The following is a 144,179-nucleotide window of genomic DNA, read 5'->3' as shown; positions in this document are numbered from 1 at the left end:
AAATTTCTTAACGAAATTTTTATACAATCATACTATCATGATGTAGACCTCAAAATAATAATAAAACAATTATTTTGACTTTGAATTTTTGGTCTCAAAACCACTATTTCAATTTCACTGAAAATGGGTTGTTACAATACATGTCCCGATCGACAGCATTACCAAATGTTATATAACAACTCGTTTTTCAGTAGTGTTGAAAACAATGGTTTTGGGGCCACCAAATCTGACAAGTAAGTTCGTAAATATTTTAATTTAATATTTACGAGTCAAATATGATTTTAAAAAGGTATTTGATTTGATAATTTATTAAGTTCAAGTGGTAAGACCCTAAGGTCAAGTGGTTTTAGAAAATGAGATATCGGGACCTCATTTCTATAAACTGAGCTATAAATATTTTTATAATATTTATGGAGTGTCATTAAGGTGGTATTAAAGTTTCGTTGAAATATTTTAACGTTTCGATTGTTAATTAATTAAAAAGGACTAAATTGTAAAAGTTGAAAAAGTCAATCGCTATTAGTTTAAAGGTGTTAATTGATTAATGAATTATAATTGGATGGCCTTATTGAGTAAATTAGCCATCCTAAAGATAGTGGGACGAAAAGGGAACTTTAAAGTTTGTTTTAGCTATGTATAAAGGTTAAAATAATTAAAAATAAGTATTATAATTAAAATAAAAGATGAAAATTATGATTTGTTTTTCTTCATTCTTCCTTAAACCGAATTTCACCATGGATAAATAAAAGGAGAAGCTCCAAGCTTCAGCCAAAAAAAAAATGGATGCATGTAAGTTATTCATTTATCAATTTTTTGTAACTTTTATGTTTCAAGATCGTTGCAACTAGGTCCAGCTAGCTCATACCTTTAATTTTGAAACTGTTAAAGATTTTGAATGTTCCAATGATGAACCTTATGATTTTAGATGTTAAATGATGAATTTGAAATATTAGTTATTATTTAAAAGTATTTTATTAAGTGATTTTTGATGAATTTACCGATTAGGGACTAAATTATTAAAATAGTAAAAATATAAGGAGTTGATGTGAAATTTTTGCAATAATGGGCTATATTGGATGCCATAAGTATTTGGCTAAGCTCAATTTTGGGTAAAAATGGTTAATTTGCATGTTATAGGCTTAGGGACTAAATTGAATAAAAGTAAACTTTTAAGGGTAGTTTTGTAAAAATTTCAAAATGACTAAATTGCATAAAGTACATTGTTTTACTGTCTCAATTATAGGTTGAATGAAATTATTAATTTAGATCAAGATCAGGTGAAAAATCGAGGAGAATGGAAAATTACCAAAATGCCCCTATACTTTGACATTTTTGCAATTTAGCCAGGTAAGTTCATACGTTTAAATAGCATTTTAAATTACGTTTTAAATGCTATCATTTTATAATATCAAATTATGTTTCGAAAAATATCCAACAGCATACCGACGATCATCGACCAATGAAAAGGGATAGCTTTAGCTATCGAATATGAAAAGGGATGGTGACAACCATCAACTATGAAAAGGGATGGTGACGACCATCAAATATGAAAATGGATATCTTCAAATATTAATTATAAAAAGGGATGGTGAAGACCATCGATTAATGAAAAAGGATGGTTTCAACCATCTCATATGAAAAGGGACGATTACAACCATCGTTTAGCACATTTTGTGTGAGCTCTGGTAAGGGTTCCTATTGACTTCACTATGAAAAATATGGAAAGGTATGATGTACCAATGATCAAAGTTTGAATATTCATGTTTATAGAATGTATGATATAAGTGATGCTATCTTACCATGTGATGATATTACTAAGTTATATGTTTAATCACTAGCTTCTGGCTATGGTTAATGTTATGTTTATGTCTTATGTGTATGCAAATGAAATGGTAAGTGTTCAATAATAACTAAGACATGTTATATGAAACTCAATGGAATGGTGATACATGGAAAAACATGATATGTTCTGATGCATGATTTTATGGCCAAAGTGGTATGCGTTGGCATGTTTGCAAAGTGATCATTTAGGGCATGTTTTGATATAAGATTTAATCAAATATGTTTGGTTGAATTATGACCATTTGGACCTAAATTTGTTATTTATATATATTGGATGTTAGAACCATTTGGTAATGGCTAGTTTTATGTTATTTACATGGTTTTGATACATAAGAGAAGTGGTTCAAATGGTAAAGTTATTTTGTTATGGTATGAATCTAAATTGTTAAGGTTTGTATGTGTCAAAAATGGTATCTTTTGGTATGGGAACAAGTTAGTTGTTAAATTCTTCAATATGCACATATTTAGGTATGTTTTATGTATGTGTTTGGGGTGCCTTTATGGCGTATTGGTTGAATGGAAATTGGTTATTTTATACATAGTTGAACATGTTTTGATACCTTGGTCATATATGCAAATGGCTTGTTTAGGTGTACTTGAATTGGCTGAAAGCAATGGCTTGAAATTGGCCTATTTCTTGTCCACACGGCCTAAGACACAGGCATGTGTCTCAGCTGTGTGTGACACACGGCCACGCGACACGGTCGTGTGTCCCCTGTAGGTTTTTAAAGGTTGAATTTCGACAGTTACATGGCCTGGCACACGGACGTGTGGCTTAGCCGTGTGACCCAAGTCAGAGAGTTATACGGGTACGGACACAGGCTGGAACACAGCCGTGTGTCCCTATTTTGAATGTCCACACAGCCTGAGACACAAGCGTGTGTCTCAGCCATGTGACCCCTGTAGTGTGAATTTTTCCATCTTTTTCCATGAAGTTATTAATGTTTCCGATTTAGTCCCGAATTGTTTCTAAAGTGTTTCTAAGGCCTCGAAGCCTTGAATAAGGGACGATATGCATGTGTTTGATTAGAATATGATGTGATTCATGAAATGATTTGGAATGAATGTTTTAATTTTATGGTTTTACGATAATGCTCCGTAACCCTATTTCAGCGACGGCTACGGGTTAGGGGTGTTATATGTTAAGTTACCATTTAAACGGCATTCCGGTGGCAGAATATTCACTCAAGACTGGTAGGTCCTACCTCACGTCAGCAATGGTCAGTGGTCACTATGACTCTCAATTGCATCAGAATGTGTCAGACGGGCCTCGGTGTAGTTGCTAAAGATGGACTACAGTACGGGTTAGGCGGATATAGTGGAGGAGACATCATTGGATGTAGCTTCCAGTTGGGCCGAAGTACCTTGTGCCCGTCGATAGGTCCAACGGCGAGTGGGGATAGAGGCCAAAGATGATGGGGGCGATGGTGGGTGTGAAGCAATCGGCGAAGGTGATGGTGGGGGAAGAGAAATTGGTAAGGGCGACAACGAGGTTGAACAGGAAGGTGCGAATGGAGGAAAGGAGGAGGGGAGGGCACGACGTCTTCAAGGTCGACGTGTTGGGATGCTAAGAACAGGAACAGACAGTTGTTAACGATGAAGGAAGGCTCGGAAGCGGCGTGACTCCTGGTCCTAGTCATGATGGTTTGAAAATCAGCGATGGGGGTAACGGTAGCTTAAGGGAGTTTTGAGTGAATAAAGGTGAAAAATTAGGGTTTGGTGAGGTGAAAATGTATGTAGAAAGGTGTTTGGGCATAGGTTTGGGTAAGGTTAAAGTAGGGATACGCTATTCCTACATGGATTAGGGTAGAATATGAGGTTTTGCTAAGGTATGCCCATTCCTTAAAGATGTCGTTCCAATTTTAATTTTTTTTAGTCTATTCTCCTAGACATAAGAAGAGAAATTTATTAACATGAAAAAGAAAAGAAAAAGGAATAATAATAATAAAATAAAGAAAATAAAAATAAAATTGGGTTGCCTCCTATCAAGTATTTGTTTGACGTCGTTAGCTTAACGTACCGATTAGTATTATGGATGTTCCAGCTGAATTTTTTCAACCGTGTGGGCTTGAAAATTCTCACAAAGGGCTTCAACATTTGACCATTGACTGTGAACCATTTTCTCGACTCTTCACTTTCTATTTCAACTGCACCATGTATGAATAATTTGGTTACAATAAAGGGTCCTTATCGAGACCGAAGCTTTACAAGGAATAATTTTAGCACAGAGTTATAAAATAACACTTTTTGTCCTATTGAGAAATGCTTCTGGGATATTTTCTTGTCATGGAACAATTTTGTTTTGTCCTTATAGATATGAACATTCTCGTAGGCATCATTATGAATTTCCTTGAATTCTTAGATGTCTAATTTCCTTGCTCTTCCCGTAGGTTCCAATTCCTTGTTACATTGTCGTCCAGCCCAGTAAGCCTTATGTTCCAACCGGAAGGTGGCAAGCCTTTCCAAAAATAAGCCGATATGGGGTCATACCAATTAGTCCCTTACATAACGTCCGATAGGCCCAAAGTGTGTCATTTAACCAAAGACACCAATCCTTTTGGTTCAAGACTTTCGCTTGGCCATTCATTTGGGGGTGATAGGCTGTAGCTACATGGTGATGAACTCCGTATTTTTTCATAAGTGCCTCCATTACTCTATTGCAAAAATGGGTTCTGTAATCGCTGATCAAGATTTAAGGTGTGCCAAACCTAGAAAAAATAGCTTGTTTTAGAAACTCCATGACAATTTAGCATTTTCATTGCAAGTAGGCTTTGCTTCTATCCGCTTAGAAATATAGTCTACCAAAAAAAATTATATACACATTTCTAAATGAATAAATAAATGGACCCATGAAGTCGATGCCCCACATATCAAAAATCTCACATATGTGAATTGGGGATAGGGTATTTGATTTCACTTAGTTATGTTGCCTGTATGTTGGCATCTATCGCAAGATTTACAAAAATCATATGCATCTTAGAAAATTGTGGGTCAATATAGCCCACACTCCAATATCTTATGAGCAGTCCGTTTAGGCCCAAAGTGATCTCCATAAGCTTGGGTACGACAAAAAGTTAGTATAGAAGTTACGTCGGTTTCTAGAACACATCATCTTATTACCTGATCCGAGCAATGTTTCCACAGATATGGGTCATCCCAAATATAATATTGAGCTTCTCTTTTAAGCTTGCCCCTCATAAGACGAGATAACCCAGTGGGTAATAAACCTGTAGCAAGGAAGTTTACCATATCCACATACCATGGGAAATACGTTTGAGCCGAAAATAAGCCCTCATCAGGAAACTCATCCTTTATAAGATTGTCATCACAATGTGTATTTAAACTACTTAAGTGGTCAACCACCAAGTTTTTACATCCCTTCTTATCTCGAATATCGATGTCAAATTCTTGGAGTAGTAAAATCTATCTAATGAGCCTCGATTTTTCTTCCCTCTTTGTTATCAAATACTTAATAACTGCATGGTCAGAACAAATAATCACTTTAAATCCCAATAGATAAGACCGAAATTTATCCAAATCAAATACAACAACTAAAATTTCTTTTTATGTGGTAGTGTAGTTGCTTTGTGCAGCATCTAGGGTTTTTAAGGCATAACAAATCACATGGGGCTCTTTATCTATCTTTTTCCCCAACACGGCCCCCACACTTCATTCACTTACATCACACATGATTTCAAAAGGATAGTTTCGATTTGGTGCTTGTACTGTAGGAGCAAAGACCAACTTTTGTTTGAGTGTGTTAAAAGGCTCCTTGCATTTTGGGTCGACCTCAAATTTCTTATCTTTTTGCAATAATTTGCATAGTGGTTCAGCTACTTTTGAGAAGTTCTTTATAAAGCGCTTTTAAAATCCTGCATGGCCAAGGAAAGAATGGATTTCCCGTATAGTTGAGGGATATGGCAAAGAATTTATAATATCAATTTTGGCCTTATCGACCTCAATCCCTTTAGGTGAAACTATATGTCCTAGAATTAAACCTTTGTCTACCATAAAATGACATTTCTCGTAATTCAAGACAAGATTAAATTCTATGCATCTACTTAAAATTTTCTTGAGGTTTTTAAGGCATTCATCAAAAGAGTTCTCATGCACAGTAAAATCGTCCATAAAAACTTCAATAATTTTTTGTACATATTCAAAAAATATATTCATCATGCATCTTTAAAATGTGGCCAGTACGTTACAAAGTCCGAATGGCATCCTCCTATACGCAAATGCCCCAAATGGGCATGTGAAAGTGCCATTTTCTTGGTCATCGGGAGCAATTAAGATTTGGAAAAAACCTGAATATCCATCAAAACAGCAATAATGAGTTTTTCCAGCTAAATGTTCAAGCATTTAATCTATAAAAGGAAGAGGGAAATGGTCTTTTCTAGTATAAGAATTCAACTTTCTATAATCAATGCAGACACGCCACCCATTTTGTACTTGGGTTGGTACTAGATCGCCCTCAACATTTTTTTTTACTGTTACGCTTGTTTTCATGGGAACAACTTGCACCGGACTTACACATCTACTATCAGAAATGGGGTAAATTATGTCAGCATCGAGTAGTTTAATTACTTCTTTTTTTACCACATCCATCATAATCGGGTTCAATCGTCTTTGCGCCTCTCACTTTGGTTTCATGTTTTCCTCCAATAAAATCTTGTATCTGCACGTCAAGGGGCTTATCCCTTTTAAGTTAGTGATGGTCAAACCAATTGCCTCTTTATGGTTTTTTAGTACTTGTATCGAACTTTCCTCTTCGAGTTTGGAGAGCTTATTTGAAACTATGATCAGTAAGGTATTATCTTTCCCCAGAAATGCATATTTGAGATGCTCAGGAAGTGGTTTCAATTCCAAATCTAGTACCTGCACAACAGAAGGTAGAAGTTTAGTGTTCATAGGAGACAACAATTCATTAATAGATTAGCAAATAAATCTTGAATCAAAATTATCATCAAACAATGTTTCAAGTTTATCTTTATAAGGTAACTCAAAAGTTTCTTCTACTAATGAGTCAATTATGTTGACACGATTTACGTTCAAGATTTCACTCGGGTGACTAATAGCTTCGTAAAAATTAAAATCCATTATCTCCCTGTCAAACTCCATCGTGAGGGCTCCACTATGCACGTCAATCTTAGTGCTTGCAGTACTAAGGAAAGGTCACCCTAACAAGATGTCTGAAGACCCGGGAGTGTTATCCTCTTCCATTTTTACCACATAAAATTCTGTTGGAAAGATAAGTCCATTGACTTTCACCAATAAGTCCTCAAGGACTCCTTCAGAATACACAATAGACATGCCTGCCAATTGAATGATAACACATGTTTTCATCAAAAAATCTAAGTGATTCATAAATGGAAAAATGCATTACATTTATTGTAACACCCCTAACCCATATCAGACGTCGGAATAGGGTTACGAGACATTACCGAATAATACACCTTATTCACAAACATTTATTCATTCATAATCAAAATCCATATAAATCAAGAACAATGTCCCTTATAAGGCTCTACGAGACCTTAAAACATGCTTAAAAGTGGTGTGGGACTAAACCGATAACATTTGCAAACTTTGGAAGACTTAAAAATTTTTCTTTGATTTAAAGGTCACACGCCCGTGTCACAGGCCGTGTGAAAGCAGGGCATACATACTAACTTGTACCACACGGCCCGTGTGCCATGGCCGTGGGAAAACTGGAGGGGTTACTGACTTGGGTCACACGACTAGCCACACACCCATGTGCCAGCCCCTATGTCACACACGGCCAGTAGACACACCCGTGTGTCTAGGCCATGTCAAAACTGTAGGGTATACTGACTTTAATTCGAAGGGTACCCTAGAGGACACATGGCCATGTAACATGACCGTGTGTCGCACACGGCTGAGACACACGCCCGTGTCTCTGCCCGTGTGGACAAAAATAGGTCATTTGTAAAGCCAATTTTCCACCATTCTTTCATGCATATAAAGCAACCCATATGGTACCATTTTAACATATTTATAGGCAGCCAAAACATGCCAATTCACACACTTTTTATACCATCTATCCTCAACCAATTCAACTACTAAATTCCATATTCAAATATATATTCCAAATCATTATGCCAAAATCATCAAAACTTATCTAACTTCTATATGCATTAACTCATCATCTTATCATCTATTTCATGTCACAAAACACACCATTTAGCTATATCAACAACTAAGGAAACATACCCAAAACAAGCCAATATATAAGGCATTATATACATTACATATATCACTTATCAAACACATCACTTAGGCCAACCTAAAAGACCAAATACATACCAACATTTTCAACAAAAGCAAGCCAATTCTCATGGCTATATCAAATCTCAAAATATATCATCAACTCACTAGCCTATACATGCCATATACCATATTTACAAGCATCCAAAAATACCAACAAGTAGTCGATAGTGTGATGATAGTTCCCGATGATCCCTGATGTCCGAGCTAGCTTCGATAATCTATAAAACATGAAAAGAACACGCAAAGTAAGCTTTAAAAGCTTAGTAAGTCATATACAAATAAAGTCATCACATGAATATTTGCATAACAATTCAAATATGCTAAACATAGCTATTCACATTCAAATTCACAAACCTCTCTCATTGAACATATATTCAATATCTTAATCGGGTTCATCAAATACTTTCTCATTCAATACTCGTATAAATCCCGTACGTACCTATCATTCACATACTCTTTCTCAACTTGACTTTGCCCGTTGAACTGTTAGGAATCATTAAGGATACTCGGAAATCACATGAGCTCATACAATGCCATATCCCAGATATGGTCTTACATGTTATTGCATATCGATGCCACTGTCTCGGACAGGGTCTTATACAAAATTGATTAACGATGCCAATGTCTCAGACATGGTCTTACGCGTAATCTCGATACAATGCCAATGTCTTAGACATGGTCTTACATGTAATCACATCTCAATAACCTAATATCATGACATTTGCATCCTATACTATTCCTAAGGTTCGTATGGGACTTTTAGATGTCATAACTCTATCGATTCTTGCTCGTATTTGCTCATCCAACATTCATAGCAATTCAATGACAATTAAACATGTATAATTCAACTTAAAGATATTTATTTGCATATGAACTTACCTTGTAATGAACCGGATCGACTATTCTATAACTTTCGATTTCCCTCGATCTAAATCCGATTTCTTTCGTTCTTGATTTATACATTCAAAATTAAATCTTTTATTCATCAGCACATTCAATTTAGTCCACTAATACATATTTGGGAATTTTTGCACTATAGCCCTTAAAGTTTCACATTTATTCAATTTAGTCCCTATTTCACAAAAACACAAATTACACAAATTTTAATATTACCCATGCTTAACTGAATTCTCAATAGGTCCCAAGCAGTCGATGTTTTCATTTATTTCATACTTTTAACCACAACATTTCACATGTTTGCAATTTAATCCTTAATTGACATTTTTGTCAAAAATCACTTAACAAAACTTATATATCTATCATTAAACCTTCATAATCTATCAGTAAACATTACAAAGCTCATAAATTCAACAATGGAACTTTACAAAATCATCAAAAAATTTTAGAAATTAGGGTACGGGCTAGTTAGTACTCAAAGCAACGATCACAAAAACATAAAAATCATCAAAAACCGAGTAAAGCACATACCTTAATCAAGCTATCAAGTTGCCGAACCCTAAAATGCTTCAATGGCTATTTCTTTTCTCTATATTCGGTGAAAAATATGATAATGTAAGCTTATTTTTGTTTTTTTATTAATATTAACTTATTAACCAATTTACTATTTTAACCTTGATTAATAACATTTAATATCATCCAATTAGTGCCCATTTATGTCCATTCGCACTATCCATGGTCTAATTACAACAAAAGGACCTTTCATTTAATAAGCCATGGCAATTAAGCACTTTAAACAAGTAGAATGCAACTTTTTCATTTTACGCGATTTGGTCCTTTTCTCAAACTGAGCTATTAAACGATAAAATTAGCTTATGAAATTTTCACACATATTTAATCACATGCTATAAACACCAAAAATAATATTAAAATAACTTTCTGTTGTTGGATTTGTGGTCCCAAAATCACTGTTCTGATTTAGCTAAAACTGGGTTGTTACATTTATGGAGGCCCCTAAATCACACATAGCTTTTTATTTCCTAAGTGGCCTATTTTGCATGGAATTGCAAACATGCCTATGTCTTTACATTTTATTGGCATCCTCCTCTGCAACACTTTAGATACATTTTCACCAGCACTTACTCTTTCATTTCCAGTTAATTTTGCTTGTTGGTGCAAAACTCCTTAAGGAACTTGGCATATCGCGGAATTTGTTTGATGGCATCCAACAACTGTATGTTGATCTCGACATTTCTAAATGTTTTAAGGATCTTTTTTTCCTATTTACCTTTCTGATGTTGGTTCAACCGTACTGGAAACGGAGGTTGAATTATGGGTAATGGAGGTTTCTTTCAAACCTATTCACCATTCTCCTGCTTTTTTTGGACTCAAGATTCCTATCAAGATTTGGTTCCAGTTCTTTCCCACTTTGCAATGTCACTGTATTTGCATTTTGTCTTGGGTTAGGTTTTTTTTATAACGGCAGCTTCCCTTGTGAGTTCATTTTCTCAATTGATGTGGTCAACTATTTTATAGACGCCTCAGTTTTCTATTAAAAATCCTCTGTTTTCTTTTGGAAATCCTCTGTTTTCTTTTGAAAATTAATAGTTTATTATTGCATTTGCTGTTGGAAATCAAGCACATTACTGCTAATTTATTTACCATAGTTTCTAGAGAGGTACCTGAATCTTGTTTTTGTTGTGGAAACCGATTTTGGTAAGGCTGGTTATACTGTGAGTTAGCCCCATAACTCAAGTTAGGATGGTCTTTCCATCCTGGGTTATATGTATTAGCGTAAGGGTCATATTGCATTTGGGGCGGTTCAAGGAAGTTCCCCACAAATCCAAATGGGTCATACTATCGTTCCACAAACTAGGGCATGTGTTAGTTGTATGTTCGGGTGCTGCAGAAATTTCGTATAGTCAGTCGATGCTACTTTTTACTGCAAAAAGAGAATTCACTATATTAGTAAGTTTTTTGACTTTATTGTCTAAAGTTGAAATACTTAGCTGGTGAACCCTTCTAGTAGGTTCAGGATTGAGTCAGAATTGCTGTATATTTACAACCATCGTAGATATCAAGTCCCTTGCCTATTTGGGGGTCATGTTGACTAATGCCTCTCTACTGGCAGCATCTACCATATTCATTTCTATGGGCTTCAAGCCCTCATAGAAATACTAGAGCAAAGACTGTTTTGTTATCCCATGTTGTGGGCAACTTGCACACAACTTCTTAAGTCTTTTCCAATAGTCGTAAAGAGACTCCACATCCTTTTGCCTTATCCCAAAAATCTCCCTCCTTAACTCAACTACGCGAGATATTGGGAAAAATCTATTGAGAAACAAACGGGAAAGATCAACCCAGGTTGTGATAAATTTAGGAGGTAGATAAATTCCCTAATAGAATCTACTAGGAAAAAAGGAAAAGCACATAATTTGATTTGATTCTCAACTATGCCCTGAGGTTTCATACTAAGACAAACTATATGAAACTCTTTCAGATGTTTGTATGGATTTTCATTTTACAATCGGGCAACAACTGGATTAATCTTGACCTAAGTTCAAATTTAGTATCCATAGTAGGATACGCAATGCATAACAGCTGTTAATCTGCAGGAGCTCCACCATTTGCCGAATCGTTTAGCCATAGGTTGTTGTGCCGGACTTGGGTTTACGTTAACCCTAAAGTTAGGCACTTCTTCTGGTAGATTAACTCATATTTTTTCGTTCTCTAATGTTTGAGTAGGATTTTTGTTAACCCTAGACTCAACTTCGCCGCTTGTTTCTATTTTTTGGGGTGGATTATTCTGAGTTCCTACCACCTCTAACTGTTTTTTTCGTAGCTTTGTTTCCTTGCGATTAGCTCTTGCAGTCTTTTCAATTTCTAAATCGAACGCAAAATTTCTTGGAACAGATCTGTCATTAAAAAAATAAGATTAATACATTGTCAGCCCTCGACAACAACGCCAAAATTTAGTGTGTCGTTGAAAGCACGAAAAATAACCTATCCCTAAAGAATAACGAAAAAAATAGTATAAGGGAAGTAGGGTCAAGTCATCGGGACCGGATCGCTACATCTTCTTATTTCTTGAAATCTTGGGTATAGTCGTGCCAAAGAAAAACATCTAACCTGGGAAAAAATAAAAAAAAACAGAATTAGAAATATGGACGAGTTGAAATTAAATAAATTGTAATTGTAATTGTAAAAAGAAACAGAGTTGAGGGAAGGGGTTTTTCGATTTGAGGGATTCCAACCTCCGGTTATCTCGATCCTCTTTTGGTTCAATCATAGGCTTTTAGATAATCCTTCTCATGACTGAAAAAGTCAAATATAGTAAAGAGGATGCATACAACAATCAGCTCCACGTAGGTTATAGCTTTACGATCTATAGGAACCTGACTCTAGCCAACTGTCACTTTTGTGAAACCATCTTACACTAGATTATCATTTCTCAATGGCGAATGCCACACCATTTTGTCTTTTAGGGTCGACAACCTCTGACACAGTAAGTTACCGAACCAACTATGCAACATTCCCAAAGCATACAAAGTGGTTGTTCTTTGCACAAGTTAAAAAGATTACTTTTGGAAAGATATGGTAGGAAGTGTCAGTCTTGTAATGCGGAGAAATAATGAATACTGGTTGAGAAAGGCTAAGTACGGGTTTTAGGCCTTGTGAACTCTTTTGGAGGAGTCTTGATAACCTTTGGCTAGATGAGTTTAGTGAATCATGCTTTTCAAAAAAAACATAAGTTTAATTTAATGAAATTTTATTAGAAAAGAAAAGAAATAAAAGGCTAAAAGCCTTAGAGAGAAAAAATGAGTGAATATTCATGTAACTCCATCCCCTATTTATATTACATAAAACCTAGTTTATTCATGGAAGGAAGGAAAAAATGCGCGTGGATTTCTCTCCAAGATTTGGGCGATTGTGTTCTTGTGTGTCTTCCTTTAACGGAGTGAGCGATGCTCTCGAGGGTATATTTTGTGTGGCTGATGGGTTTTATCAAATCTGCGTCAAAGGCTGGGCAAATGCGATTTGGTGGTCTTCGTGTAGTGGTATTTTTTGTCATTTTCATTATATTCTTGGTTTCGTGTTAAATCACTTGGGTGGACATGTTTTGCTTGTGCATGAATTTTAGCGATTTACATGCAATTTCTGGTATTATTGGTTCCATTCTCTCATATACATTTATTGCTAGGGTGCCCTTTTGACTTTTCTACGTCCTTTTGCATGAAAATCCTCTTTCGTATATTCTGTGTTCTGTAAGTTCTCTTTTTGGTTCTTACGTATCATCATGCATGGTTCTCTTGAGGATCTTGATTGACAAAGGTAAAATTTTTCGTTTCTCCGATTCAATTTTGACATTTTGATGATTTGCTACATTCTATTTTGGTCTCTTCATTAAACTTTTGTGTTAATCTGTAAAGTCTTTTTTCGCGTATTTGTATCTTTTCTATTTCTAGGGTATAGGTTTACTTTTCCTTTATCTTTTTCTTTTGGTTTTCTGTTGTTTTTTTGGGGGGGTTTGATATTGTCTTCTTGAGTAGGGTTGTTTTCTTGGTGGTAGGATTAGGGTTTAGTGAATCTCGATGATATTGCCGGGGAATTGAGTTGAGTAATCAGAGGGAAGGAAGAAAAAACAGAAAGAGAAGAGAAGGAGAAGAAGTTTAGAGAAGAAAACCAACAGAAAGACAAATGGTCTATATTTTTTCATAATACCCTCCTTGCTGTCAAAGGAGGTTAAAATGGTACATCCAAAACAGATAAAACAGCTGCCCCAAGTAAAGATAAAACTTACCGTTTCACATAAATAGTCCTCTGTACGCTAAAATTGAAATTAAGCTAAATGCAATGTTTAACAACAAGCAAATTAGCAATTAAAAACAATTAAAAATGGCAGACTGGAACCGTGACCTCCATTTGGTTTGTATCAGATACTCCCTTCTCAAAGGATCATTTTTCGAGGTTCATCGGACCATATGAAATTATCGAACGAGTTGGGTCTGCTGCTTATAGATTGAGGCTACCATCTGATTTAGAAAAGATTCATATGTGTTTCACGTATCAATGCTTCAACGATACAAATCTCATCATTCGCATGTAATTTTACCGTCTGAGATTGAAAATCAATCCGATATGACGTACGGAGAAAAGCCAATCCATATTTTAGCTCGTGAGGTTAAAGAGTTGCGAAATAAGAAAATCCCATTGGTTAAAGTGATGTGGTATCGACAAGATGTTGAAGAGGCCACATGGGAGTCTGAAGATGCTATGAAACAACAATATCCGAATCTATTTAATGGTAAGATTTTCGGGGACGAAAATCCCTAAAGGGGAGAATTGTAACAGTCTGGTTTTGACCCTAGTCGGAATAATGGTTTCGGGACCACAAATCTGAGTCTAAAAAATATTTTAATATTATTTTCTGTGCCTGTGACATGTGAATTTATATCTGCGAAATTTCTGTGATTTAATTTGTCTGTTTCTATGCTTAATTATGAAAAAAGACTTAATTGTAGTGAATGCAAAAGTAGCTTTCTATTTGATTAAGCGCCTAATTGATTTGTCTTGTTAAATATGAGGTCTTAAAGATGCAATTAGACTATTGTTATATGGTATGGACAATTATGGATATTAGTGGATGGAAATTAATGTTTTATTAACAAGGTTAAAATGGAAAAAAGTGTATAAATGATATATTAAATAAAAATAAACATGAAATGTGTCCATAATAGATTGTTCTTGCCGAAAATCAAAGGAAAAAAAGAAAGAAATAAGCTTATTTAAGGTTCGGCCCTTGTTCATCTTGATTAAAGTATGAATTTTCGACTGTTTTTGATAATTTCTACCTTTCTGTGATCGTTGTTTTGTGTTCATCAAAGCCCATGTCTGAATTTTTGTTTCTGTTAAAGATTTCATGAAATGCCATTGTTGATATCATGAGTTTTGTGATGTGTTTGAATGAATCATAATGGCTTGGTAGATGATTTATAAGTTTTATCTTTGAAATTTTGATGAAATAGAGCTATTTGGGCTAATTTGTAAAAATGAGGTTTTGAAGGACTAAATTGTGAATTAAATATGTTATTTGGGCTTGTATGGAAGCCATGTATATTCGGCCAAGCTATAGTCTTGGTGAATTTTTGCATATTTGTGATTTTGTGAAAAATAGACTAAATTGTCAAAGTGTAAAAATGTAAGGGCTAAAATGAAAAGTGCCCTAAATATGTGTTCATGGATTATTTTGAGTGAAATGAATGGTTGAATTTGAATTGTATTAGATCAAGAACAAAGAAAATCGGACTTAGATCGAGGGAAGTCCAAAATAGTTGAATAGTCGACTCGTTACGTCCAAAATCCGTACGAGGTAAGTCAAATTACAATTACGTGTTAAACTGATTAAATTCTGCATATACAAACTTTAATTTGTATTGGATGGCCTTGAGAGCCTGATGAATACCTTTTGAGTAAATTCTGTTAATATGATGGTATCTGAAAAGCTCTGTATGCTTCTAAAGGAACATTGACAACTATTTGAGATATCGTGTAAGACCGTGTCTAGGACACAGGCCTCGATTGAGATTTATGTATAAGAGCATGTCTGGGACATCGGCATCGTATCTAATTTTGTATAAGACCCTGTCTGGGACAGAGGCATCGATATTGAATTACATGTAAGACCACGTCCGGGACGTCGGCGTTGTACTTGTTTACGAGTATCTGTATCGTTTCTAAACCGTCTAATGAAAGAGTACGAAATATGAGAATGAGTTTATGAAATGTATAACCTATACAGGTACGTATGAATCGTACTAAAATTATGAATATGAAAGACTCTATCTCTGTGAAATATGTATAGAATTTGGAAATGAAGCATGACATAAATGCAAACAAAGAAGCACAGTTAAGCTTATGAATTATTCTATGAAATGGCTATGAATCTTTATGGTTGAATTGTACTTATATCCTTTAGTAGTTAAACCAATTGTATTTGGCTTACTAAGCTCTTTGTAGCTTACTCTATGTGATTTCTGTCTGTTTTACAGTTATCGTAGCTACTGAAGGCTTGGGGATAGTCAAGGATCGTCACCACACTATCGAACTCATTTTGGTACTTTTGTAAGTGTAAATATTTTAAAGTATGGCATGTATAGGCTAGAAGGTTTATGTATTAAGTTTTGAATTGTAAATATAGGTTATGTAATAAAAGTTGGCTATCAAATGGTATGTTTGTGTTAAGTTTTGGTGTGGTTTGAATGAGTTGTTGAATGATGATGAAATAGTTGTAATGAAGCATGTTTTGAGCGTGAAATTGGCTGAATATTTTTGTAGGAATGTTGTTTAATTTGGCTTGTAGGAATGACCCATAAGGGGTGGCAAATTGGCTTAAACCAAGCCTGCATTATGCCACACGGCCATAGCACACGGGCGTGTTTGTTGGCCGTGGGCTTAAGTCAGTAGCTAGCTAAGTACCACACGGTCGTGTCTGTTGGCCGTGTGAAAAAGTCAGTATAGGACCTCTTTTTAGCACGGTTGATCATATGGGCGTGTTTAGTGCCTGTGTGTGTCACATGGCTTAGTCACACGGGCGTGTGACTTTAACAGTTTTGAAAGATTTTGTTAAGTTCTGAAAATTCTGAATGTGTCTGTTTTAGTCCAGACCTTTCTTAAAAGTACATTTTAGGTCTCGTAGACCATCTTAAGAGATGATTGCTTATGAAATGAAGTTATATGATATCTGTGATTCTGAATTGGTGTGAAATGTTTTGTTTTTCTGGTAATGCCCCTTACCTATTCCGGCGACGGATACGGGATAGGGGTGTTACATTTTATTGGTATCAAAGCTATGGTTTAGTCGGTTTTAGGACTACCATAGTGTATGTGAGTCTAGCTATACATGTCATATATCTGAATATGTGATAGTGTGATGACTCCTAACATTGAAATGTGCTTTTATATATAGCAATGGATCCTAATAGAGCTGTAGTTAACGATGTTGAAAGCAATGCGCCTGCCCCCTAGTAAGGGACGGTGCAAGATGATTCACAACTGGCTATGAGTAGCCGTGATAGCGAAGCTAAGCAAGCCTTCTATCAGATGATGAATGAATGGTTCACCCTATACATAAGAACCAATCCGACTGTACAACAGCCTCCACCCCAATTAATCTTTCTCAAGTTCCTGTCATGCCCTTTGTGAATTCGGTTCGGTCAAGTAAACCACCAGTTGATAAGATTAGAAAGTATGGGGCTGAAGAGTTCCGAGCCACAACAAATGATGATACTGAAAGAGCTGAATTCTGGTTAGAGAATACAATACGAGTGTTTGATGAAATGTCTCTGAATCTTGAAGAATGTGTAAAGTGTGCTGTTTCACTTCTGAGAGATACGGCGTATCATTGTTGGAAAACTTTGACGTCTGTGGTTCCGAGTGAACGAGTTACGTGGGATTTCTTCCAATCTAAATTCTAGAAGAAATATATCAGTCAGAGATTCATTGATCAGAAACGCAAAAAGTTTCTTGAGCTTAAACAAGGTCGTATGTCTGCTACTGAATACGAACGTGAATTTGTGAGATTGAGCTAGTATGCTCGTGAATGTGTATCGAATGAAGCATTAATGTGCAAAAGGTTTGAAGATGGACTAAATGAAGAAATAGTAGTGCTAGTTGAGCGAGCTTGTAAAGTCGAAGAATTAAGTAAAGAAAAAAGAAAAGCTAGTTTTGAAGCTAGAGATGTTAGAAAGAGATCTTCGGGTAGAGCATTTCAATCTGAGTCAAAGAAATTCTTAGATGATCGAAACTGTTCAAAGACTGATGTAAGATATTCGAACCGAGATCGAGCTAGATTGCACTCGAATTCCAAAGCTTATATTACTTATGCTGCAAGTGTTGGAAATGCCCGATCTGAGAAACCTGAATGTAAACACTATGGTAAAAGACATCCAAGAAATTGTAGATTGAATGACCGAGCCTGTTTTCGATGTAGATCTCTGGATCATTTTGTAAGAGATTGTTCTAAACCTGTTGAGCAAGAGAATGTACAGAATCCGAGACCGAGTAACACCTCAGCTAGAGGTAGACCTTCCAGAAATTCAAGAAATGGAAGTGGTGGTCAAAGAGCTACTGGGAATATTGCTGCTAGATCTGAGGCTAGAGCACCTGCCAGAGCCTATGCTATTCGAGCTCGTAAGGAAGCTTCATCACCAAACGTGATTACTGGTACTTTTACTCTTTATGATACTTCTGTGATTGCATTAATAGACCCTAGATCAACGTATTCTTATATATGTATGAATTTAGTACACAGAAAGACTTTTCCTGTAGAGTCTACTGAATTCGTAATTAGAGTATCGAACCCCTTAGGCAAAAGTGTCCTGGTTGATAAAGTCTAGAAGAATTGCCCGTTAATAATTAGGGATGTTTGTTTTCCTGCTGATCTGATGCTTTTTCCTTTTGACGAATTTAATATAATTCTGGGAATGGATTGGTTAACCCTGCATGATGATATTGTGAATTGTAAACAAAAAGTCATTGATTTGAGGTGTAAGAATGATGAGATAATTCGAATTGAGTCTAGTGATCTGAATGGACTACCAGCTGTGATATCTGCAATGAAAGCACGAAAATATGTGAAGAAAGGCTGTGAAGCCTACTTAGCTTATGTGTTAGATTCAAAAGTGAATGATAAGAAAGTTGAATCAGTGCCTGTTATCTGTGAATTCTCTGATGTGTTTCATAAAGAACTACCTGGTTTGCCTCTGATTCAAGAAGTTGAGTTTGGCATTGAATTAGTATCTGGTACTACTCCGATATCGATAGCTCCGTATAGAATGGCTCCGACCGAATTAAAGGAATTGAAATCTCAGTTACAAGAATTGACTGATCAAGGGTTTGCTAGACCGACCTTTTCACCATGGGGTCCTCTGGTTTTATTTTTGAAAAGGAAAGATGGCACAATAAGAATGTGTATTGATTACCATCAACATAATAAAGTGACTGTAAAGAAAAAATACCTTCCTAGAATTGATGATTTATTCGATCAGTTGAAAGGTGCTACTGTGTTTTCTAAGGTAGATCTGAGATCAGGTTACTACCAGTTACGAGTAAAGGATTCTGATATTTCGAAAACTGCTTTTAGAACGAGGAACGGGCATTATGAATTTTTAGTTATGCCTTTTGGATTAACGAATGCACCTGCTATTTTTATGGATTTGATGAATAGAATTTTCAGATCGTATTTAGATCAATTTTTGTTTGTATTCATTGATGACATATTGATTTATTCACGAGATGAATCTAAACATGCCAAGCATTTAAGAATAGTGCTACAGACTCTGCGAGATAAACAGTTATATGCAAAGTTCAGTAAATGTGAGTTCTGGTTGCGAAAAGTTGGTTTTTTGGGTCATATTGTATCAGCCTCCGGTATCCGAGTTGATCCGAGCAAAATTTCAGCTATTCTGGATTGGAAACCTCCGAGGAATGTTTCTGAAGTTCGCAGTTTTCTGGGAATTGCTAGTTACTACAGATGATTTGTAAAAGATTTCTCTGTAATAGAAACTCCGTTGATAAAGTTACTTCAAAAAGATGTAAAATTTGAATGGTCTGAAAAGTGTCAGAAAAGTTTTGATCGGTTAAAAACTCTGTTAACTGAAGCTCCCGTACTTGTGCAACCTGAATCAGGTAAAGAATTTGTTGCTTATAGTGATGCTTCATCGAACGGACTCGGTTTTGTTTTAATGCAAGAAAGAAAAGTTATAGCATATGCCTCGAGACAACTGAAGCCGCATGAAAAGAATTATCCGACCCACGACCTTGAGTTAGCTGCCATTGTGTTTGCTTTGAAGATTTGGCGTCACTATCTGTTTAGTGAGAAATGTCACTTGTTTTATGATCATAAAAGCCTGAAGTATTTAATGACGTAAAAAGATTTGAATTTGCGACAGAGAAGATGGTTAGAACTGCTAAAGACTACGAACTTGTGATTGATTATCACCCCGGAAAAGAAAATGTTGTTGCTGATGCTTTGAGTCGAAAATCGTTATTTGCTTTGAGTGCGATGAATGCTCATTTAGTTCTGTCTGATGATGGTTCAGTTTTAGCTGAATTAAAAGCGAAACCTTTGTTCTTACAACAGATCTGCGAGGTTCAGAAAAGGGATAATGAGATTATAGTTAAACGAACTTAGTGTAATTCTAATTCTGATTCTGAATTCAGAATAGATGTTGATGACTGTCTGAGATTCAGAAATAGACTTTGTGTTCCAAGAAATTCGGAGTTAATTCAAATGATTTTGAGTGAAGCTCATAGTAGTCGTTTATCTGTACATCCAGGTAGTACGAAAATGTATAACAACTTGAAACAACATTATTGGTGGTCCGGAATGAAAAGGGATATCTCTAAATTTGTTTCTAAATGTTTGATCTGTCAACAAGTTAAAGCTGAACATCAGGTACCATCTGGGTCACTAGAACCGATTATGATTCCAGAGTGGAAATGGGATCGAGTGACCATGGATTTTGTTTCGGGTTTACCCTTATCTCCGAAAAAGAAAGATTCGATCTGGATTGTAGTTGACAAATTAACGAAGTCAGCTCATTTTATTCCAGTACGATCTGATTTCTCACTCGATAAATTGGCTGAGTTATATATCTCTGATATTGTGAGATTGCATGGTGCGCCATTGTCGATAATGTTAGATAGAGACCCAAGATTTACATCGCGATTCTAGAAGAAATTGCAAGATGCTCTGGGTACTAAATTACAGTTTAGCACTGCTTTTCATCTACAAACAGATGGTTAATCCGAACGGATTATTCATATACTCAAGGATATGTTAAGATGTTGCATTTTTTAGTTTGAAGGTGCGTGGGAACAATATCTACCTTTGATTGAATTTGTTTATAATAATATCTTTCAATCAAGCATTAAAATGGCACCGTACAAAGCCTTATATGGTAGAAAGTGTAGAACTCCGTTATACTGGACTGAACTCAGTGAGAATAAGATTTACGGTAATGATTTGATAAAAGAAATAGAACAGAAAGTGAAAGTAATCCGAGATAGTTTGAAAGTTGCCTCTGATCGTCAGAAATCTTATGCGGATTTAAAACGAAAAGATATCGAATTTAAGATCGGTGATAAAGTGTTTATGAAAATATCTCCATGGAAGAAACTGTTCCGATTTGGCAAAAAAGGCAAGTTGAGTCCGAGGTTCATCGGACCATATGAAATCATCGGATGAGTTAGGCCGATTGCTTATAGATTGAAGCTACCATCTGAGTTAGAAAAGATTCATAATGTGTTTCACGTATCAATGCTTCGACGATACAAATCTGATCCTTCGCATGTAATTTCCCCTTCTGAGATTGAAATTCAGTCCAATATGATGTACGAAGAAAAGCCGATCCGTATTTTAGCTCGTGAGGTTAAAGAGTTGCGAAATAAGAAAATTCTATTGGTTAAAGTAATGTGGCATCGACACTATGTTGAAGAGGCCACATGGGAGTCTGAAGATGCTATGAAATAACAATATCCGAATCTGTTTAATGGTAAGATTTTTGGGGACAAAAATCCCTAAGGGGGGAGAACTGTAACAGTCTGGTTTGACCCTAGTCAGAATAATGGTTTCAGGACCACAAATCTGAGTTTAAAAAATATTTTAATATTATTTTCTGTGTCTGTGACATGTGAATTTATATCTGCAAAATTTCTGTGATTTAATTTGTTTGTTTTTGTGCTTAATTATGAAAAAGGACTTAATTGCAGTGAATTCAAAAGTAGCTTTCTATTTGATTAAGTGCCTAATTGATTTGTCTTGTTAAATATGAGGTCTTAAAGATGCAATTATACCATTGTTATATGGTATGGACAATTATGGACATTAGTGGATGGAAATTAATGTTTTATTAACAAGGCTAAAATGGTAAAAAGTGTATAAATGATATATTAAATAAAAATAAACATGAAATGTGTCCATAATAGGTTGTTCTTGCCGAAAATCAAAGGAAAAAAGAAAGAAATAAGCTTATTTAAGGTTCGGCCCTTGTTCATCTTGATTAAGGTATGAATTTTCGACCGTTTTTGATAATTTCTACGTTTCTGTGATCGTTGTTTTGTGTTCTTCAAAGCCCATGTCTGAATTTCTATTTCTGTTAAAGATTTCATAAAATTTCATTGTTGATATCATGAGTTTTGTGATGTTTTTGAATGAATCATAATGGCTTGGTAGATGATTTATAAGTTTTATCTTTGAAATTTTGATGAAATAGAGCTATTTGGGCTAATTTGTGAAAATGAGGTTTTGAAGGACTAAATTGTGAATTAAATATGTTATTTGGGCTTGTATGGAAGCCATGCATATTCGGCCAAGCTATAGTCTTGGTGAATTTTTGCATATTTGTGATTTTGTGAAAAATGGACAAAAATTGTCAAAGTGTAAAAATGTAAGGGCTAAAATGAAAAGTGCCCTAAATATGTGTTCATGGATTATTTTGAGTGAAATGAATGGTTGAATGGTTGAATTTGAATTGTATTAGATCAATAAAAAAAATCGGACTTAGATCGAGGGAAGTCCAAAATAGTTGAATAGTCGACTTATTCCATCCGAAATCCGTACGAGGTAAGTCAAATTACAATTACGTGTTAAACTGATTAAATTCTACATATACAAACTTTAATTTGTATTGGATGACCTTGAGAGCCTGATGAATACCTTTTGAGTAAATTCTGTTAATATGATGGTGTTTGAAAAGCTTTGTATACTTCTAAAGGAACATTGACAACTATTTGAGATATCATGTAAGACCGTGTCTGGGACACAGGCCTCGATTGAGATTTACGTATAAGACCATGTCTGGAACATCGGCATCGTATCTGATTTCGTATAAGACCCTGTCTGGGACAGAGGCATCGATATTGAATTACATATAAGACCACGTCCGGGACGTCGGAGTTGTACTTGTTTATGAGTATCTGTATCGTTTCTGAACCGTCTGATGAAAAAGTACGAAATATGAGAATGAGTTTATGAAATGTATAACCTATACAGGTACGTATGAATCGTACTAAAATTATGAATATGAAAGACTCTATCTCTGTGAAATATGTATGGAATTTGGAAATGAAGCATGACATAAATGCAAACAAAGAAGCACGGTTAAGCTTATGAATTATTCTATGAAATGGCTATGAATCTTTATGGTTGAATTGTACTTATATGCTTTAGTAGTTAAACCAATTGTATTTGGCTTACTAAGCTCTTTGTAGCTTACTCTATGTGATTTCTGTCTATTTTACAATTATCGTAGCTACTGAAGGCTCGGGGATAGTCGAGGATCGTCACCACACTATCGAACTCTTTTTTGTACTTTTGAAAGTGTAAATATTTTAAAGTATGGCATGTATAGGCTAGAAGGTTTATGTATTAAGTTTTGAATTGTAAATATAGGTTATGTAATAAAAGTTGGCTATCAAATGGTATGTTTGTGTTAAGTTTTGGTGTGGTTTGAATGAGTTGTTGAATGATGATGAAATAGTTGTAATGAAGCATGTTTTGAGCATGAAATTGGCTGAATATTTTTGTAGGAATGTTGTTTAATTTGGCTTGTAGGAATGACCCATAAGGGGTGGAAAATTTGCTTAAACCAAGCCTACATTGTGCCACATGGCCATAGCACACGGGCGTGTTTGTTGGTCGTGGGCTTAAGTCAGTAGCTAGCTAAATACCACACGGTCATGTCTGTTGGCCGTGTGAAAAAGTCAGTATAGGACCTCTTTTTAGCACGGTTGGATCATATGGGCATGTTTTGTGCCCGTGTGTGTCACACGGCTTAGTCACACGGGCGTGTGACTTTAACAGTTTTGAAAGATTTGATTAAGTTCTGAAAATTTTGAATGTGTTCGTTTTAGTCCAGACCTTTCTTAAAAGTACATTTTAGGTCTCGTAAACCATCTTAAGAGATGAATGCTTATGAAATGAGGTTATATGATATCTGTGATTCTGAATTGGTGTGAAATGTTTTGTTTGTCTGGTAATGCCCCTTACCTATCCCGGCGACGGATACGGGATAGGAGTGTTACAAATATTGTTATACTTTTTTTTGTTCGGTGATTTTGGCCCTTTGTTGGTTTTTTTTTTATTTTGTGATTTTATTTTTTAAAATATACTATTTTCATATTTTATTTTTATATTATTTTAGTACATAATGTTTCAAATGTATTATTTAAGTATATTTATATTAATTGAATAAATAACCCTTATTTTGGCCATTTGTTGGTATTTTTTTATTTTCGGATTTTATTTTTTAAAATATATTATTTTCGTATTTTTTATATTATTTTAGTACATAATGTTTCAAATGTATTATTTAAGTGTTTTTTTAATTAATTTATTAAATAACCCTGATTTTGGTCCTTTGTTTGTATTTTTTTATTTTCGGATTTTAATTTTTAAAATATACTATTTTAGTATTTTATTTTTATATTATTTTAGTACATAATGTTTCAAATGTATTATTTAAGTGTTTTTTATATTAATTTAAAAAATAACCTTGATTTTGGCACTTTGTTGGTATTTTTTTATTTTCAGATTTTATTTTTTAAAATATACTATTTTCTTATTTTATTTTTATATTATTTTCGTACATAATGTTTCAAATGTATTATTTTAGTATTTTTTATATTAATTTAGTAAATAACCCTGATCTTGGCCCTTTGTTTGTATTTTTTAAATTTTCAGATTTTATTTTTTAAAATATACTATTTTCGTATTTTATTTTTATATTATTTTAGTAAAAAAAACCCGCCAGCACCACTTTCCCCAAAAAAGTTATTTTTTTCGTATTTTATTTCTTTTCGTATTTTATTTTTTCATTAAAAATTTTTTTTAATATTTTATTTTTTTATACTATTTTTGTAAAAGGTTTAAAACCCCATCACATAAAAAATAAAAAAAATTAAAATAATTAGAATATAACATGCCAAATAAATTTTGTAAAAAAAATATCTAATCAACCTAAAACACGCTTAACAAATAAATTACATAAAATAATAATAAAACATTATTTGCACATAACATACATAGACTTTTTTACTTCAATAAAAATTAAAAATAAATTAAGAATGAATAAAAATATAAAATAAATACAAACATACCTCAATATCTCTTTTAACCAAATAACACCTTGTAAAAAATAAATTTAAAAATTAAATCTGATTTAAATCAAAATCAATAAAAATAATAATAATAATAATAATAACACCTACAATAAATAAATTATTTACTTAAATTAACATTAATTTCTCAATAATTTTTTTCCTTCCCTCCCTCTTCTTCTCCTTCTCTTTTTCTTTTTTCTTCCCTCACCAGTGCCGCCTCTTTCTCCTTCTTCTTCTTCTCTTCTTTTCTTCTTCTCCTTCTTTCTTCGCAAAATTAACTTTGGGGACCATAACAAAGAAAAACAAAACCCCTGCATGAGGAGTGTAATCGCCCGGTGCGCCTCTACCACTAACACTATCGGTGCCGCCTGTGGCAGGCCCACCACCAATGCCGCCTGATGCAGGGCCTCCACCTGTGCCGCCTGTCACCTTCTTCTGTTTTTTGTTATAGTTTTTTAGCTTTTATGTATTTTTACTGTTTTTTTTTTACTGTTGGTGGCAGAAAAACCAAGGTGGTCATGCCACTGCTAGAGGCGACACCACCCTGGATGTACCATTTTGGTATAATTTTTTTGGGTAGCATTTAGGTGTTTTTTTATATTATATTAGTAAAAAACCCCTAATTAATTGTTATTATTATTAGTTAACTACGAATTTTTATCACTTCAATCTTAAAAATAAAACTAAGTACTAAAAATTTAACTATGGTATTTTTAAGTACAAATCAATATACCAAATTAAAAAATATATATCAAACTCAAGTACTAAATAATGTGTTACAAGTTAGTCATTCTTTTTTAATTTATTAAAATATGGTCCTCGTACTTTATGAATACAAAGAAGTAAGTCTTTTTTTTTTTTTTTGTCATCACCAAAAGGTTAGTCTAATTGTTAATAAACACATGTACTAGAACAGTTGTTTTTTGCTATTTTGTTATATATAAATTGTTGAATTGTTAATTTTTATTAATTTTTATTGTAAAATGTTAAATTGTTGATCTTCAGGTGAGCGATTTAATGATAAGTTTATCATTTTTATCTAAATAGATTAACTTCTTAATTTTTATAAAGCACAAGGACCAAAATTAATAAATTGAAATGCAGGAACTAACTTCTCAATTTCCTTAAAATGAAAGGATGAACTTCATAATTAAACCTTATGATTAGTAGTACTAAATTACTTTAGGGTACTGTTTGGGTGGATGAGCGGAAAACTGTATATGAATAAATTGATTATTGGATTTTTTTAAGTTTTTAATAATTTTATTTATTGAATTATAAATATTAGGATAAATACTTTCTTAAATTTTTAAATAATGTTCTTTAATATTCTAAATAATATATTTTATTATTGAGTCCATTGTTGCTGGTTGTGCTGGGGATACTAACCTTGTGGAAACTCCGTTGGAACTGATTGGTTAGGCTGCGTCATGTTTGTCGTACTGGTAACTATGTTACGGATCATATGACTAAATTAATGGGTTTGAATAAAAATAAGGTCCGTTTTTTAAATGAATTGGGTCTTAGGCAAATTTTTTTATTCGGACCTGATCCAAATTTGCAAAAAAACTGCTGCTGTATTTTACTGCTGTTTTCACTATTTTGCTGTTGTTTCTACTATTTTATTGTTGTGTTTTGTTGCCATTTCATTATTATAAGAGATTGAGAATATATATTATTAGATGTTTTGAATGTATTCGAGATTCAATTATGACATGATTTGTGATTACAATTTTGATTCGATAGTTTTCCCGATATTAGGGGGAGAGAAATAATAACTTATAATGAGTTAGAGGGTGAGTAATTTGAACCAGAAGTTTAACAATGATAACTCATTACAAGTTAACTATCAGATGTATTTACAAAATTAATGAGAATACCAAGTTAATATTTTAATTTGAATCAAAGTCCCAATACGACAATCAGTTAGAATAAATAATAGATTGATCGGTTCCCAAGATGAAAATTCTTCTAAATGGTCATATAGTAGAGGCGGGTGCTCCAGAAGAGACCTAAGACATAACTAATAAGTAAAACTCCAAAAAAGATTTAGGTACCTGAAATTGAATTTTAAAATAATGAAAATAAGAGATCTCGATAAGTTATGTCGATTCGAAAAAAATGTGGAGCAGAATAATAAAAGTGGTCGACAATGATTTTGCATGCAATATTATTATTGAAATAATGAAATAAAAGAAAGATCTTGAATAAATCTATTGAGAAATATAGATATGAAATAAATTGATCAAAATAGAAAGACGCAACTCAAATACAATTAAATTTGTGGAGTTTTTGGACCAGTAGTCCAAATATCTAAAGGTATAAAGTCAGTGAGGGTGCAATTGAAGTAATTTTGCAAAAGCGGAATAAAATATGAAGTTTTTCGCTAAGTCTTGACATTGCTTATGAAAAGATATAATATTCTTTTATGATGGATGCAATAACCTTTAGATATATTATTAAATGGACAATTCATAAAAGATTTAACTTGCGTCCAATGGTTATTGTTATAACCTTTTTATAAATCACTATATAGTAAAGTTTATATTAAAATCCTTGAAAGATTTAGGATGCTAGAAGCATATTAAAATTCTCGAGAAATTTTTCATTTATATGAATTGAAATAATTTGAACATATGTGATAAATTTGACTTAGTAAATAGTAGTTGAAGGAGGATTATAAAATGATCCAAAATACCTATTTGTGTTTTTATAAAAGAATCATGATTTTAAGTATTGTTGAATCTCCTGAAGAGATCAAAATATATTTTCTCAAATTTCTTTCACTCGTGACTTTTAAAACAATGGTAATATAAATGCTTATCAAATACATTCAAATAGTCATGTGAAAAACTAGTATTCAAGATTAAATACGTAGAATATGAGAAAATATGTGATGTTTATACGCGTTGGACTTTTTTTTTTCCTTAATTAAGGTTTTGTCCCATTGAATTTTTCTGGTAAGGTTTTTAATGAGGCAGCATATTGTGCATATTATAGACTGTGTACTCTTTTCCCTTCATTAGGTTTTTATCCCACAGGGTTTTTCCTAATAAAGTTTTAACGAGTCACATTATCTATCAATGGACAGCCAAGGGGGAGTGTTATGAATATCTTATTAAGTGTATGTCCATTATGATTAAGATAAAGTTTTAATATACTTTAAATTCTAATAGTAATTAGAATTAAATCTCTATTTCAATTATACTTCTTATGCTTATAAATAGAGACTCTGATGAAGTATTGTAATTACCCATTTTGATCAATGAAGTGCATTCTCTGTTGCTTTCAACAAAAAAAATACATTCTATATTGCTTTCATATTTTCTTTATTTTTTATTCTCTCCGTCTCTCTTTATTTTATAACAATATTGTTATTATTTTGTGGGTAATCTACAAAAATAGTCACTTTTGTTTGCCTCAAGTTATATTTTAGTCACTTATGTTTAAAATGTTACGTTTTAGTCACTTATGTTATTATTTTGTTACGAAGTAATCACTCTACTGTTAAGTTCCGTTATCTCTCTAACGGTAATCCTAGGTGGCAGTCCAACTAGATTTTAGGTGCCAACTTGGATTTCTAAATGGGATGAAAATAAATTTTTAATTAAAAATATTTAATTAATTAAAATTTTCAAACCTAAACCTTAATGTTCATCTCCTCTTTTTAATTTTTCTTTTGTCTCTTATTTTTTTCAATGGTTTTTTTTCATCTGACTGGAAAAACTATTATTAAGATCAAAATAGTTGAAATCAACAATAAGAAAGAATAATCTGGAATACCACAAAGAGATTGTGAACATACAAGTTGATTCAGATAAAAAAAATTGATTGAGAAACCAATTATTCAAGAACTGTGAAAGAACTAGAAAATATAATAATTAGGAACAAGAACAGTGAAAGTAACAGCCCTTTTCTGAAAATTTTAAAATTAGCTTGAATGAAACATGTTCATGAAAACATGTTTCTGGTTGCATTTTATGGGATGTCTACTGACGCAAAATAAAATACATGTTTACAAACATTTCAAAAAGTAGAAGAAAATATCAAGAATTTTAATTTAGGGTTTTCATTAAACAATAAAAAATCTAATCTTTTGTTTTTCAGTATTGAATAAAAGAGATAGAGGAATGCAAAGAAGACATACCTGAACCCTCCATTGAATCCATCTTTATGAAGCAGTCAATTTAATTTCAACTATTTTGATCTTAATAATAGTTTTTCCAATCAAATGAGTAAAAAAAAGCATTGAAAAAAAAGAAGAGATGAAAGAAAAATTAAAAAGAGGAGATAAAAAAAATTTTTAGTAAAGGTTTAGGTTTAAAAATTTTAATTAATTAAATTTTTAATTAAAAATCTATTTTCATCCCATTTAGAAATCCAAGTTGGCGCTTAAAATCTAGTTGAACTGCCACGTAGGATTATCGTTAGAGAGATAACGGAACCTAACGGTAGAGTGATCACTTCGTAACAAAATAGTAACATAAGTGACTAAAACGTAACATTTCAAACATAAGTGACTAAAATGTAACTTGAGGCAAACAAAAGTGACTCTTTTTGTAGATTACCCCTATTTTTTTGTTGTTTGGATATTATATAATTACTGTTTTATTATTAATTTTACTATTATTTTAGAGATATTTGATTGTTAAGTTATACCTATTTTAATATTATTTTAGTGTTATTATATTGTTTTAGTGTATTTAATGTATTATAATTTTTAAATTTATTTTTATATAAAAATATTATAAAAAAATTAATACTGACAGATCAAGTTGGATTCGAGTTTTAATATTTTTATTTGTGTCGAGCTTAGATAAAATTTTAGATCTATTTTTTCAAGCTAGACCCAAACCTAAAGTTCTATTGAAATCTGATTCGAACCAGACCCCAACCATGATTATCTCTGCGCACTACTCGAACCATGATTACCTAAAACTACCGCGACCTTCACGTTATTGGCACCACGCTCTAGCCAACTGAGCGAGAAGACCATACTTTAACTTCTAAAATATATCCTATATATTTTAATTATAAAATTTCAGAAATGTTCCTCTTTAGTCCAAGGTTAAGCACCAAATTGCTCCAATCCATACTTTATCTTCATTTGATAAATTACACCCAAGATCATTCACTATTAATATATTCATGTTTTAGTCATTTAACTTCAAAAAGTTATAAAATGATCATTGAATTATTTAAAAAATTTTATTCAAGTTATTGAACTATTCAAAAGTTTTAATTTAAGTTACTGGACTGTTAAGTTTTTCTTTAAAGTTCAACTAGTGAGCAAGCGGCAATTTGACAATTGGTACGACAAATTTGATAGTGAGTTTGGCAAGTAGAACATACCTTAAATCTAAGCTAATTTGACAATTAGTGTCAAAGATTATAAAAAAAATTGTTTGGATTTTAATTCGTAAATTCGTGACATTTAAAGTCATTTTATGAAAAAAATTGAATTACAAAAGAGAAGAAAAATTTTCAATTAGTGCAAACTATGTGAACAAAAAAAGCCATATAATAACAATTTTAACAACTCAGTGACTTAAATGAAAATTTTTAAAATAATCTAGTGACATTTTGTAATTTTTTATAGTGACATTTTGTAATTTTTTAAAGTTGAGTGACTAAACCATGAATTTACTAATAGTTTAATGATATTAAGTGTAGTTTACCCTTTTCAATGATGGCCATACCGAACAACATATTTGTTGCAATATACTAATTACGCAACTGAGAACTTGAAATTTGCTAACTTTATTCAAGTAAATTGAGAAACTCAATTTAAAAAAAAAAAATAGTAACTGCAAAACAAGAACTCACATTCTTTTCAACACATAATAATCTCTCCATAACATATAAATGAAAAAATGGTTCTAAAAATCAAAAGTAAATTGAAAAACCCAAATATGATTTTCTCTCCAACATGAACATAAATTAGACTCGAAATGAAAGTCCCTTTGAACTTAGAAGAACATCACCCACCCACCGAACAATGCCAAAACCAGCTGATTCCATGTCCCAAAGTTCATGATCCTATGGGATGATGAAGTTGAAGGTTCGGCCTTGGATGAAGAACCTTTTCCCTTGGTTTCTGCTGATGGAGCATCTGCAGCTGGGCTAATATCGGGAGCAGGGGCAGGAGCTGGTGGCATTGGAGGAATGTCAGTTCCGAAGATAGCCTCTGGAAGAAGGACTTTATCGACTTGGTATATGGCAACAGGGTCAGTTGAGTGAACAGCGCTGGAAACTTTCGTTTTGCTCCATCCAGAATCGAGGTGAACAGTGCCGGAATTGTCTGTGAAGTTCAAACTGTATTGGCTACCGGCGAGGGTACTAACAGGGCCTTTGGTACTAAGCTTGTTGAAGTCCGCGAGAGAGTAGAATTTGGGCATGGCATGGAAAAGGATGAGTGATTTAAGCTGGTCATTAGTGAGATTTGATAATGAAGGCTTCTTAAGAGCTTTGAAGGCACTATCTTTTGGCACGAAAATCGTAATGCCTTGGTCAGTGTTGTTGGCTTGGTTTTGGAAAGTATCCAGGACTTTAGTGGATTCAAGGTAGTTGAGGAATGTGTGAAATGGACCAGCCACAGAGAGCAAATAAGTTAGGTTTACATATTCCGGTGCAGGTGCTGGTGCCGGTGTCGGTGTCGGACTGGGACTCATTGCCATAGGAGCTGGAGGACTAGAGGCACCATATGCCAAGGAGGAGCACAAGAGAAATGCAAAACAACTAATCATAGAAACCCTGGAAAACTCCATTTTTTACCACCACCAACTCCAAATTCCTACAAGAATCAAATATTTCACAATCATATTGCAACTAATGGTGAAATCTACATTATGAACAACATAATAAACAATTCCCTAAGATCAGCCACATCACAATCTAGATCAGAATCTCAGGGTTCTATCTTATGCATAATGCATTATAAACAGGGTTAAATCACTTTTTTGGATCTGATCTTGGTAACTTTGCCCACATTGGGGCTTGAATTTTGTTTTTAGTACAAGTTAGGCCTTGAATTTGGCACTTGTTTGAACTTTTTTTAAGTTAGGCCCTAACCTTGGTAATTATTCTCGCTCCAAGTTACTCTTTGAAAACTCTAAAGTTCAAGCCCAACGTGAGACTAATTGCAAGTTCAAGCTCCGATACAGGAACAATTGTCAATTTTAGGGATTAAATAAAATTTCAAACCCCAATGTCGAAGCAATTGTTAAGTTAAGGAGTTAACTTGGACAAGAAAAAATTTAGACCCCTTGCTAACTTCAGAACCAAACAGTGATTTAACCCTTGTAAATAAAACCAAATCTCCAATGAATGGAATGGAATGAAATGAAAAGTCAGATCTTGATTAGCTCATCCAACAAATCCAATAATGAAAACACTAGTCAACCATAATGAAACAACAAGCTTAAAACAGGATCTAAGACAATGCAAATATGGATTACATAGAATTAAACATATATATATATATATGCGTGTGTGTGTGTATGTTTAATCAGTTTGTTGTTCTTGAGCTCCTCCACTAAATTACAGCTTACCAAATCGCTCAAGTAATAAAAAAAAAAACAACGATCAAAATTACTCTTTTGAATCTACAAATGGCTTGAACACAACTATAGTTTTGCTGGGTACTTTAAAGCCAAGTTCTTCAAGAACCAAAAACAAGGAACATCAACAAAAAAAAGTCAAGCAAAGATCTGGGTATAACTTAAAAACTCAGATAACTTGAAAGAAAAAGGATCTTTAGAACTTAGAAAGACTTAAAGAATGGAACTTTAACAAAAGAAAAACTTAAAACTACAATGAGAGCTGACAAAATGCAGGGAACTAACCTTACTAAAGAGGAATCCAGGGAGAAAATTTAGTGCTTGGGTACCCAATGTAGCAGATTGAAATAACCCGGGAGAAAGAGAACGACTATAAAGATGGGATTTTTTTTTTTCTTTGGCTTATATAAAAGAATAAAAACAAAGTGAGTTTGAGGATGGTACCAGCTGGTGGTGTTTTAAAGTGGGATTTAAAGGGTAAATAAAAAATTAAAAAAAAATGGGGAAAAAGAATACACTACACATGGGGGGTGTTGTTTTTGTGTAGTGGGGATTGAATAGTGGGTGGGAAATCAATGAATACTTCCTTAAAGGAAAAATAATGCAATCTGGATTTGGCAACTCTTTCAAGGAAAAATGACAATGTAAGTGTAAGGTAGGCTTTCATAATCAACTTTCAACTATGTTATATGACTATTACTGCGAGATACCCTAATCATTGAATTTTTTTACCATAAAAGTTTTTATTTACCTTAAATCAGATTACATTTTATTTTTAACTTAAAAATAGTAAATTAATCTCTATATATAAACTAATCATTCAAGTTAAAATAATGTAATACCCCACATCCAGTCTAGAAATTATGATCGAATTATGAATGTTACATTGATAAATTAATAACTTTAGCCATTTATTCTCGAAGCACATCTTATTTTGAAAAATGAAAATTTGGAAAACTAATGGTCAGAAAACATTAATTTTAGCTAATCTTTTATGTGTTTTTAAAAAATCTCATACTCGAAAACATTTATTTTACAGTAAAATCACTTAGGGCCAGTTCTGCATTGCTTTTTAAAAGCCCTTTTGGCTCTAAAAGCACTTCTGGAAAAAAAGCTGTGCAAAACAAGCTGCTTTTAGCTGAAATTTTTAGCTTTTCAGAAGTATTTTTGAAAAGCACTTCTAAAAATGTGAAGCTAAAATTTTTAGCTTTTCCTCTCCTAAAAGCACTTTTAGTGCTTAATTACTTTTTCACCCCTCCAATAACATAGTACTTCCCCTTTTTTTTCTTGGTACTTAATTACAAATATGTTAAAATCATTAATTAAAAATAAAAAAATATTTTTTAAAATACTAATTACAAATATTTAATAGTTATATTTAAATATTTAAAATATATTTTATATATTCTAATTAAATTTTATAAATAATTAATATTTATTGCTTAAAAATATTTTAAATTTATATTTTATATATTAAAATATTAACAAGAAGTTATAATAAATTTTTATATTCTTACTAAAATATAATAATATTAACTAATTTAAATATTATTTAAATGTATATTTATTACTTGATAATAACATGTCTAAAATGAACATTTTATTTCTCAAAAGTACTTTTTGACAGTAATGCTAAACACTCAAATTTTAAATCAAAATTTTCAAAAGCACTTCTAAAAAACACTTTTTCACAGCACTTTTTCAAAAGCACTTTTCAAAAGCATTGCCAAACTAGCCCTTAATCACTTATTTAGTATACAAGCAGAAAATTTTCAGAGTTTTAGCTTTGAAAACCTATTTTTATTTTAATAATTCGTTTGATTATGCAGTTTTACGTTTAAAAGATCAAAATTTGATAAAATGAACAAAAACCATAAAGCAAAGTCCAAAAACAGATTTATAGTTAGAAAAGAATTAAACATAAATTGTTTTATGGTATTATCCAGAAAATCAATCCAAGCTCCAGTGCGCCGCCCGATCCTAAATTTGTTGTTCACCTAAGAAGTCAAAAATAAAAGGGTGAGCTAACAAAATTAGTGTGCAATTCAGCCCTTAAAAGTAGAACAGATATCACAATTCACATAGAAGTTAGAAACTGAAAAAAATACATAGCATGACATATGATGCAATGCAGCATAATTACCATATCAGATGCGAATGACATGGCATATTATGCGATGCAACATTTAATACTGAATAGATACAAATCCTACCCCCATCCGTCACACACCATCTCCGTCCATCCCTATACATCAATTAGGGTAATAAATACTCATCTAACCCCACACAACTATAAGTGAGCGTATGTCACTTTTTAGAATAGTATAGATAAGTTGCTAGAAATAGTGTGGTAATCCGCCAGAATAAGATAAATATGGTCAAACCACTAGAACAAATATGTGGTTAAAACCACCAAATAAGACAAATAATTAAATTGCCACACTTCCTCCATCACGTCATTATCCCACCCCAATGCACATACGTTACACATGCATGTGTTACACATCAGTACATGCTAACATACTTGTAGAAGTCACATGCAAAAGCATAATATTAGATTCCATGTATCAAAATCATATTTACCGCCTAACAAACCCTATGAAATAGCTAACCTTGATACCCACTGTAATACCCCAAAAATTTTTACAGTAAAATATTATCCGTGATATAGTAAAATAAGGAAATAAAGTGACAAAAAGGAAATTTTTGAGTTATGTCAATATTGGGAAGTATATTATGATATATTAATTCAAGAAAGGACTAAATTGCAAAGATGAGAAAAGTCTTGTTGCACAAGAGTAAATACTCAAAATTTAAGGAGTTGAAGTGTAAATATAAAAAATTTGAAGGACTAATGGTGCAAATATTTTAAGGGTGGAATGATCTAGAAACCAAGAAAAATTGATGAATTAGGACCAAATTAAATAGGTAAAAAATTATGAGGGACTAAATCACAATTTTACCAAATTAAGTGATGACTAAATGATGGAATTCTAAAAGATCATGAAGGGAAAAATGGCCAATTAGTAAGAGAGAGAATTCTAGAATGTAATGATTATGTTGATGATATTTTAAATTAATTAATTAGATAAATATTATTTTATTAATATTTTTATGAGATGTTTATTATTATTATATTATTATTTATTTAGTATAAAAGGAAAGAAAGATGAAGAATTAACATCACATTTCCTTTCCCATGCAACCAACGTTAGAAGAGAAGGAAAAGAAAGAAATTTTGTTTTCTTTACAATTTGGTCCTTCCACCAAAAATTCACCATTTTCACCTAGAAATCAAAAGAATTTACATAGCTACTAAGAGAGAAAAATGTTAAGGAGACCATGAGGAGTTAGAATATCAAGTTGGATTCAAGAAATAGAAGCTGGAGGAGAGAGAAAATCAAGTTAAAGATTAGTATCAATAGAACAAGGTAAGTATATCAAGATTTCAACATGTTTTTAAGTTTGTTATTATTGACAAAACATGGAAATAATGTTATAGTAGAGTTTTCTTACATAAGGTCCTATGTTCTTGATATGTTAGTGAAGAGAAAAGGTGTAGAAAAAGAAAATAAGGGTGTTATAACATGGTAATTAATATCTTGTACTAAAACAGTTTTGGACAGCAGCAGTAGTCTAACTTTGAAAAATCATCAAAAATTGTAGAATCTAATTATAGGATAAATAAAATATTAAATTAAATATTATTAAGTATAGTTTCTTATAGAATAAATTATGTAAGCAATGGAATTGTAAATCATGAGATATGATGAATTTTGTGAGACAAGGTCAGAATGATTTCAGGTTCCCCTTTTCTGACTTTGTAAAATCATAAAAAATTGGATAGAAATAATTATGGGTTTAAATTTATATTTTTAGAATCCTAAATGAGTCTATTTTCAATAGAAACAAACGATAACATCATTCGAATTCTGTACGAGGAGATAATTAATTTTTAGTGAAGAAGGGCCAGAACTGTCAGACAGCAGAACAGGGGTAACTTTAAAGAATAAACTGTACTTATTGGCTAAACCAAAAATTCTTAAAATTTTATGGTAAGAATATATATGAGTTTAGTTTCAAGGAAAATTAGCGGATCTTAATTTTGAGTTCTATAACTCCAGCTATAAATAATTTAGTGACTATGACGCAGATAGACAGCTTGATTGTTCATAAAAGTAAATAATAAAAATTATGGATAATGTTACTTACAAGTGTGTTATCTACATTAAGGATGTGGAATGGAAAGGAGGAGGAGGAAAAATATGTATGAATATTCATCTAGCATGACTAATTTGTATATTTTAGGCTCAGGGACTAAATTGAATAAAAGTAAAACTTTATGGGCAATTTTGTAAAAATGTCAGAAATGACCAAATTGCATGAAATGGATTATTTTATTAGTTAAATTAAAAAATTGAATGAAATTATTAATTTAGTTCAAGATCGGGGGAAAACATGTTTTAGGGATTAAATTGAAAAGTGTTGAAATTATGGAAAATTCTGATATTTTATAGAATTCATGAACTGTTATCAATACATATGAGAATAATAGCAGGAAATAAGGATTAAATTGCAAGAATTTTATTTTCCCTGACCCTAAGGATGAAATCGTCATTAATTAAAAGTTTATGGGCAAAATGGTAATTTTCCCTAGAGCATTAATTAAATGCATTAGAAAATGAAATGAATAAAAATGATGATCAAATTTATTTATAAAGATCCAGACGACTCAAATATGAGACTTGATCGTAGAAAAGAAAAGATATCGGATTAATGAAATTATAAACACAAACAAGCAATGAGGTAAGTTCGTGTAACTTGAATTATATTCTTAAATGCTTGAAATGTATGTTATTGATGTGAAAATAATTTGAATGTTCATTGTATGAAAATTGATGGAACATTGATATATTTGATAAAAAAGAGAAGAAATCCCGGTTGAATAAAAGTAAATTTCGATGGATCACTGAAAAGGAATTGACGGTAAAAAGGATCTAGCCCGGACGGGTGATCCTATCCTGATATAGCCCTCCCGAAGAATACGTGTAAATGGATTTAGCCCGAACGGGTAATCCAAATTAGGGTCTGAATTTAGCCTAGACTGGTAATTCAGATCCAAGCTCATTAGAGTAATTGTCGTTGCAAGGGATTTAGCCTGGACTGGTAATCCCGACAATACTCTATGAGCTTATATTATAAGGGATTTAGCCTTGACTGGTAATCCCACTGTAAGGATGAGGTTCGCGGGAGTGTGCTCTCTGATATGAAATGTGTAAGACCATGGTTGAAAGATACCATGGCAACCTGATATGAAATGTGTAAGACCATGGTTGAAAGATACCATGGCAACCCGATATGAAATGAATAAGATCATGGTTGAAAGATACCATGGCAACATGATGGGAAATGAATAAGACCATTGTAACGCCCCCACGCCCGAGACCGTTGCCGGAGTCGAGTATGAGGTGTTACTAAGCTTAATTTAACATATTTAGAACTTTGGATTATTTATTTCTACATTCACAGCTTTTAAGCTACTTGCATCACAGTCATAAGAAAAATCATATCTCGAGTTACGAAACTCGAAATCATGATACGTAAATTTTCCCTAAATCTAGACTCATATAACTATCTACTAATTTTTTTCTAGAATTTTTGGTTTGGCCAATTAGTACAGTTTATTAGTTAAAGTTACCCCTGTTTCAGGACTTGACTGGTATGACCTCTATTTACTACGAACCACATTTCTCTCTGTAAAAAATCCATATGACTATGAGGTTTATTTCTACTGAAACTAGACTCAATAAGGATTCTGAGAATATAAAATACACTACCTAATTATATCTTTACAATTTATGGTGAATTTCTAAAGTTGGAACAGGGGATTCAGAAACTGCTATGACCCTGTTTCACTAAAATTCAAATATCTTGTAACATATAATTCCTTTACCTGTTTCATTTGTTTCATGTGAAACTAGACATAATAAGCTTCAATTTTATATGTATTCCATCACCAAGTTCAATTTCTATGATTTTTAGTAAATTTTTAAACTCGCGTCAGTGTTGCTGCAGTATTTTGTTTATGGCAAATTTCATCCCTTTTATGAGTTTTTATGCACTAAGTATCTTAATAATTTTCCTTAACATCAAATATAATCTAAACTAACTATTTTCATAATTTATCATTATCAAGCATTTCCTCAACCATTCCATCACCATACCATAAGATCATTTACACAAAAAAGGTATATTGCTATACATGCCATACTTAAATTTACAAGCCATTACCAAAAGTCTTCCGGATAGTGTGACTGAGCCTTCGACCTATCCCGACTCCTGAGCTGGCTTGTCCAAAACTACAATGAGTAAGAAGGAGGGAGTAAGCATAAATGCTTAGTAAGTTCATATGGAAATAATAAGTAACATAACAAACAGTCATACCAATCAACATTAGCATGTATCACTAAAACACATATCACATTTTTAATCATTTTTCATCATCTTATTACCTTATCGTGGTTGTATCAATACTCAACCCGAGGGTTAAATACATACCTGTCCAAAATATCCATTTCACATCACTTACCAATACGTCTCTTTACATCTCGAATATTCCTCCATTTGAGTAGAACTTTACCCGTTGAACACATCGGAATATAATTCGGATACATGGATAACTTGCACATAAGTGCCATATATGCAATCAAGCAATCATGTAACCCGCCCATAAGCGAACTCGGACTCAACTCAACGAGTTCGGATGCCTAGTTACATCTCACGAACTCGGACTCAACTCAACAAGTTCGGACATTCGCATCCATAAGTGAACTCGGACTCAACTCAACGAATTTGGATGCTCAACCATCCTAGTGACATGTCACTTGTATCCTAATCTATTCCTAAGGTTCAAACGGGCTTTTTCCTCGAACACTTATCCTTGCCGTCTTCCGTAGAATGCCGAAATCAATACTCGGTAACAATTATATTTAACAAGTAGTTCACATAATTTACATATTATTTGAAATTAACCACAAAGCATACATTTCATAATAAAATTCAGCATAACATATAATTAACATCAATAACTTAAAAATAACCATTATGCTACATTATTTACACACGAACTTAGCTTGGTACCAAAATACAAAGATTTTGCAATTTAGTCCACAATCTTTTCTTTTCCTCGATTGAGGTCGATTCCACGTCTTTCTTGATCTAAAATAACACATTTAGCTTATTTAATACTCACATTATCAAATTAATCCTTAACTCAAATTTTGGCAAAAATACAAATTTACCCCTAAACTTTTGCATATTTACATTTTTGCCCCTAGGCTCGGGATTAAACTTTATTCCTTATTCTTATGTTTTAAGAGATGCTGATCACTTTTCTCTTCTATGGCAACATCAAATTCTCACTCTAACATGTACTTGTGACTATTAGGTATTTTTACCGATTAAGCCCTTTTACTCGTTTTTACTTAAAATCGAGTAGTACAAGTTGTCTAACATAATTTAAAACTTCATATTCTATCATAAAACATCAAAATACACAAATTTCACCTATGGGTATTTTTCCAAATATAAACCCTAGGTTAAATTATTGCTAACATAAGCTTTATCGAGTTACCGGGATCTCAAAAACGTAAAAATCATTAAAAATGGGGCTTGGAATCACTTACTATGGAGCTTGGAAGCTTGAAACAAACCCTAGCTATGGAGAACCCTTGAAATTTCGGCCTAATGAAGAAGATGGACAAAAATTGGCTTTTAATTTTGTTTTTAATCCATTTTAATAACTAAATGACCAAAATACCCTTACTACTAAACTTTCCAAAAATTCCTTCCATGTCCTAATTTTGTCCATGAACTTAAAATTGGTCAAATTGCTATTTAAGACCTCCTCATTAATATTCCAAAACAATTTCATACTAAAAACTTCTAGAATGCAAGTTTTGCAACTTATTCGATTTAGTCCCTACTTTCAATTTAAGCACTTTAGGCATAGAATTTCATCACGAAATTTTCACACAATCATGAAATCATATCATAAACCTCAAAATAATTATAAAATAATTATTTCTATCTCGAATTTATGGTCACAAAACCATTATTCCGATTAGGCCCTAATTCGGGATATTACAACTCTCCCCCCTTTAAGGATTTTCGTCCTCGAAAATCTTATCGGTAAACAGATGTGGGTATTGATTTCTCATAGTTTCTTCGGATTCCCATGTAGCTTCTTCTACTCCATGCCTTTGCCACAACACCTTCACAAGTGCAACATTTTTATTCCTTAGTTGTTTGACCTCTCGAGCTAAAATCTTAATCGGTTCTTCTTCGTAGGTCATATCTGGTTGTAGTTCAATTTCTGTTAGTGAAACTACATGTGAAGGATCCGAACGATACCGACGTAACATAGATACGTGGAACACATCATGAATCTTCTCTAATTCAGGTGGTAATGCTAGCCGATATGCTACCGGTCCAACTTTTTCAATTACTTCATACGGCCCAACAAAACGCGGACTTAATTTGCCCTTCCGTCCAAATCTAAGGACTTTCTTCCACGGAGTCACCTTTAAAAATACTTTATTACCAACTTGAAATTCAATGTCCTTTCGCTTTAGGTCTGCATAAGATTTCTGTCTATCTGAAGCAGCTTTCAAACAATCTCGAATTATCTTCACTTTTTCTTCAGTTTCTTTTATTAGATCAACTCCATAAATCTGATTTTCCTTGAGTTCAGTCCAATACAATGGCGTTCGACACTTACGACCATATAATGCTTCATAAGGTGCCATTTTCAAGCTCGTCTGATAACTATTATTGTAAGCAAATTCCACCAACGGTAAGTATCTTTCCCAACTTCCTTGAAATTCCAATACACAACATCTAAGCATATCTTCAAGAATCTGAATTATTCTTTCTGATTGTCCATCAGTTTGTGGATGAAAAGCAGTACTGAAATTTAACTTCGTACCTAACACATCTTGCAACTTTTGCCAAAACCGCGAGGTAAACCTTGGATCTCTATCTGAAATAATCAATAATGGTATTCCGTGTAATCTAACAATTTCTCTAATATACAGTTCAGCCAACTTGTTAAGAGAATAATCCGTACGTACCGGGATAAAATGAGCCGACTTAGTTAATCTGTCAACTATTACCCTGATGGCATCTTTCTTTCCCGGAGTCAATGGCAATCCTGAAACAAAATCTATAGTAATCCGATCCCATTTCCATTCAGGAACCATAATAGGCTGGAGTAATCCTGAAGGTACTTGGTGTTCAGCTTTCACCTGTTGACAAATTAAGCATTTGGATACAAACTCTGATATATCTCTTTTCATTCCATTCCACCAATACATTTTCTTCAAGTCATTATACATTTTCGTACTACCCAGATGAATCGAGATATAACCACTATGTGCTTCCTGTAGGATCTTTTGAATCAATTCCTCATTCTTCGGTACACAAATCCGATCTTTAAACATTAAGCACCCATCAGAACCAATTCTGAAATCTGATCCCGTATCAACTTTACACTGTTTTCTTTTAGCTAGCAAATCTTGATCATTTTTCTTTGTTTCAGAAATCTCTTGTAAAAACATCGGTCTTGCTCTTAACTCTGCTAGAATCGAACCGTCATCTAACATTTTCAACTGAGTGTTCATAACTCTCAAAGCAAACAACAACTTTCTACTTAAAGCATCGGCAACCACATTCGCTTTTCCCGGATGATAATCAATAACAAGCTCATAATCTTTCAATAACTCCAACCATCTTCGCTGTCTCAAATTCAAGTCTTTTTGTGACATCAAGTATTTAAGACTTTTGTGATCGGTATATACTCGGCACTTTTCACCATACAAATAATGTCGCCAAATCTTCAAAGCAAACACCACTGCAGCCAATTCCAAATCGTGAGTAGGATAATTCCTCTCATGAGGTTTTAACTGCCTCAAAGCATAAGCCACCACTTTTCCTTCTTGCATGAGTACACACCCCAAACCATTTAGAGAAGCATCACTATACACCACAAATTCTTTACCTAATTCGGGTTGTACCAACACTGGTGCTTTAGTTAATAACTTTTTCAATTCTTCAAAACTCTGTTGACATTCTTCCGTCCATTCAAATTTAACATCCTTTCGGAGTAGTCTAGTCATAGGAGCAGCAATTATAGAAAATCCATTTACAAACTGCCGATAATACCCAGCTAGCCCCAAGAAACTTCTAACTTCAGTTACGTTTTTCGGTGGTTTCCAATCAACAATGGCTGAAATTTTACTAGGATCAACCCGTATACCATCACCTGAAACAATATGACCCAAAAATCCAACTTCCCGGAGCCAAAATTCACTTTTACTAAACTTAGCATACAGCTGCTTATCTCTCAAAGTTTGCAAAACTATCCTCAAATGCTCAGCATGCTCTGTCTCATCTCTTGAATAAATTAAAATATCATCTATAAACACCACAACAAATCTGTCCAAGTATGGCCGAAATATGCGATTCATTAAATCCATAAACACAGCAGGAGCATTTGTCAACCTGAATGGCATAACTAAAAATTCATAATGACCGTACCTTGTTCTAAAAGCAGTTTTAGGCACATCCGACTCCTTTACCCGCAGTTGGTAATACCCAGATCTCAAGTCAATCTTTGAAAACCATGTCGCTCCTTTTAGCTGATCAAACAAATCATCAATTCTTGGCAACGGATACTTGTTTTTGATTGTCACCTTGTTTAACTGCTGATAATCAACACACAACCTCATAGAACCATCCTTCTTTTTCACAAGTAACACGGGAGCACCCCAAGGTGAAAAACTCGGTCTCACAAAACCTTTATCAGTCAACTCTTGCAACTGCGACTTTAATTCCTTCAACTCTGCTGGTGCCATTCTATACGAAGCAATCGAAATCGAAGTTGTTCCCGGTATCAAATCAATACCAAATTCTACTTCCCTGACTGGAGGCAAACCCGGCAATTCTTCTGGAAATACGTCCGCAAATTCACACACAACCGACGCTGATTCAACTTTCTTTTCAACTTCTTTTGTATTAATTACATACGCCAAATAAGCTTCATAACCCTTTCTCAGATATCTTTGAGCCGACATTGAAGAAATCACACTAGGCAGTGCCTCTGATTTATCTGATTCAACCCGCAGAGTTTCACCATTTTCACACTTTAATTCTATAACCTTTTCTTTGCAATTTATTTTAGCATCATGCAATGTCAACCAATCCATACCCAAAATAACATCAAACTCATCAAACGGAAACAACATCAAGTCGGCCGGAAAGTAATGATCCCGAATCATTAAAGGACATTTCTTACATACTTTATCAACAGTCACACATATGCCTAACTGATTCGACACTCTAATCATAAATTCTGTGTTCTCAACAGGTATATTCATACTAGACACCAATTTCATGCACACATAGGAATGAGTAGAATCGGGATCAATCAAGGCAATAACATTAACATTATAGAGAGAAAATGTACCGGTAATCACATCAGGTGAGGAAGCATCTTCACGCGCTTTAATAGCATAAGTTCTAGCCGGAGCCCTTCCTTCAGGTCTAACCGGTGCATCCCTGGCTACATTCTTACTGCTTGTTTCACTTCCAGCTTTTCTCGGATACCTTCCCCTCGAGTCTGCACCACTAGCTTTTACATTCTGAAATTTTTCTTTCTCAGCTCTCTCTGGGCAGTCTCTAATAAAATGATCCGGAGAACCAAATCGAAAACATTCATTTGCTCTGCACAGACCAAAATGATTTCTACCACACCGCTGGCATTCGGGTTTAACAAATCTCGAGTTCCCTACACTGGCTGCAGAAGTATTCTGAGATTTAGGACCCACATTTTGCTTCTTATAATTCCCATATGATTGTCCAGCTGAAGCTTGGGAACGAGGATTCATATTCCTTGACTTTCTAGGTTGTTGTGAAAATGAACTACTCATCGGTCTTTTCTTCCAATTTCTAGTCTCAGCCTCTACCTTTTTCTTTTCTTTAAGTAGTTCTTCAGCCTTACAAGCTCGATCAACCAGTACTACCATTTCTTTTAGTTCAAGGATCCCGACAAATACTTTAATGTCTTCGTTGAGCCCGTCTTCAAATCGTCGGCACATCTTGGCTTCTGTAGGAACATATTCCCTGGCATACTTACTCAATCGAACAAACTCTCTTTCATATTCTGAGACTGTCATATTACCTTGCTTCAGCTCAAGAAACTCTTTACATTTCTGATCAATAAACCTTTCACTAATATATTTCTTCCGAAACTCTTCTTGAAAGAATTCCCAGGTTACCCTCTCTTTCGGTACCACCGAAATCAAAGTCTTCCACCAATTATAGGCTGAATCTCTCAACAAAGATGTAGCACATTTCAAACATTCTTCAGGTGTACAAGATAATTCATCAAATACCCGGATAGAATTTTCAAGCCAGAACTCTGCTTTCTCTGCATCATCATCAATATTTGCTCTAAATTCTTCAGCCCCTTGTTTACGAATTCTGTCAACGGGGGTTCTATGAAATTTTATCATATCCATACCTTGAGGCATCGGGGGTACAGGTTGAGGAATTGGGGGAGGTGGGGGAGGTCGTACATTTGGGTTCGTACGAACGAACTCAGTGTACCATGCACTCATCATTTGGAGAAAGGCTTCCCGATCCCTTTCTCCTCCTCCCTGACCAACAGTAGGGGGTGGGTTTTCAGTCAGCGCTGCTCCTTCAGCCGGAGCTGGCGCATTACTCTCTACTTCATCTGCCACAGCTGGATCGGGATCCATTTACTATATAAAAAAAATCATTTAAAAAGGTCAGAAGTCGTCACACTATCACAATTCATACATATGGCATGTATAGCAAAATCCGTACATACAAGACGTAGTCCGAGAACCGACTAAACCTGCTCTGATACCACTAAATGTAATGCCCCCACGCCCGAGACCGTCGCCGGAGTCGAGTATGAGGTGTTACTAAGCTTAATTTAACATATTTAGAACTTTGGATTATTTATTTCTACATTCACAGCTTTTAAGCTACTTGCATCACAGTCATAAGAAAAATCATATCTCGAGTTACGAAACTCGAAATCACGATCCGTAAATTTTCCCTAAATCTAGGCTCATATAAATATCTACTAATTTTTTTCTAGAATTTTTGGTTTGGCCAATTAGTACAGTTTATTAGTTACAGTTACCCCTATTTCAGGACTTGACTGGTATGACCTCTATTTACTACGAACCACATTTCTCTCTGTAAAAAATCCATATGACTATGAGGTTTATTTCTACTAAAACTAGACTGAATAAGGATTCTGATAATATAAAATACACTACCTAATTATATCTTTAAAATTTATGGTGAATTTCTAAAGTTGGAACAGGGGATTCAGAAACTGCTATGACCCTGTTTCACTAAAACTCAAATATCTTGTAACATATAATTCCTTTACCTATTTCATTTGTTTCATGTGAAACTAGACATAATAAGCGTCAATTTTATATGTATTCCATCACCAAGTTCAATTTCTATGATTTTTAGTAAATTTTTAAACTCGCGTCAGTGTTGCTGCAGTATTCTGTTTATGGCAAATTTCATCCCTTTTATGAGTTTTTATGCACTAAGTATCTTAATAATTTTCCTTAACATCAAATATAATCTAAACTAACTATTTTCATAATTTATCATTATCAAGCATTTCCTCAACCATTCCATCACCATACCATAAGATCATTTACACAAAAAAGGTATATTGCTATACATGCCATACTTAAATTTACAAGCCATTACCAAAAGTCTTCCGGATAGTGTGACTGAGCCTTCGACCTATCCCGACTCCTGAGCTGGCTTGTCCAAAACTACAATGAGTAAGAAGGAGGGAGTAAGCATAAATGCTTAGTAAGTTCATATGGAAATAATAAGTAACATAACAAACAGTCATACCAATCAACATTAGCATGTATCACTAAAACACATATCACATTTTTAATCATTTTTCATCATCTTATTACCTTATCGTGGTTGTATCAATACTCAACCCGAGGGTTAAATACATACCTGTCCAAAATATCCATTTCACATCACTTACCAATACGTCTCTTTACATCTCGAATATTCCTCCATTTGAGTAGAACTTTACCCGTTGAACACATCGGAATATAATTCGGATACATGGATAACTTGCACATAAGTGTCATATATGCAATCAAGCAATCATGTAACCCGCCCATAAGCGAACTCGGACTCAACTCAACGAGTTCGGATGCCTAGTTACATCTCACGAACTCAGACTCAACTCAACAAGTTCGGACATTCGCATCCATAAGTGAACTCGGACTCAACTCAACGAATTTGGATGCTCAACCATCCTAGTGACATGTCACTTGTATCCTAATCTATTCCTAAGGTTCAAACGGGCTTTTTCCTCGAACACTTATCCTTGCCGTCTTCCGTAGAATGCCGAAATCAATACTCGGTAACAATTATATTTAACAAGTAGTTCACATAATTTACATATTATTTGAAATTAACCACAAAGCATACATTTCATAATAAAATTCAGCATAACATATAATTAACATCAATAACTTAAAAATAACCATTATGCTACATTATTTACACACGAACTTAGCTTGGTACCAAATACAAAGATTTTGCAATTTAGTCCACAATCTTTTCTTTTCCTCGATTGAGGTCGATTCCACGTCTTTCTTGATCTAAAATAACACATTTAGCTTATTTAATACTCACATTATCAAATTAATCCTTAACTCAAATTTTGGCAAAAATACAAATTTACCCCTAAACTTTTGCATATTTACATTTTTGCCCCTAGGCTCGGGATTAAACTTTATTCCTTATTCTTATGTTTTAAGAGATGCTGATCACTTTTCTCTTCTATGGCAACATCAAATTCTCACTCTAACATGTACTTGTGACTATTAGGTATTTTTACCGATTAAGCCCTTTTACTCGTTTTTACTTAAAATCGAGTAGTACAAGTTGTCTAACATAATTTAAAACTTCATATTCTATCATAAAACATCAAAATACACAAATTTCACCTATGGGTATTTTTCCAAATATAAACCCTAGGTTAAATTATTGCTAACATAAGCTTTATCGAGTTACCAGGATTTCAAAAACGTAAAAATCATTAAAAACGGGGCTTGGAATCACTTACTATGGAGCTTGGAAGCTTGAAACAAACCCTAGCTATGGAGAACCCTTGAAATTTCGGCCTAATGAAGAATATGGACAAAAATTGGCTTTTAATTTTGTTTTTAATTCATTTTAATAACTAAATGACCAAAATACCCTTACTACTAAACTTTCCAAATATTCCTTCCATGTCCTAATTTTGTCCATGAACTTAAAATTGGTCAAATTGCTATTTAAGACCTCCTCATTAATATTCCAAAACAATTTCATACTAAAAACTTCTAGAATGCAAGTTTTACAACTTATTCGATTTAGTCCCTACTTTCAATTTAAGCACTTTAGGCATAGAATTTCATCACGAAATTTTCACACAATCATGCAATCATATCATAAACCTCAAAATAATTATAAAATAATTATTTCTATCTCAGATTTATGGTCACAAAACCATTATTCCGATTAGGCCCTAATTCGGGATATTACAACCATGGTTGAAAGATACCATGGCAGCGTGGCATGAAATGAATAAGACCATGGTTGAAAGATACCATGGCAACATGATAGAAAATGAGTAAGACCATAGTTGAAAGACACTATGGCATCATGTCAAAGATAAATAAGACCGTGGATGGGAGACACGATGACATCTATTGAACAATTGATATTCAGGTAATATGTATTAGATGATGAATGGTTATATGAAATAGTTGTGTGAAATGTTTACAAGAACTGGTCATATGGAAATATATGTACAAAATAGTTGTATGAAATAATTATGAAGATAGATAAACAAAATAAGAATAAGTACATGGAATATAATTTATGTTAAGTTTGATATAAACTTTACCGGGATAAATATACATAAAATATATGGAAATGATGGTGCATGAAATATTGATATAACGAAATGATTGATATATACATATGAAGAAACGGTAAGAGAATGATATGTTTCATGACATGTACATATATGATTATCTTTGATATGTTGATACAAGGAAATTATGTAAGTAAAGACAATTATTAAACTCAAGTGTAACATGTTGAGAAAATAAGTATATAAATGTTGAATTTATATGAAATATATGCAAGCATACTAACAATGATGTTGTTTGACGTTTAGACAAGTGTCAAGCTATTGATTGAATGGTAACATGTTTAATTGTAAGTAGTATTGAAATGGTAAGTACTTAGATGAAAATAAAATTTAAGATTTTGTGAATTTTTTTTATGATCCCGATTTAATTCTGGTTGATTTTTAATGTATGTTTGGGGCTTCGAGGGCCCAATAGAGAGACGTTATGATTATTTTCAAAATATGAATAATAAATGACTCAGAATTATCTAAAAATATTCAGTAAACTCCGGTAATGCCTCGTACCTATTCCGGCAATAGATACGGGTAGAGGGTGTTACACCCACTTCAAATTATGGTCCTAATTAGAGTTTACTAAAAATGGGCCCACACGCCCTTCTGGCTCACACGGCTAGGCACACGAGCTTTTAGCGTCGACAAAATGCTTTTCGGCGTCGCGTCATTCATTGTTTTTTGAGACAAAATGTAACGACCCAAATTTTAAGGTCATTGGAAAAGTGAGTTTTTGGATTTTCGATTTTGAAAATTTGTTTCGTAAATATTTATTAGAAATATTTACCAAATTAAGTGAGAGGTTAATTAGATTTTAATTAAGTAAATTTAGCTTAATTAGGGTTAATTAAGTATATGGATTAAATTGAATAAAGTGTGAAAGTTTAATTATAAACTATAGAAAAGTCAAGGGATTAAATTAGCAAATAAGCCTATATGACAAGTGTGTGATAAGTATAAATACATGTGTATTATTTTAATTGGTACAAATGTATGAATATATATGTATTTACTTATTATATAAGTAAATAATAATATAAAGTAAAATATATTATATTATATAATTATAACATATTGATTAAATAAAAGAAATAAAACATAAAAAAAGAAAGAAAGAAGGCACGATTAGCAGGGAAAGAAAGAAGGAAAAAGGGAAAGAAAAAGAAAAGGGAAAATTAGGGTTTTAAGATTTCAAACTTGATTGGTAAGTCAATTTAATCTTTTTTCTTATAATTTTGGTGTCTATGGAATCCTAGGAAGAAATACTATTTGAATTATGTTGAAATTTAGGAAGATAGTGAATTTTTATATATTGATTAAGTTGTATAAATTGAAGAATTATGAGATAAAATGATAGAAATTCAAGTTAGAAGTGGGAGAATGATTAAATAATAAAAAGAGATATAAGTTTTGTTATAGTAGGGACTAAATTGTCTAAATTGTAGAATTGATGTTTTATATTGAATATGAAGAGTTAAAACTTGTTTAAAGTGATAATTGAATGAAAATATAGGATTTATTTTGAAGAAAAAGAATGGTTATGGTGGAAGGACTAACTTGGAATTTATGTAAAAGCTACATGGAAATAAAAGAGTGTGTTATTAAATAACATACATTGATAATTTTAAATGTTAAATTTTATGTAGCCAACGTAGCACCGGAAACGTCATTGAAAAAGGGAAAGGTGAAAGTGAACGAGGATATCGAGTAAACTCGAGAATTTCGGTTTTTATTTCTATAAACTATGCTTAATGATTTAATACAATGTAATTGTTATTTTTAATATTTAGAATGTATAATGAATAATATAATGGAAACTGTTACTACTTCTGTATTGAAATGAAACGATTTGAATACCCTATTAACAGTGTCGGGCTGGTCGGATACAATTGGCATACCATAGGATTGGAAGTGTTTAGAGATATTTCGACTGTGTGTCGATGAGACACTATATGTGTCGACTACTGTGACTGTTTTGGATTCGTTCCGCAGAGGTACTTCGTACCTGACTATGACTGTTACTATTACTGTTACTGTTACCCTACGGTGTATTCCGGTTTCGACCGATAAAACATTATATATTATCCCCAGCGTGTAGGTTGGATCTGTGTATCCGTTTAGGTCCGAGTTATATTAATAGGGGTAAATGAAAGTACTGAAGACAAATATTGATTGCTATTGATTATGTGACTGTGACTGTTATATGATTATTAAAAGGTATCGAATGATATGACATATATATAAGGAATTGCTTAATTACATTTAAGAGTTATAAGATGAAGACAATAGATTAAGCTATTAAGGTTATGAAAGTAAATGTTTTGAGTTACAATACATATATACGACTTATTATTGTTCTAAGCATTAGTTTATAGCAATACCACTGAGTGTATACTCAGCGTAAGGTTTGTTTTCCGTACGCAGGATTAGGTACAAAATAAAATTAAGAACTCAGCATCCAAGCTAATCCCGAACTCAAAGTGGTGAAGTACCTTTCTTTTGGTAAAATGGCATGTACCTAGATTGATAATATTTTATTTTGTAAATGATAAGAATGAGCATGAAAGATGGTATGAAATATGCATATTTTGGAAATTAAACTTATATGAGTTTGGCTAGTATGATAATGCAGTATAATTTTGATATGAATTGTGGTACATAATCCTTAAGAAGTATTGAAGTGAATGAATGAATATTTGTTGAGTTTGAATGGCATAATGAATGATATTTGATTTAAGAACTATTAGTAAATGTTTGGGCGTGAATTAGATGTGTTTAGCATGTGAAAATAGCTTTAAAATGGTCAAAAAATCATGTTTTCACAAGGCCAAGTCACATGGGCGTGTGCTCAGGCCGTGTGGCTCTCTGTTTATGTCACACGGGCTGTCCCCATGGTCGTGTGTGCAAGTCAGATCTGCCCACGGCCATGGGAACCCCACGGGCTAGCCACACGGCCATGTCCCAGGCCACACGGGCGTGTGTCCCTATCTTCAAGGTAAAATTTCCAAAGTTGCCGGTTTATTTCCGAATTACTTCTAAAGTATGTATTAGGCCCCGTAGACCCATTTTAGGGACTTTATAGTGTAACTTGAGAAGTTTCGATTTGGAATGCAAATTTATGACTCGATTTTGTATAAATGCTAGTGTATAAGTCCAGTAATGCCTCGTAACCCTATTCTGGTGACGGTTTGAGGTTAGGGGGTGTTACATTTAGTGGTATCAGAGCTACTTAGGTTTAATCGATTCTAAGACTAAATCGAGCTCGAAATTGAGTCTAGAGGTACATGCTATTATTATGTTAACTGTGAGTCGGGATTGGATGTTGATTTATATATACTGATAAATTAACTCTGTTTTATAGTGAGTAAAAGATGTCTGACGAAAGTATCGAGGGTACCGATCAAGAAATGTACAGTAAAGATGAATCAAGTGATGTAAGTGAATCTGAATCTGCAACCCCAAGTGTAAACCCGGTAGGTAACCAACCACTAAATATTGGAAGGGATAATACAGAAATATTTAGAATGATTGTCGAAACTCTTCAAAGAGCGGTAGGAAGTATGCCTGCTAGTATTTCTACCTCTGTTACCCGACGAGTTCCTATTAAGGAACTGCAAAAGTATGGAGCTACAAAATTTTTGGGATCAAAGGAAACTGAATCAACAATAGCTGAAAATTGGTTAGAGACTACCAAGAGAATTTTGAAGCAATTAGAATGCACACCAAAGGAAAATTTAGTATGTGTTGTTTCTTTATTACAAGAAGAGGCTTACATATGGTAGGAATCAGTGATTCAGAATATACCAGAAGAACAGGTAAATTGTGAATTTTTTCAACGGGAATTTCAGAAGAAGTATTTGGGAGAGACATATATGGAAGACCGAAAACAGGAGTTTTGATGTTGAAACAAAGAGATATGTCCTCAGTGGATTATGAACAGGAATTTCTGAAACTAAGCAGATATGCAATTGAATTTTACCGACTGAAGCTGACAGATGCAAGTGATTTCTAAGAGGGCTGGGAGATGAGTTCCAACTGCAATTGATGCCTTTACGGATTATAGAGTTTGTAGATTTAGTAGAAAGAGCTAAAATGATTGAGCAAGTACTGGGGAAGAGTAAAAATTCCACAACTGTCTATTCAGCTGGAAAACATCCTGGAATTGCTAGTTCAAGTCTGCAATTCAAACGATCGAAGGAATCTCGTGGTAGTGGAAGATTCAGTTCAAGATCAGAAAGAGGAAACAGAAGTCGAAAGAGACAAACTACTGTATCAACTGGCAATATCAGAAGCCCAGCTTAGAACGTTGAAATTCCAGAATGTGAATATTGTGGAAACAGACATAGGGAAGAATGTAGAAAGTTAACTAGGGGTTGTTTCCGTTGTGGATCCACTGATCATTTTGTAAAGGACTATCCGAAAATTGGTAAGGTAGCACCAACGGTATCACAAAGATCTGAATCTGTTTCCAGAGGTCGAAGTTCAAGCCGAAGTGGTTCAGTTGCTAGAAGTGGAATTAGAAAGGCTAGTGAAAATGCTACACAGTAATCTGAAGTAAGAGCTCCGGCCAGAGCATATGTTGTAAAAACTCGAGACGAGGGGGATGCTCATGATGTAGTAACAGGTATATTCTTATTACATTCAGAACCTGTTTATGTTTTAATAGATCTAGGATCGTCACATTCATATGTTAATACAAAACTGGTTGAGACGGGAAATTTAAAACCTGAATTGTCTAAAGCAACAATAGAAGTGTCTAGTCCATTGGGGCAAACTATGTTAGTGAATCAGATATGTCGAAGATGTCTATTAATGATTCAGGATAACATTTTTTCTATTAATTTGTGATAAACCGTAATTTATACATATTTTTATCCTATGCTTAGCACATTTATGGATGCTTTCTCCTTAGATTTGGTGAATTTGACGCTCCTAATCCTTTAATTTCATGCTTTATACTTAAGTGAGCATAGGAGAGTAAAAAGAGCGAGAAACGAGCAAAAAAATGAAGAAAATGGGCCAACATGAGAAATAACCATTACCTGGACTTCCTCACACGAGTAGGCCACACGGCCGTGTCCATTTGGCAGAATCGAAGCACGACTCACACGGGTAGACCACATGCCCGTGCCTATTTAATAGCCTTAACCATGGTCTGAAGCAATCGCACACGGGTGTGTCTTTGTCGAGCCCAAGTATAGTCTTATCCGGAAAATGACACTTTTGAGGGCTCTTAGGCATTCTAAAGCCTATTTAAACACCTGAGGAGGCACTATGAGGAGACACAAAGGGTAGGAGGCAAGGAATTACTCAAGGAAAGCTGATTGATCCATCTCAGAAGCCGGATTCATCGTCAAGACTGAAGATCTCCCTTCAATTTCCTTCAGGAGATTTGGGTTTTCTTTATGTTTTGTTATCTTTATTCTTTTGAGATGTTTTCTTTCATAATTATGAACTAAACCCCCTAAATACCTAAGGGGAATGAAACCTAAGACGGATCTTGTTATTATTATCTGAATTGTATAATAAATATTTGACTTGTTCTTAATTTTGTGTTCTTAATTCTTGTTTTAATATTCCAGGATATTGATTCAAGTTAATGCGCTTATTCAGAGGAGCAAAAGTCTCTATCTAAGAGTAAATTTGTCGTAATTAAGTGGAGTTGATTGCACACCTAGAGATAGGGTGACAAGATTTTGCCAGATTAGGGTGAAACCTAATAAGGGAATCATGGCTCGAGTTAATGCAACACTAGGGTGTTAATTAGAAAGAAATTTTAATTAATCAACCTAGGGTTAGACATTATTAGTCTCAAGAGAGATAATAATATAACTTAGGGATTTCTATAGATCAAGTCAAGTGAATAAATCATCTGATTCAGAGTTAAATAACAAGTGAAGTCTAGGTGGATTTTTCCTTGGGTATTGTCTTAATCAATCGAGTTTTCCTAAAAGCTTTTCCCCAATTTTCCCTCTGTGCACCCTTAGTTAGTTAATTAGTTTAGATAAATAAATCCCTTAATTTTTAGGCTAGATAATAAAAAGAAAGTACTTACTAGTACTCTTGGTTCCTTTGGGTTCGACAATCCGGTCTTGCTAAAGCTATACTACTGTTCGATAGGTACACTTGCCTTCATAGTGATAATAGTTAGTTTTAAGAATGATTAATTATAAATTTTTAAAACTTGTCGCGAATATCACGTGTCAATCTGTTAATTATGTCGTTTGGCGATTTTGACATTATACTAGGCATGGACTGGCTATCAGAACATTGAGTAATTTTGGACTATTATAAAAAGAAATTCACTTTTAAGAATGAAAGTGGTGATCAGATTGAAGTAAATGGTATTCGGACTACTGGGACTGTTCGTGTTATTTCAGCAATTAAAGCTAGTAAGCTTTTTTATCAAGGATGTGCTACATTCTTAGCATATGTTATTAATTCCGATTCAGTTGAGAGTCAATGCAGTAAAATCCAAACTGTATGTGAATTTCCTGATGTGTTTCTTGAAGAATTTCTTGGATTACCTCTTGATCGGGAGGTTGAATTTGTGATTGAAGTAGACCGGGGTACAGATCCAGTGTCAATACCTCCATATCGAATGTCACCTACTGAGTTGAAGGAGCTGAAGGTACAACTGCAAGACTTATTGGACCTGGGGTTTATACAACCTAGTACATCACCATGGGGAGCTCCAGTGTTATTCGTTAAAAAGAATGATGGTTCGATATGGTTGTGTATTGATTATCGATAGTTGAATAAGGTAACTATCAAGAATAAATACCCGTTACCTCACATTGATGATTTATTTGATCAATTAAAAGGAGCTTCTATGTTTTCAAAAATTTATTTGAGGTCGGGATATTATCAGTTGAAGGTAAAGGAGAGTGATGTACCGAAGACAGCATTGTAACATCCCGAAATAGGGCCTAGTCAGAATAGTGGTTTCGAGATCACAAATTCGACAGCAAAAATATTTATTTTATGATTATTATGAGGCCTAAAATATAAGTACATGCATGTGTTAAAGTTTTATGAAGAATTTGTAAGTATAAGGTGTCCAATTGGAAATTAGGGACTAAATTGAATAAATTGCAAAACTTGAATTCTAGAAGAAAATTGTATGAAATTGCTATAGGTTATGAATTAGAAGGTCTTGGAGATCAATTTGCCCAAATTCTAAATTTTTGGACAAAAATAGGCTTGCATGGATGAAATTTTAAAGAAAGAACATAAGGGCATTTTGGTTATTTGTCATTTTAATGAAATAAAAAGGGAAAAATGGAGCAAAAATATGCTCATCTTCTTCCCATAGCTGCCGAAATTTGGAGGACACCATAGCTAGGGTTTCTTCAATTTTCAAGCTCAATAGTAAGTGCTCCCAAGCCCCATTTTTCATGTTCTTTGTATTTTTGAAATCCCGGTAGCTTGCTCTCTCCATTTCTACCCATATTCCATAATAGGGTTCATGTTCAAAAATTTACCCATGCATGAGTTATTGGTATTTTGATGGATTATGGAGGAATATGAAAGATAAATGTCTGTTAAACATCTTTTCCAAGTTGGTTTTCATGAGAAACCCTTATAGGGACTATTTTTCAAAAGATGTAAATGTGGGGTAGAAATGAGGAAAATAATGAAAAATGTGGGTTTCCATAAGAGATAAATATGTTTGGTTAGGCTTGGGAAAGATAGAGATTGCATGTGTCATTATACAAGCCTAAGGACTAAATCGTAAAAATGTCAAAGGTTAGGGGCAAAATGGTCATTTGGACCGGGGGTAGATATTAAACTTGAAATGTATAATGTGGGGTATTAATGAGCTAATTTTGTTGTTATAGACCTCGAGGAACAAATTCCGGAGACCAATCGAGGTAAATGCAAGGTTCCGGAATAATCGAAACCTAACTCTGAAACTGTTACCAGGTAAGTTCGGATAACTTAAAGTAAACCCCTAATATGCATGATTGTATGATTTATAAATGCATGATAATTGCATTATTAATGGCATGAAAATGCATGAAATGCATATTTGATAATGACTTGTTGATAACTGTCTCGGTTGAGGTTAAAAAGCAAATTTGATGGATAAACCATGTTTTATATGTGAAAGGAGATCCTGCATGTGTTGCAGTGGTCGCGTGATTTCGTGATAGGTTTTAAATATTTATAATTACTCATTCTTAAACTAACTATTATTGCGATGTAGGCAAGTGTACCTGTCGAACAGTAGTATAGTTTTAGCAAGACCAGATTGTCGAACCCAAAGGAACTAAAAGTACTAGTAATGACTGTCTTTTTATTATCTAGCCTAAGAATAAAGAGATTTTGTTTTAATTAACTAATTACCTAAACTAAGAACGTACATAGAAAAGAATTGGGGAATTGCTTTTGGGAAAAATCGATTGACTTAAGACAATACCTAAGGAAAAATCCACCTAGACTTTAGTTGTTATTCTGGCTCCGAATCGGATTTATTCATTCAAATTGTTCCGTAGAGATCCCTAAGTTATGTTATTATCCCTATTCAAGACTAATAACGTCTAATCCCTAGATTGAATAACCAAGACTTTTCTCTAATTAACACTCTAGGGTTGCATTAACTCGATCTATGGATCCCCTTATTAGGTTTCGCCCTAATCCGGCAAAATCTTGTCACCTTATGTCTAGGCACGCAATCAACTCCGATCAATTATGACAAATGTACTCTTAGACAAGGTCTATTCCTCCTCTGAATAAGAGCATATCTTGAATCAGTATCCTGGGATATCAAAACAAGAATTAAGAACACATAATTAAGAACAAGTTAAATATTTATCATACGATTCAGAAAATAATAACAAGATTCATCTTAGGTTTCATAATTAGGGGTTTTAATTCATAACTAAATAAGAAAACATTTCAGAAGAATAAAGAATACAAAACATAAATAAAACCCAAAACTCCTGAAGGGAAATTGAGGAGAGATCTTCAGTCTTGATGATGAATCCGGCTTCTGAGATGGATCAATTGGCTTCCTTGAAGTAACTCCTTACTCCCTATTCTCCGTCTCCCTTTTCTTCCTTCTCTAGGGTGTATTTATAGGCTTTAGAATGCCTAGAAGCCCTCAAAATTAGCCTTTTCCGAATTGGACTCAACTTGGGCTCGGCAGGGACACGCCCGTGTTTGATTACTTCAGGCCGTGCTCGAGCCTACCAAATTGAAACAGTCGTGTGGTCTGCCCGTGTGAGGAGGTCCAGCCTGTGTTGATTTTGTACCTTGGCTCATTTTCTTCGTTTTTGGCCCATTTCTCGTTCCTTTCACTCTCCTATGTTCTTCTAAGTATAAAACATGAAATTAAAGCATTAGGAGCATCGAATTCACCAATTTTAATGGGAAATCATCCATAAAATACATTAAACATGGGGTAAAAATATGTATAATTTACGGTTTATCAAATACCCCCACACTTAAGCATTTGCTTGTCCTCAAGCAAAATTCTCAACTCATAATCAAAATAAATTCTTCTCAACTTATAATTTCTATCGATAATAACTCAGAATAATCCATAGGTAATCATACATTGAGAATTCAACTAAAAGAACATAAAAGTTTCAAACATTCCAAGTTGAGTATTTAATCATGCAAACATAGGTGTCTCTCCGCATCTAAGTAATTACCTTTGATTCAGAATATCACAGAGTTTCACATCCTCACTAAAAATTCACTCAAATCACTCGAGGTGTTTAAGGACAATAAATGAAGCACTCAATAGTCAATAATAAAATGTCATTACCATAGGCTTGCATGAAAATCAAATCTCCACCACTATAATTTAAGATGATACATCAATTAAAAGGTCTTTAGAGGGTTGTAGTGAGGCTTGGTTAGGGGGTGTAGTCACAAGCTAAAAGAAAAGGTTAGAATCGAGATTGAATTGAAAAATTACCTAACTAGAAAAAAAGTTAATCTTCACTTGCGTACAACAGAGCTTCTTCTCAGAATATGAAATTACAAATATGTATACATAGTTTTTTTTTTAAGAACAAGTTAAAATAATATAGACTAACTATTAAGAACAAAACATAGCTAAGCAATCCATTCAACTCAAATCTCGACAAAAATAGGGATTAATTTAGAGAATTTCAATAATAATGGGTTAAAGGCTAATATTGATGTTAATACAAGGAATGGCTTTTTACGCTCAAATAGGTTTACTAAAGGTTAATCGTGGAGGTAGGTTTTTCATGGCATGAGTGGGTTAATCCTAAGTGCCTTAATCATTTTGATATATCAAATCAAATGGTGTGGTCTCGACATGCATAATCAAGCAAGTTCTAGAATGACAGTTCAATACTGACGCACTCAAAGCAATAATAAAAGTGAGCATGAAAGGATTAATAGATGTTCGAAAGGCTCAAAAATCTCACAAAAATCATGGCTTTTTGATGTTTAGACTTGTGAATTCCAATTCAAAGTAATACTTAGACTTGGGGAAACAACTTATAATTTTAAATTCTTAAAAATCAACTTATCATGCTTGATTCTCTAATGTCTTAAAGTTTCAACAATCAATGCATAAATCCCTATGTATTAATTCAAGATATATCGATCAAAATCATAAATCAATTAAAATTTATCCTAAATATGATATGAGAGCTTTTCAAGAGATTAAGGTAATCATTCAGGGATTTTTTTTGATAATGACATAATGCTCTTCCCCCCCACCCCACACTTAAGATGTACATTGCCCTCAATGTACAAAGATATATATTAAAGTATAAGAATAAGAGAGGGGAAGAAGTGGAACTTCCTGTATCAAGAATGGATGTTATTATTGGATTGTTGAGAACGAGTATTGGAACTAAATCTGGATGTCAAGCATGATTCTGAATGATAAAAAGAGAGTAAATGTAATAATCTGATAGTAGTCACAAAGATAAGCCGTGTTTAAAAGGGAAATAAATTAATCTTAAAAACTTAATGGGAGGAAAATAAAAAGGATAATTCTAATTCTTCAAATGGCACGACCGGGGCACACGCCCGTGTGCGCCGTGGCTTAGCTGTGTTTGTCGCGAATTAAGATGTCGTTACACGGCCTTCAGGCACGTCCATGTGCATAGGCCGTGTGGCTATGTGATCATGTTACACGATCGTGTATGATGTGGTTCACTTCTTCCACGGTCGTGTACCTCCACACACGTCCGTGGTATTGCGATAGTGTTGTCCACGGGTGCTAGACACGAGCGTGTCGCACGCCCGTGTTTATTTGGCAGATTGAACCACGGCCATGTAGCACGGCCGTGGCATTTTATCGCAGCCCATGTTTGTGGAAATCTTCTACCCTGTTTCTACACACGGCCTTAAGCACGCCCGTGTGCTTGGCCGTGTCTCCGTGGAAACACCTGTATTCAAGATTTCTATTAATAAGTTAGGAGTTAAATACCAAAATTTAAAGAAATTAATATTGTTAGTGCTCGGATTGCCTCTCGAGAAGTGCTTATTTATAGCCTAAGCTCGACTTACCTCTTCAATGAATGGTCATAGTGGTTTGAAGAGTTTATACTCCTCATTCCTGCTATCAATCTCATCAAAATTAGGTTTTAATCGGGTGTTGTTTACCTTAAAAGTGCCGAACTTGGGATGACTCACCTCTAACTTACCGAATGGAAAAATACTGAGTACTGTAAGAGGGATTTCCTCATTCGGTGTGGTAGTGACAATGTGGGGATCTGCAGCATCTAATAAGACCTTATCACCAACCTTAAGTTGATTTGGAGAGCTATCAGGCTCGTTTTGGCGTAGTTTCGGTTTGTCGGGTGTTCTTGGTTTGTGCGTCCATCATTCATCGAGTTCCTCGATTTGTAGCCTTCGATCTTCATGAATAGGTCCTCTACTATTGCTTGAGAACAACTCGTGTGCTTCCTTCAGACTCATTTTCTGCAAAGTAGGTTTCACCATATTGTTAGGTTTAGTAGAATGGTTTAAATGATCACCTTCAATTCCTGATGTGTTGCTAGAATTGCGAGCTTGAAGGGTGATTGTTTCGTCTCCCACCCGGAGTGTGAGTTCACTTGGGCCAACATTAATGATGGTTTTAGTAGTTGCTAAAAAGGGCCTTCTTAGAATTAAGGGAGTGTTGTTATCCTCTTCTATGTCTAGAACAATAAAGTCAATAGGAAATATAAATTTATCGATTTTAACTAGCACATCTTCAATAATACCTCTAGGGAATCTTATAGTTTTATCTACTAATTGAATGCTCATCCTAGTCTATTTGGGTTTCCCGAGATCTAGTTGCTTAAACATTTTGTAAGGCATGACGTTGATACTAGCCCCTAGATCAGCTAATGCATGATTAATATCTAAACTACCAATTAAGCAAGGAATAGTAAAGCTCCCTGGGTCTTTTAGTTTGTTGGGTAGTTTATTTTGGAGAATGGCCGAGCAAACTGCGTTCAGCTCCACATGCGACGCCTTGTCCAACTTCCGCTTATTTGCTAAAAGCTCCTTTAAAAATTTCATTGCATTTGGCATCTATGATAGAGCTTTAATAAATGGTAAGTTAATATGTAATTTTTTTAAAAGTTTAAGGAATTTACCAAATTGTTCACCTGAGCGGTCTTTTCTTGTAGCGTTGGGGTATGGCACACGAGGTTTATATTCGACAGTCACTGGTTTGTTTGTATTTTGATCTACCTCACCTTGACCTTTGCTTACCACAGTTTCTTGCCTCGGTTCTGGTTCAGGCTCAACGACTCCTTCTTCATTTTGAATATTAATTGCGTTGAGTTGTTCCCTTGGGTTAGGTTCAGTATTACTTGGCAAACTACCTTGTGGTCGTCCGGAGATTAGTTTGGAAATCTGGCTCATCTGAGTTTCAAGGCTTTGGATCGACGCTTGTTGATTTTTAGTGCTGTCTCTGTATTCTGAAAATGGGTTTCTGACACTGATATAAACTTTGAAAGCATCTTTTCAAGGTTTGATTTCTTTTCCTGTTGGTAGGGTGGATGTTGGTAGCCCAGAGGATGTTGTGGTCTTTGATTTCCTTGACCGCCTCACGAGAAATTGGGGTGGTTCCTCCAACCTGAATTGTAAGTGTCATTATATGGATTGTTTTGAGGTCGAGGATTACTACCCATGTAGTTTAATTGCTCGTTATCCATGCTGTGGCCATAAGGTTGGTATTCCGAATGGTTTGTTCCACCACTACTTGCTTCGCACTGCATTACTGGGTTAACCTGTGAAGAACTAAGAAAACCATCAATCTTTTTATTTAGGAGTTCTACCTGATTTGACAGCATGGTGACCGAATCGACGTTATAAACACCGGCTATTTTCGTTGGCTTTGTCCTCATGACTTGCCACTGATAGTTATTCAGTGACATCTCTTCTATAAACTCATTGGCTTATTCCGGTGTTTTATTGTTGATGGTTCTGCCCGCTGCTGCGTCAACCATTTGTCAAGTTGAAGGATTCAGACCATTGTGAAATGTTTGTACTTGAAGCCAAAGTGGTAACCCATGGTGAGGGCACCTTCTCAAAAGGTCCTTGTATCTCTCCCATGCATCGTAGAGTGTCTCTAAATCCATCTACACAAAAGAAGAGATATCATTACATAATTTAACTATTTTAGCCGGCGGAAAATATTTTAGTAAAAATTTTTCAGTCATTAATTGACCCTCATAGTAACGAGTTCAACCATTGTTTAGCTTTGTTACTCAATGAAAAGGGAAACAACCGAAGACGTATGGCATCATCAGAAATGTCATTCATTTTAAATGTATCGTATAGTTCTAAGAAGTTGGCTAAATGAGCGTTGGGATCCTCATCCTACAAACCATCAAACTGAACAAATTGTTGTATCATTTAAATAGTGTTAGGTTTTAATTCAAAAGTATTTGCAGTTACAGCAGGTCTAACTATGCTTGATTCAGTTCCTGTTAAAGAAGGTTTAGCATAATCATACATAGTGCGTGGAGCAGGATTTTGATTAACCGCAATTGCAGGAGGTAGCTGATTGCCTTGGTTTTCAACCATCTCTTCGGTTGGGGGTTGAGTATCATTTTCTTGCTCGTTCTCCGTGTATCTTAAGCTGCGCCTTATTTCTCTTTGGTTTCTACAAACTGTACAATCGATTTCTTCGTCAAAAAGTAATGGTCCCGACGGGTTTCTTCTAGTCATAAACTATAAAAACCTGCCAAGAGAAAGAAAGATTAGGTTAATAAATAATACTAATAATAAAATTAAATTAAATTGCAAGAAAAATAAATGGCTAAAGTAATAAAAATTAAGCATTCCTAATATCTTAGTTCCCCGGCAACGGCGCCAAAAACTTGATCGCGTGATTTCGTGATAGGTTTTAAATATTTATAATTACTCGTTCTTAAACTAACTATTATTGCAATGTAGGCAAGTGTACCTATCGAACAGTAGTATAGTTTCAGCAAGACCGGATTGTCGAACCCAAAGGAGCTAAAAGTACTAGTAATGACTGTCTTTTTATTGTCTAGCCTAAGAATAAAGAGATTTTGTTTTAATTAACTAATTACCTAAACTAAGAACGCACAGAGAAAAGAATTGGGGAATTGCTTTTGGGAAAAATCGATTGACTTAAGACAATACCTAAGGAAAAATCCACCTAGACTTTACTTGTTATTCTGGCTCTGAATCGGACGATTTATTCATTCAACTTGTTCCGTAGAGATCCCTAAGTTATGTTATTATCCCTATTCAAGACTAATAACGTCTAATCTCTAGATTGAATAATCGAGACTTTTCTCTAATTAACACTCTAGGGTTGCATTAACTCGATCTATGGATCCCCTTATTAGGTTTCACCCTAATCCAGAAAAATCTTGTCACCCTATGTCTAGGCGCGCAATCAACTCCTCTTAATTATGACAAATGTACTATTAGACAGGGTCTATTCCTCCTCTGAATAAGAGCATGTCTTGAATTAATATCCTGGGATATCAAAACAAGAATTAAGAACACATAATTAAGAACAAGTTAAATATTTATCATACGATTCAGAAAATAATAACAAGATTCGTCTTAGATTTCATAATTAGGGGTTTTAATTCATAACTAAATAAGAAAACATCTCAGAAGAATAAAGAATACAAAACATAAAGAAAACCCAAAACTCCTGAAGGGAAATTGAGGAGAGATCTTAAGTCTTGATGATGAATCTGGCTTCTGAGATGGATCAATCGGCTTCCTTGGAGTAATTCTTTACTCCTTAATCTCCGTCTCCCTTTTTTTCTTTCTCTAGGGTGTATTTATAGGCTTTGGAATGCCTAGAAGCCCTCAAAATTAGCCCTTTCCGAATTGGACTCAACTTGGGCTCGCTAGGGACACGCCCGTGTCACACCCCCGTGTTCGATTACTTCAGTCCATGCTCAGGCCTACCAAATTGACACAGCCGTGTAGTCTGCCTGTGTGAGGAGGTCCAGGCCGTGTTGATTTTGTACCTTGGCCTATTTTCTCCATTTTTGGCCCGTTTCTCGTTCCTTTCGCTCTCCTATGCTCTCCTAAGTATAAAACATGAAATTAAAGCATTAGGAGCATTGAATTCACCAATTCTAATGGTAAATCATCCATAAAATGCATTAAACATGGGGTAAAAATATGTATAATTTATGGTTGATCATACAGCAAGGATTTAACCCGGACGGGTAATCCGTGATCTCGAGTATGGAAAGGAATCTAACCCGGATGGTTGTTTCTTGAATGATCAAGCCTCTTGAAGAATATGAGTGCATTGTGGATTTAGCCCAGACGGGTAATCCGATTAGGATCTGAATTTAGCCTGGACTAGTAACTCAGATCCGAGCTCATTAAGGGTGTTCGTTGTTATAAGGGATTTAGCCTGGACTGGCAATCCCGACATCACCTTATGAGTTCATATAATGGGGGATTTAACCTGGACTGGTAATCTCGCCATATGATGTGAGGTTCGCGGGAGCGTATATATGGAAAGATCATTTAAATGAATTGACGAATAATGGGTATTCCATCGAGATTTCCTAGAAACTCAACGAGATTACTAAGCATGAAAATGCTTATCCCTCTCTTTTCCCTGTTTTTTAGAGCTCGATGACTCATAAGGATTGGAAGACGGGTGGGAGAAGCAACATACTATTAACTAAACAAGCTTTGGTATAAAGACTCTGTTTATTTTGTTCAATGACATGTATAGTATTTTTTACTATTTTGTTATATGTGTCATTTGATTTGCCCAGTAAAGGCATGTAAAAATATGTTTATCTCTTTGTATATGGCCATGAAAATTGGCTATGGGTTACTATCAATTGACAATGAATCACATGAATGAGCCAATTTCAGATGGATTAATGAATATGGGAACCCATGACACTAAATAGGAAATAACCATTTATGTATGAAACCAATGATATGAGGTCTCTATACAACTATTTTCATTTAGATTATTTACAAGTGTATAATCATGCTTTCTCTCAAACTTGGTAACTATTAGGCACAAGTAGTAGAAAAGGGTGACTAAAGGCTTAGAAAATAGCCTATTATGGTCCACATGGTTAGATACACGGGCGTGTGTCTAGGCCGTGTGAGACACACGGTTCTCTCCCATAGGCATGTGTTATGGTTGTGTGTTCCCTGCACTTAAAATTTTAGCTCAAAGTTGTACACGGGTAGGCTACACGGGCGTGCGCCATGGCCGTGTAAAATGACAGTTTCGTCCACGGGCAGGCAGTATGGGCATGTTCCATGGCCTTGTTGATAAGTCAGTGTTGCCCACGGTTGAAGAGCATGGGCATGCCCCAAGATACTTGGGTGTGTGAATCCACACTGCTCACCTACACGAACGTGTGTCCCTTTATGTTAAGGAAAATTTTTTAAGGAGCCCAAGGTTAATCGAACGTGCCCGTATTTGTCTCGCATTGCCTTCCGATATGTTATAGGTCTCAAAGGCCTATACAAGGGACGAGATGTTCATGATTGATAGGTTTTAAATTCAAATGAAATTTTGTGACCAGAGTTAGTATACTGAAAGTGTAAAGTTCCTGTAATGCCTCGAGCCCTGTTTCGGTGTTGGATACGGGTTAGGGGTGTTACAGACATTCTGTACATGGTATGGGAATTACGAATTTTTGGTGATGCCATTTGGGTTAACAAATGCTCCAGCTGCTTTTATGGATCTTATGAATCGGATTTTCCAATCGTACTTGGATCAGTTTGTAGTAGTTTTTATTGATGATATTTTAGTATATTCGAAGTTTGAAACTGAACATGAATAGCATCTTCAAATTGTTTTGCAAACATTGCGAGAGAAGCAATTATATGGGAAATTAAGTAAGTGTGAGTTTTAGTTAATAGAGGTTGTATTCCTTGGTCATGTAGTACCAGCAGATGGGATAAGAGTAGGTCCAAAGAAGATTGAAGCCATACTTTAGTGGAAAATTTCTAGAAATGTGTTAGAAGTACATAGTTTCCTTAGGTTGGCCGGATATTATCGAAGGTTTGTAAAGGGATTTTCAAAAATAGCTTTACCGATGACAAAGTTACTGCAAAAGAATGTTCCGTTTGTTTGGAGTGAGCAGTGTCGAAAAAGTTTTGAAATGTTGAAGCAAATGTTGACAGAGGCACCAATATTGACTTTGCTAGAGTCGGGAAAAGATTTCATTGTGTACAGTGATACTTCTTTAGATGGTCTCGGGTGTGTATTGATACAAAACGGAAAGGTAATAGCCTATGCTTCACGGCAATTGAAACTGCATGAACACAATTATTCGACATATGATCTAGAATTAGCAGTAATGATATTTACCTTGAAGATTTGGAGACATTACCTATAAGGCGAAAAGTGTTATATTTACACTGATTATAAAAGTCTCAAGTATCTTCTGTCACAGAAAGAATTGAAATTGAGACAGCGTCGGTGCACCCTTAGTTTAGTTAATTAGTTTAGATAAACAAATCCCTTAATTTTTAGGCTAGATAATAAAAAGAAAGTAATTACTAGTACTCTTGGTTCCTTTGGGTTCGATAATCCGATCTTGCTAAAGCTATACTACTGTTCGATATGTACACTTGCCTTCATTGTGATAATAGTTAGTTTTAAGGACGATTAATTATAAATTTTTAAAACCTGTCGCGAATATCACGTATCAAGTTTTTGGCGCCGTTGTTGGGGAACTAAGATATTAGGAACACTAGATTTTTATTACTTTAGCCATTTTACTTTATTTACAATTTAAATTTTTATTTTCTTTTCTAATTTTCTCTCTTATTCGCTTCTAATAGGTTTTTCTAGTTTATGACCAGAAGAAACCAATCAGGACCATTACTTTTTGATAGTGAGATCGATCACACAACTCGCAGAAACCGAAGAGAAATAAGGCGAAGCTTAAGATACACAGAGGAAGAGCAAGAGGACGATATTCAAACCACAACCGAGGAGATGCCTAAAAAATCAGGAAAATCCTCTACCTCCTATGATTGCTACTGATCTAGTAAATCAGAATCATGCTCCACGCACTATGTATGATTATGCTAACTAAATTTAACAGGAATTGAGTCAAGTATAGTTAGGCTTGCTATTGCTGCAAATAATTTTGAACTGAAACCTAACACGATTCAAATGATACAGCTATTTGTTCAGTTTGATGGTTTGTAGGATGATGATCCAAACAATCACTTGCGAATTTTTTGGAGTTTTGCGACACATTTAAAATCAATGGCGTTTCTAACGATGCTATACGCCTTCGGTTATTTCCCTTTTCATTAAAGAATAAGGCTAAACAATGGTTGAACTCGTTACCACGAGGGTCAATCACTACTTGGGAACAAATGACCGAAAAATTTTTACTAAAATATTTTTCACCGGCTAAAATGGCTAAATTAAGGAATGATCTCTCTTCTTTTGTGCAGATGGATCTAGAAACACTCTACGATGCATTGGAGAGATACAAGGATATGTTGAAAAGGTGCCCTCACTATGGGTTACCACTCTGGATATAGGTTCAAACTTTTCACAATGGCTTGAATCCTTCAACTAGACAGATGGTTGACGCAGCTGCTGGTGGGACTATCAATAATAAGACACCTGAGGATGCTTATGAATTTATAGAAGAGATGTCACTGAATAATTACCAGTGGCAAGTCATGAGCACAAAGCCAACGAAAGCAATCGGCGTTTTTAACGTTGATTCGGTCACTATGCTCTCTAATCAGATAGAACTTTTGAATAGAAAAATTGACGATTTTCTTGGTTCTTCACAGGTTCACCCAGTGATGCAATGCAATGTAAGTGAAGGAGGGACGAGCAATTCAGAATACCCACCTTATGACCACATCATGGAAAACAAACAATTAAATTATATGGGTAATAATCCTCGACCTTAAAATAATCCTTATAGTAACGCTTATAATGCAGGATGGAGGAACACCCAAATTTCTCATGGGGAGGCCAAAGGAATCAGAGACCACCACCGCCTCCAGGCTTCCAACAACCACCTTACAAACAGGAAAAGAAGCTGAACCTTGAGGAGATGCTAACAACGTTTATCTCGGTGTCAGAAATTCGCTTTTAAAATACCAAAACAACACTTAAGAATCAACAGGCATCCATCCAAGGGCTCAAAACTCATTTCTGAACGACCACAAGGTAGCCTGCTGAGTAACACTAAATCTAACCTAAGGGAACAACTCAATGCAATTACCATCCAAGACGAGGAAGGGTTAGTTGAACCTGAACCAGAACCGAGGCAAGGAATTATGGTAAGTAAAGGTAAAGGCCAGGTAGACCACAATAAGCAAAAACTGGTAAGTAAAGAGTACAAACCACGAGTGCCATACCCTAATGCGACAAGGAAAGACTGTACAAATGAACAATTTGGTAAATTCTTTAAACTATTAAAGAAATTACACATTAATTGTAACACCCCGAACCCGAGTCCGACACCGGAGTCGAACACGAGGTGTTAACAAACTTTGAAAAATTTCCAGACACTGCCCAATCTGTGTACTAGTCGCTTTAAAAATCATATCTTGAGCTTCACAACTCGAAAATCAGTTTCGTGATTTTTCCCTAAAACTAGACTCATATGCCTATCTACATATTTTTTTCTAGAATTTTTGATCGGCCCAATTAGTACAGTTTATTAGTTAAAGTCTCCCATGTTACAGGGATCGACTACCCTGACCTTTGCGCACTACGACTTGGATATCTCCTTGTACAGGGCTCCAATACTGATGCTGTTTGTTTCTATAGAAACTAAACTCAGAGAGGAATCTATACATATATGGTATGACTCCTAATTATCTCTGGTTAATTTATAATCAATTTCCAAAGTCGGAACAAGGAATCCAGAACCCGTTCTGACCCTGTCTCACGAGAACCTTAATATCTCTTAACATACTGTCCGTATGATTGTTTCGTTACTTCCCTATGAAAGTAGATTCTTCAAGGTTTGTTTACATAATTTATTCACTATTTAATTCCATTCCTACTATTTTTAGTGATTTTCCAAATCTACGTCACTGATGCTGTCAGCATCTACCTTTAAGGTAGGCTTTACCTATTTCATGGTTCAACTAGCCCTTTTTGCATACATAGCACAATTTATGAAAGTGATTAACCATCCCCGTGGCCAATCCTTGTCAAGCATATCCACACTAAATGATTACAACATTATACTTAAACACATATAAGCCATTTTCACATGGCTATCCAAAACTTATACATCACATAAAGTACTCGAAAAACAACAATGGGTCGTCCTAAACATGCCATATCAAAATTCAACCAAAAGAGTACCCAAAAGAGCCTTTGATAGTGTGGGCGACTTCGACTTCAAGATCCCGAGTCCGATAGCTGGAGAACCAAAAATCTATAAAACAGAGGAGCAATGGAACGAAGTAAGCAATTTATGCTTAGTAAGTTTTGAGCAAGAAATTCCAGCATAACGAAAGCATAGCACACATTTAGCTAAACGGAATATTTCATAATACACAATTTTTCCAATATCAAACTTACTTCACAACGTTAACCCTTATGTACATACACAAAAGACCAACTTAGCCGAAGGCCGGTAGCTCGTTCATCAACTGAGCGAATATTTATTTGTAAGGGCTCGATTAAATTCAACACATACATAACTTATCCCAATATTGGGATGTTTTTCGAGTATTAGCTGAAATTTTACAGCAAGCTCATTCATTACCAAAATCACGTACCTTCGGAATTTAACCGGATATAGCTCCTCGTTCAAGTGCCTTCGGGACATAGCCCGGTTATAGTAACTCATACAATGCCTTTGGGACTTAACCCGGATTTTAAAACTCGCACGAATGCCTTCGGGACTTAACCCGGAATTTTAAAACTCGCACGAATGCCTTCGGGACTTAACCCGGAATTTTAAAACTCGCACGAATGCCTTCGGGACTTAACCCGGAATTAGTATCTCGCACAAAGGCCTTCGGGACTTAACCCGGAATTAATAACTCGCACAAATGCCTTCGGATCTTAGTCCGGATATAGTCACTTAGCACAAAGCCTTCGGGACTTAGCCCGGACAGCATTCAATTAATCATGCACATCTAACAATAATTCATGGCACATTCGTATTTCATTTTCATTTGCAAAACTCAAACACAAGGCACATACCATCCTTGCACATTCGGCTCAATAGCCACACATAGAGCATGATTTTAATTTGCTTAAAACATGATTTAATCACATCGTAATTTTAGCTCTCTTACTCAAGAACTTACCTCGGGTGTTGTCGAACGATCCCGCTAACTATTCGACCACTTTTTCCTTCCCTTTATCGGATTTATTTCCCCTTTGCTCTTGAGCTTAATTAAACAAATAAATTGATTTCATCATTTAGGCATCAAAAGATGAACACGAAGCACTTAGCCCATATTTATACATTAGACATTAAAGTCACATACATGTGAAATCATGCATCAACACAACATATTAGCTAATTTTTCCCCCTTGGCCGAATATGCATGTCTATTTTTGGGGTCGATTTCAACACTTAATACACACATATACACACTAGTAAAGCATCCTCCCCCTTTCCATCAATTTAACACATGCATTGCTCATTAACATGCAAGGTTACATTCGGCCTTAGCACACAACTTGCTAGCCGATTCTTCTCCATTTAGCAACCAATGCACATATGTGCTCACACAAAAATGCTAAAAAGGAGGTTCAAGAATCATCAAGTCATCATCACATGCATCATTAACAAACTTCATATTTAGCATGCAATGGCATTAACACAACCTCTACCTAGGTCGAATCTTAACTCATCCTCATGTCTCATCACCACCACATCAAACATCAACCAAGAATGATGCATCCATGGTCAAGTGTCATTTCCATCACATAGCAAGATTTAGACCATGGGCTAGGTAGAACTCAAGCTAACAACTAAAACATGCATGCATCTCATGGAACATCATCAAACATACCTTAGCCTAGCTACATGCATGGCCGAACCTCTTCACCTTTCTTCTTCCTTCCTCCTTAAAATTATTGGCCAAGGATGAACCAAAGGATGAGAAATTTTTTTCTTCTTTGTTTTTCTTTCTAGTTTCGGCAAGTATGAAGATGAGAAAAGGATGAACAAAAATTCTCTCCTTTCTTTTCTTTAGCTCACGGCAATGGGGGGGAAGAAAACAACTACACACATTTTTCTTTTTTCTTTTTTTGTATTCACCATACTCCTTTTCATTATTTAATTTCCATGCCCATTATTTTATTTTTTCCACCCATGATGCACCAACAAGACATGTCTATGACATGTCTTGGCCATCAAACTTGGTCTACCATGCTTGTCATGGCCGGCCACTACTAGTAGGGGGAATTTGACATGCAAGTCCCCCCTTTGTCCACATGCACTAATAGGTACTCACACATTGACCTATCACATTTTAGAATTTTCTCACATAAGTCCTATTGACTAAATTCACATGCAATCAACCAAATCGAAGCTTGATATTTTCACACATTCATAATTACATATTCTAGACAATAAGTATCACATTCAAACATTTCGGTGACTCGGTTTAGCGGTCCCGAAACCACTTCCCGACTAGGGTCAACTTTGGGCTGTCACAACTCTCCCCCACTTAAGAAATTTTCGTCCCCGAAAATCTTACCGGTAAATAGGTTTGGGTATCGTTCTTTCATCGAGCTCTCGGTCTCCCAAGTAGCTTCCTCGATCCCGTGTTTGTGCCATAACACCTTTACTAGCGGAACTCTTTTGTTTCGCAACTCCTTCACTTCACAAGCTAGGATACGCATCGGTTCTTCTTCATAGCTCATGTCGACTTGAATTTCAACCTCTGATGGGCTAATTATGTGCGATGGATCAGATCGATAGCGTCGAAGCATCGAAACATGAAAGACGTCATGAATCTTTTCAAGCTCCGGGGGCAAAATCAATCTATACGCAACCGGACCAACTCGTTCGGAGATTTCGTACGGCCCAATGAATCTTGGGCTCAACTTGCCCTTACGGCCGAACCTGAGTATCTTTTTCCAAGGTGAAACCTTAAGGAACACTTTGCCTCCCACCTGATACTCGATGTCTTTTCGTTTCAAATCTGCGTACGACTTCTGACGATCCGTGGCTACCTTCAGACTTTCACGGATTACCTTTACTTTCTGTTCAGCATCTTTAATCAAATCAACTCCGAAAATTTTACTTTCACCGAGCTCGGTCCAAAGCAATGGTGTACGGCATTTACGACCGTACAAAGCCTCGTAAGGTGCCATCTTAATACTTGATTGAAAACTATTGTTGTAAGCGAATTCAATCAAAGGTAAATATCGTTCCCATGAACTACTGAACTCGAGGATGCAACATCTCAACATATCCTCAAGTATCTGAATTATCCGCTCGGATTGACCATCGGTTTGGGGGTGAAAAGCAGTGCTAAAATGCAGCTTGGTACCCAGAGCTTCTTGCAATTTCTTCCAAAATCGTGAGGTGAATCTCGGATCTCTATCCGACACGATAGAAACAGGTACCCCGTGTAATCTCACAATTTGATAAACGTACAATTCAGCTAGTTTATCCAATGAAAAATCCGTACGTACGGGGATGAAATGAGCCGACTTAGTCAGTCTATCAACAACAACCCATATCGCATCCTTCTTACTTGCTGACAAGGGCAGTCCGGACACAAAGTCCATTGTGACTCGATCCCATTTCCACTCGGGTATCATGATCGGCTGGAGTAATCCTGAAGGCACTTGATGTTCCGCTTTCACTTGTTGACATATTAAACATCTCGAAACAAAGTCGGAGATGTCCTGTTTCATACCATGCCACCAAAATTGACGTTTCAAATCGTTGTACATTTTCGTACTCCCCGGGTGAATTGACATTCGGCTACAATGGGCTTCGTTCAGAATCATCGAAATGAGTTCCGAATTCCTTGGAACACACAAACGATTTCTGAACCTCAAACAATCATCATCATCAATTTGAAACTCCGATTCCTCGTTCGGAACACACTTAGCCCGTTTTGCAACCAATTCATCATCGACTTTCTGAGCTTCACGAATTTGGTGAGTCAATAATGGTTTAGCTTTTAATTCAGCTACTAACACATTGTCTGGTAGAACAGACAAATGCACACTCATCGCTCGTAAAGCAAACAATGACTTCCGGCTTAAGGTGTCCGCAACCACGTTAGCCTTTCCCGGGTGGTAATCAATGACAAGCTCGTAATCTTTCAACAACTCAAGCCAACGTCTTTGTCGCAGATTCAAGTCTCGTTGAGTCATCAAATATTTGAGACTTTTGTGATCCGAAAATACATGGCACTTCTCACCAAACAGATAATGTCGCCATATTTTTAAAGCAAACACGATGGCAGCTAGTTCGAGATCATGGGTCGGATAATTCCTCTCGTGTGGCTTCAATTGTCTCGACGCATAGGCCACGACTCGACCTTCTTGCATCAATACGCAACCCAACCCAAGTAGGGATGCGTCACTATAAATGACAAACTCTTTACCTGATTCGGGTTGCACCAAAATTGGAGCTTCAGTCAAATGAGTTTTCAGTTGGTCGAAACTTTTCTGACATTTCTCCGTCCACTCGAACTTAACATCCTTTTGAAGTAGCTTCGTCATTGGTGTGGCTATCATCGAGAAACCTTTGACAAATCGTCGGTAATAACCGGCGAGCCCCAAAAAGCTCCGAACTTCAGTAATATTTCTCGGAGGTTTCCAGTCAAGTATGGCTGAAATTTTGTTCGGGTCAACTCGAATACCCGACGCGGATACCACATGACCCAAGAAGCTAACCTCTCTTAACCAGAACTCACACTTACTGAACTTAGCATATAACTGCTTATCCCGCAAAATTTGCAGCACTAGCCTCAGATGCTCAGCATGTTCGGTCTCATCTCTTGAATAGACCAAAATGTCATCAATGAACACAACTACGAACCGATCCAAATACGGTCTGAAGATCCGATTCATCAAATCCATAAATACCGCAGGGGCATTAGTGAGCCCAAACGGCATCACTAAGAATTTGTAGTGACCATATCTCATTCTGAAGGCAGTTTTGGGAATATCTGAATCTCGAATTCGCAACTGATAATAGCCCGATCTTAAATCTATTTTTGAGAACACTGAGGCTCCCTTCAGTTGGTCGAACAAATCATCGATGCGCGGCAACGGATATTTGTTCTTTATCGTCACTTTATTCAGCTGACGATAGTCAATGCACAACCTCATGGTTCCGTCCTTCTTTTTCACGAACAATACTGGTGCACCCCAATGTGAGAAACTTGGTCGAGCGAAACCTCTATCCGTCAGTTCTTGCAACTGAGCTTTCAACTCCTTTAACTCGGTTGGTGCCATACGATACGGAGCTATCGAAATCGGCGTAGTCCCAGGTACAAGCTCAATACCAAACTCTACCTCCCGAACAGGTGGTAAACCCGGTAATTCTTCCGGAAAAACATCCGGGTATTCACAAACCACCGGCACAGATTCGGGTTTCTTTTCTAATTCTTTGTCATCAAGTACATACGCAAGGTATGCTTCGCACCCTTTTCTTACATATTTCTGTGCCAACATTGCTGATATTACAGCTGGCATCCCCTCCAAGTCCGCAGACTCAATTCGGACTACTTCGTTATTTGCGCACCTCAAATCAATAGTCTTGCTCTTGCAATTCACAATCGCATCATGCGCGGTCAACCAATCCAAACCAAGGATAACATCAAATTCATCAAACGGCAAAAGCATCAAGTCCACCGGAAAATAGGAACCTCGAATTTCCAGGGGACATTTCTTACACACTTTGTCGACAAGCACGTAACGACCCAAGGGATTTGACACCCGAATTACGAACTCAGTAGACTCAATAGGTAAAGTCTTACTGGATGCTAAGGTTTCACATATGTAAGAATGAGTAGAACCGGGGTCAATCAAAGCAATTACATTAGTATCAAAGAGAGTGAATGTACCGGTAATAACATCAGGCGAAGAAGCATCCTCGCGGGCACGTATAGCATAAGCTCTAGCAGGCACACGAGCTTCGGATCTGGTTATATCATCTCTAGATCCTCTCTGACCACCACCAGTATTGCTCACATTTCCAGATGGTCTACCCCGAGCAGTGGTAGCACCCGGTCTCCCACTCTGATTTACATTCTGTCCCGACAACCTCGGGCAATCTTTAATGAAGTGGTCAACTGATCCGCATTTGTAACAGGAGCGGTCAGGGAATCTACAACTCCCCGAATGCCATTTACCGCAATATCGGCATTTCGTTCTGGCTCGACGTTCATTCCCAACACTGGCGACTGAAATGCCTCGTGTACCCACAAGGGGTCGATCACGATCTCGTCTAAAAAAGCCCGAAGTGCCTCTAAACTGGCCCGCATCATCCCGAAATCTCTTCGATGTCTGTTGAAGAGACCTTCCCGAGGATCTTTTACGAAACTCTCCAGTTCCCTCATCAACTCTTTGCTTTTCTTTTCTAAGCTCTTCGGCTTTACAAGCTCGTTCAACAAGTACCACGAACTCTCGTATTTCAAGAACGCCAACGAACATTTTTATATCTTCATTCAGCCCATCCTCGAAGCGTTTACACATAATAGCTTCGGACGAAACACATTCTCGAGCGTATTTGCTAAGTCTAACAAATTTTCGCTCGTAATCAGTAACCGACATGGAGCCTTGCTTAAGCTCAAGAAATTCCTTCCGTTTTTGATCAACAAACCTCTGATTGATATACTTTTTCCGAAACTCAGTTTGGAAAAACTCCCAAGTTACTTGCTCTCGGGGCACAACGGAAGTCAGAGTACTCCACCAATAGTAGGCAGAATCACGTAGCAAGGAGATAGCACACTTTAGGCATTCATCGGGTGTACAAGATAGCTCATCGAGTACCCGGATAGTGTTGTCCAGCCAAAATTCAGCTTGCTCGGCATCATCGCTATCCATAGCCTTAAATTCAGTAGCCCCATGTTTTCAGATTCTGTCAACTGGGGGCTTATTTGACCTTATTTGGTCTGTTACCAGTGGTATTGTAGGTGCGGGGTAGTATTTGTCGGGAATGGAGGTTGTGGAACAGCCATATTAGTTCGAATGTATTGGTTGAACCAATCATTCATCACGCTATAGAATGCTTGTCTAGCTTCATCATTCGGATTACTAGCATTAGGTTGAGAGTCTGCCGGCACTGTCCCTTGTGCGGGAGCAGGCGCTACACTCTCAAGATCATCAGCTACCTCTCGGTCACGATCGGGATCCATTACTATAAATAAACACATTTACAATTGTCAGAAATCACCACACTATCAAGTAATCACATAAAATGGCATGTATAGCTAGACCCAAAACATTACGGTAGTCCTAGAATCGACTAAACCGTAGCTCTGATACCAATAAAATGTAACACCCCGAACCCGAGTCCGACACCGGAGTCGAACACGAGGTGTTAACAAACTTTGAAAAATTTCCAGACACTGCCCAATCTGTGTACTAGTCGCTTTAAAAATCATATCTTGAGCTTCACAACTCGAAAATCAGTTTCGTGATTTTTCCCTGAAACTAGACTCATATGCCTATCTACATATTTTTTTCTAGAATTTTTTATCGGCCCAATTAGTACAGTTTATTAGTTAAAGTCTCCCATGTTACAGGGATCGACTACCCTGACCTTTGCGCACTACGACTTGGATATCTCCTTGTACAGGGCTCCAATACTGATGCTGTTTGTTTCTATAGAAACTAGACTCAGAGAGGAATCTATACATATATGGTATGACTCCTAATTATCTCTGGTTAATTTATAATCAATTTCCAAAGTCGGAACAAGGAATCCAGAACCCGTTCTGACCCTGTCTAACGAGAACCTTAATATCTCTTAACATACTGTCCGTATGATTGTTTCGTTACTTCCCTATGAAAGTAGATTCTTCAAGGTTTGTTTACATAATTTATTCACTATTTAATTCCATTCCTACTATTTTTAGTGATTTTCCAAATCTACGTCACTGATGCTGTCAGCATCTACCTTTAAGGTAGGCTTTACCTATTTCATGGTTCAACTAGCCCTTTTTGCATACATAGCACAATTTATGAAAGTGATTAACCATCCCCGTAGCCAATCCTTGTCAAGCATATCCACACTAAATGATTATAACATTATACTTAAACACATATAAGCCATTTTCACATGGCTATCCAAAACTTATACATCACATAAAGTACTCGAAAAACAACAATGGGTCGTCCTAAACATGCCATATTAAAATTCAACCAAAAGAGTACCCAAAAGAGCCTTTGATAGTGTGGGCGACTTCGACTTCAAGATCCCGAGTCCGATAGCTGGAGAACCAAAAATCTATAAAACAGAGGAGCAATGGAACGAAGTAAGCAATTTATGCTTAGTAAGTTTTGAGCAAGAAATTCCAGCATAACGAAAGCATAGCACACATTTAGCTAAACGGAATATTTCATAATACACAAATTTTCCAATATCAAACTTACTTCACAACGTTAACCCTTATGTACATACACAAAAGACCAACTTAGCCGAAGGCCGGTAGCTCGTTCATCAACTGAGCGAATATTTATTTGTAAGGGCTCGATTAAATTCAACACATACATAACTTATCCCAATATTGGGATGTTTTTCGAGTATTAGCTGAAATTTTACAGCAAGCTCATTCATTACCAAAATCACGTACCTTCGGAATTTAACCGGATATAGCTCCTCGTTCAAGTGCCTTCGGGACATAGCCCGGTTATAGTAACTCATACAATGCCTTTGGGACTTAACCCGGATTTTAAAACTTTCACGAATGCCTTCGGGACTTAACCCGGAATTTTAAAACTCGCACGAATGCCTTCGGGACTTAACCCGGAATTAGTATCTCGCACAAAGGCCTTCGGGACTTAACCCGGAATTAATAACTCGCACAAATGCCTTCGGATCTTAGTCCGGATATAGTCACTTAGCACAAAGCCTTCGGACTTAGCCCGGACAGCATTCAATTAATCATGCACATCTAACAATAATTCATGGCACATTCGTATTTCATTTTCATTTGCAAAACTCAAACACAAGGCACATACCATCCTTGCACATTCGGCTCAATAGCCACACATAGAGCATGATTTTAATTTGCTTAAAACATGATTTAATCACATCGTAATTTAAGCTCTCTTACTCAAGAACTTACCTCGGGTGTTGTCGAACGATCCCGCTAACTATTCGACCACTTTTTCCTTCCCTTTATCGGATTTATTTCCCCTTTGCTCTTGAGCTTAATTAAACAAATAAATTGATTTCATCATTTAGGCATCAAAAAGATGAACACGAAGCACTTAGCCCATATTTATACATTAGACATTAAAGTCACATACATGTGAAATCATGCATCAACACAACATATTAGCTAATTTTTCCCCCTTGGCCGAATATGCATGTCTATTTTGGGGTCGATTTCAACACTTAATACACACATATACACACTAGTAAAGCATCCTCCCCCTTTCCATCAATTTAACACATGCATTGCTCATTAACATGCAAGGTTACATTCGGCCTTAGCACACAACTTGCTAGTCGATTCTTCTCCATTTAGCAACCAATGCACATATGTGCTCACACAAAAATGCTAAAAAGGAGGTTCAAGAATCATCAAGTCATCATCACATGCATCATTAACAAACTTCATATTTAGCATGCAATGGCATTAACACAACCTCTACCTAGGTCGAATCTTAACTCATCCTCATGTCTCATCACCACCACATCAAACATCAACCAAGAATGATGCATCCATGGTCAAGTGTCATTTCCATCACATAGCAAGATTTAGACCATGGGCTAGGTAGAACTCAAGCTAACAACTAAAACATGCATGCATCTCATGGAACATCATCAAACATACCTTAGCCTAGCTACATGCATGGCCGAACCTCTTCACCTTTCTTCTTCCTTCCTCCTTAAAATTATTGGCCAAGGATGAACCAAAGGATGAGAAATTTTTTTCTTCTTTGTTTTTCTTTCTAGTTTCGGCAAGTATGAAGATGAGAAAAGGATGAACAAAAATTCTCTCCTTTCTTTCTTTAGCTCACGGCAATGGGGGGGAAGAAAACAACTACACACATTTTTCTTTTTTCTTTTTTTGTATTCACCATACTCCTTTTCATTATTTAATTTCCATGCCCATTATTTTATTTTTTCCACCCATGATGCACCAACAAGACATGTCTATGACATGTCTTGGCCATCAAACTTGGTCTACCATGCTTGTCATGGCCGGCCACTACTAGTAGGGGGGGAATTTGACATGCAAGTCCCCCCTTTGTCCACTTGCACTAATAGGTCCTCACACATTGACCTATCACATTTTAGAATTTTCTCACATAAGTCCTATTGACTAAATTCACATGCAATCAACCAAATCGAAGCTTGATATTTTCACACATTCATAATTACATATTCTAGACAATAAGTATCACATTCAAACATTTCGGTGACTCGGTTTAGCGGTCCCGAAACCACTTCCCGACTAGGGTCAACTTTGGGCTGTCACATTAACTTACCATTTATTGAAGCTCTTTCACAGATGCCAAATGCAGTCAAATTCTTAAAGGAGCTTTTAGCAAATAAGCAGAAGTTGGATGAAGCGTCGCATGTGGGGTTAAATGCGGTTTGCTCAGCCATTTTATAGAACAAGCTAGCCAACAAATTTAAAAATCCAGGAAGTTTTACAATTCCTTGTTTAATTGGTAGCTTAAATGTTAAAAATGCTTTAGCTGATTTAGGGGCTAGTATTAATGTCATGCCATACAAAATGTTTGAACAATTAGGTCTTGGGAAACCCAAACAAACTAGGATGAGTATTCAGTTAACTGATGAAACTATCAGATTTCCTAGAGGTATCATTGAAGATGTACTTGTAAAAATTGATACATTTATATTCCCTATCGATCTTGTTGTTCTAGACATAGAAGAGGGTAGTGACGCACCTCTAATTCTAGGAAGGCCCTTTTTAGCAACTGCTAGAACCGTTATTGATGTTGGTACAGGTGAACTCACACTTCGTGTGGGTGATGACTCAATTACTCTTCAAGCTCGTAATCCTATTAATATTGACCATGTGGTGTAACCTTCTTTACAAGAAACACGTTCGGAGAGCACACATGAGCCTTGTTCAAGTAACAACAAAGAACCCATCTATGAAGAATGAAAGCTACAAATCAAGGAACTAGATGAATGGCGAACACATAAACCAATGACACACGATAAACCAAAACCACGCCATAACGAGCTCAATATTTCACCAAATCAACTTAAGGTTGGAGACAAAGTACAACTAGATACAACAGACCCTCGTATTGCCACTCCTGAACCTAACGGAGCAATCCCTCTTACAGTACTTAGCATTTTTCTATACGGTACAGTCAAGGTAATTCATCCCAAATTTGGCACTTTTAAGGTAAATAGTACCAGTCTAAAACCTTATTTTGATGAAATTGATAGCAGGAATAAGGAGTGTAAACTCCTCGTACCACCATGACCATGCAAAAGGGAGGTAAATAGAGCTTAGACTCTAAATAAGCACTTCTCAAAAGGCAGCCCGAGCACTAACAATATTGATTTCTTTAAAATTTTAGTTTTTAACATTTAATCACTAATTGAGTCCTTAAAACACAGGTTTTTTAATCCACACGGCCAGGCACACGGGTGTGCCTTAGGTTGTGCTCACACCATGGGCGTAGACACAGCCATGCGATACGGCCGTGTGAAAACAGGGCAAAATTTTTCCCCAACACGACATGCGATAAGTTGCCACTGCCTTGTAACATGGCCATGGGCAAGTCTGTCAAAACAACATGGGTGTGCGACTCGCCCATGTTTAGAAACTGTAATTTAAACTAAGAATTTAGCCCGAGCGTGCAACATGTTTGTGCCTACCACCCGTGCTCAAGACTAATAAAATAACACGAGCATGCACCTATACACACGGGCATGGGAGAAGCGAACAAAGTAGGAAACGAGCATGCGACACGGCCGTGTGAACCAATACGCCCAAAGAGCACGGGCGTGGGACGAATTTCAGACGCGCCTAAATTTAGAAATCGCGAAACACACGGGCTAAAATTATGGCACACGGGCATGCCCCACGACCGTTTGCCCAAAAATCTATATAAACCCCTCACTATTCATCATCTCTTTCCTTAAAATCCCTAACCCTAGCCGCTGCAACCCCTTTACATGCCCTTCCTACCACGCCCGTGTGCCGACCACAACACCACCATCGATGACTCAAGCTCCTCCCTCTACTAAGCTATTGCATTTGTTCATTTTTTTCTCTTCATTTTGTTTACTAATTTGATTTTTCTTGTTTTATTTTAACTGTTAATCTTCATAGTTCTAATAATAAAAATGTTTATACCCTTTGTTTCTTGCTAATCTAGTTGATGGATTATGATACATTCATTCTTGTGCTACCATGGAGTTCAATCTATTTCCCATATTATTATTCCCATATGCATCCATGCACTAGGCATTATTCTCATATTCTTATTCGTAGTAATGACTTAAAATGTCTTATTGGGATTATCTTTCAGCATAATTGTTTCTAGTACATGGTTCCTTTGAAGTATCTCTATTTAGTTCTAACATGCATTGCATATCTTTCCATGCTATTGTTGGGGAGTAATTTTATTTTTATTTCATCTTGCCATTACAGATATCATGTCAAATCATGGTAAAAAAACTACGGTCCCCGCCTCGAAGAAGAAGAAAGGAGCAGCATCATCGTCGGGCCCTACTGCGAAAATCAGACACCCATTCCTCCAGTTTCCCTTGGGACCCCAAGAGGAACTTTTCCAGATACTTCGGGCTCGACCCTTAGGTACGGGCCACTGCATTGATTGGACCGCACTCGAACAAATCCAACTGGTTGACGCGGTCCGAGCTCTTCTGAAGACTGAACCATGGGGCCTTTTTTTGAGATCATCGAGCCAACGTACCTCGAGCTCACACTCGAACTCTGCTCGACCTTCCACCTTCAAGTCGTCATGACACAGTTCAATGATCTTGAAACGGTTCAATTCCATCTCGGTGGTTTAGTGCGCTAGTTGAGCATACCTGAGTTTGGAATTACACTGGGGCTATACACAGAGGATTTCATGGACGACAACGAACTCGATACCCTCCATCGCCACATCTGCTACTCTCCTTCAAAGTGCTGGAAGGCCCTCGTCCCTGCCTCGGCCAGCTACGACCCTAGCCGCTCCAAGGCATCGGCTCTCGCCCAAACCGTGAGGTACTTACATGCCATTTTGGCCCACACTCCGATAGGACGGCAAGAGAGAACTAGCGTCGTTAATACTCACGACACCTACTTTTTATGGAATATGGTGAACTGGCACGTCTTTGACCTTGCCTATTTCATTACCCTCGCCATTCGCCATCAGACGGAGTGGCATAGGAAGGGAGTCATATCTATCGGCCCTTATGTGACTCGTCTGGCACGGTATTTTGGCCTCCTCGACACGGCACAAGCATCTTCCCTCACCCTCATTGGTCAGATGTCCCCACAGGGCATCTCAAGTATGCTACATATGAGGATGATCAAGCGTCAACGTGGAGTTGACCCACCCCAGTACCGCCTGGTCCAGTCCGCCAAGGAGGAGGACCCAGAGGAAATTACTGATAATGTCCTTCCACAGCACGAGGACCCACCGTCTCAGCCACCACCCATCCATCATCCAGTTCATGCGGCGGCTTCATATTCTAACATCTCTGAGCGCCTTACTCGATTTGAGCAGTAGTGTTTTCAGCGCTTTGATCACATTGATACTACTCTACATCAGATTTGTCAGCACCTTCACATGTCATCGCCACCGCCACCTCGTGAACCATCCAGCGATGACAATGTTTAAAGACTTTTTATTTTTTATTTTTATTTTCACTTTTATCTTTATTTATCTTCGTTAAGTACTTTTTATTTTATTTAATACTATTTCATTTTTAGATTTTATAATTTTTATTGAACAATTTATAGTTTCAGCTATTTCATTACAAGTAATTATACTTCTCTATATTTCCTAAAGAGTTCTTGACGTTATCACAGTTATAAAGAGCTCCAAAGCTCATTATCACTTAGAAACTCGAAACTCCACTGGAAAAGGTTCTCCAAGACTGCCATGTCCTGCCTGGCCACCACAATACCCTCTTCGCTGGACACTGTGGTTATGGAACCCAACCTCTACCACCACCAAAGTATCCTCCTCCAATCTTATCATTGTCTTGGCTTATTATTCTCCATACCTCCAATTCAAGGATTCCATTCAACATTCAGGAAGTTTCACTCCTCTCCCTATCTTATGATTATATATCTATATTTTTCAGTATATCTATCATTGTACATTGAGAACAATGTACATCTTAAGTGTGGGGGGGTCATTTATATCATTATCAAAAAATCCCTGAATTTTGTCTTGTTCTCAAATAATTTTCTCACATCATCATTAGAATGAATTTTGATTAATTTATGATTTTTGTTGATATGTCTCGAATTAAAACATAGGCATTTATGTATTGATTGTTTAAACTTTAAGGAATTAGAGAATCAAGCATGATAAAGTTGATTTTTGAGAATTAAAAATTTTTAGGTTGTTTCCCCAAGTTTAGGTATTATCTTGAGTTGAAGTTCACAGGTTTAAACATCAAAAAGCCATAATTTTTGTGAGATCTTGAGCCTTTAGAGCATCTATTATTTCTTTCATGCTTACTTTTATTGTTGCTTTGAGTACGTCAATATTGACCTGTTATTCTCGAACTTGCTTGATTATACATGTCAAGACTACACCTTTGATTTGCTATGTCAAAATGATAAAGGCACTTAGGTTTAACTCACTCACTCTATAAAAGCCTACCTTCATAATTAACCCTTAGTAAACCCCTTTGAGCCTAATAATCCATCCATTGATTTACCTTCAATATTAACCCATAACCCATTATTGTTGAAATCCCTTAAATTAATTTAATCCTTATTTTTATCGAGATTTGATTTGAATAAATTGCTTAGCTATGTTTTATTTTTTATAGATAGCCTATGTTATTTGACTTGTTCTTAAAAAAAATACAATACATACATATATATTATTAGTAATTTGTTGTTTTTTAAGCTTAAGTGTTAATTCCATATTCTAATAAGAAGCTCACTTGTATTCAATTAATGATTAGTATTTTTCGAGTTAGGTAATTTTTCAATTCAATTTCGATTCTAACATTTTCTTTCATCTTGTGACCACACCCCATAACCAAAGCCACGTTACAACCCTCTAAAGACCTTTTGATTGACGTATCATCTCAATATATAGTAGTGGAGATTTGATTTTCATGCAAGCCTATGGTAATAACTTTTCATATTGACTAAAGAGTGCTTCATTTATTGTCCTTAAGCACTTTGAGTGATTTGAGTAAATCTTTAGTGAGAATGTTAAACTTTGTGATATTTTGAATCAAAGGTAATCACTTAAATGAGGGGAGACACCTATGTTTTCGTGATAAAATGCTCAACTTGGAATGTTTGAAACTTTGATGTTCTTCTAGTTGAATTCTCAATGTATGATTACTTATGGTTTATTTTGAGATATTATCGATAGGGATTATAAGTTGAGAAGAATTTATTTTGATTGTGAGTTGAGGATTTTGCTTGAGGACAAGCAAATGCTTAAGTGTAAGGGTATTTGATAAACCGTAATTTATACATATTTTTATCCCATGCTTAGCACATTTATGGATAAGTTCTCCTTAGATTTGATGAATTCGATGTTCCTAATCCTTTAATTTCATGTTTTATACTTAAGTGAGCATAGAAGAGTAAAAAAAGCGAGAAACGGGCCAAAAAACGGAGAAAATGGGCCAACATGGGAAATCAACACGGCCTGGACTTCCTCACACAGAGACCACATGGCCATGTCCATTTGGCAGAATTAAAGCACGACTCACACGGGTAGGCCATACGCCCATGCCTATTTAACTGCCTTAACCACACCCTGAAGTAATTGCACACGGGTGTGTCCCTGTCGAGTCCAAGTATAGTCCTATTCGAAAAAGGCCACTTTTGAGGGCTCTTAGGCATTCTGAAGCCTATTTAAACACCTTAGGAAGCATTGAGAGGAGACATAGAGGGTAGGAGGCAAGGATTACTCAAGTAAAGCCGATTGATCCATCTCAGAAGCCGAATTCATCGTCAAGACTGAAGATCTCCCTTCAATTTCCTTCAGGAGTTTTGGGTTTTCTTTACATTTTGTTATCTTTATTCTTTTGAGATGTTTTCTTTCATAATTATGAACTAAACCCCTTAAATACCTAAAGGGAATGAAACCTAATACGGATCTTGTTATTATTATCTGAATTGTATGATAAATATTTGACTTGTTCTTAATTATGTGTTCTTAATTCTTATTTTAATATTTCAAGATATCGATTCAAGTTAATGCGCTTATTCAGAGGAGCAAAAGTCCCTGTCTAAGAGTAAATTTGCCGTAATTAAGCAGAGTTGATTGTACACCTAGAGATAGGGTGACAAGATTTTGCAGGATGAGGGTGAAACCTAATTAGGGAGTCCATAGATCGAGTTAGTGAAACACTAGGGTGTTAATTAGAAAGAGATTTCAATTAATCAACCTAGGGTTAGACGTTATTAGTCTCGAGAGAGATAATAATATAACTTAGGGATTTCTACGGATCAAGACAAATGAATAAATCATCTGATTCAGAGTTAAATAACAAGTGAAGTCTAGGTGGATTTTTCCTTGGGTATTGTCTTAATCAATCGAGCTTTCCCAAAAGCTTTTCCCCAATTTTCTCTCTGTATACCCTTAGTTTAATTAATTAGTTTCAATAAACAAATCCTTTAATTTTTAAGCTAGATAATAAAAAGAAAGTAATTACTAGTACTCTTGGTTCCTTTGGGTTCGACAATCCGGTCTTGCTAAAGTTATACTATTGTTCAATAGGTAAACTTGCCTTCATCGTGATAATAGTTAGTTTCAAGAATGATTAATTATAAATTTTTAAAACCTGCCGGGAATATCACGTATCAATCTGTTGATTATGGCATTTGGCGATTTTGATATTATACTAGGCATGGACTGGCTATCAAAACATTGAGTAATTTTGGACTGTTATAAAAAGAAATTCACTATTCTGAATGAAAGTGGTGATCAGCTTGAAGTAAATGGTATTCGGACTAGTGAGACTATTCGTGTTATTTCAGCAATTAAAGCTAGTAAGCTTCTTTATCAAGGATGTGCTACTTTCTTAGCATATGTTATTAATTTCGATTTAGTTGAGAGTCAATGCAGTAAAATCTGAACTGTATGTGAATTTCTTGATGTGTTTCCGGAAGAATTGTCTGGATTACCTCCTGATCGGGAGGTTGAATTTTTGATTGAAGTATACCCGGGTACAGATCCAGTGTCAATACCTCCATATCGAATGTTACTACTGAGTTGAAGGAGTGAAGGTACAACTGCAAGTCTTATTGGACCGGGGGTTTATACGACCTAGTACATCATCGTGGGGAGCTTCAGTGTTATTCGTTAAAAAGAAAGATGGTTCGATGCTGTTGTGTATTGATTATCGACAATTGAATAAGTTAACTATCAAGAATAAATACCCATCACCTCACATTGATGATTTATTTGATCAATTAAAAGGAGCTTCTGTGTTTTCAAAAATTAATTTGAGGTCGGGATATTATCAGTTGAAGGTAAAGGAGAGTGATGTACCAAAGACGACATTCTGTACACGATATAGGCATTACGAATTTTTGGTGATGCCATTTGGGTTAACAAATGCTCCAGCTGCTTTTATGGATCTTATGAATCGAATTTTCCAACCGTACTAGGATCAGTTTGTAGTAGTTTTTATTGATGATATTTTAGTATATTCGAAGTCTAAAACTAAACATGAAAAGCATCTTCGAATTGTTTTGCAAACATTGCGAAAGAAGCAATTATATGCGAAATCAAGTAAGTGTGAGTTTTGGTTAACAGAGGTTGTATTACTTGGTCATGTAGTATCAGCAGATGGGATAAGAGTAGATCCAAAGAAGATTGAAGCCATACTTTAGTGGAAAGTTCCCAGAAATGTGTCAGAAATACGTAGTTTCCTTGGGTTGGCCGGATATTATCGAAGGTTTGTAAAGGGATTTTCAAAAATAGCTTTATCGATGACAAAGTTACTGCAAAAGGATGTTTCGTTTGTTTGGAGTGAGCAGTGTCAGAAAACTTTTGAAATGTTGAAGCAAATGTTAACAGAGGCACCAATATTGACTTTTCCAGAGTCGAGAAAAGATTTCGTTGTATACAGTGATGCTTCTTTAAATGGTCTCAGGTGTGTATTGATACAAAACGGAAAGGTAATAGCTTATGATTCACGTCAATTGAAACCGCATGAACACAATTACCCAACACATGATCTACAATTAGCAGCAGTAATATTTGCCTTGAAGATTTGGAGACATTACCTATACAGCGAAAAGTGTTATATTTACACTAATCATAAAAGTCTCAAGTATCTTCTGTCACAGAAAGAATTGAATTTGAGACAGCGTCTATGGATAGAATTTTTAAAAGATTATGATTGTGTTATTGACTATCATCTGGGTAAAGCTAATGTGGTAACTGACGCGTTAAGTAGGAAGACTGCAATTGAGTTTAGAGCAATGTTTGCACAGCTCAGTATTGTTGATGATGGAAGTATTCTGGCTGAATTGATAGTAAAACCAGTAAAGTTTGATCAAATCAGAACAACACAGTTAGAAGTTGAAAAGCTAATGAAGAAGAAAGAGATGGTGTAGAATGATATGATAGAAAATTTTAGCATTGATGAGCATGATTGTTTGAGATATCAGAATCGGCTTTGTATTCCAACTACTTCAGAGTTGAAAGAGCTAATACTTCGAGAAGCACATGACAGTTTTTTTGCATTACATCCCGGAGAAACGAAGAGATGTATCGTGATTTACGGGAACTGTATTGGCGGCCAAGTATGAAAAAAGATATAGTGGAATATGTGGCTAAATGTTTAACATGCCAGCGAGTTAAAGCTGAACATCAGGTTCCGACTGGATTACTTCAGCCTATTAATATTCCTGAATGGAAATTGGACTGCATCACGATGGACTTTGTAACCGGGTTACCGATGTCAACTGGTAAGAAAAATGCTGTTTGGGTGATTGTTGATCAGCTCACAAAGTCAGCTCATTTTATAGCAGTCAGAACAGATTGGTCACTTCAAAAGTTGGCAGAAATTTATATCTGGGAAATTGTAAGACTACATAGTATTCCTGTATCAATAATTTCTGACCGAGATCCACAGTTTACATCAAGGTTCTGGAAACAGTTGCATGAGCCTCTCGGTACTCAACTTTATTTTAGTACATCTTTTCATCCACAGACTGATGGACAGTCAGAACGAGTCATTCAGATTTTAGAAGACATGCTCCGAGCTATTATCATTGATTTTGAATCAGGTTGGGAACATTATTTACCGTTAGCTGAGTTTGTTTATAATAATAGTTGTCAATAAAGTATTCAAATGGCACAGTATGAAGCTTTGTATGGTCGGAGATGTCGATCGTCAGTGTGTTGGACGGAACTAAATGAAAGAAAAGTGGTTGGTCCAGAATTGATTCAAGAAACGGAAAGCACTGTTAGAAAGATTGGAGAAAGATTGAAAACAGCTTTTGATAGGCAGAAATCGTACGCAGATTTGAAACAACGAGACATTGAGTACTCAATTGGAGACAAAGTATTTCTTAAAGTCTCTCATTGGAAGAAAATTTTGTGATTTGGTCGGAAGGGTAAGTTGAGTCCACGATATATTGGACCGTATGAGGTTATAGAAAGAATTGGACCGGTAACATACCATTTAGCTCTGCCTCTTGAATTACAGGAGATTCATAATGTTTTCCATGTTTCTATGTTAAGAAGATACAAATCTGATTCTTTTCATATGATTTCAACTGAAGATATAAATATTTGACCTGATTTATCATATAAAGAAGAACAGGTTAAAATGTTGGCACATGAGGTAAAGGAATTACGTAATAAACGAGTTCCTTTAGTAAAAGTATTATGGAGAAGTCATAATATTGAAGAAGCAACATGGGAACTAGAAGATACAATGAGATCACAATACCCCCATCTCTTTTCAGGTAAATTTCGAGGACGAAATTTATTAAGGGGGGAGGTAACGACCCAAATTTTAAGGTCATTGGAAATGTAACACCCCTATCCCGTAACCATCGCCGGAATAGGTAAGGGGCATTACCGGACTTGTAACTCATGTCAGAACAGTAAAATCTTAAACTTTTTTCTTGAAATAAAGATCATTCATTTAAATAAGTACTAAGCACAGCCAGAGATAAAATTTAAACTCCACTAAGTAAACATTCAAAAGATGCCATTTTCGCATGGCTTATATACATTAACCAAAAATATTCTTCCGCCACTAGTCTATTCCATACATGCCATAAGATAATCCAAAACGTAGCAGTACCAAACAATGGATAGTGATAGTGTGACTAGTTGCTGATGATCCCCGAGCCTGTAGCTTCCAAATGAGATCTATAAAACAGAGAATCAAAGAAACGGAGTAAGCATTACAATGCTTAGTAAGTTTTAAGCAGTGTCAACAGATAACGATCAAATTATAACATAGTTGTTCGTATTTTTATTCCACTCTTCCTTCGGGCATACCATCCCTTTACCGAATATGCACATCTCATCATATACAATAGGCAGATAAACTTTCACATAAAAGTGAGCTCATGTGACATAGATATATCGTATGATTTCACATAACCTCTCACACTGATCCGATGTCACATAATCATAGGAATAGTCTCATAGATTGCTCTCGTATGCATCACATAACTACCTTATGATTTAGTGCAAATCAAGCTCACATATAAACTTGGAGTACATACCTGTTTAACCTTTCGCATTGAATATATTTATAAGCAATTCTTATTACGAAGTCTTATAGCTTTAACCTCTACTCGGATTATCGGTGAGACCTTTAGCTCAGACGAAATCTCCACACAAAGTTATCGGGTCTTACCCGGACAAAATCTCCACACGTAGTCATCAGGTCTTTAGAGCTCGGATATAGTACGAGCACGAAGCTTACGAACATTAATCAGTGATAATATTCTCGCATAAAGCCTGCGGGGTTTTAACCCGGATATAGTACTGACACAAATGCCCTTCGGGACTTATCACATTTATACACTTTCACATCCATCACGTTGGTCACTCGGCCCTGTCACATATATACACTTTCACATTCATCACATCGGCCATTAGGCCTTATCACATATATACACTTTCACATTCATCACATCGGCCATTAGGCCTTATCACATATATATACACTTTCACATTCATCACATCGGCCATTAGGCCTTATCACATATATACACTATCACACATATATACACTATCACATTCATCACATCGGCCATTAGGCCTTATCACATATATACACTTTCACATTCATCACATCGGCCATTAGGCCTTATCACATATATATACACTTTCACATTCATCACATCGACCATTAGGCCTTATCACATATATACACTGTCTTGGCTGAATCTACATCTAACATTTTCCAATATCACAATTTAGAATTCACGTATGGGTTTAATCAATAGCTTATGAGCAACTAGAACAAGTTTATCAAGGTTTACAACACAATCTCAAATTCAGCACAAGCTGTTTTTCCTGAGCAATAGTCACTAAATTATTTATAACTGGAGCTACAAAACTCCAAATCACTTTCCGTTAATTTTTCCTGAATATAGACTCGTATATATTCCATCCATAAAATTTCCAGAATTTTAGGTTTGGCCAATCAATACCAGATTTTTCTTAAAGTTTCCCCTGTTTCACTGTTTGACTAATCTGACCACTCTTCACTACAAATCAGATTTCTCATTTTACAGAATTCAAAATGTGTTGTATTTGATTTCATTTGAGACTATACTCATTAAGGAGTCTAAGCATATAAATTTTATCTTATAACCATTTTTGTACAATTTATAATGATTTTCTAAAAACAGAACAGAGGATTACAGTGTCATTCTGCACTGTCTCACACAACTTTAAATATCTCATTATCGGAAATAAATTTTCTTACACGGTTTCTTTTATAAGAAACTAGACTCATTAACCTTTAATTTCATAATTTATTCAGCCTCTAATTCAACTCCAACAATTTATGGTGATTTTCTAAATTCATGTTACTGCTGCTGTCCTAAGCAGGTTTATCACAATTTTACTCTTCTGACATATCCTTTTAGCACTTCATAATATCATATCCATTTGGCAACATATCACATCAATAACTTACCTATACTTCATAATAGCCATTAGGCTATATGCATAAAAATTTACAATAGAGTATGATTCTTTTAATATGTGCTTAACATATCATACTCAATCACATTATAGGCTTTAATACTTAAAACTTACCTCGGATGTTGTTGAACGATTTCGGCGGCTATTCGATCACTTTTTTCCTTTCCTTTATCCAACTTTTGTCCTCTAAGCTCTTGAGCTTAATTGAGTAAATTAAGTATATCAACTTCATATACTTCACTTAATCAAAGCAAGAAATACAATTATCCTCACTATCTCACACATATACGTTCAGTCAATCATTACTATGTTACAAGTCAAGCCTAGCTTAGGCTAGATCGAACATATATAATCTTTTAACTCGATTTACGAATCAAGACATATTAGTTATCAAAGGTTGACCATGATACACATAGTGAGCTCCATTTTTTTTAACTCACATTCGGCACATAAAACATACACAAAATTTTCCACACAAGCTAGTATTTTAGCAATTAATATGACACAAGTTAAACCAAAAGTTTACAATAAAATTACAAGGTACATACATAGGGTCCATATACATGTTTATTTTAAAACACCACCCTTTAAACCCTCTAGCTCTACTTACAAAAGACTCTCATAACTAAAATCCATAAGTAAGTCATCCAATTCCACCATTTCAATAAGTATTTTATACCAAATCTAATAACTAAATGTTATTAATGAGATTCATACCAAGACCGAATATTCATTAACAACCAAAGCATATATTCAACAATTTAACAATGTGTTTAACCTCCATGGCCGAATAGATCCTTTCTATTCCATTTAACTACCATAAATTTAAAATATTTAAATCAAGTTCATGAGTTTCTAATTTCATTACATCAACCATTCAAAGCCTATCTAATTTCTCAAATAGATTTCTAATACAAGAATTAAGCCAACCTACTAACCTTGACACCCACATTCGGCAAGTGACCACACACACACTCTCATAACCGAATTTCCACACTACTAAAACCTCTATACACATATTCCCCTTATTCATCTTCAATTTAAGCTCCCAACTCATAAAACATAAGGAATAGAAATCATCTTCTAAGTTTCCTACCTTAACCGCATGCCCAAATCACCACAAGGATCAAAATTCTCACATGGGCTCAATCAAAGACCTATCCATCAACTAAAATTTCATAAAATCTCAAAGAATTTACCTAAAACTTACCTTAATTAAGCAAGTAGAAGACCGAATGCCTAGCTTCTTCCCTCCTCCTCTCAACCCGGCCAAGAAGAACCAAAGAACACAACTTGTTTCCTTTCCTCCTTAGAACATTCGGCCAAGAGAAATGAAAAAAGATGGACACTTTTTTTTTGTTTTCTTTCTTACCCATACTCCTTATTATATTGTTCCTAACATACATCACTAACATAACATGTTTGTGACATGTTTCCACTCATAGCATGGCCGGCCACTATGCCTTAATTTGGGTAAATTGACATGCAAACCCATCATTTTCACAATATGCATTAATAGGCCACTTTGCATTTGCCTAGCACATTTCTAAATTTTCTCACATAAGTCCTATTTGATAAAATTCACTTACAATTAACAAAATTCAAACATGAAATTTTCACACATGCACATGTACATATAATGAGCATCAATTATGACGGTTAATTATTTTTATGACTCGGTTTAGTGGTCCCGAAACTACTTCCCGACTAGGGTCAAATTAGGGGTGTCACAGGAAAAGTGAGTTTTTGCGTTTTTGATTTTGAAAATTAGATTCGTAAATATTTATTAGAAATATTTACGAAGTTAAGTGAGAGGCTAATTAGATTTTAATTAAGTAAATTTAGCTTAATTAGGGTTAATTAAATATGGATTAAATTGAATAAAGTGTGAAAGTTTAATTATAAACTATAGAAAAGTCAAGGGATTAAATTAACAAATAAGCCTATATGACAAGCGTGTGGTAAGTATAAATACATGTGTATTATTTTAATTGGTACAAATGTATGAATATATATATGTATTTACTTATTATATAAGTAAATAGTAATATCGCACATTGATATCCACCAACAACCAATTAACAACATTTACAATCAATCGAATTTTACTCAACTAGCGAATTAATAAACAACAAATGGGCATTTGGCTCTTGTCAAAATTTACCGCTAGCCCCTAATTGAAGTATTCAACTACTTTCCTTGAAAAACACAACACTTAACCAAGTCTAATTCGCTGTTGAACTATCCATTTCGTGTTCGTTACCTAACAAAATAGTTGAAATTATTCAAAACCAACCCCAATCCAAACAACCAAATAACACACTTACTTCCACACGAGCAACAAGAAACAAAATTTAATTCACTTTACCACCGAAGAATGCACATTCGAGACTTAATCTAGAATAGTTGAGAATTGTCAAAAGAGGAACTAAGATTGTATTTGCGCTTACAAAAAAAAAAGAGAAAAGAATGGGAAAATCGACATAGGAAATTAGTCAAAAAAACAAAAGAACTTGGACGTGGGAAAAAGGAAAGAAAAAAGAAAAGGGCAGATTGGAAAGGAAATGGAAAAGTGGATAACAATCCACATGGGCGGCACAACAAGAGGGAATAAAACTATTTCCATTTTGCATACCACAAGATTCAAAAATAAAACCTTTAGGTAAGTTGAAGCCTTACCATTCAACCAGTAGGTTAATTCTTGTTAATAGTTGAGCAAAAATAATAAATAAGCTAGATGTTCAGAGATAGGGGTTGAGACAAAAATAACAAAAATTTAAAAGAAGATTTGAACACAAGACCTCAAACACACATAATTAACACTTTACTACTTCAACAAATTAACTACTTGACATGATTTCTACAACATTTAAGTAAAAAAAAAAAACCAGAACGTGACCACTCTTGGTTCACTAACCCAATTTCTACAAACTCAATTTTTGGGATGTGACAGATAAAATCTTTCTAATAAGTATGCTTCCGAAAATTCGAACTTGTGTTTTTACACTTATATGTCATAAAAGGGTAAAAGTATCATGGAAGCCATTGTATTCAGAGGTAGAATGGGCAAATTAATTCTTATACGTTAGTTCAAAGAATAAATCGGTCTATTCTATTAAAAAATTCATCTATTTGTATTGTTAAAAACTAGAATAACTGATAGAATAATCAGACAATGATACACGACGTGTGCGATGTGTACCTCTTGTTGATGTATAAAGATTAATTTTTAACAATAGAAATGAAAAAAAAAAACTTTAACAACAGGGCTAACTTGCCTTTTGATTAAATATACATAAATTAATTTACCTATTTTTTTATTAAAAGGAGGTAAATATAATTCAACTCTTAATATTAATGCCTACATGAAGGTTTTTTTTTTTTTTGCATAATTATGAATTACACTTGCAAATATGTAATTGAAAGGGGATTAGAACTTAGGTTAAGAGGGTGAATAAACCCGGTTTTGGAAACAATTTTTTTTTTGAGTGTAAATAAAACTATTTTTATTTTAACAGTGAAAATAGGACCCACTATCCCACAATTTCTTTTTGAAGTGATGGATGAGACAAAAATAAGAACCCAAAAAACTTCTTAGCATTACCAACCAAACACATGTTTCTTCACGTTTTACAAGTTAAAATTTACTATTATACTAATAATTATTATCATAATCAAGGGTAAAAATATTATCAACGTTGTTAGATTATATTTTATCTTTTTTATTTAAAAAATTACAAATTAATTTCTGTATAGTAGATTAGAGAGTAAATTAATTTTTTATTAAAAATTTCATCAATTTCTATTGTTAAAAATAATTTTTCTATTAAAAATTTTATCAATTTCTATTGTTAAAAAGTAGTATGATAGACAAAATAATTAAACAGTGACATGTGACGTGCCATATGTCATATCTTACCCTAACATTCAAAGATCAATTTTTAAAAGTAAAAACAGATAAAAGTTTAAACAAAAAATTAATTTACTTTTTAATATAATGTATGTGAAATAATTTACCTATGATACTTTTACCTAAAATCAAGCATAACAAATATTAAAATAAATAACTAATTTATCCCACATATAATTTATACCATTAAATCAAAACATCATTAACAACTTTGTAATCATTGTTGGCTGGTTTAATTTGAATGCTTTTTAAAATTGAATAAAAAGGGAAAGAAAATGAACTTCTAAATAGAGGTTAAAGGCAGAGGAAGTCTTTAAAAAGAGTGGAAATAAGAAAAGAAAAAGCATATTAATGTTAGTCAAGAGCATGTCCTTTAAATTTCATGATTTGGTATATGATATAAATTCATGATAAGATGGAAGCCATAATTTTTTAAAAATAATCCAGAAGAGGTGAATTCCAACATAATATTAATTTATAATGTCATAACTTAAAAAAGAAATTAAATTCAAATTTTTTAAAGACCAAACTTCCGACCTAACTAAGGCTATCCAAAGATACGAATATAATTAATTTGATTAACATTACACATTTAATGTATTTATATTTTAAATAAGATATAATGATGACTTACTTCTTAATGTTTATACTTTTTTACCACTTTAGTCTTTTTTTTCTTTTTAATAGCTAAATTGATAAATTATTAAGAGTCAAATTTAACACAAAAAAGACTAAAAGTTAAATTGATAAAAATGTAAATGTTAAAAACTAAATTTATCATTATACCTTTAAATACTTTATGTTATGTTTATAATTATTAGGTTAAAATATGACATAAGTCTCTTACTTTTATTTTTAGGAATTTAGTTTCTCTACTTTTCAAATTTTAAAATTCAAATCTAACTACTTGCACTGTTAAAATCATTTTGTTAAATTCAAGTTTATTATAATGCTATTTTTTTTAATTATAAGGCTACCAAATAAATATTTTTTAAAAAAAATGCAATACCAATAATTTTAACAAAAAAAATAAAAACATTAACAATTGGATTTGGATTTTGAAATCGGAAGAACTAAATTCCAAATTTGTGAAGGGTGTAGTTGCTTATGGTGTATTTTAACTTGATTATTAAATAGATTTAGAAGAAAAAAAAAGAAATAGTAAACATAAGTGAAACAAATAAAAGAAGGATTAATATATACGAAAGTATTTGAGTTTGGCAATTTATACCTAGTTGGTACTTATATATATATTTTTTGAAATTAACTGGCACTTGAACTTAAAAACTGTAAGCTAACTTGATACTTTTCTTTAAGTATCTAATTAACATTGTTAAAATATATTGATGTGGCATTGACATGACGTTGATGTGGTATTGTTAACTAATAGCATGGTGACACATGTCAACATTATATTTTTACACGTGGCAAAAATAAAATTATAATTTTTAATAAATATTTTTAATATTTTGTCACATATCAAAATATGAGATTATCAAAATAATATTAGTTTATCATAAATTTATGATTAATTATTTGGTATAATGTTATCAAATCCACCTCAACTTATTTTAAAGTCAAGTACCTAACAAAAATATCAAATTGGCTTGCAGTTTCTAAATTTAAATTAAAGTCAAGTACCTAACAAAAATATCAAATTGGCTTACAGTTTCTAAATTTAAATACTAAGTAGATAAATTTAAATACTAAGTAGATATAAATTATTAAATTCAAGTGTATCCCTATATATTAACCAAAAAAAAGAGTGGAGACAGAGAGAGAAGCCGACAAAGGTGGCTGTCGCATGTTGAGTGGTTGGCTGCCGCCACGAGAAGAAGGTCGGATTAGAGCCAATCAGCATTGGCTGTTTGCTGTCAGCCATGATCGACAACTGTAAATTAACTAATTTTATGTGTCCATGAGTTTGCTCTATTTTAATATTCTTACTCTTTAATCCAAATTATTAGATAATCCAATCATCACCCCTCATTTCCTCCTACTTTCCTTTCTTCCCTATACTCCTCATTTTTAGGGATGTTACCAAATTCACCTCATTTTATAATTAAAATGCAGATATTTCAATATCAATTTTCAAAAAAAAAATTAATATTTTCAATTTGAATTTTTAGTCTTGAAAATTAAATTAAGGAAAAATGTAAAAAGAATATAAAGTTTTTTATAATAGATTTTATATATAAGGGTAAAATAATAACTTTATATAGCAAGTTGGGCAAGATGAGCTATTATCATAATAGCTTCATAATCACTATAAAAGAAAAAAAAATTCTCACCTCATATACACATTTTAAAAAAATCCACTTCTTTTAATTAAAAAAAACTCTCCTTTAGAAGCGAATTGATTCATAATCTATTAGATGATTCGAGTTTTGTCATCCGTATTTATTTTTACGCATGAAATACGACTATAAACTCAATTCAATTCGATTCGATTGATAAGAATCTATCATCTCGAATAAGAAAAAAACTCAACTCAAAATATAGTTTAACTTAAAATAATATTTAAAAAATTTAGAAATTCCAAAATCTGAAATGAACGGATCCAAAAAATTCTTAAAATGAACTGAATGCAAAATAATTCCCTCAACCAGAAACAATATGAAAATCCTAATTTTTTAATTCAAAATTTTAATTAACACTTGCCTAGATTTGATGAATTTCCCACATGCACCTTGCTTTAACTAATAAAATCTTTTGGATTAATTTAATCAACAACTTGGACTAATAGTTTGATCATTGACACTTCTTTAAATAAATCTCAATTAACAATTAGAAATTCGTCAATTGGTTGGTGTAGATGCAAAATTTTAATCAAACTTAGTTATACAAATTTGATGGAGATTTTCTAAAACTTGATTTAAAGCTGATATATATAATTGCATATACCAACCAGTTAATCATATTCTGAAACTTAACAATAAAATAAAACTAGTGCATCTATTTCTAGGGACATGTCCACAAGTTGCAATATGCAAAGGAAAGAATGTACAATAAATAAATAAATAAATAATTTAAATAAATATCAAATTTATCACACTTTCAAATTTGTGAAATATAAAAAATTTCACTGATGGTGTATCAAATAATTACATATATATATATAAGAAAAAAATATCACAAACATTTTCCTTTTATCGTTAGAAATAAATTTATGTAATTATCTAGTATATAGGTAATGGTAAGTTTTTATTCTATAAGTAGGATTAAAATTTTTTCAAATAACTTTTTAAATTTTTTTAATTTTTTAAATACAATTTAAGGATATATAATAAAATCTCAACTCTCCAGTAACAATATACCAAATAATTAATCATAAATTTATGATAAACTAATATTATTTTGATATGAAGTTTGGTTTTGGGTTGCTTATTTTTAATTGTATTTTATCATAAAAATTTTGTTAGGCCTCGGCTTAATGGTAAGATTGGATCTTTTAAGAATTTTGTGAGTTTTTGGTCCAAATTTTACCATGTTAGTTATGCTAGATTTATTCTAGTATAGGTCCAGATTTAGATATAAATATCAAATTTATATATAAACTTTAGTTTAATACGTAGTTCGATATATGAACTTTAATTTTTTATAATTATATATATGAAATTTGAATTGTAATTCATATATATACATTAAACTTTAGTTTTGATTTAAATGTACATATTTAAATAAATAAATACATTAATTTATTTTCATATTGGATTAATATGATTATTTGTGTATATTATATATTAAACAAAAAATAGTGTTAATTCAATAATGTTGTCATGATTTGTGAAAATTGAATCTAATAAAATTTTCATGTATAAAGTCCCACAAAATCAAAATTTATATATGACATTATATATTGAATCAAATACATGTATAATTTTGATATTTATCTCTTAAATTTATTTCAAATTTTTAACTTGCTTGTTTATTATAATGATTTAATTTTAATTATAATTAATCATGTATTATTTATGATTATACTTGTAACTAGAACATAAAAAATGTTAATAAAAAGAAAAGAAAAATAAAAGCATAAAATCATGCAAAGACAAGTAACAAACAAGAACAATGTGTCGAGACATCGTCATAAACCAAACATGTTCCTAGAAATGCTAACTCTCTGCCCTTAAATTAATAGTAAAGTTCTTCCTAGTGAGAGAATTTTTTCTCACTTCATTTCATGAAAAATGTAGAAGTTAAAAATGTCTCAAAGGGATAAACTTTAATAGTGAATAAAAGAAATATGTATATAATACGATAAGAACATTGATGTGAATGAAGGTGCTAGAGCTAAGCCCAGTCTTTACGGATGTCAAATGTGTAGTTGATCTCCAAGTGACATTTTTGATCATCGTCAAGAAACTGCAACAAAAAGAGAAATCGATATCGATATGCATTGAAAAGAAATGTCAAACATGAATACATTAAAAAAAATGATAAGCTATTTATCTTGATAAAGGTAGCCAAATAATGATAAACATGAGCTATGATTGTTGTTGTCGTTGGTACAAGGTTTGCTGTTAAGAGGATTGGAGGAGGTTTACATGGGGTGCTGAGAGTCTCTAGTGGTAGCTTGTGAGTGTTTGAAGAGTTACGAAGATAGTTTGATAGAATTCTGGTAGTCCTTATATTAATTGGCTCTTTGAGGAGTTTGAAGAGGTGTGAGACTTTTTGGATAACCGTCGAGTGAGAAAAAGATTGTATGAAACAAAGACGTTACATCATTCTGTATCTCTTACCAATTATTTAATGCCATTTTCTTATATTTTTATATGTAATTAACACATCATTTTGGTAATTTTTTAACTTGAATTCTCGACCTTTGACCTTGAACATTAGACCCTGGATCTTGGGTCTAGGGTCTAAAATTTAGGGTTTAAGATGCAAGATCTAGGGTCTAAGGTTTAGGGTGTAGGAACCAGGATCTAAGGTTTAAATTAAAAAATTATCAAAATGATGTATCAATGACATGAAAAAAGATGCTAAAATAGAATTAAATAATTGATAAGAGATATATAGGATGATGTGATGTCTCTGTTTCATATAATCATTTTTCCTGTGGAGGGTTATAGAATGTTACCAAGAATGCCTTATTAAAATGTGATTGGATGGGATTTAGTTTTACTCTTGTACAATCAAGAGTATGGTTATGGGAGGCTTTATGGGATATGATAAGAGAAGCATTTGAGTGGACATGGATGTAATTTGGTGATGGCACACGTGATATTCATGCGAGAATCTTTGTACAAATGAGCTCTTCCTTGATCAAGGGCCAAGGATAGGGTTAGGCAAGGTCTTGGCTCCTAAAATTATTAGGAAATTTTGTTTTAGACTCTTTATATTTTATAAGTTAATATATGGTAAAATTATAGTTTAATGTCTCAAAAATAATAAAATTTTGATTTAACGAATAAAATGATAATATTACATTTTAACCGTTATAAAAATATATAACATAATCTCCAACCTCAAAACAATTTCATACTTCGCGGGTGTCCATGATCAAGGTGGTTGACTCAAGATAATCCAATATAACAAATGTAACAACAAAGTTGAACAACATACTTTTGATTTTGCAGTATATGATCCTCTAGCCATAAAACCAGAAGGGGCTGTTTCTTCTGGCATTTCATGCGTATAAGGCTCTAGCTGAGGACTAAAAGTTCCAATCATATCTTTTGTGCTATAAACTAAACAAAAAAAAAAATCATCATTTTCAGTCAAGTGTTTTTAATTCTCTCTCTTTTTTTTTTTTCACGAGTCAAAGAGATAGTTTATAGGCTTACCCTTAACACCTGTTTTCCATACAGTATTAGTGTACCTGAGACCAGATACAATGTTGTTGCTGACTTGAAAGGTGAACTTCAAGCGATATTGACTACCTTCTTTCAGTGTAAACCATAAGCCATGCGGCTTCCCATCTTCAGGGATCGGAAGAACCATGTCCTGCCTGTCCGCCGACACGATCGACACGCTAAGGAACTTCACTTCTGGATCGAGTGTCTCTGCAACAAAAAATGTATAAAACCATAACCAACAAATGCATTCAAAATGTTGTTCATTGGGAGACGTCAAACCCTTCAATGGTTCGTTATTGTTTCCGATCAAGGTTTTGTGTCTCAACTTCATGGAGAGCTTTAGTGCGTGAGACAACAAGTTTAACTGTCGAATTGGCTATGTTTGGTGCAGGTTTTCTTTGATAGGGTTTGATTGTGGCCATTTAAGGGATAAGGGTTCAAACCCTATGCAAATATCCACATTTCCTTTGGTAGGACGAGTCACTTTGCGAACCTAATGCCTCAAGCACTTGAAATCTCAATAAAATTGAGAGATAAAACTCTTTGACAGGAGATAATATCAACTCGTTGAAAGACCAGTCAACTCTCAATGGACAACATTTTAAAATTTTTTTGAAAGAAGTCGGCCTCCCAGACACAAGGGCAGCACTAAGGAGGGTTGGGAGCGTCAATGCCTCCTTTAAAATGAGAAACTATCACATTGGCTCCTTTAAATTTTATAAATTTATATATATTAGTAAATTATAAAATTATACTTTTCACTCTCAAAATAATAAAATTTTAATTTAATTCTTCAAAAATTATAAAAATTAAACTAATATAAGGATGAAATTGTATTAATCAAGATTTCCCCCGAAGTACTATTTTCGTGAAGAAAACTACCTACCTCCAATGTTGTTAATATCCACACTTCCAAGAAGCTGTTCTTTCCATTTCCTTAAGCTCTCGTCATCCTACACACAATAAAATCACCAAACCCCGTGCATGCATGCATATTGTTTATATAGATTCCACAACTTAAAAAGTCAAATTAAAAAACCACATCATGTGTGTATGTAAGAAACAAAACAAACCTTGTCTTTTTCAAGCTGTTCTTTGAGAGAGCACTGTGGACCTAATGGAATAGCATTGTCGTCTTCATTATCATCATCACTCTCTTCAGGACGAGTTGCCTTGTTATCCTCAGCTTCTTGCTTGTCTTTGTTATCATCTAACGCCATATTAACTGCAACTTTGGAACAGCCAAAGAGACATCAAACAGTGTTCTTTTTTTGACCCTTCCCCAAACAAACAGAAACAAAAACAGAAAAAAAAGGGGTAAGTACAGAAAGGGTCACAATTGTGTGCTAGATGGTTAATAAGTTGAAAAACTCAAATGCACTTGGTCTTCGTTTGTTACTTTATTTATTTTTTTATAATTTTTGGTTGGAACGTGAAAGGGGGTATTAGAAAGTGTCATATGTGATGATCCGAAATTTACTGCATTTGTTATTAAGGGGAAAGAGCCATGATTGAAGGTGAGATAAATGGAAACTGATAATAATAGAGTAAGATGGCTTAAAATGGGATCTAAATTTCAGATAAATATTCTCCCAATTTTATATTATTTCTCGAATTTTTGTTTTTGGAAGGAGGATTAAATCGGTTGATTTGCGAATAGGTATGAATTGTATTGAAAAAGCAATTAAATTGATGATTGAACCAGGTAAATTGGTGTTTTCTATTAGTTTTTTATTTTTTAATAATTTATTTAATTGAACCAGACAAACTAGTAGAATTGGTTAAATAAAAAATTGGTGGCCTGACTAGTTTAACGATTGGTTTGGTTTTGAAAACCTTGATTGTTATCAAATTAGATTATGTCACAGAAAACATTTTATATAAAAAACTATATCTTAGCAAAAAAATTCAACGATGAAGCAGAAATCAATGGTCTGACTGGTTCAACCATCGACCTGATTTTAAAAGACTTAATCAAATTAGATTAATAAGTCAAAGAAAACATTTTGTTAATACTCTAAAATGACATACTTTTATGTGTTAATTATATATATATTTTTGAGTACGATTCTACTAATTTGGGCTGTCTATGGTTTTTTATCTTGTAGGGACTAAATTGATGGCAAAAAAAATTTGGAGGCAAAAAACATAAATTTAAAAATAAAATGAGTTAACATGCAAAATAGGGAAGAATTGGTGCTGAAAATACAAAATGTAAAAGACTTGAAGAAAATTTCAAACAATAAATTTATGAACATAAAACTTTATTTAAATTTAAATTTTATTTGTAGGGTTATTGTTAGGATTATTATGATATTTTTTAGATTTAATTTTAAATTATATCTTTTGAACATTATTATCTAAAGTTTAAATAGAAATAAATTATTTTTTTTATAAAAAGACCCGAATGTCAACATCAATTTATTAAATCTTTCATCACTAACTTATGAATATTCTCAGGGTAATCCAACTTAAAAATCGAATTACAGTTATCAACAATAGCTTGCTTATTACAATCTTATTACAAAACCTGTTGGCCCACAAGACCTTGGAATGAGTCAACTGCTTCAATTGCGCACAAATCACCTCCGTGTAAAAGCCCAAAGGAGTTTTATTAATGCGGTTTACCAGACTGACACAATCAGTCTCCATATATACTTTTTGGATATTTAAAGCTTTAGCAAATTTGATACTTTCTTCCAAAGCTTTAAATTTGGCCCAGGCAGCAGTCATCTTCGCATCAATAACGCTTTCCCCACCTCCAAGCACAAAGCCATCCGATCGCGCACTATCATCCCAACACCAATCTTCTTCGGCGAGGTAACAGCGTCGAAGTTGATCTTGACGATATCATGAGGGGGTTTAAGCCAACACTTTTCACTCGGAGGCACCGGAAGCATGGGTTTAAAGACCAGGTTATGGATCCGGAAGTCTTGACTCAAGGTAGCAGCTCTCTCCCACAACACCCTCGCTTCTTCCTCTTTACCTCTAAAAAGAAAATTCGTTTCTATTATTCCAGCTATTCCAGAGCGTGGTAACGAAGTACGAAACAGCCTTATTGTCCAAAACCCTCATCACTGTTAAAGCAAATAGAAACTAACACAGAAAGAAATAAAAGATCAAGAAGAGAATTATTGTTTTTCATTGCTTTCAAAATTGATACGTGCATGCATTTATACAAGTGAAGTCTAACTGACGTAAGCAAAGTAACTGCTATTTAACTAACACCAGCTTTTAACAAACTAGCTACTTTTTGCATGCAGTTACAACTGCATTACTCTTAACATTCCCCTAGTCAGTCGATTTCTGATTTTTAAGTTCATCAGGCGACAAGACCCTAAGAGCATATCGAAAAGTAGAAAACATCTTAGGAGTAATTGGTTTAGTTAGAACATCTGCAATTTGTTGATCAGATGGCACAAAATTGACTTGTAAGTGACCTGCAAGGATTTTTTCCCTGACAAAATGGTGATCGATTTCAACATGCTTCATTCTAGCATGATGCGTGGGATTCTCAGCCACAGAGACTGCAGAGGAATTGTCGCACCACACAACTGGCACTTTGGATGGAAAAATGCCTATTTCAGCCAACAATTGTTGAAGCCATAAGAGTTCAGAAACGCAATTTGCGAGACTACGATATTCTGCTTCAGCAGAAGATCTTGACACAACTGGCTGCTTCTTTGAACACCAAGCAACAGGATTTGAGCCTAAGAACACAACATACCCGGAGGTTGACCGTCGATCCTCAATGGATGATGCCCAGTCTGCATCAGAGTAGTATACTAGTTTGAGTTGACTGGGTGTTAGAAACAAACCATGATCTATGGTACCAGCTAGGTATCTCAGAACCCGTTTTAGTGCTCTCCAATGAGCTTCTCTTGGAGCATTCATGAACTGGCTGAGTTTATTGACACTAAACGACAGATCCGGCCGTGTTATACACACATATTGTAGCATCCCTACAACACTTCTGTACAAGTGAACATCTACCAATGGAGGACTATCAACTGAAGTGGCTAACTTTGGATTGCTTACCATAGGTGTTGGTGTGGGGGTGGCCTCGACTAGCCCAGTTTTTTTAAGTAAGTCAACAATATACCTCTTCTGACTGAGTAGAATTCCCTGTTTAGTGTGCTGAACATCAATTCCCAGAAAGAAATTGAGCTCTCCCATATCCTTGAGAGCAAATTTGCTATGAAGGTGAAGTATGACATCTGCCATTTCTTGATCAGAACTACCTGTGAGAACAATGTCATCAACATAGACCATGAGCAGAAGTTTCTTTCCATCAGATTCACGAATAAACAAGGAGGAGTCAGCCTTGGATGCTTGAAAACCAAGCTGATCAACAAGGTACTGTTTAAGAGTTTGGAACCATGCACGGGGTGCTTGTTGCAGACCATAGAGAGCTTTGTGCAACTTACAAACGAGCTTCTGACCCGAGGAATCACATACTTCAAAACCAGGGGGTTGCTCCATGTACAACTCTTCAGTCAGTTCTCCATTGAGAAAGGCATTATTAATGTCAACTTGCCTTAACGACCACCCATTTACAACAGCAAGAGCAAGAACCGTGCGAATAGTGGAGGCTCGAACCACCGGACTAAACGTGTCACGGAAATCAAATCCTGCATGTTGAGAGAAGCCTTTTGCTACCAGCCGAGCTTTGTATCTGTCCACTGATCCATCAGCCTTTTTCTTTATCTTAAACAGCCACTTGCATCCGACTGCCTTCCGATTACTTGGTAGTGAGCAGAGTGTCCAAGTGTTATTACGAGTCAATGCCTGTAATTCATCACGAACAGCTGTTTGCCAGTCTGGAGATGTCATTGCAGTGTGAATATCAGAAGGAACCTCTGCTGAAGAGCATTGGACTGTACTCATAAAAACCTTTGGTTTGAAAGTTCCAACTTTGCTTCTAGTAACCATGGGATGTATGTTGAGGGAATTTGAATGAGAAGCTTGTAATGTTTGAGGTGTAGGTGACATTGATGAGGTGGCTGACGTAGGGGTGATAGGTGTTAACGTATGAGGTGAAAGTGAATTCGGTGAAATAGTGGGGTTAGGTTGTTGTTGTACAGCTTGATGGTCAGACAAGGAAAGAGGTGATGTAGGTGAGGGACTAGGTGGTGTAGGTTGATTATGAAAAGAAGTGGTGGTAGGTGGGGTAGCATGAGATATTTGTTTGAGAGGTAGGACCAGAAGTTTTGCACTAGACTGAGACACTGGGTTAGACGAGACAAGTGATGGAGAAAAAACTTTATATGGGAAAATGTGCTCATAAAATGTGACATGACGTGTTACATAGATTTTTCCAGTTGTGTCCTGGCATTTGTAGCCTTTATGCAATGATGAGTAACCTAGGAACACACAGGGTGAAGACCGAAACTGGAGTTTGACTTTGTTAAATGGTCTAAGATTTGGGAAGCACAGGCAACCAAAAATTCGAAGGAATGCATAGTCTGGCTTTGTTTTAAATAGCTTCTCATAAGGTGATATATTTCCCAAAGGCTGAGAGGGTAACCTGTTGATCAGGAAGACTGCGCTGCAAAAAGCTTCATTCCAAAATTTTAAAGGCATGGTAGCATGAGCAAGCATGGACAAACCTGTTTCAACCACCTGTCTGTGTTTGCGCTCAACAAGGCCATTCTGTGCAGAAGTGTATGGACAAGAGAGACGCTGGACAATCCCTTGCTGAGCTAGATAGGGCTTTAATGCCTGAAACTCTCCACCCCCATCCGTTTGTAAAACATGTAGCTTTGCTCCAAGAACTCGTTCAGCTTGACGATGGAACTGAGGAAAAACAGTAGCAACCTCTGACTTGCTCTTCAAGAAGTAAAGCCATGTATAACGAGAATAGGCATCAGTGAAGGCAACGTAGTAACGAAAACCATTAGAGACAATTGGAGCTGGCCCCCAAACATCAGCAACGATCAACTGTAAAGGAGAGCTGTATGTTGTAGTTGACTTGGAAAAAGGGAGTTTATGCTCTTTACCCATATGACAAGCAACACACTCAACAAGCTTTTTATTATCAGTAAACTGAATATTACAATGTGAAAGAGCTTTTGTAAGAATAGCACGACAGGGGTGCCCTAGCCGAGAGTGCCAAACATTTAAAGGGAGCATTTTGCTAACTGTAAGACATTGAGCATGTTTTGAAGACAGTCCACTTTGAGGAAGTTTGTTGAGATGAAGTCTGTACAAGCCATGATGCACAGAACCCTTCAGGAGAACCTCTCTAGTTTGCAAATCACGGACCTGACACTGAGTGGGAAAAAACTCAAACATCACCCTGTTATCTTTAGCAAACTTTGACACAGATAAAAGATTTTTAGTAATACTAGGCACAAGCAACAAGGATCTCATATACAATGGTCGAGATCGAGTAATTAGTGATGACTGCCCTGTAGACAGAACAGGAAGAGCAGAACCATTGCCAACAAACACTTTACCTGGTCCTTTGTGTGAGTCACTGTCACTAAGAGAAGTAATTGAATTTGTAAGATGATGTGTGGCACCTGAGTCTGGGTACCAGGAGTTATCAGCCACTGTTTCAGGAGTAGCCAAATAAGCCTGAGATTGTGCTACGCCAGAGGAAGGCATGCTGACCTGTTGAGATGGGCTACCAACACACGGGTTAGGCCAGGTAGATGGAGAGGGAATTGGAAAACACCAACCTGGTGGAAACCACTGCATATTTTGTTGAGGAGGTGATGACCACGGTATTGTAGTGGGACTGGAGTTGACCATACAAACGTTTGCTTGAGGAGGAGGCCGATAGTTACTACTTTTGTAAGTGGAGTCAAACCGATGGTAGCAGCGGTCGACTAGATGCCCAGGCTTTCCACATAGCTGACATTGAATCTTTGAGCCAGAGAAACGCCCTCGACCACGGCCCCGAGAACTAGTTGATGATTTGTAAGCAGGTACGGAACTATTGTCAACAATAGTTGTTTCTGAATTCTGATAAGACACCATGTTGGCTGAGCTAGAAACATCAGAGATCACAACCTGTTGCCGATTTTCAGTATCAAGAAGCATGGACGTGACTCCTTGAACTGTGTAAGGAACTTGACTTGCTGCAACAATAGAAATTACAGATTCATATTCAGCAGAAAGACCATTCAAGATTGCTGTAACATGCTCGCGCTTACTGATAACTTCACCATAACTAGCCAAAGCATCACAACAACTCTTAACCTTCATCAAGAACTCTTTCATACTCAAGTCACCTTTGCGTTGGGAGTGCAAAGATCTTCGATGAAACATTAATTTGGAGGTTGTTTGCGTACCATATAAAGCAATAATAGCATCCCAGATTTTAGCACTGGTGTCCATACAATGAGATGAGGAAGAACAGTTGGATTAATCGAAGATAGCAACCACGATGCAAGCGCACTGTCTTGCTGTTCATACCGCTCAAATTCTGGATTTTCCCGAAGACCACCATTGTCACCTGCAATAAACTGGACAGGAGTTTGCTGTGAGTCCAAGAACCCTTGAAGCTTATGCGCTTTTAGTGCCAAGAGAACCTGTTGCCTCCACAGCAAATAGGTATTATCATCAAGAAGAATACTAATCTTCTTTGTAGAAAATAAACTATTGTCGACTACACCATCAGCCGCAGCACAATCCATGACAACAAAAACAAAAGAGTAGCACAGCGGATAGACGAGAAAGCTGACCCAGGAGAAGCCTTAATCTGATACCATGTTAAAGCAAATAGAAACTAACACAGAAAGAAATAAAAGATCAAGAAGAGAATTATTGTTTTTCATTGCTTTCAAAATTGATACGTGCATGCATTTATACAAGTGAAGTCTAACTGACGTAAGCAAAGTAACTGCTATTTAACTAACACCAGCTTTTAACAAACTAGCTACTTTTTGCATGCAGTTACAACTGCATTACTCTTAACAATCACATCCTCAATCCAATCGATACACTTCGAAAAACTGCCTTCGAGGAGTTTATTATTGAGACCTCCAAGAATCAGAATTTCTCGAGCGGTGGGACAATCCTTAAAAGCATGAATGAGTGTTCCATTACTAGCCCTGGACCTAGGGCAGTCTTTCTTGAAATCCTGACGGATGGACGAGATCTTATGAAAGGTCGGGAGAATATCATGCCCAACTCTCCAACAAAAAACACAAATTTTGGGCAGCACCTTCAACTTCCAGATGGATCTCCAGAAAAAGCGGTGCGGACCATAGCCAACCTGTTTAAAAATAAGCCCGGCGTATGCTGACTTCGAGGTATAGTATCCGTGAGGATTGTGAAACCACCCACATCTATCGTTCGAACCATTATGAATAATGGGGATATTGCATATTTGCTTCCCTAAGCTTTGCCCATAAATTGCATGCACCCTCTCCATATTTCAACTAACGTCATTACTACACCAAAGATCACATACATTTTGCTCCGTAATGGCCTGCTCATTAATGCGGATTGAACCCCTCCCAGACCTTTAAACCCCAATTGTCATGCCAGCTATTAATACTTCTCCTATTACCCACATACCAATCGAAATCGTTTTTGAGGGACCTAACCGCCGTTGCAATGCTTTTCCAAATGTACGAGGGCTTATCAATGTTCTTAGGGTAAATATGTCCCCATTAGGAAAATATTTTGAGCTTAACACGTTGTAACATAAAGTTTCTTTGCAAGTAATAAGTCTCCAAACTTGTCTACCTAACAACGCAAGGTTAAAGAGCGGGAGATCCTTAAACCCTAGACCCCCCATACCCTTAGGGAAACACAACCTCTCCGAAGCAATCATGGACCAGCTCCTATTTTTGTCGTTACTTCCCCACCACATGCGACTAATTTTAGCTTGTAAATCTTCCAAATACCTTTAGGGGCAAGGAACACCGAGAGGGCATACGTTGGGATGGATTGAAGTACCGACTTGATGAACACTTCTTTTCCCCCATAAGGCAAGAGCCTCTTCGACCAACTATTTATTCTGTCCGACACACAGTCCTAATGCTTTTGAAGACCAAAGTTTTTTTCTTTCCAACTGTAAGCGGGAGACCTCAGTAATTGTCAAGCCTGTCCACCACATGCATCTTGAGTAAGCCACCAAAGAAAAGCCGCTGGTCAACAGGGGTGTTCGGACTAAAATACACAATGGATTTGTCTAGGTTGATGCTTTACCCCGAGATTTTCTCAAAAGTGTCAATAATATTCATGAAAGTGTCCACTTCGTATTTCTTATTCCTGACAAAAAGAATAGCATCGTTAGCGAAGAATAGATGATTGATACTAGGGCCATACCGACTAGCCCGAATGCCTTTAATGATATTATCATTTTGAGTCTGAATTAACATACTAGAGAATGCTTCCGTACAAAATAAAAAAAAATAGGGGAAAGGGGGTCTCTTTGTCGAAGACCCCTTCCCGGAATAATAATATCAGACAAGACCATATTGCACTTAACCATGTACCGGACCGACCACACATATCGCATAATTTTCTCGACCCAAGTGGTATTGAACCCTCATTTTAACTTCATTTTCTCAAAAAAATTTTACTCAACTCGATACCTTACTCATATCTAATTTAACAACAAAACTTTTATTAGGACCGTTATTTAAACTTTGAAGGTAATGCATTAATTCATGCGCAATGATAATGTTATCGTGTATCATGAAATCACTTTGATTTTGGCTGATACACAACGGGAGGACATCTTTAAGCCGATTAGCCAACACTTTAGAAATGATTTTATACACCATCCTCCATAAACTAATAAGGCGGAAATTAGTAATATCAGTAGGATCCTTAATTTTCGAGATAAGAATGATCATAGTTTCATTAAGACCATCAACGTCTTTTTTGCCCTCAAGCACATCTTGACACAATTGCACGACATCTTTCCCCACTGTCTCCCAATGCTCTTTAAAAAAGCAGCCCGAGAGACCATCCAAACCCGGAAATTTTTGAGAGTCCATGTGATTAAAAGCATCCATGATTTCATCATTAGTGAAGTCCCTATCCAACTGAATATTTATATTCTCACTGACGCAGCAACGGATGAAACTCAGGTCAGGGTCATCGTTCGAGGCAGTGGTAGTCTTGAAGTTATCACAAAAGTAATTTCTAGCAGCAGTACATATGTCTTTAGTGTCATAAAGCCACGTCCCATTCGCATCTTTTAAGCGCTCAATATAATTCTTCTTTTTCCTTCCAGTAGCACGCACATGGAAGTACCTAGTGTTCCTATCACCCTCCTTCAGCCACTGTAAGCGAGTTTTAGCCCAATATCTTTCGTCCACCTTATGCAAATGACCCAGTTTAAGGCAAGCCGACTTTAAGAGATTGGCGGTGTTCTCTCTAATAGGGTTGTCCACCAGCTTGCTTATCTTATTTTCCAAGTCACGAACCTTGTTCTTCATTTTTCTATATTGCTTATACTGCCAGGGACCAAGAATATTTCGCACTCTCTCCATTTTCTCCTCAACATCAAGATTTTGCTCAATCCAAAGATTCTTCACAATCTCTCTCGCCTCTTTCTCCTTAGCCCAGCACCTATCATACTTGAACAACAGCCTAGGGTCCCGATTTTTATCACATGGTTTACTCCCCCATAGAATCCAGTAAGATGGCATCGTGATCCGACTTAGTTTGCCTAATTACCTTAGTAGTAAAAAATGGCACATCCTCAATAGCATCCCTCGAAACCAAGAACCTATCCAGTCTTTCCTTGATCATACCCGTTCCCTCTCTATTATTGACCCAAGTGAACTACCCTTCTTTTGTTTGAATATGCACAAGGGCAAGCTCCTCCATAGCCCCGCGAAACTCGTCCATCATGGCCCTAGGTTTCCTTCTCCCGCCCTCCTTCTCCGTATCACTGATAATAGCATTGAAATCACCCCCCACAACCCATCCATCTCTCACCGACTCACCCACCCTTCTAAGCATGTCCTACGAGCTTTTCCCCAAATTTGGATCAGCATGGCCATAAAAGCCAATGAACCGAAGTCTCTTATTGTCTTCCATACGAACAAGAGAATCAATATGATGTTTCGAGTAGTTTTGCACCTCCACCTCCACCTCCACCCATTTTCTCCAAAACAGAGCAAGACCCCCACTACGCCCTTTCCAACTAACCGTAAGACAACCTTCCAACCTGTACAATGAACGCACTCGCGATAAACTATTAGCATGCATTTAGATTTCGCAAATAAAAATAACATCCGGGTTATTAGCAACAAGGAGTTGCTTAAGCTCACAAACTGTCACAGGGTTCCCAAGTCCTCGACAATTCCAACAAAAGAGCCTCACTGCTCTGGGCGGGGCTAATTGCCAGCCACTGCCTTACAATGTGATAAACTATCTACCAATTTTCTGCGAACAAGTCTAATAGGGCTATCCTCATTGTTGTCCCCAGTGCTCCCTTCCATTTTCTTTCTTTTGCATTTTGTTCTTCCAGCTCATTCACAAGTAGTTCTCTGATGGCGTTTTCCAAAAGGTGAGCATGAACCTGATTCTTCCTCGTCATTTTTGGCTTTCTCACATTCTTTAATGATTGCAGATTCATTTCCTTCCCTTAGCCTTACACTCTCGGTCTCCTTTTGCTCATCTTTTTTCTCCTCTATCACTTCAACACCATTTCTCCAGTTACCCCTAGGTTGAGATGATCCTCCCACCATGGCTCGAAGCCAATTTCCATATTGTAGGTTTTGTTCATTTTGCTCATCCCTCTTTTCGTAATTTTGAGTTGTGTGATTAATGAGCCCACAGACTTATCAAAATGCTGGAAGGCGTTCGTATTTTATGGCGCACATTGTTTCAACGCCATCATTTCCAACAAAATGGACCACTCTGCGTAAGGGTTTCAGGACGTTTATCTTAACCCTTACCCTAATGAATTCGGTCCACCTTCTATCGTTATCCTGCCAGCCTATCGCAACCACATTCCCTATGGCCTTACCCACATCGAGAGCAACCTGTCTATCCATGTACTCAAGAGGAATGTTAAAAATTCTTACCCAAAACAACATAAAATTAAAAGCATAACTATCTAAACCTTGGTCTTTGACATATGGAAGCATAGCAAAAAGACATTGATCAAACAACCATAGAGATAGATTTAATATCCGTGCTCTATCTTCTATAACGCCGAACTTAACCAAGAACACACCCTCTTTTAATTCCACAAAATTTACCTCTTCCTTGGTGAACCAAAGTGATTTGAGGACACGATACATCGCGTTTTTATTCACCCTCTCATCTGACATTATCTTACCAATCGCCCAAGCCTCATAGCCTTGTATTTTTAAAGATTTTACTTTCGAGCTAACCACTTTTATTGCCTCTTCCTCGGAGAAGTTAAGTCTTTCAAAGAGAGCATTGATATCCTCCACCATCATTGACAGCATAAACCCCACCACTTTACGAAGGAAACCACCCACCACCAGACCAATAGACCGAAACCCTGTAACCACACCAAAGAAACTACCAAGAAACACACTGGTGAAAGTAAAAGAAAAATAAAACACCTAGACTAATACAACTATGATCTTTAACACAGCAAAAGGTACAGGAAAACAAAACAGCGAGAGGAACTCAAAAAATCAAAAAAGCAGACGGGCACAACAAACCGAGTGATACAAACCAAATAGAGCTCACGGTTCAAGTCTTCCATTTTTAATTGTTTTTAATTGCTAATTTGCTTATTGTTAAACACTGCCTTTAGCTTAATTTCAATTTTAGCGTACAGAGGACCGTTTAAGTGAAAAGGTAAGTTTTGTCTTTGCTTGGGGCAGTTGTTTTATCTGTTTTGGCTGTACCTTTTTAACCTCTTTTGACAGCAAGGAGGGTATTATGAAAAAATACAGACCATTTGTCTTTCTGTTGGTTTTCTTCTCTAAACTTCTTCTCCTTCTATTCTCTTTCTGTTCTTTCTTCCTTTCCTTTGATTACTCAACTTAATTCTTCGACGATATCAAGGGTATCAGAGTCATAACGTCTTGATGGCCGGTGATGACGTCACCACGAGATTGCAAAAGGATATGGGAGTCATGCAAAAAGACATGGGACTAATGCAACAGGAACTCGCTCAACTTCAAACCAATGTATCCCAAATGGACACTCGAATGGAATCTCGCTTCAAAGAGTTTCAGGAAACCATAAAAGTTGGTATTCGAACCGAGCTCCAAAATTTCTTTGACTAACACGTCGGGCGTACGACCCCAACCACCTAGGGACAAACATCCGACAAAGGAAAGAGGGTGTTGGGGGATACGCCTCCGGGATTTCCACCAAAAGAGTCTCTTTTATTGTCACCTATGGTCGAATCAAATCACGTGAGCGTCCATTCAATGGCTAGTACTTTAGGCTCTATGGGAAGAAACTCTAAGTTCGAATGTCCGAGGTTTGATGGGAATGACTTCCGAGGGTGGTGGTCAAAATTAGAGCAATTTTTTGAAGCTAAAGGTATATTGGAGCAAGATAAGGTGAGAACGGTTATGCTTCATATGGAAGGAAAAGCATTGGACTGGCACTTTTTTTTAGCCAACGACGTGGAGGGATTCAAATGTTATCGTTGGAAACCTATGCTCGTGGGCTGTAAGAGAGGTTCGGCTCTTCTAACTTTACTAACCCACTGACTGAATTGGTTACCTTGAAACAGCAGGGGTCTGTTGACCACTTCCACGACCAATTTGTAAGCATTCTCAACCAGCTGCACCTGCCTGAACCTTACGCTCTAAGTATATTCATAAGTAATCTTAAAGTGGAAGTTGGCCAGTACCTTAGATTATTCAAGCCTCAAATGCTGTTAGAAGCTTTTATGTTAGCTAGACAGGTCGATCATTGTATCTACAAACATGGTCAAGAGACCTCCTCTGATGGGGGGAAGTGGGGGTATTCTAAACCTTTATTTCCTAACCCTAAACCCATCAGTCATGTCCCCGCCTCTGGAGGACTCTCTCCAACCAATAACAAACCGAAACCACCTCTGAACAATCATCGCACTCTAACCAAGTCCTTATCCCAAGCAGAAATAGAGGATAGAAGAAAAAAAGGGATGTGTTTTTGGTGCGCCGCAACATATACCCCGGGACATAAGTGCGTGAAGTCCCAACTGTATCAGCTAGTGGTGGGATCTCACAATAAAATAGGAATGGAGATCATAATCTCACCAACGGAAGAGTTTCAAGACTGCCCCGAATAGCTTGAGAATACAGAACCCGAAGTTAAAGCTATCCCTCATGCTCTCTCATTACATGCCTTACAGGGATCCCAAGGGCATAACACCATGAGAATTGAAGCTAGAATTCGGCACATTGATGTGATAATATTGGTAGACTCGGGCAGCACACACAACTTTGTGGACTCCAAACTGGTTAAGAGAGGTAACTTATCTGTGGAACCAGCTAATAAAATGGAGATTATGGTTGCTGATGGAGGAAGTTTGTATACAAGGGGATGGTGTTGAGCTATTAAATGGAAAACACAATGCTACAGTTTTGTAACTGACTTCATGGTCCTTCCGGTGAAGGGTTGCGATTTGGTGCTGGGAATACAATGGCTACTTTCTTTAGGAGCCATCACTTGGAATTTCCAGCTTCTTACTATGAAGTTTGAACACGAGGGCCACGATTACTTACTTCAAGGTATTCAACTTGGAAGCTTACATATACTGACGGGTCAACAAATGTCCAAATGCTTGTCTATGACACTGCTCGGTCCTTGCCCAATGATATTGGCTGCTGAACAACACACCAAGCTGAGAATGACACCTGCATCTACCTCGACAGATTTGCAACAACTTTTAAGAGAATATGACGACGTATTCCGAATGCCTGATACACTTCCTCCTGTCAGAACACAAGATCATAGAATACCACAGCATAACGAGAAAAATATGGTAAATATGAGACCCTATAGGCACCCTACAGTACAAAATACGAAAATTAATAAGCTCATTAGGGAGATGCTGTGCGTTGGGATCATAAGAGACAGTAACAGCCCTTTTTCTTCACCAGTTGTTATGGTTAAGAGAAAAGACGGGAGTTGGCGCTTGTGTGTAGATTATCGCCACCTGAACCAACTAACCATTAAGGATCATTTTTCGATACCCGTCATAGAAGAACTGTTAGATGAGCTTGGATAAGCTCTCTTTTTCTCCAAATTGGACCTTCGATCTGGCTATCATCAAATCAGAATGTACGAGGGAGACATTAGCAAAACCGCTTTTAAGACACATGAAGGGCATTACGAATTTCTGGCTATGCCCTTCGGCTTAACCAATGCACCTTCAACCTTCCAGGCAGTGATGAATGCTATCTTCAAAGATTTATTAAAAAGGTCCGTCTTGGTATTTTTTGACGATATACTTGTCTATTCCAGCAGCTAGACTGAACATATGATGCATTTACAAGAGGTGTTGCAACTGTTGAGGAACAACCATTTGTTTTTCAAGCAAAGTAAATGTACATTTGGCACTCATTAAATAGAGTATTTGGGGCATGTTATAGTTGCAAGAAAGGTGACGATGGATGTTGTAAAGGTAGAGGGAGTTTCAAATTAGCCCACCCCCAAATTAGTCAAAGAATTGAGGGGCTTCTTAGGTTTTTCGGGTTACTATAGAAGATTCATAAGAAGCTATGGGGTTATGGCTCGACCGTTGACCAATTTACTCAAGAAAAACACTCCCTGGAATTGGGCCAACCATGAAAAAACTGCCTTTGAAACGTTAAAGCAAGCAGTATGCCAAGCACCTGTGCTATGCCTGCCTAACTTTAATGAAGAATTCTGCATTTACACGGACGCATGTGGTCAAGGGGTCAGAGTTATGTTAAACCAAAAAAGGAGACCAGTGGCATTTTTTAGCAAAGGGTTAGGAGTGAAACATCAAGCACTTTCGATTTATGATAAGGAAATGCTCGCGGTTCTTTTGGCAGTAAAAAAATGACACGCCTATGTAGTTGGAAGGAGGTTCCAAATAAGGATCGATCACCAAAGTTTGAAATTTTTAACTGATCAACAAGCTATTACTCCATTTCAACAAAAATAGGTCGTCAAAATGCTTGTCCTCAAGGATCAAAAGTAGGGTACCTCTGCTGTAATTATTGTAAGTCCTCCCATGTTGAGTCTTTCGGATAAGTGTTGAACCATTCAACTAGCACCTCTGTTGCCGCCTGATTGCCCTTCTTGACCATCATTCTGTCTAATATTCTCATGGGTTCCTTGTCGATGACGCCATCAGTTCCCACTACAGGTAGTACAGATGAAGTTGGTATCTTACCAATGTGCTTTTTGAGCTGGGAAATGTGGAACGTAGGATGAATTTTTTATCCGATTGGTAAGATTAACTTGTAAACAACTTGACCCACTTTGGCTTCTACAGGAAAGGGTCCAAAGTATTTAGGAGAGAGCTTATGATTCTTCAACGTGGGGAGTGAATGTTGCCGGTATGGTTGTAGCCTTAAGTACACCTAATCCCCTACTTCGAAACTCTGATCAGATCTCTTCTTGTTGGCAATCTGTCTCATTCTCTCTTGAGCCCTTTTCAAATGGAATTGAAGAAGCTTCCTCATGACTTCTCTTTTTTGCAAGCTTCGGTCTATAGTAGCTACATTTGAAGAGCCAGCTAGGTAAGGCAAGTGTAGGGGTGGTGCTTGACCATAAAGGGCCTCATATGGGGTGGTGTGGATGGCTGAGTGGTGTGTGGTATTGTACCACCATTCAGCTAAAGGTAGCCAATGCACCCACTCCTTAGGGCATTCACTCACCATGCATCTTAGATAGCCTTCTAGACACCGGTTCAGAACTTCAGTCTGTCCATCTGTTTGTGGATGGTATGCTGTTGAAAAATAAAGTTTAGCTCCTAATCCTTTAAACAGTTCTTGCCAAAAATTGCTCACAAAAATCTTTTCCCGATCTGATACAATTGTTTCAGGAATACCGTGCAACTTGTAAACTTGTGTCAAGTATTCTTGAGCTACAGTGATGGCTATAAAAGGGTGTGTGAGAGGTAAGAAATGCCCATATTTTGTGAGTCTGTCAACTACCACTAGGATGGTGTTTTTGTTGCAGGTGACAGGAAAACCTTCTATAAAATCCATGCTGATAGCCTCTCAAGTTCGATCGAGGATAGGTAGGGGTTGTAGGAGACTAGGGGAGGCGGCAAGGTCTGCTTTGCACCGTTGACAAACAGGGCACTCACTAACCCATTTTCGTATATCCTTGGTTAGGCCCTTCCAGTATACTTGTCCGGATATTCGTACCTTGGTAGCATGCACCCCTGAGTGACCTCCCAATGGGCTACAGTGGAAATATTCGAACAGCTCTATCTTGAGTTTTATGTCGTTCCCTACAACTGCCTTCCCTTTTATCCTTAGTACTTGCCCATTCCATGAATATTTTAGATGCCTCTGAGGGTCCTCTTGAAGCTCAATACATACTTGGTGCAGCTTCGGGTCAACTAAAGCAGATTCCACCACTCTCTTCCATAAGCCTGACCACGAAGTACTCCCCACACATTGAAGGAGCTATCCTTCGAATTCGTGGGCCTTCCTAGACAAAGCATCGGCCACCAAATTTTGAGCACCCCTCCTATAAGTGATGTAGTAGTCATAACCGAGCATACTCAACTTGCCCTTTTTTTCCAAATCGAAACAGTTTCTTCTACGAAGATACTTTCAGAAACACTTTATCATCGATCTTAAATTCGATATCTTTTCGTTTTAAATCCACATAAGATTTCTGACGATCAGAGGCAACTTTCAAACTATCTCGGATTACTTTCACTTTCTGTTCTGTTTTTTTTATCAAATCAATACCGTAAATCTTATTCTCACTGAGTTCAGTCCAGTATAACGAAATTCTACACTTTCTACCATATAAGGCTTCGTACGGTGCCATTTTAATGCTCAATTGAAAGATATTATTATAAGCAAATTCAATCAAAGGTAGATATTGTTCCCACGCACCTTCAAACTAAAAAATGCAACATCTCAACATATCCTCGAGTATCTGAATAATCCATTCAAATTGAGCATCTATTTGCGGATGAAAAGCAGTGCTAAACTGCAATTTAGTACCCAGAGCATCTTGCAATTTCTTCTAGAATCGCGATGTAAATCTCGGGTCTCTATCTGACACTATCGACAATGGCACACCATGCAATCTCACAATATCAGAGATATATAACACAGCCAATTTATCAAGTGAGAAATCAGATCGTACTGGAATAAAATGAGCTGACTTCGTTAATCTGTCAACTACAACCCAAATCGAATCTTTCTTTTTTCGAGACAAGGGTAAACCCGAAACAAAATCCATGGTCACTCGATCCCATTTCCACTCTGGAATCATAATCGGTTGTAGTGACCCAGATGGTACCTAATGTTCAGCTTTAACTTGCTGACAGATCAAACATTTAAAAACAAATTCAGAGATATCCCATTTCATTCCGGACCACCAATTATGTTGTTTCAAGTCGTTATACACTTCGTACTACTCGGATGTACAGATAAACGACTACTGTGAGTTTCACTCAAAATCATTTGAATTAACTCTGGATTTCTTGGAACACAAAGTCTATTTCTGAATCTCAGACAGTCATCAACATCTATTAGGAATTCAGAATCAGAATCAGAATTACACTAAGTTCATTTAACTATAATCTCATTATCCCTCTTCTGAGCCTCGCAGATCTGTTGTAAGAACAAAGGTTTCACTTTTAATTCAGCTAAAACTGAACCATCATCAGACAGAACTAAATGAGCATTCATCGCACTCAAAGCAAATAATGATTTTCGACTCAAAGCATCAAAAACAACATTTGGTTTTCCCGGGTGATAATCAATCACAAGTTCGTAGTATTTTAGTAGTTCTAACCATCTTCTCTATCGCAGATTCAAATCTTTTTGCGTCATTAAATACTTCAGGCTTTTATGATCAGAAAACACGTGACATTTCTCACCAAATAGATAGTGACGCCAGATCTTCAAAGAAAACACAATGGCAGCTAACTCAAGGTTGTGGGTCGGATAATTCTTTTCATGCGACATCAGTTGTCTCGAGGCATATGTTATAACTTTTCCTTCTTGCATTAAAACACAACCGAGTCCGTTCAATGAAGCATCACTATAAACAACGAATTCTTTACCTGATTCAGGTTGCACAAGTACGGGAGCTTCAGTTAACAGAGTTTTTAACCTATCAAGACTTTTCTGACACTTTTCAGACCATTCATATTTTACATCTTTTTGAAGTAACTTTGTCAACGAAGTTGCTATTACAGAGAAATCTTTTACAAATCGTTTGTAGTAACCAGCAAGTCCTAGAAAACTGCAAACTTCAGAAACATTCCTCGGAGGTTTCCAATCCAGAATAGCTGAAATTTTGCTCGGATCAACTCGGATACCGGAGGCTGATACAATATGACCCAAAAAACCAACTTCTCGTGACCAGAACTCACATTTACTGAACTTTGCATATAAATGTTTATCTCGCAGAGTCTGCAGCACTATTCTTAAATGCTTAGCATGTTCAGATTCATCTCGTGAATAAATCAATATGTCATCAATGAATACAACCACAAATTGATCTAAATACGATCTGAAAATTTTATTTATCAAATCCATAAAAATAGTAAGTGCATTTGTTAATCCAAAAGGCATAACAAAAAATTCATAATGCCGTACCTCGTTCTAAAAGCAGTTTTCAGAATATCAGAATTCTTTACTCGCAACTGGTAGTAACCCAATCTCAGATCTACCTTAGAAAACACAGTAGCACCTTTCAACTGATCGAATAAATCATCAATTCTAGGCAGAGGGTATTTGTTCTTTACAGTCACTTTATTAAGTTGACGGTAATCAATACACATTCTTATTGTGCCATCTTTCTTTTTCACAAATAAAATCGGAGCACCCCATAGTGAAAAGCTCGGTCTAGCAAACCCTCAATCAGTCAATTCTTGTAACTGAGATTTCAATTCCTTTAATTAGGTCGGAGCCATTCTATACAGAGCTATCGATATCAGAGTAGTTCCAGATACTAATTCAATGTCAAACTCAACTTCTTGAATCGGAGGCAAACCAGGTAGTTCTTTAGGAAACGCATTAGAGAATTCACAGACAACAGGTACTGATTCAACTTTCTTATTATTCACTTTTGAATCTAACACATAAGCTAAGTAGGCTTCACAGCCTTTCTTCACATATTTTCGTACCTTCATTGCAGATATCACAGCTGGTAGTCCATTCAGATCACTAGACTTAATTCGAATTATCTCATCATTCTTACACCTCAAATCAATGACTTTTCGTTTACAATTCACAATAGCATCATGCAGGGTTAACCAATCCATTTCCAGAATTATATCAAATTCGTCAAAAGGCAAAAGCATCAGATCAGTAGGAAAACAAACATCCTGAATCACTAACGGGCAATTCTTGCAGACTTTATTAACCAGGACACTTTTGCCTAAGGGGTTCGATACTCTGGTTACGAATTCAGTAGACTCTACGGGCAAAGTCTTACTGTGTACTAAATTCATACAGATATAAGAATGCATTGATCCAGGGTCTATCAATGCAATCACAGAAGTATCATAAAGAGTAAAAGTACTAGTAATCACATCTGGTGATGAAGCTTCTTTACGAGCTCGGATAGCATAGGCTCTGGTAGGTGCTCTAGCCTCAAATCTAGCAGCAATATCCCCAGTAGCTCTTTGACCACCACTTCCATTTCTCGAATTTCTGGAAGGTCTACCTCTAGCTGAGGTGTTACTCGGTCTAGGATTCTGTACATTCTCTTGCTCAATAGGTTCAGAACAATCTCTTACAAAATAATCTAGAGATCCACATTGAAAACAGGCTCGATCAATCTACAATTCCCCGGATGTCTTTTACCACAGTGTTTACATTCAGGTTTCTCAGATCGGACATTTCCAACACTTGCAGCATAAGTAGCATAAGCTTTGGAATTCGAGTGCAATCTAGCTCGATCTTGGTTTGAATATCTTACATCAGTCTTTGAATAGTTTTCATCATCTCAGAATTTCTTTGACTCAGATTGAAATGCTCTACCCGAAGATCTCTTTCTAACATCTCTAGCTTCAAAACTAGCTTTTCTTTTTTCTTTACTTAATTCTTCGACTTTACAAGCTTGCTCAACTAGCACTACCATTTCTTTAATTTCCAAAATCCCAACTAACATACGAATATCTTTGTTTAGTCCATCTTCAAACCTTTTGCACATTATTGCTTCATTCGATACACATTCACAAGCATACTGGCTCAATCTCAAAAATTCATGTTCGTATTCAGTAACAGACTACGACCTTGTTTAAGCTCAAGAAACTCTTTGTGTTTCTGATCAATGAATCTCTGACTGATATATTTCATCCGAAATTTAGATTTGAAGAAATCCCACGTAACTCGTTCACTCAGAACCACAGACGTCAAAGTTTTCCACTAATGATATGTCGTATCTCTCAGAAGTGAAATAGCACACTTCACACATTCCTCAGGATTCAGAGGCATTTCATGAAACACTCGTATTGTGTTCTCTAACCAGAATTCGACTCTTTCAGCATCATCATTTTTTGTGGCTTGGAACTCTTCAGCCCCATACTTTCTAATCTTATCAACTGGTGGTTTACTTGACTGAATCGGATTCATAAAATGCATGACAGGAATTTGAGAAAGATTAACCGGGGTTGGAGGTTGTTGTACAGCCGGATTGGTTCTTATGTATTGGGTGAACCATTCATTCATTCATCATCTGATAGAAGGCTTGCTTAGCCTCGCTATCACAGCTACTTATAGCCGGTTGTGAATCATCTTGCACTGTCCCTTACGCTGGGGCAAGCGCATTGCGTTTAACATTGTCAGCTACAGCTCTATTGGGATCTATTGCTATATATAAAAGCACATTTCAATGTTATGAGTCATCACACTATCACATATTCAGATATATGGCATGTATAGCTAGACTCACATACACTATGGTAGTCCTAGAACTGACTAAACCATAGCTTTGATACCAATAAAATGTAACACCCCTATCCCATATCCATCGCCGGAATAGGTAAGGGGCATTACCAAACAAACAAAACATTTCACACCAATTCAGAATCACAGATATCATATAACCTCATTTCACAAGCAATCATCTCTTAAGATGGTCTACGAGACCTAAAATGTACTTTTATGAAAGGTCTAGACTAAAACGGACACATTCAGAATTTCCAGAACTTAACCAAATCTTTCAAAACTGTTAAAGTCACACACCCGTGTGACTAAGTCGTGTGACACACACGGGTACTAAACACATCCATATGATCTAGCCGTGCTAAAAAGAGGTCCTATACTAACTTTTTCACACGGCCAACAGACACGGCTGTGTGCAATGGCCGTGTGGCACAATACAGGCTTGGTTTAAGCCAATTTGCCACCCCTTGTGGGTCATTCCTACAAGCCAAATTAAACTACATTCCTACAAAAATATTCAGTCAATTTCATGCTCAAAACATGCTTCATTACAACTATTTCATCATCATTCAACAACTCATTCAAACCACACCAAAACTTAACACAAACATACCATTTGATAGCCAACTTTTATTACATAACCTATATTTACAATTCAAAACTTAATACATAAACCTTCTAGCGTATACATGCCATACTTTAAAATATTTACACTTTCAAAAGTACCAAAATGAGTTCGATAGTGTGGTGACGATCCTCGACTATCCCCGAGCTTTTAGTAGCTACGACAATAGTAAAACAGGCTGAAATCACATAGAGTAAGCTACAAAGAGCTTAGTAAGCCAAATACAATTGGTTTAACTACTAAAGCATATAAGTACAATTCAACCATAAAGATTCATAGCCATTTCATAGAATAATTCATAAGCTTAACCGTGCTCCTTTGTTTGCATTTATGTCATGCTTCATTTCCAAATTCCATACATATTTCCAAGAGATAGAGTCTTTCATATTCAGAATTTTAGTACGATTCATACGTACCTGTATAGGTTATATGATAAACCATAATTTATACATATTTTCCCCCCATGTTTAACGTATTTTATGGATGATTTTCCATTAGAATTGGTGAATTCGATGCTCCTAATGCTTTAATTTCATGTTTTACACTTAGGAGAGCATAGGAGAGCAAAAGGAACGAGAAACGAGCCAAAAACGGAGAAAATGGGTCAAAGTACGAAATCAACACGGCCTGGACCTCCTCACACGGACAGACCACACGGCCGTGTCAATCTGGCAGAATTAGAGCACGACTCACACAAACATAGCATACGGCTGTGCCATTCTAACAGGCTCGAACATGGCCTGAAGTAATCGCACACGGGGGTGTCACACGGGCGTGTCCCTGTCGAGCCCAAGTTAAGTCCAATTTGGAAAAAGTCACTTTTGAGGGCTTCTAGGCATTCCAAAGCCTATAAATACATCCTAGAAGAGGAGAAAAAGGGGGATGGAGAATAGGGGGTAAGGAATTACTCTAAGGAAGCCGATTGATCCATCTCAGAAGCCGGATTCATTATCAAGACTGAAGATCTCTCTTCAATTTCCCTTCAGGAGTTTTAGGTTTTCTTTATGTTTTGTATTCTTTATTTTTCTGAGATGTTTTCTTATTTAGTTATGAAATAGAACCCCTAAATACCTAAGGGGAATGAAACCTAAGACGAATCTTGTTATTATTTTCTGAATCGTATGATAAATATTTAACTTGTTCTTAATTATGTGTTCTTAATTCTTGTTTTAATATCCCAGGACACTGATTCAATACAAGCTCTTATTCAGGGGAGGAATAGACCCTGTCTAAGAGTACATTTGTCATAATTAAGCGGAGTTGATTGCACGCCTAGAAATAGGGTGACAAGATTTTGCCGGATTAGGGTGAAACCTAATAAGGGGATCCATAGATCGAGTTAATGCAACCCTAGAGTGTTAATTAGAGAAAAGTCTCGATTATTCAATCTAGGGATTAGACGTTATTAGTCTTGAATAGGGATAATAACATAACTTAGGGATCTCTACGGAACAAGTTGAATGAATAAATCGTCCGATTCGGAGCTAGAATAACAAGTAAAGTCTAGTTGGATTTTTCCTTAGGTATTGTCTTCATTCAATCGATTTTCCCAAAAACAATTCCCCAATTCTTTTCTCTGTGCGTTCTTGGTTTAGATAATTAGTTAATTAAAACAAAACCCCATTATTCTTAGGCTAGATAATAAAAAGACAATCATTACTAGTACTTTTAGTTCCTTTGGGTTCGACAATCCGGTCTTGCTAAAACTATACTACTGTTCGATAGGTACACTTGCCTACATCACGATAATAGTTAGTTCAAGAATGAGTAATTATAAATATTTAAAACCTATCACGAAATCACGCGATCAAGTTTTTGGCGCCATTGCCGGGGAACTAAAATATTAATAACGCTAAATTTTTATTACTTTAGCCATTTATTTTTCTTGCAATTTAATTTAATTTTATTATTTTATTACTAATTAATTTACTTTTTCTTTCTCTTGGCAGGTTTTTATAGTTTATGACTAGAAGAAACCTGTCAGGACCATTACTTTTTGATAAAGAAATCGGTCGCATAGTTCGTAGAAACCAAAGAGAAATAAGGCGCAGCTTAAGATACATAGAAAACAAGCAAGAAGACGACACTCAACCCCCAACCGAAGAGATGGCTGAAAACCAAGGCAATCAGCTACCTCCTGCAATTGCGGCAAATCAAAATCCTACTCCACGTACTATGTATGACTATGCTAAACCTTCTTTAACAGGAACTAAGTCAAGTATAGTTAGACTTACTATTGCTGTGAATAATTTTGAACTAAAACCTAACACAATTCAGATGATACAGCAATTTTTTCAGTTTGATGGTTTGCAGGATGAAAATCCTAACGCTCACTTAGCAAACTTTCTAGAATTTTGCGATACATTTAAAATCAATAGAGTTTCTGATGATGCTATTCGTCCTCGGTTATTTCCTTTTTCACTGAGAAACAAAGCTAAACAGTGGTTGAAGTCGTTACCACGAGGGTCTATCACTACTTGGGAATAAATGACCGAAAAATTCTTACTAAAATATTTTCCGCCGGCTAAAACGGTTAAATTACGTAATGATATCTCTTCTTTTGTGTAGATGGATTTAGAAACACTTTACGATGCATGAGAAAGATACAAGGACTTACTGAGAAGGTGCCCTCACCATGGGTTACTGCTTTAGCTTCAAGTACAAACATTCCAAAATGGTTTGAATCCCTCGACTCGGCAAATGGTTGATGAAGCTGCTGGCGGAACCATCAACAACAAAACACCTAAAGAGGTTATGAATTCATTGAAGAAATGTCACTGAATAACTATCAATGGCAAGTCATGAGGACTAAGCCAACAAAAATAGCTGGCGTTTATAACGTCGACTCAGTTACTATGCTGTCAAATCAGATAGAACTTCTCAATAAAAAGATTGATGGTTTACTTGGTTCTACACAGGTACATCCAGTAATGAGGTGTGACTCAAGTGGAGGAGGTGTGCATACAGAATATCAATCTTCAATCCTATAACCGAAGAGGAACAAGTCAACTATGTGGGTAACAACAACTTTCGATCTCAAAATAACCCATACAGTAATACTTATAATGCAAGTTGGAGGAACCACCCAAATTTCTCCTGGGTGGTCAAGGGAATCAAAAGCCACAACATCCTCTAGGCTACCAACAACTACCCTACCAACAGGAAAAGAAGCCAATCTTGAAGAGATGCTCTCTAAATTCATCTCGGTGTCAGAAAACCGTTTCCAAAATACCGAGACAGCACTTAAAAATCAACAAGCATCGATCCAAGGACTCGAAACTCAGATAGGCCAGCTATCCAAACTAATCTCCGACCGACCACAAGGTAGCTTACCAAGTAATACTGAACCTAACCCAAAGGAACACCTCAACGCAATTAGTACTCAAGATAAGGAAGGATTCATTGCGCCTGAGCCAGAATTGATGCAAGAAACTGTGGTGAGCAAAGGTAAAAGTGTGGTAAGTCATAACAAAACGGTGAATGAAGAATATAGACCTCGTGTCCCATACCCTAACGCGACAAGGAAAAACCGCTCAAACGAACAATTCGATCAATTCCTCAAACTTTTGAAAAAATTACATATTAACTTACCGTTTACTGAAGCTTTTTCGCAGATGCCAAATGCAATGAAATTTTTAAAAGAGCTTTTAGTAAATAAGCGGAAATTGGACGAAGCGTCGCATGTGGAGCTAAACACAGTCTGCTCAGCTATTCTACAGAATAAGCTACCCCACAAATTGAAAGATCCAGGGAGTTTTACAATTCCTTACTTAATTGGTAGTTTAGATATAAGTCATGCATTAGTTGATTTAGGGGCTAGTATTAACGTCATGCCTTACAAAATGTTTAAGAAACTAGGTCTTGGGAAACCTAAACAAACTAGGATGAGCATTCAATTGGTAGATAAAACTATATGATTCCCTAGGGGTATTACTGAAGATGTACTCGTGAAAGTAGATAAGTTCATATTCCCCGTTGATATCGTTGTTCTAGACATAAAGGAGGATAATAACACGCCTTTGATTTTAGGGAGGCCCTTTTTAGCAGCTGCTAAAACAATTATTGATGTTGACACAGGTGAGCTCACGCTTAGCGTAGGAGACGACACGATCACCCTTCAAGCTCGTAATTCTAGCATCACATCGAACATTGAAGGTAATAGTCCACACCAATCTACTAAAACTGACAATATGACTTTGTAGAAATTGAGCTTCAAAGAAGTTCACGAGCCATGTTCCAGAAATGATAGAGAACACATTCATGAAGAACAAAGGCTATGGATACAGGAGCTAGATGAATGGCGAGCACACAAATCGAGAACACACGATAAACCAAAACAATGCCAAAACAAGGCCAACACATCTCTAAATCAACTTAAGGTTGGCGATAAAGTCGTTCTAGATACCGCAGATCCTCACATTGTCACTACCACACCGAATGAGGAAATCCCTCTTACGGTACTCAGTATTTTTCCATTCGGTATGGTGGAGGTGAGTCACCCCAAGTTTGGAACTTTAAGGTAAACAACACCCGATTAAAACCCTATTTTGATGAGATTGATAGTAGGAATGAGGAGTATAAACTCCTCGAACCATCCTGACCATTCACTAGAGAGGTAAGTCGAGCTTAGACTATAAATAAACACTTCTTGGGAGGCAACCCGAGTACTAACGGTTTTAACTTATTTTAAATTCAAGTTTTAAACATTTAGGTCACTCACAAGGTTTTTGAAGTACAGGTTCCAAACTCCACACGGCCGTGCTTAAGGCTGTGTGACCAACACGGAGGGCAACACGACCGTGTGAAAATAAGGTAAAAGATTTCCCCAAACACTGGCTGAGATAAAACGCCACAGCCGTGCGACATGGCCGTGGTCGAATCCGCTGAATAAACGTGGGCTTGAGACACGCCCATGTCTAGCACCCGTGGACAACACTATCGAAATAACACGGGCGTTTTAAAACCCACACGACCGTGGAAGAAGCAAATCACGCCAGACACGGCCGTGCGATACGATCACGTAGCGATATGGCCTAGACACACGGGCGTGTGATAAGACCGTGTGGCGACATATTAATTCGCGAAAAATACGGTCGAGCCACGGCACACACGGGCGTGCTCCCCGACCGTGCCACTTGAAAAATTATAATAATTATCTTATTTTATTTTTCTTTTAGTAAGTTTTTAAGACTTAATCCTTTTTAAGATTCATTTGTTTTCCTTTTCAAAAAAACGGCTTACCTTCAAAGTCAAGTTTGCCAACCAAAGTTATCTCCAATACTCGATCTTGCCAATCCAGGTATATCATCCGTTCTTAATACAGGAAGTTTCACTCCTCCCCTTATCTTATTTTCGTACTCTAATATCTATCTTTGTACATTGAGGGCAATGTACATCTTAAGTGTGGGGGGTTATTTATTAATGATTGCCTTGTTCTCTTGAAAAGCTCTCATATCATATTTAGGATAAATTTTGATTGGTTTATGATTTTGATTGATAGATCTTGAATTAAAACATAGGGATTTATGCATTGATTGTTTAAACTTTAAGACATTAGAGAATCAAGCATGATAAGTTGATTTTTAAGAATTTAAAATTATAGGCTATTTTCCCCAAGTCTAGGTATTACTTTGAATTGGAATTCACAAGTCTAAACATCAAAAAGCCATAAATTTTGTGAATTTTTGAGCCTTTTGAGCATCTATTCATCCTTTCCTGCTCACTTTTATTATTGCTTTGAGTGTGTCAATATTGAACTGTTATTCTAGAACTTGCTTGATTATGCATGTCGAGACCACACCATTTGATTTGATATATCAAAATGATTAAGGCACTTAGGATTAACCCACTCATGCCATGAAAAGCCTACCTCCACGATTAACCCCTAGTAAACCGCATTGAGCCTAACAAGTCATTCCTTGTATTAACCTCAATATTAACCTTTAACCCATTATTGTTGAAATCCCCTAAATTAATCCCTATTTCTGTCAAGATTTGAGTTGAATGGATTGCTTAGCTATGTTTTGTTCTTAATAGTTAGTCTATGTTATTTAACTTGTTCTTAAAAAAAAGAATTATGTATATTTATTAGTAATTCCATATTCTGAGAAGAAGCTCTATTGTACGCAAGTGAAAATTAACTCTTTTTCTAGTTAGGCAATTTTTCAATTCAATCTCGATTTTAACCCTTTCTTTTAGCTTGTGACCACACCCCCTAACCAAGCCTCATTACAACCCTCTAAAGACCTTTTGATTGATGTATCATCTTAAATTATAGTGGTGGAGATTTGATTTTCATGCAAGCCTATGGTAATGACTTTCCATTATTGACTATTGAGTGCTTCATTTATTGTCCTTAAAAACACCTCGAGTGATTCGAGTGAATCTTTAGTGAGGATGTAAGACTCTGTGATATTCTGAATCAAAGGTAATTACTTAGATGCGGAGAGACACCAATGTTTTCGGAATAAAATGCTCAACTTGGAATAATTGAAACTTTTATGTTCTTTTAGTTAAATTCTCAATGTATAATTACCTATAGATTAATTTGAGATATTATTGATAGAAATTATAAGTCGAGAAGAATTCATTTTGATTATGAGTTGAGGATTTTGCTTGAGGATAAGCAAATGCTTAAGTGTGGGGGTATTTGCAAAAACTTGATCGCGTGGTTTTGTGATAGGTTTTAAATATTTATAATTGCTCATTCTTAAACTAACTATTATTGTGATGTAGGCAAGTGTACCTATCGAACAGTAGTATAGTTTTAGTAAGACCGGATTGTCGAACCCAAAGGAACTAAAAGTACTAGTAATGACTGTCTTTTTATTATCTAGCCTAAGAATAATAGGGTTTTATTTTAATTAACTAATTATCTAAACTAAGAACGTACAGAGAAAAGAATTGGGGAATTGCTTTTGGGAAAATCGATTGAATGAAGACAACACCTAAGGAAAAATCTACTTAGACTTTACTTGTTATTCTAGCTCCGAATCAGACGATTTATTCATTCAACTTGTTCGGTAGAGATCCCTAAGTTGAATAACTGAGATTGAATAACGTCTAATCCCTAGATTGAATAACCGAGAATTTTATTTAATTAACACTTTAGGGTTGCATTAACTCGATCTATGGATCCCCTTATTAGGTTTCACCCTAATCCGGCAAAATCTTGTCACCCTATTTCTAGGCGCGCAATCAACTCCACTTAATTATGACAAATGTACTCTTAGACAGGGTCTATTCCTCCTCTGAATAAGAGCTTGTCTTGAAACAGTATCCTGGGGTATTAAAACAAGAATTAAGAACACATAATTAAGAACAAGTTAAATATTTATCATATGATTTAGAAAATAATAACAAGATTTGTCTTAGGTTTCATTCCCCTCAGGTATTTAGGGGTTTTAGTTCATAACTAAATAAGAAAACATCTCAGAAAAATAAAGAATACAAAACATAAAGAAAACCCAAAACTCCTGAACGGAAATTGAGGAGAGATCTTCAGTCTTGATGATGAATCCGGCTTCTGAGATGGATCAATCGACTTCCTTGGAGTAATTCCTTACCCCTTATTCTCCGTCCCCCTTTTTCTCCTCTTCTAGGGTGTATTTATAGGCTTTGGAATGCCTAGAAGCCCTCAAAAGTGGCTTTTTTCGAATTGGACTTAACTTGGGCTCGGCAGGGACACTCCCGTGTGACACGCTCGTGTACGATTACTTCAGGCCGTGTTCGAGCCTGTTAGAATGGCATGGCCGTATGCTATACCCGTGTGAGTCGTGCTCCAATTCTGCCAGATTGACACGGCCTTGTGGTCTGCCCGTGTGAGGAGGTCCAAGCCGTGTTGATTTTGTACCTTGGCCCATATTCTCCGTTTTTGGCCCGTTTCTTGTTCCTTTCGCTCTCCTATGCTCTCCTAAGTGTAAAACATGAAATTAAAGCATTAGGAGCATCGAATTCACCAATTCTAATGGAAAATCATCCATAAAATGCGTTAAACATGGGGGAAAATATGTATTATTTATGTTTTGTATTCTTTATTCTTCTGAGATGTTTCCTTATTTAGTTATGAACTAAAACCCCTAAATACCTAAGGGGAATGAAACCTAAGACGAATCTTGTTATTATTTTCTAAATCGTATGATAAATATTTAACTTGTTTTTAATTATGTGTTATTAATTCTTGTTTTGATATCCCATGATACTAATTCAAGACATGCTCTTATTCAGAGGAGGAATAGACCCTGTCTAAGAGTACTGTTGTCATAATTAAGCCTATTTGATTGCGTGCCTAGAAATAGGATCACAAGATTTTATCGGATTAGGGTGAAACGTAATAAGGGGATCCATAGATCGAGTTAATGCAACCCTAGAATGTTAATTAGAAAAAAGTCTCGGTTATTCAATCTAGGGATTAGATGTTATTAGTCTTAAATAGGGATAATAACATAACTTAGGGATCTCTACGGAACAAGTTGAATGAATACATCGTCCGATTCAGAGCCAGAATAACAAGTAAAGTCTAGGTGGATTTGTCCTTAAGTATTGTCTTAAGTCAATCGATTTTTCCCAAAAGCAATTCCCCAATTCTTTTCTCTGTGAGTTTTTAGTTTAGATAATTAGTTAATTAAAACAAAACCTCTTTATTCTTAGGCTAGATAATAAAAAGACAGTCATTACTAGTACTTTTAGTTCCTTTGGGTTCGACAATCCGGTCTTGCTAAAATTATACTAGTGTTCGATAAGTACACTTGCCTATATCGCGATCACATCATATTAATAGAATTTAGTCAAAAGGTATTCGTTAGGCTCTCAAGGCCATCCAATACAAATTAAAGTTTGTATATGCAGAATTTAATCAGTTTAACACGTAATTGTAATTTGACTTACCTCGTACGGATTTCGGACGAAACGAGTCGACTATTCAACTATTTTGGACTTCCCTCGATCTAAGTCCGATTTTCTTTGTTCTTCATCTAATACAATTCAAATTCAACCATTCAATCATTCATTTCACTCAAAATAATCCATGAACACATATTTAGGACATTTTTCATTTTAGCCCTTACATTTTTACACTTTGACAATTTAGTCTATTTTTCACAAAATCACAAATATGCAAAAATTCACCAAGACTATAGCTTGGCCGAATATACATGGCTTCCATACAAGCCCAAATAACATATTTAATTCAAAATTTAGTCCTTCAAAACCTCATTTTCACAAATTAGCCCAAGTAGCTCTATTTCATCAAAATTTCAAAGATAAAACTTATAAATCATCTACCAAGCCATTATGATTCATTCAAAACATCACAAAACTCATGATATCAATAATGAAATTTCATGAAATCTTTAATAGAGACAAAAATTCAGACATGGGCATTGAAGAACACAAAACAACGATCACAGAAACGTAAAAATTATCAAAAACAGTCAAAAATTCATACCTTAATCAAGATGAACAAGGGTCGAACCTTAAATAAGCTTATTTCTTTCTTTTTTCCTTTGATTTTCGGCAAGAACAACCTATTATGGACACATTTCATGTTTATTTTTATTTAATATATCATTTATATACCTTTTACCATTTTAGCCTTGTTAATAAAACATTAATTTCCATCCAATAATGTCTATAATTGTCCATACCATATAACAATGGTCTAATTGCATCTTTAAGACCTCATATTTAACAAGACAAATCAATTAGGCACTTAATCAAATAGAAAGCTATTTTTGCATTCACTGCGATTAAGTCATTTTTCATAATTAAGCACAGAAACAAACAAATTAAATCACAGAAATTTCGCAGATATAAATTCACATGTCACAGACATAGAAAATAATATTAAAATATTTTTCAGACTCAGATTTGTGGTCCTGAAACCATTATTCCGACTAGGGTCAAAATCAGACTGTTACAATTCTCCCCCTTAGGGATTTTCGTCCCCGAAAATCTTACCATTAAACAAATTCGGATATTGTTGTTTCATAGAATCTTCAGACTCCCATGTGGCCTCTTCAACATCTTGTCAATACCACATCACTTTAACCAATGAATTTTCTTATTTCGCAACTCTTTAACCTCACGGGCTAAAATACGGATTGCCTTTTCTTCGTACGTCATATCAGACTGAATTTCAATCTCAGACGGTAAAATTATATGTGAAGGATCAGATTTGTATCATCGAAGCATTGATACGTGAAACACATTATGAATCTTTTCTAACTCAAATGGTAGCCTCAATCTATAAGCAACCGGCCCAACTCGTTCGATGATTTCATATGGTCCGATAAACCTCGGACTCAACTTGCCTTTTTTGCCAAATCGGAACAGTTTCTTCCACGGAGATACTTTCAGAAACACTTTATCACTGATCTTAAATTTGATATCTTTTCATTTTAAATCCGCATAAGATTTCTGACGATCAGAGGCAACTTTCAAACTATCTCGGATTACTTTCACTTTCTGTTCTATTTCTTTTATCAGATCAATACCGTAAATCTTATTTTCACTGAGTTCAGTCCAATATAATGGAGTTCTACACTTTCTACCATATAAGGCTTCGTACGGTGCCATTTTAATGCTCGATTGAAAGCTATTATTATAAGAAAATCCAATCAAAGGTAGATATTGTTCCCACGCACCTTCAAACTCAAAAATGCAACATCCAAACATATCCTCGAGTATTTGAATAATCCGTTCAGATTGACCATCTGTTTGTGGATGAAAAGCAGTGCTAAACTGCAATTTAGCACCCAGAGCATCTTGCAATTTCTTCCAGAATCGCGATGTAAATCTCGGGTCTCTATCTGACACTATCGACAATGTCACACTATGCAATCTCACAATATCAATTTATCGAATGAGAAATCAGATCGTACTGGAATAAAATGAGCTGACTTCGTTAATCTGTCAACTATAGCCCAAATTGAATCTTTCTTTTTCGGAGACAAGGGTAAACCCGAAACAAAATCTATGGTCACTCGATCCCATTTCCACTCTGGAATCATAATCGGTTGTAGTGACCCAGATGGTACCTAATGTTCAGCTTTAACTTGCTGACAGATCAAACATTTAGAAACAAATTCAGAGATATCCTTTTTCATTCCGGACCACCAATAATGTTATTTCAAGTTGTTATACATTTTCGGACTACCCGGATGTACAGATAAATGACTACTGTGAGCTTCACTCAAAATCGCTTGAATTAACTCTGGATTTCTTGGAACACAAAGTCTATTTCTGAATCTCAGACAGTCATCAACATTTATTCGGAATTCAGAATCAAAATCAGAATTACACTAAGTTCGTTTAACTATAATCTCATTATCCCTCTTCTAAGCCTCATAGATCTGTTGTAAGAACAAAGGTTTCGCTTTTAATTTAACTAAAACTGAACCAACATCAGATAGAACTAAATGAGCATTCATCGCACTTAAAGCAAATAATAATTTTCGGCTCAAAGCATCAACAACAACATTTACTTTTCCCGGGTGATAATCAATCACAAGTTCGTAGTCTTTTAGCAGTTCTAATCATCTTCTCTGTCTTAGATTCAAATCTTTTTGCGTCATTAAATCCTTCAGGCTTTTATGATCAGAAAACACGTAACATTTCTCACCAAATAGATAGTGACGCCAGATCTTCAAAGCAAACACAATGGCAGCTAACTCAAGGTCATGGGTCGGATAATTCTTTTCATGCGGCTTCAGTTGTCTCGAGGCATATGCTATACCTTTTCCTTCTTGCATTAAAACACAACCGAGTCCGTTCGATGAAGCATAACTATAAACAACAAATTCTTTACCTGATTCAGGTTGCACAAGAACAGGAGCTTCAGTTAACAGAGTTTTTAACTGATCAAAACTTTTCTGACACTTTTTAGACCATTCAAATTTTACATCTTTTTGAAGTAACTTTGTCAACGGAGTTGCTATTATAGAGAAATCTTTTACAAATAGTCTGTAGTGACTAGCAAGTCCCAGAAAACTGCAAACTTCAGAAACATTCCTCGGAGGTTTCCAATCCAGAATAGCTGAAATTTTGCTCGAATCAACTCGGATACCGAAGGCTGATACAATATGACCTAAAAAACCAAATTCTCGCAACCAGAACTCACATTTACTGAACTTTTCATATAATTGTTTATCTCGCAGAGTCTGTAGCACTATTCTTAAATGCTTGGCATGTTCACATTCATCTCGTGAATAAATCAATATGTCATCAATGAATACAATTACAAATTGATCTAAATACGATCTGAAAATTCTATTCATCAAATCCATAAAAATAGCAGGTGCATTCATTAATCCAAAAGGCATAACTAAAAATTCATAATGCCCGTACCTCGTTCTAAAAGCAGTTTTCGGAATATCAGAATCCTTTACTTGCAATTGGTAGTAACCCAATCTCGAACCTACCTTAGAAAACACAGTAGCAACTTTCAACTAATCGAATAAATCATCAATTCTAGGCAGAGGGTATTTTTTCTTTACATTCACTTTATTAAGTTGATGGTAATCAATACGCATTCTCATTGTACCATCTTTCTTTTTCACAAATAAAACTGGAGCACCCCATGGTGAAAAGCTCTGTCTAGCAAACCCTCGATCAGTCAATTCTTGTAACTGAGATTTCAATTCCTTTAATTCGGTCGGAGCCATTCTATACGGAGCTATCGATATCAGAGTAGTACCAGATACTAATTCAATGCCAAACTCAACTTCTCGAATCGGAGGCAAACCAGGTAGTTCTTTAGGAAACACATCAGAGAATTCACAGACAACAAGCACTGATTCAACTTTCTTATCATTCACTTTTGAATCTAACACATAAGCTAAGTAGGCTTCACAGCCTTTCTTCACATATTTTCATGCTTTCATTGCAGATATCACAGCTGGTAGTCCATTCAGATCACTAGACTCAATTCGAATTATCTCATCATTCTTACACCTCAAATCAATGACTTTTCGTTTACAATTCACAATAACATCATGCAGGGTTAACCAATCCATTCCCAGAATTATATCAAATTCGTCAAAAGGTAAAAGCATCAGATCAGCAGGAAAACAAACATCCCGAATCATTAACGGGCAATTCTTGCAGACTTTATCAACCAGGACACTTTTGCCTAAGGGGTTCGATACTCTAATTACAAATTCAGTAGACTCTACAGGCAAAGTCTTACTGTGTACTACTTTCATACAGATATAAGAATGCGTTGATCCAGGGTCTATCAATGCAATCATAGAAGTATCATAAAGAGTAAAAGTACCAGTAATCACGTCTGGTGATGAAGCTTCCTTACGAGCTCGGATAGCATAGGCTCTGGCAGGTGCTCTAGCCTCAGATCTAGCAGCAATATCCCTAGTAGCTCTTTGACCACCACTTCCATTTCTTGAATTTCTGGAAGGTCTACCTCTAGCTGAGGTGTTACTCGGTCTCGGATTCTGTACATTCTCTTGCTCAACAGGTTCAGAACAATCTCTTACAAAATGATCCAAAGATCCACATCAAAAACAGGCTCGGTCATTCAATTTACAATTTCCCAGATGTCTTTTACCACAGTGTTTACATTCAGGTTCCTCAGATCGGACATTTCCAACACTTGCAGCATAAGTAACATAATCTTCGGAATTCGAGTGTAATCTAGCTCGATCTCGGTTCAAATATCTTACATCAGTCTTTGAACAGTTTCGATCATCTCGAAATTTCCTTAACTCAGATTGAAATACTCTACCCGCAGATCTCTTTCTAACATCTATAGCTTCAAAACTAGCTTTTCTTTTTTCTCTACTTAATTCTTCGACTTTACAAGCTCGCTCAACTAGTACTACCATTTCTTTAATTTCCAAAATCCTAACTAACATACGAATATCTTCATTTAGTCCATCTTCAAACCTTTTTCACATTATTGCTTCATTCGATACACATTCACGAGCATACTGGCTCAATCTCACAAATTCACGTTCGTATTCAGTAACAGACATACGACCTTGTTTAAGCTCAAGAAAATCTTTACGTTTCTGATCAATGAATCTCTAACTGATATATTTCTTCCAAAATTCAGATTGGAAGAAATCCCATGTAACTCGTTCACTCGAAACCACAGACGTCAAAGTTTTCCACCAATGATACACTGTATCTCTCAGAAGTGAAACAACACACTTTACACATTACTTAGGATTCAGAGACATTTCATCAAACACTCGTATTGTATTCTCTAACCAGAATTCGGCTCTTTCAGCATCATCATTTGTTGTGGCTTGGAACTCTTCAGCCCCATACTTTCTAATCTTATCAACTGGTGGTTTACTTGACTGAACCAGATTCACAAAGGGTATGACGGGAACTTAAGAAAGATTAACCGGGGTGGAGGTTGTTGTACAGTCGGATTGGTTCTTATGTATTGGGTGAACCATTCATTCATCATCTAATAGAAGGCTTGCTTAGCCTCACTTTCACGGCTACTCATAGCCGGTTGTGAATCATCTTACACCGTCCCTTGCGCTGGGGCAAGCGCATTGCTTTCAACATCGTCAGCTACAGCTCTATTGGGATCCATTGGTATATATAAAAGCACATTTCAATGTTAGGAGTCATCACACTATCACATATTCAGATATATGGCATGTATAGCTAGACTCACATACACTATGGTAGTCCTAGAACCGACTAAACCATAGCTTTGATACCAATAAAATGTAACACCCCTATCCCGTATCTGTCACCGGAATAGGTAAGAGGCATTACCAAACAAACAAAACATTTCACACCAATTCAGAATCACAGATATCATATAACCTCATTTCATAAGCAATCATCCCTTAAGATGGTCTACGAGACCTAAAATGTACTTTTAAGAAAGGTCTGGACTAAAACGGACACATTCAAAATTTTCAGAATGTAACCAAATCTTTCAAAACTGTTAAAGTCACACACTCATATGACTAAACACGCCTATATGATCCAACCGTGCTAAAAAGAGGTCCTATATTGACTTTTTCACACGGCCAACAAACACGGCCGTGTGTCATGGTCGTGTAGTACTTAGCTAGCTACTGACTTAAGCCCACAGCTAACAAACACCCCCGTGTGCTATGGCCGTGTGGCACAATGTAGGCTTGGTTTAAGCCAATTTTCCACCCCTTATGGGTCATTCCTACAAGCCAAATTAAACAACATTCCTACAAAAATATTCAGCCAATTTTATGCTCAAAACATGCTTCATTACAACTATTTCATCATCATTCAACAACTCATTCAAACCACACCAAAACTTAACACAAACATACCATTTTGTAGCCAACTTTTATTACATAACCTATATTTACAATTCAAAACTTAATACATAAACCTTCTAGCCTATACATGCCACACTTTAAAATATTTACTCTTTCAAAAGTACCAAAATGAGTTCGATAGTGTGGTGACGATCCTCCACTATCCCCGAGCCTTCAGTAGCTACGATAACTGTAAAACAGGCAGAAATCACATAGAGTAAGCTACAAAGAGCTTAGTAAGCCAAATACAATTGGTTTAACTACTAAAGCATATAAGTACAACTCAACCATAAAGATTCATAGCCATTTCATAGAATAATTCATAAGCTTAACCGTGCTCATTTGTTTGTATTTATGTCATGCTTCATTTCCAAATTCCATACATATTTCACAGAGATAGAGTCTTTCATATTCAGAATTTAAGTACGATTCATACGTACCTGTATAGGTTATACATTTCATAAAGTCATTCTCATATTTTGTACTCTTACATCAGACAGTTCAGAAACGATACAGATACTCGTAAACAAGTATAACGCTGATGTCCCAGACGTGATCTTACATGTAATTCAATATCGATGCCTCTATCCCAGATAGAGTCTTATACGAAATCAGAAACGATACCGATGTCCCAGACATGGTCTTATACGTAAATCTCAATCGAGGCCTGTGTCCCAGACACGGTCTTACACGATATCTCAAATAGTTGTCAATGTTCCTTTTGAAGTATATAGAGCTTTTTAGATTCCACCATATTAACAGAATTTACTCAAAAGGTATTTATCAGGCTATCAAGGCCATCCAATACAAATTAAAGTTTGTATATGCAGAATTTAATCAGTTTAACACGTAATTGTAATTTGGCTTACCTCATATGGATTTTAGACGGAACGAGTCGATTCTTCAACTATTTTGGACTTTCCTCGATCTAAGTCTGATTTTCTTTGTTCTTGATCTAATACAATTCAACTTCAACCATTCAATCATTCATTTCACTCAAAATAATCCATGAACACATATTTAGGGAACTTTTCATTTTAGCCCTTACATTTTCACACTTTGACAATTTAGTCCATTTTTCACAAAATCACAAATATGCAAAAATTCACCAAGACTATAGGTTGGCCAAATATACATGGCTTTCACACAAGCCCAAAAAACATATTTAATTTAAAATTTAATCCTTCAAAACCTCATTTTCACAAATTAGCCCAAATAGCTCTATTTTATCAAAATTTCAAAGATAAAACTTATAAATCATCTACCAAGCCATTATGATTCATTCAAAAACATCACAAAACTCATGATATCAACAATGGCATTTCATGAAATCTTTAACAGAAACAGAAATTCAGACATAGGCTTTGAAGAACACAAAACAACGATCACAGAAACGTAAAAATTATCAAAAACGGTCAAAAATTCATACCTTAATCAAGATGAACAAGGGCCGAACCTTAAATAAGCTTATTTCTTTCTTTTTTTTTCCTTTGATTTTCGGCAAGAACAACCTATTATGGACACATTTCATGTTTATTTTATTTAATATATCATTTATACACTTTTTACCATTTTAGCCTTGTTAATAAAACATTAATTTCCATCCACTAATGTCCATAATTGTCCATACCATATAACAATGGTCTAATTGCATCTTTAAGACCTCATATTTAACAAGACAAATCAATTAGGCACTTAATCAAATAGAAAGCTACTTTTGCATTCACTGGGATTAAGTCCTTTTTCATAATTAAGCACAGAAACAGACAAATTAAATCACAGAAATTTCGTAGATATAAATTCACATGTCACAAACACAAAAAATAATATTAAAATATTTTAAGACTCAGATTTGTTGTTCCGAAACCATTATTCTGACTAGGGTCAAAAGCAGACTGTTACAATATTGCAACATAACCCCTCTTTATTTTCCCATCTTTTTTATTTCCCTAGGAATTTAATTACATATTATAATATATTTTAAAATAATATTGAACAACGTATCATTTTTTTAATTATTATTGCATCACTCACATTATTATTAAATAAAAATTAATTTAAAATATATTGAACTGCATACCAGGTATATTATATATATTATATTTTAAACCAAAATATTTTACTTATTATCATTTTAAAATAATAATATTTGTATTTGAGTTGGATATATTTATTTTTTTAATGTAGTATAGCAAAAAATATGTTGTTTAAAAAACTGTTTGGTATTTTTTTGTAAATAAAAGCAATATATAAAATTTAGTTATTCTGATAAATATTTAAAATTCATCAAACATTAAAATTAATAACCGAAATTTATTTTGAAATTGCAGGCATCGCAATGGCTTCATTGATTAGGAAAGATCCTCACATATCTTACACAGTTAATAATATGGTAATATGTTGTTATTTGTTAATCACGGGTTCCATTAAAAAAAGATCTACATAATTTAAGGAAATAAATTATGTTATTATATCTATTTTCTGTAATTTAACACTGTCAGGGCCTATACTGCGCATTAAGGGGCTGGGTGAATGGTTTAGGATATTCCCCGGATGCACGACTGATGCCCTACTTGAAGCTAGCTGGATTCGGGTCAGTAGCATTGATCTGAACGTTCAATTTGCGGTACGATTTAATATCCACATTGGTCGAGCGTTGGCACCCAGAGACCCACACTTTTCATTTGTCGTGTGGGGAGTGCACTGTCACTCTGGAGGATGTTGCATTACACTTTGGGCTCTCAATCGACGGGAGTGTCGTAATGAGCATAAGTGCGATAGCTGTGCCGACTATACTTTGTTATAGCCTACTAGAAGCCTCGCCCGGCGATGATGAGTCCAATTTTTCGGATTTAAAATTTACATGGCTGAAAGCCAATTTTAAGCATTTATCAGTTAATGCCACTGAATAAGAGTTGATGTGCGCAGCTCGAGCGTACATTATGCATATTATAGAGGGTGTACTGATGCCCAATACCAACAACAACAGGGATCATCTCCAGTATTTACCTCTATTAGCTATTTGAGTAATGTTGGCTCGTATAGTTGGGGTTCTGCAATTCTGGCTATATTGTATCGTGAACTTTGTCAAACGAAAAAGCCTGATGTCGTAGACATAGACGGATGCCTTGTATTGTTACACTCATGGGCTCTTTATCGGATGTCATTCTTGGCATCGGTTAGTCACCAACCATACGTATTTCCACTAGTTAATAGGTGATAAAATTTAACTTGTTATTAATTGACAATTTCTTTATAATGATACTATTCTAACGATACTATATTTACTTGAAAATTGTTTTCGTAGATGGAGTATTTATCCGGGTATTGGGAGGTCGTACACTGTCCCAATATATCGTCTGATGATTGAAAAACATGCCCGGGAAGGGGTAAGCTATTCCAATATTCGTGACATGTAATTACTTTGTATATCTTACTCGAACCGTGTTAAATTTTAACCATGATATTAATCATACAGTTTATATGGATGCCATATCGTAGACCAGAAATTACGGCTATTATACCCTCGTCTACCTACGTTGATTCTCAATTGGGGTGCACTAACGCACCAATTATCAATTTCAATGTAGTCGAGTGGTACCACTGGGATTGAGCACTACGACAGTTTGGTTGCATCCAGTATACCCCAGATCTGCCAATGCAGGTGGGGAAGGTACACGACATCAACAAGAAAGGAAAATATGGAAGTCATTGGGGGTTGTGTACCGAAAATATATTGCGGTCTGGGATAATCGGATGGCTCAAAAACCTCAAATGGATATATCTTCCGATTTGCAACCATTGTTAGAGTATATATAATGGTACTCTAGTATGGGAAAGCCATATTTAATTGGTGGGCAATCGACTATAGTCCCCCCGTACATGCAGCGACCTGGGGCATACGAGCCAGTGGCCGATATAGAGCCCGAGCCACAGCCAGATCCTGAGCTTGAGCCAGAGCCCGAGCCCAATCCACAGTCGGAGGCTGAGTCCGAGCTATCGCATTCACATTCGACTGATACTTCTTGTCATTCGGATTTGCCGGGCAATGACTATTTCCCGGGCTCATCAAGGGGCGGATACCATTATAGGTTTGATATCTTTGGGTTGTATCCACTGCAGCATATCACTTCTCTCGGCCCGTATCCACAAAAGTACTCCACTCTTCTTAGGTTGTATCCACCGCAGCATGACACTCCTCCTGGCTCAAGTTCATTGATGCCAGTCGAGCCATATGATTTTTCTTCCATTTATCAGACACATTCACCTGCGACTGAAGAAGATGTTGGTCATCGCAATCACCCACAACATGAACGTCAATCTCCGCAAAAATATACCCCTAGGACCACACCATCGAACCATCAATTTTAGAGGTTTCTTGGGTTTTGATATTAAAAAGTTTGTATTTTTTTGTATATATTTAATTAGATTAATTGAAACATTGAAAAGTGGAACAAAATTTGACCATAACGTAAATTACATTAATTTGGACATTTTGAACATTAAAATACTAAAACTTGTAACAAACTTAGTCTTGTAATATAAATTGGAACAAACTTTAAATACATTACAACATTAATCTAATTAAATATATTAATCTAATTAGAACATTAATTAAATACATTACAACATTAATCTAATTGAAACAAACTTTGCAATATCATTTTTTATATAAATTAAATACGTTACAACAAAAACTCAATTCCTACCCAATCGTGACGATTGTCCAACATAATAGTTTCGCTGCGGTCATTTACTCTAATTATGACCAGCTAACCTGCATAATCCACAACACTTACCGTCGGATTTCTCCCTAATGTCCATTTTATCACGGATTTTGGATGATTGCGGAC

General features: G+C 35.6%; 3 protein-coding genes and 3 non-coding genes across 7 annotated transcripts; 1 reads left to right on the top strand and 5 right to left on the bottom strand.

The window, feature by feature from the left end:
• Positions 1-30,929: 30,929 nt before the first annotated feature.
• Positions 30,930-33,409, bottom strand: LOC107934007 (fasciclin-like arabinogalactan protein 7). 2 transcript variants are annotated; one of them, XM_016866336.2, is made up of 2 exons: positions 33,033-33,409; positions 30,930-31,981 (listed from the first exon to the last, which is right to left on the bottom strand). In XM_016866336.2, the coding sequence occupies exon 2, from the start codon at positions 31,953-31,955 to the stop codon at positions 31,158-31,160; it is 798 nt and encodes a 265-aa protein (XP_016721825.1). In that variant the 5' UTR covers positions 31,956-31,981; positions 33,033-33,409; the 3' UTR covers positions 30,930-31,157.
• Positions 33,410-62,307: 28,898 nt separating this feature from the next.
• Positions 62,308-62,414, top strand: LOC121204434 (small nucleolar RNA R71). Its single transcript, XR_005899359.1, has one exon. It is a non-coding gene; the product is annotated as a small nucleolar RNA R71 (small nucleolar RNA).
• A 5,257-nt stretch (positions 62,415-67,671) lies between these two features.
• LOC121204297 (small nucleolar RNA R71) lies at positions 67,672-67,778 on the bottom strand. Its single transcript, XR_005899225.1, has one exon. It is a non-coding gene; the product is annotated as a small nucleolar RNA R71 (small nucleolar RNA).
• Positions 67,779-99,707: 31,929 nt separating this feature from the next.
• Positions 99,708-102,837, bottom strand: LOC107949371 (rho GDP-dissociation inhibitor 1). The gene is made up of 5 exons (XM_041117614.1): positions 102,526-102,837; positions 102,339-102,405; positions 101,441-101,659; positions 101,220-101,344; positions 99,708-100,016 (listed from the first exon to the last, which is right to left on the bottom strand). The coding sequence occupies exons 1-5, from the start codon at positions 102,670-102,672 to the stop codon at positions 99,945-99,947; spliced, it is 630 nt and encodes a 209-aa protein (XP_040973548.1). The 5' UTR covers positions 102,673-102,837; the 3' UTR covers positions 99,708-99,944.
• Positions 102,838-113,214: 10,377 nt separating this feature from the next.
• Positions 113,215-114,113, bottom strand: LOC107948048 (uncharacterized). The gene is made up of 2 exons (XM_016882525.1): positions 114,070-114,113; positions 113,215-113,938 (listed from the first exon to the last, which is right to left on the bottom strand). Exons 1-2 carry the CDS (start codon positions 114,111-114,113, stop codon positions 113,215-113,217), a joined length of 768 nt encoding a protein of 255 aa, XP_016738014.1.
• A 12,467-nt stretch (positions 114,114-126,580) lies between these two features.
• Positions 126,581-126,687, bottom strand: LOC121203796 (small nucleolar RNA R71). Its single transcript, XR_005898733.1, has one exon. It is a non-coding gene; the product is annotated as a small nucleolar RNA R71 (small nucleolar RNA).
• Positions 126,688-144,179: the final 17,492 nt, after the last annotated feature.

The sequence above is a fragment of the Gossypium hirsutum genome, chromosome A07, assembly GCF_007990345.1.
Source record: "Gossypium hirsutum isolate 1008001.06 chromosome A07, Gossypium_hirsutum_v2.1, whole genome shotgun sequence".
NCBI lineage: Eukaryota > Viridiplantae > Streptophyta > Magnoliopsida > Malvales > Malvaceae > Gossypium > Gossypium hirsutum.
Note: the sequence above shows the minus strand (reverse complement) of the source record. Positions and strands in the feature narration are given on the sequence as shown.

What these genes read in the sequence shown, in the direction of transcription:
- LOC107934007 (XM_016866336.2), bottom strand. Translation starts at nt 31,955, where the DNA reads ATGGAGTTTTCCAGGGTTTCTATGATTAGTTGTTTTGCATTTCTCTTG.
- LOC107949371 (XM_041117614.1), bottom strand. Translation starts at nt 102,672, where the DNA reads ATGGCGTTAGATGATAACAAAGACAAGCAAGAAGCTGAGGATAACAAG. An exon ending in AACAGCTTGAAAAAGACAAG is followed by an intron (nt 102,406 to 102,525) that starts GTTTGTTTTGTT and finishes TATTGTGTGTAG; the next exon opens with GATGACGAGAGCTTAAGGAA. An exon ending in GGATATTAACAACATTGGAG is followed by an intron (nt 101,660 to 102,338) that starts GTAGGTAGTTTT and finishes TTTTTGTTGCAG; the next exon opens with AGACACTCGATCCAGAAGTG.
- LOC107948048 (XM_016882525.1), bottom strand. Translation starts at nt 114,113, where the DNA reads ATGGAAGACTTGAACCGTGAGCTCTATTTGGTTTGTATCACTCG. An exon ending in TATTTGGTTTGTATCACTCG is followed by an intron (nt 113,939 to 114,069) that starts GTTTGTTGTGCC and finishes TACTTTCACCAG; the next exon opens with TGTGTTTCTTGGTAGTTTCT.